The sequence below is a fragment of the Daphnia magna genome, linkage group LG5 (genome assembly GCF_020631705.1).
Source record: "Daphnia magna isolate NIES linkage group LG5, ASM2063170v1.1, whole genome shotgun sequence".
NCBI lineage: Eukaryota > Metazoa > Arthropoda > Branchiopoda > Diplostraca > Daphniidae > Daphnia > Daphnia magna.
The window spans coordinates 3,586,610-3,730,157 of record NC_059186.1 but is presented as its reverse complement, the minus strand read 5'-3'; the positions used below and the strand labels follow the sequence as shown (position 1 = coordinate 3,730,157).

Genomic DNA, 143,548 nt, shown 5'->3' with positions numbered 1-143,548 from the left:
TAGGTATAAATGTAATTTAATTTTCGTTTTGTATGTCTGTGTGTGTATGTGTGTGTGTGTGTAAGATCGTGTCATTGCCGAGGGTCAGACAAGTCTGAACTTGTCTGCAGGGCCGTCTCTATAGGGACGGGGACCCCGGGCACCATTCTCCATTGGCCCCCCTCCCCTCTTTGGAACCCCCCGTAAAAAAATATTTTAAATTCATACAGGGAAACTCATTACTCATTGACTTTATTTATGTTCTAACATTTACGACGAATCTTTGCAGAAAAAAATTGATCAATTATTTGGTCAGAATTGATTTTTTTTTTAAATAGAATTTTTTGGACGACAAAAATTTTATTACGGATACAATTCGTTTTAAAAGCGAACGCCAGTACTCTCGCTCATTAAAAAATTCTTCGACAAACTCAGCATCGATTCTTGATTTGGTTCCGCTACGATTTACAAGAGATGTCACTGCAAAACGATGATCAGTCGATTGTTCATGCTCTTTCATGCACTGATGTTGATTCTTCCAGCTGTTGAACCCGGTTTTTTGACCCAAGTTACTTTTTGTATTCCCAAAAAAGAAACAAGGAAAACAGTATAAACTTTGATTCTTCTGTGAAAATACTAGCCAGTCTCTTAATTGCTTTTCACCGTTAACCAGTCTTCGATAAAAAACTTCTATTGAAACAAACCTTTCCCTTTTTTCGGTGTCATCCACGTTACCAAACTTGCTACTGGTACTAGAACTAGAACGGCAAATTAAGTTCAAATTGCTCTTTGGAGGATTCAAAATCAAGTGTTCAATTAAATTTTCGTTTTCTCTATCCCAGTTTGCCGGGTCTTCAGAAAATACAGTCAAAGTTGAAGTTTCGTCAGTGATTTGTAGATCTACTGAGCTACACACTGGCTTTACTGAAAAATCGGCATGGGCCGCATGGCCAGTCTCCAATTCCTGAGTATCTGAACTTTGTTCAAAAGATGAAGGTGAATTTGGCAGACTTACATCGTTGTTGGTGGATAAAATTTCTCCAACAGTGCAATCCAAGGGAACACAAGCAATTTCATTTTCACTTGAATTTTGCGAGCTTGCACTAATCGGACGAAAAAACACTGAAAGTTTCGGAACTTCCGTCAAAAATTGTTCAACTTTTTTCTTCTTTATGGCTGACTCCTTCCTTCTCTTGGCTCCTGAAGCCCTTTTATTTTTAGATTCTGTATTCATACTAAAAGACACAGTCAGACACTCAATAAACTGAGTAACCTGACTTGAATTGACTCTGCTTCTTTCAACGAACTAGTCATCACTAATCCCTGTGAGTCTTCCCATTAGCGTTGATCTTTTGTTTCAATAATTTCGAAATTTGCCCTCTAGGGCTCTAGCTCTCAAGATAACTTTTAGCACCCCCTAGGCACCCTGATGTTGAAGTAACTATTGCAGTACTGCTCGCACTTTCACCCTTTTTGAATTTATAAAATCTGTATTACATATTTCTATAACTTACCGAGCATATTAAATTATCAATAAAGAAAAGAATACATTTTTTAATTCACATTTTTTTGACTTAGTTAAAAAAAAAATTTTTTTTTGCTGTCGTGGCCCCCCTGAACCTGTGGACCCCGGGCGGCCGCCCGGGTGGCCCGTGGGTAAAGGTGGGCCTGAACTTGTCTGTCCTTGGCTAAACTAATACCCTTTGGTTTGGCTATAGGTTACCCTCCCTTACACTTCCGCCACCCCATTTACACCTAAAACTAAATGTTCGCGTTAGCCCCCTTCTTTTGTTTTACCCTTTTTCTGCATTTCCGCCGTAGTCGAAGACGGAGGGAGATGCGGCAACGAGGTCACTCTGATTCGTTTTCGTTGTGGTGGACAGTCGCAACCTGTTGTTCCCGTTTTCGTCTTTTGTAACCTCGTTCGTGTTTAATACAATCGCAGCGTGGCCCTTTTGGCAACTGAGTTAATCACATTCCGTTCCGCTTATTTCGGTGGTTAACAGATTCATATCCTTTACCACGTATTGCCGATTAATTGAGTCGGCTAGAAGGCGCTACATTTTTCTCAAGTATGGATCTTCAATCGGGATACCATCCAGTTCCAGTGGTTGACAGTGATAGACCGAAGACAACATTCATCACTGCCGACGGATTGTACCAGTTTCGCACTCTTCCGTTTGGATTAACAAACGCCCCTGGTACATTTCAGCGAGCCATGGACATCATCTTATCTGCGCTTCATTGGACGACGTGCCTCATATACTTGGACGACGTCATAATTTACTCAGCAACCTTCCAACAGCATTTGGAACGACTTCGTTTAATGCTGAGTTCCGTTGCTCAAGCTGGGTTGAATTTGAAATGGTCAAAATGCTCATTCGTGGAGCACACGTTAAAAGTGTTGGGGCACCTCATCTCAAAAGAAGGTGTGGCGCCAGATAATGAAAAACTCGTAGCAGTTCAAAGTTTCCCATCACCCAATGAAGGCCATTTAACCGCAAACAAAGTGAAACGAGTACAAAGTTTTCTCGGCTTGTGTTCGTATTATCAACGTCACATCCAAGGTTTCGCATCAATTGCACGCTCGCTTACTACGCTGACGAAGAAAGAAATTCCCTTTATGTGGGAAAAATATCAAGCTAGCAGCTTCAATGCTCTGAAACAAGCACGCACCTCGGCTCCGGTATTGGCGCATCCCAACTTCGACTTACCAAAAGAAATTTTTCCCGATGCCTGTGGCTATGGCATAGGAGGCGTACTGGCCCAAAACATTGAAGGCGAAGAACTTCCCATCGCATACGCCAGCCGCCTTCTAACCAAATCAGAAGTGAACTACTCAATTACCGAAAAAGAGTGTCTTGCACTAGTGGGGTGTCTCTCCAAGTTCCGATGTTTTTTGTGGGGCTGCAAAGTGAAAGTGGTCACCGATCATCAAACTCTATGCTGGTTAATGAGCAAAAGAAAACCTTGAAGGCCGTTTGGCCCAGTGGAGCCTGTCGCTTCAGTAGTATGACATAACTATTGTATATCGCAGTGGAAAAACGCATGACAATGCAGACTGTCTTTCAAGAAATCCACTGCCAATTGCACAAGAACTAGAAGATGATCGCTGTTTCATCGTTGGAGCAATCACTTCCCCTGTCCTTTCCGAAGACGAGGACGAGTCATTTGCCGAAAAACAGAAAGCCTGTCATAATTGGAATCGGTTAATTGTGAAACTCCAAAATGGAAAATCATGAGTAAAAAAATTTTGTTATTCACAACGGAAAACTGTACAAGGAAACTTTAAAAAAAGGGAAAAAACTACAAAAGACTCCTGTCAATTACCGTGAAAGAATTCTACAGGCATACATGACGACGCTGTGTCTGGTAACCTCGGCATCAAGCGCACACTACACTTGATTTGTGATTGTTTCTTCTGGCCGAATATGGCACTCGACATAACTCGTCACCTACAGAGCTGTGTCCATTGTCAAAGCAGGAAAGGAGTCCCAGACAAACGTTTGACGTATACAACTTTTTTCCCGCCTTTATAAACACGTAATTTTTTCCATTTGGCAACAATTTCGTCCGAGGCTGAAAATTCTTCTGTAGACTTCAGTATTCATCATCACTGTCTATAGTGTGTTGTTTAACTACTGTCAATTTTTTCAAAGAAATGGCCATGGCAACTGAAAGCGCGGAAATGCCATGGTTTGAGCTAGGCATTTTTAAATGGTTCAATTTCACAGAAGAAACGAAAAAGGAATTTTCTATTGACCCAAAAGCCAGCACAATTGTTCGTAAAGAAGTTAGAATGAAACTTGGCCAGCTGTATGTGTCTGATACTTGTAAAACCTGTGAGTGGAAATCAAAGGTTTCATTTGGAAATCCTTCGAACTCGGTTCGCCATCTCCTCGTAAGTTTTACAACGACATTAAGAGTTTTGATGTATTGCTGACGTAACGTCATACGTTTGACTTATTGGAATAAGTGAGTTACGTTGACGTAATTTTTTTGACGTATAACGTATCAGTTTAAAATTACGTATAACTTATACGTATTTCAATACATCACTAAAATACTGTTAACGTTCGCATCACTGCTCGATTGATCCACAACCTAAGGATGAAGGGAGGTAACAGTACCCGAGGAAATTAACGTGTCACCCGACACCACCGATAATGAAGTGATCACCTCCCTTCCGGACCAGATCTCTTCAAACGCATCACGAAGTCTATACGAAACAGAAGACCTCCAGCTAGGTATCTTACTTTCCTAATGCCGTTCTTCATTTTCTTGCTAGCCCCCTCAACAGGCAGTTCACTGATTCTGAGAGAAAACGCCTATTTTAAACAACAAGCCGATGTCGCTTTTAGTGAATCATCGTGGACAATCGTGACTGACCTTGATTTTGGACTAGCTGACACGGCCACGGCATACATAAAAGAAAATATCCTGCAACAGCAAGAAATAGCAGAAAGATGGAAAAATCAAGGTTCCTAGCATAAAAAGAATAATCAGCAGAATGCAGTCTTTCCTAAAAGGAATGGAGAACACGGCAGATCGATTAAAAACATAAAAAAGCCTTGAATGCAAACCAAAGAAGTCACCGAAGTCTCGTCGTAGGGGGAGGAACAATCCTTGAATGGCTTTTTGGGGTGTCGACACAGATTGATTTGGAAGAACTGAACAATCAAATACAACTTCACTCCAGAAATCAACGAGAAGTAATCCACATTGTCAAAAAGCAAGCAACAGTCTTAGATGAATCACTGTGGGAAACAAGAACTAACGCAGAATTAATAAGAGAACTAAGAGGCCAATACTCCATGCTGAAAAATTTTACCACAAACATAATGGGAAATATAGCTGACATGGAGGACCTAGAACTGAATCACTTCGAATATTTTTTCCAACTTGATAAAACATTTGAAGCAATGAATCAAATCCTGCTGTGGCTACAACAACTGGCTGATAGTCTCGACGTCGGTTTAAGTCTTTTAGCCAACGGGAATTTGGCCCCTGAAATCGTCTCTCCAGCTAAATTCAACAAAGTCATCAAAACAATTAATGGTCAATTACCAAAAGGATGGTCTATTTCTAGCGACGAACTATGGGTCGCTTACCTAGAATCTATTGTCTCAGTTGCAGCCATGAAAAATTAATTTCGCCTCTTCATACACGTTCCTATTTTTCACCACGCCCAGCAGTACAAGCTCTTCCAGATCATCAACCTGCACGGAGCAGCAGATAATGGAACTCATGGCGTCTTGTTCGTTTAGCGTAGATCTCGAAACTTTTTTGGAAGTTTCCAAAGATGATGTTCAAGACTGTAGAAGATAGAGCACCCTCTGTGAAGCTCCACACCGGTATCAGCAAAATAACCGCTCGAAAATCCTGTGCAATAGCCGAATTCCTGAACAATACACCGAGAATTAACACACAATGCAGAAAGAAATTTACGGAATGGCGAGTTCCTGAAGTCGTTTACATAGGAGCCAACCAATATGTTTATTAAGCAACAAAGCCGCATGAAATTGTTTGTTACTTTCCATCTGGTGGTGAGCAGCAATCACTAAGAACAACAACGCTACCACCAGTAGAAATGTTTGAAATTCCTTTGGGATGCACTGCTCGTACTGAAAAATTGGTTTTACCAGCTTGTATGGAAGGCAATATAGCTGCACCAAAATTACAAGCAGTTGTCCTACCTTCAGTAAAATGTTTCTCTCAAGATGTCAACACCACTGTTAGCAAAAACATACTTTCGTGGAAATTCCGCTAGAAAACATATCGTCAGTAGACATTATCATTCAACTCTAACATCGAAATGCTCAAGCCAGCCTTTCAACGGAAATGACAGTAGAGCAAATTCAAAATCTCATCATTGAAAATGAAAAACAAAAGAAGCGTCTTCTCTACGTCACCCTTACGAATTGGTAACCGCGATCTTACTTCTTGCCTTAGGGATAATTTCCCTGGAATACAAATCGTATTCGCTTAGTGTACGATTAGCCGCATATGAAAGCCCTCCACCTGGAGACCGCGGGAGGGAAGAGCTGATGATGCAAGAAGTGTAACCGTTATATTATACTGAAGAAAGAAAAAAGGCTTTTCCAGTGAAAAAAAAACATCTGGAATAGTCATCTTATTTTATAGTGTTATTCATTCCGATAATATCTAATCAATGTTTCATTACGATTTTTATCGTAACCTTGTTTCATCTCGCGTTGTTACCTCTCTTTAGCTATCCTTTAATAACTCTAGAAAATTCTTCTATGTTCTCTCTTTTCTAAGTTCTTTTGCTATTCCCATTTTTTATCACATTATTCCGCTTTCAATACTATTTGTAGTACAGTCGGATCGCCTGTCTTAATGAAGGGGGGCCTGTCGCGGGAAGACAACAGCAGTTGCATGCTTTTCTCTCCCTGAAGACGCAACAGTCGACGTTTTAGTTACGAATGTTAAAACTTTCTGTGATGTCATCGGGCATTATTCCTTATTATTTATTAAGTGGAAATTTCAGAATAGCCTTAGAAAGTACAGTAAAATCGAATAACCTGAAAAAGAGGGCGTAAATTCTATGCTAGTATAAAACCCACGATTATTTTCCTTTAGTGGTGCTCTTCTTCCGCAAGACGTGTAGACGCTGGGTAAAGTGTAACTCTTTCATTTCTTGTATCGCGTGTATTCTTTTTCTGTGTTAGCTAAATACAGTGTTTAAGTCCAGTGTGACAGTATCTTAAGCATCAATCAGCAACTGTTGGAAGTGATGTGTCAAACCCTGGATACCTCCAAGTGAACCACAATCCTCTGCCAACTTCTGAATAGTCGAACACGTCATAGAAATCTTTCGACGCAAAGTATTTTGGATGAGCTTTTCCCTTTTAACACGCTCTTCACCTTCTCTGGCCGCCAATCTATCTGGAGAGGGCGTCGGCTGACTCAGCAAAGTAGAAATAGTTCTTTACAGCCTGTGAGAGCTAAAACTTTAACCAAATTCAAGATGGTACTGTTAAGTATTTCGACCAACTGGCAACCCCACAGTCGACGTACTGCTTATTCTTTCCTTCTCCGAATCATAATCGTCGTTATACTCACGTATGTGTGTATGTGCGACTCTCTCTCTCCTTTAGTCTTCTCTTATCTTCATCACGTGTATCAGCCCCTGTGCTGAAGTTCTCCTGGATTATTTTACCTAGCTGAGGTAAATACAGAGGCAAAGAATCCTCACGAAGTGGGCAAAGGTCCCACCTAATACACAGACAATTACTTTTCAATGAGACGGCTCGAGTTATCCCTTTCTCTTATAACAGGTTATGGGCCCAGGTAACCCGACCCGCTAAAGTAGGAAAAGATGGACAACTCTCCCTCACGAGACGGCCTTCGAGCCAAAACCGTCCAATTTAACGGCAACAATTTCGAAAGTTGGAAATTCAGCGTCAACATTGCGCTCAGGAGTCACAACCTGGTGCCAGTCGTCGATGGATCTTTTAAACGACCAATCGAGGTAAACAAAAACATACGCGTGCAATCTGGCCAATCTGATCAGCGAATAATATCGGTAATACATGTTACTGCGTAACGCAACTAACCAAAAAAAAAAAAAAAACGAACTTACACAAGCGTCATGTGCAACGACTAAACGTTCCCACAAGGTAACAGACACTTAACTCCACGAATGCGTGTCTTATAAAATTAGGTAAAACAAGACAACACGGTAACCAACCAAGCCGACATCAACAAGTGGGACAAAGACGACAACTTGGCCCTCGGCTACCTGTTCAACACCTGCAGCGAGGAACAGCAGAACTCCCTACTCACATGTGATACGGCTCACTCCGTCTGGAATTCCCTCACGAGCAGATACCAGCAGAATACCGTCGAGAGGAGACAATCCCTACAGCAGGACTTCCTGAACTATCGCTTTAAGCCGGAACATACCGTGAGATACCACATCGAAGCGATCAAACTACTAGTCCAGCAATTTAAGGACGCTGGGGGCCTCGCCGACGACGACGGAACGTGCAACAAAATAATCACGTCCCTTCCACCTAGCTACAACAACTTCCTCACCGCCTGGGAAAGCTCCCCCATCCTAGAGAGGACCCTCGCCAACCTCGTTACTAGACTCGATAGAGAAGAGAGTAGGAAACATAACTGCAACGGCGGAGAGCTAAGTGCTGACGACAAGGCCTACTTCGGATTCCCAAGCACATCTACTAGAGCTGGAAGGTCGATCCCACCGACGTATCAAAGACCTGAAAACAGGCCAAGTCCCTATCCTAAGACGGGCAGAGGACGAGGCAGAGGCGGACGCAACGACAGGTTCACCGCATCTAACGGGAGTCCTCGAACAACCACACGCTGCACCTTCTGCAACATAATCGGCCATAATGAGGAGACATGTCGCCACAAGAACAGTGGGGCAGTCCGCTGCAGCTACTGCAATATCGTCGGGCATGACGAGAAGGTGTGCTACCGCAAAACTCAAGATGGCGAAAAGGCAAGCGTAGCCGAACCACAAATTGACTCAGAGAATCACAACTCTGCCTACGCAGCGGGACTTCCGTCATCTGGGTCACGATCGAGCACCGACTTCTTCCTAGACTCCGGCGCGACTCAGCACATCACGGACCAAAAATTGCTGCTTAAAAACCTCAGGACCTTCCCACTCGGATCAAGATGGATCGGAGGTATCGGCCAAACGAAAGTAGACGTACTAGGCGAAGGCGACATGGATGTACTGACATCAGTTAACGGACTCACCAAGAGCCGCACGATCCATGGCCTCCTGTACGCCCCAAACATCGGCATAAACTTAATATCCGTCGGCGCCATTACCAACAACGGTGCAGACATCCACTTCACCGGCTCCCAAGCCCTCGTCGTTAGAAACGGAGCCATAGAGATGACCGCAGAACGTGTCGGAAGGACTTTATACCTCCTGAACATCTCCGTCATGACAAACGACGTCGCATCAATCGCCCGACCTATTGAGAGTTCAATTCAGGAGTGGCATCAACGCCTTGCTCACATCAGCTATCGAACCATCATCAAGATGGCGGAAAGCGGAGCTGTGGACGGTCTCAATTTGCAACCAGGTACTCAACCTCCACTGACACGTTGCCACGAGTGCGCGGTCGGAAAAATGAAGCGTCTTGTCTTCCCCACCAGCTCCACTCCAAAATCCACCCGTATTGGCTCTCTCATCCACAGCGACGTCTGCGGACCAATGCAGGTATCAAGCATAGGCGGCGCACTCTACTATGTGCTTTTCCAAGACGACTCCAGTGGATTCCGCGTTGTACGCTTTATCAAGCAAAAGTCCGAGGTCGCCGCCTGCCTTAAAGACTTTGTCAGCCTATTGCACGCTCAAACGGGCCAACTGGTTTCCGTGCTCCGCTCTGACAACGGAGGGGAGTACGAGAATCATGAACTTCAGGCCTGGCTAAGAAAGAAGGGAATCTGCCACGAAACATCCGTCCGACACACACCTCAACAGAACGGCGTCTCGGAAAGGGATAACAGAACTCTGATGGAAGGCGCGCGGACTCTCCTCCACTCCAACCGGAACCTCCCGCTGACTCTTTGGGCAGAAGCAGTCAGCTGCGTGACATACACGCTCAACCGTACCCTTTCCAGCACACACTCCAACAAAACTCCGTACGAGGCCTGGTATGGCAAGAAACCCAACCTCTCTAATCTACGTACATTCGGCTCCGAGTTCTACACTCTGATACCGAAAGAGACCAGAAGGAAACTTGATCCGAAGGGCCTACTGTGCTACTTCGTTGGCAACTCGGACACTCAAAAGGGTGACCGCTACTGGGACGCTCTCACTGGAAAGGTGAATACCAGCCGCGACGTCACCCCGAGCCACCACCACTATGAAAGGGGCCTTCCTCAGGAGGATCGGCAGAACGGCCTCGATGTCTTCCCAACAAGTGAACCACCGGCATCTCCGAAGCCAGAAGTACCGCCAAGACAAAGCAAATCAACGGACCTCGGAGAAGACCGAATCGTTATCGAAGAACACCCGAACCTCACTTCACTGCAGCCTTTACCGATAGTAAATGAAATTCGGCGATCCGCTCGAGTCAAGGCTCGTATCGAGAAAGGACTCAACAGCAACACAGCCGCCTCAGCATTCACATACAACGAACCGGATCAGTACCGCGATGCAATAGCAAGCGACGACGCCCCCTTTTGGTCGGCAGCTGTAGACAGGGAGATCAATTCTCTAATCAAGAACCGAACCTGGACAATAGTTAGACTCCCCCCGAATCACTCCGTCATCAGAAGTAGATGGACATTTAAGTTCAAACCAGGATACGGTCAGCAAGAAGATATTTACAAGGCCCGCTTTGTTGCGAAGGGCTTCTCCCAAGTACCTGGACTGGACTTCAACGAAGATGAGATCTACTCTCCGGTCGTAAAGCACGACTCGCTCCGGATCATTCTCTCAATTGCAGCGTCCCTGGACCTAGAGCTCCATCAGCTGGACATAAAAACCGCATTCCTCTACGGCGATTTGGAGGAAGAGTTGTATGTGCAGCAGCCAGAAGGCTTTGTTAAGCCAGGGGAAGAAAATCTGGTCTGCCGCCTCCACAAGCCGTTGTACGGCCTAAGGCAGTCACCAAGAAAATGGAATGAGAAATTCGATTCATTCCTTACCCAATTCGGCCTGGTCCGCTCAGACGTTGACCCCTGCATCTACTACAGCCACAGCAAGAACCCGAACGACTTCATCGTAATAGGGATCTGGGTCGACGACGGCCTGATCGCAAGCAGGTCGACGACAAAGGTACGAGCCATTATCGAATTCCTCAAGACACACTTCGAGATGACTTCCGGCCCAGCCAACAGCTTCATCGGCCTCGAAATCTCAAGAGACCGACCCAACAAGAAGATCTACGTGACTCAATCCCGTTACATCCAGGTCCTTCTAAAAAGGTTCAGGATGACAAACTGCAATCCATCAAGGATCCCAGCCGACCCTTTCTCACGCCTCACCAGGACACCAGCTACAGACAGTCCCAAAGACAACACCGAGTCAACGCAATATCGAGCACTTATCGGCGGCTTACTATACGCAATGGGTATGACCCGCCCCGACATCGCCTTTGCTGTAATTGCAGCATCTCGCCATTGTCAGAACCCTGGCAAGTCTCATTGGAAGGCCGCCAAGACAATCCTGGCCTATCTGGCTGGAACACCGGAACACGGACTGTGTTTCTCCGACGGCGGAACATCCAACCAGCTGGCAGGCCACTTGGACGTAAAATATGACCTCAATCGCCTCCTTGGATACGCGGACGCGGACTACGCCGGCTGCCCCGACACTCGTCGATCGACGACCGGTATAGTCTTCCTTCTCAATGGCGGCCCTATAGCATGGAAGAGCCACCTCCAGAAACCTGTAGCCCAATCAACTGCCGAGGCGGAGTACTACGCTGCTGGACTCGCGTGCCGGGAGATTGTGTGGCTACGCGAAGACCTCAATCAACTAGGAATCCAACAACCTACTTCATCACCAATCCACTGCGACAGTAAGAGCGCCATCTTGATGATGCACAATCCGGTCTTCCACGACAGAACCAAACACATTGGGGTCAAGTATCACTACATCCGCCAACAAATCCAGGCCGGAGAGGTCAACGTGGTCTCCGTCACCACCCACGACCAGCTCGCCGACATGCTTACGAAGCCACTGCCGGCACCGGCATTCGAACTCAATCGTCTCAGGATCGGAGTCCTCCAGAGGCCATCGGCAGTTAATTAAAAACAATCTATAATTCAGTTTTTTTTCTCTTTCCTCAAACTCCTTCGTCCTTCACTTCGTGATTTTACTCTTAAAGCGTCAGGTTACTTTGTCTTGTTGGATCGAGGGGAAGTGTTAAGTATTTCGACCAACTGGCAACCCCACAGTCGACGTACTGCTTATTCTTTCCTTCTCCGAATCATAATCGTCGTTATACTCACGTATGTGTGTATGTGCGACTCTCTCTCTCCTTTAGTCTTCTCTTATCTTCATCACGTGTATCAGCCCCTGTGCTGAAGTTCTCCTGGATTATTTTACCTAGCTGAGGTAAATACAGAGGCAAAGAATCCTCACGAAGTGGGCAAAGGTCCCACCTAATACACAGACAATTACTTTTCAATGAGACGGCTCGAGTTATCCCTTTCTCTTATAACAGGTACTTGATGGTCCCATTGGACCGACTGGTGGTTCCTTTAAACCCCCTGGTAGTTCCGTTGGACTAGGTGTTGGAGTCGTTGCTGACAGCAAAGCCTCCTTTGACGTTTCCATCCTCTAAGCTCACTAGGATTTCCGGCTCGAAGGGCCAAATGTTTCGGGAGATCAGCGAGAAAAATAATAAAAAAATGACAGAGATATTTGAGGTTTTGTATTTGGAGGAAACTACCAACCATTGTATTGTGTTGAACTAATCAGGGCGTAAGTCTGCACAAAAAAAGTCATGACACGAGATACAGAATAAAGGGAGAAAAATAAACGAAGACCTATTTCAGGCCTTAAATTAATTCCGTATCTCACGACAAGACGGCGTTCACGTGGGGTTTACTTGCACAGACGACTTCTTTCGACTGGCTGAGCAACGGAACACTTGACAGTCTGTGCTCGATTACCACGCTATCTATACACGGCTAATTAGAGGGATAAGGATAAAAGTAAAAAAACTAAACGGGGACAAACAAAACAAAAAAAGGCATATGGTTTGTGAAGGGACGGCTATGCTGGCGCCCAACTAACTTGCTTAGGCTCTCCGTAGTACTATACTGTAACACAATAAAATGTAATATATTCAATATTTAGAAACAATTACTACAAATTAATTTCATTATAAATTTTCTATTTTACTAAAATATATTCTAGTCGTAACTGGATAGACATTTTCTGCAATAATTTAACAATTCCATCAAAATTTTTTATTACGAGGAGATCACATGTAATGCTTCGCTGTAGAGCCAAACCATATTATACAAAAACTTCAAGTATTAATAAATAATGGAAACTAAAATTGTTTTTAAAAATCCCAGTACTTTAACAACAAACAAAACATTGAAAATCTAATTTAGAATTTCTGCCTGACTTTCCCAATCTTGTCACAAAATAGCTTACGACAAACCTGTGTTATTCAAGTCGAACAACGTCTGAAGTTGTCACCGAAAAGCCGGTGTTATGTCGAATAAGGAAAAACTTGATTCGTTTTGTAAACGAATATGAATAAGCAGTGCAATCGAATACGAATAACGAACACTGTTAAAAATTTGACCCGCTTTTTGGGCGTCAGAAATCCCGAAAGTCGATTCTGCCATAACGGGTGCAAAAAAACCCGAAAAATATTGACATGGAAATCAGTCCTAAAATCGGGAGTTTTAAAATTATAAAATTGGTATTTTTGAGCCCCCAAATTGGGGGTTAAAATGGTGTTATCACTGAAAAAAGAAAAGGATTTGATGAACACGAGGTCTCTTCATTTCAATTTCAGTTGTCAGACCCGTTAACCACTGAGCTATGAATGTTATACATTAAATTATGATTTTAATTGACTAATGAAAATATTTAAAAAAAATTTCTCACTAAATTAAAAAAGACTCACTAAACAAAATTAAGTAAGTTACATTTAGAACATACGAGTTCCAAAGGGTTACAACCTATTTACTAATCAGATACCAAATTTGCACAAATAACATGCACATTCCGTAAAACGGATTTTAAAATTCCAAATATCGGAATAGTCGTCTGCTTTTCGTCACTCGTTCTGAAATTAAGCGACTGCTCCCTGTTTTTTGGTGGCCTTTCCGTTTTATGGGTTCACTTAATGGACGATTTTTGGAACCATTTTTAACAGTAAATAACGAATAAAATGGACGTTTTATTTGCGAATATGAATAATATTCAAATAACGAATAACGAATCAATTTTCGATTTTAAAAATCTAGATTCCTAGACCCCTAGTTGCTCAACTATGGCTTTTTTCCCTCTCAGAAAAGTGGTACCCTCTTGCGGGAACACAATACGAAACAACGAGGATGTTAGGGCGGAGCGTAAGAGTAATTTTCCGCCTGATTGTAGAATAAAATAAGGAGACTTCAACTGCCTCTAGAACCCGCATGCCTACCCACCCCAGTTAATAATCCTCTTTTAATTTGTTTACTTCAGATTTTATCAGAATCGCGGTGGCTTCAGAGGCGCCCACTAAGGAGACGCAGTAACCATCGCAAAGATCTGAGGATAAAGGGGCGTACAACAGACCAAGGACCACCCACCCTTCCCATTAAAAAAAAATCTGGAAAAAAAAGGGACGTTTTCACTATTTATGAGAACGTACACACAAAAAATTGTACTATTTGGGTGAAAATTGTAGCACCGAGAGAACCGCAAAAACGGCGTTTTTGCATAAGGTTCTCTCAGGCTTCCAAAGACTTTTGGTAGGTACTGTGTTTTTTTTTTAATTTTAATTGTTAGTTGATTTTAATTTCTACTTATGTCGAGCATTTGCACAGTTTCTCCCATACAACTCCATAACCCGCAACGTATGTGCACGTTGTGTGTTTTCCTGTGCACTTGCACAGTTGATCTTGCTCCCAATTGCTTTCCACGGTGGGATATAGGGGAGAACGAGGTCAAACTGGACAAAAAATTTCTTTCCTCTTTATTTAGATTTCTATGTTCTTTTTCTAATATTTATTTTTAGTTAATGGTGCAGAACCTTCTTGGGTAACTCCACAATTTTTTTGTAATTTTTAAGTTTTAAAATAAACGAGTTATAAGGATTTTAATGAAGTCGGTTTTTGTTAGTTTTTATTTAAACGGCGGGGCGAAACTGGACTGGGACGGTGTGAGATTGGACACTGCCAGTTTTCCTCATAAGGAGACATAAAATAAATTTTAAAAAATATGGGTAGACTGCTTATTCAATATTTTATTCATTCATATTGAAATATTTGCAATAGAAATGAAAAATAGAGAGTTATGTCATTTTTACGAGATATGGGCTGAAATGGACAATTTGTAGGCGGGTAGAGTAAAATGGGAGGGCTTAACAGAGAATCGAGTATCGATTTGTCAAACGGGCGTATATTGCTTCTCCACAAGCACCTCCCACTCCAATATCGAAGTTGTCCGATATGACCCCAAAACTGTGTGTCCAAAATGACCCAACCCGGTGCTATTTAGTATTTCGTTAATAACTTAACACTGGAAAGGCATTAAAATTGAAGTTTTTTATCAATCATTAAAGAAATGAATTGGCTATTTCACATATCATTATTTTATTCATTTGTAGTGTTTTTCACTTTAAAAATGCTTACAGTAATAGGGAAGAATATTACATCAAACAGGGCCATTTTTTTAATTCTGTGATAACAAGAACAATAATGATTCGATTTTAATCAATATTTTTTCTAGAACGTTAAACATTGCAGTCTATACAAAAATTTAAAAAAAAAAAAAATTTTTTTCATAACATGTAGCACTTAGGGTCTTTGTCCAATATGACCCGTGTCCAAGTTGACCCCGTTCTCCCCTATACTGCGATGTATCGGTGCATTTGGTTGGGCTGGGTGCGTTTGTGGTTTTCTTTCCATCGTGAGAGGTGTACGTGCCGTCATTGTTGTGAATAGTTTTTACGTTATTTCTTCTTAAATTTGAATATTTGAATTCACGATCATTGATGTTAATTCATGTGCTTCTTACATGTTTGTTTCATTTCATCCTGATATCCTAGCTTTTCGGAATTTTTCCATGATTCTTGTGAAGGGGTCACATATGGTGAATATGCGTAGGCATATGAAGAATATCCGATGACAGATAAGACAAGAATTTTAAATGTGTCGAACCATGAAAACATGGTACCTATCTGGTCCTACCTATCATATTCTTCTAAAATTACTATATACTGAATGTCAGTCTGACTCTTGCATTCATCCTACTAGATCGTTTAAGATATTCAACTGTTCCATTTCCATGGTTTCATGCGCTGGGTGGCTCTTCAATGTGTAGTTGAAATCATTCAAATGTAACTCTTCAAATTCCGTAATGAGGTCCAAGTTTGGCATGTAGATGTTTGCTTTTTGCAAAACCGAATCTCCGTCTGTTGAATTATGTTCCCAGGTGTGATGGAATTCGTTTAAATTCACCATATGAGTTTTCCAAAACAGTCACAATAGGGATGGATAGACCACCCGTCTACTCCGATTGTACAGTTTTTATTTTCATAGGAGAAAAATCGCTGAAATTCACACTTGGTTTCTTTTGTGGAGTTAAAAATTCCTTTCAGTTCGCATTGTCGGAGTGTCAAATTTTGTCCGAATCCTTGCAGTGTTGTGCAAATGGTTAACCCAAGCGCTGAAGCAGCAAGAATTCCATTGCTTTAAGCCAAAATCACAGCTTGAATTCTCTTTATTGTAGAAATTTGGCAATATACGTCGCGGATTTCTTTTGCGAGCTTATTCTCGTGCTTTATTTAAATACTGATTTTGTATTGCTTGTGTATTTTAGTGATTTTGAATTTGATCTTATCGTTGAATTCATCGATGTTTTTGGGTTGGCCACTCTCTGATGTTTCGTCTTCTATGGGTACTTCTTGCGTATGCTCCAGCGTTAAAGACGCTGTCTCTGGTAATTCCTGTTGTGCTGTTTGTTCAGTGTCATTGATGATTTCCATTACTGCGCCTTCTGTGGTAATGGGAATCAGTTGATCTTTCATGGTCAGAGATTTTTTTTTCTTCAGTTGTTCACATTATTGTCTCATCTGTAAGATTAGCTTGATTTTTCTCTGTTGTCGTATGCCGTTTTGTTGTTGATTGACTTGTTCTTGATTCAGTTGTTGTGGTTGCTTTAGCTGTCGTTGATGATATTGTAGTTGAAGTTGAATTAGTCGTCTTGGAGGGCACTGTAGACCTGGTTGTCCCTCAATAATATAATAATATGGTGTCCCTCAATAACCTGATAAAAAAATTAACTTCGTTATCAGAGACTCGGTTCTGGACTTTTTGTGGAAAACAAACCTTCATACTCGTATTTAACTCTAGTCCTTTCCTCCTGTCTAAAAAATAGTCATCCTTCTTTCATAAGTAGTACTATCTCTAATTCGCCGGCGCTAGTTATGGTCTTCTGCTGTTGTCTGGTCACAACCGATCAGACAACCCTGTGTCGGTGGCAAATTCAAAGAAGAAAAAAACCCGCCGCTACAGGAATACCACGATTCCCCACTCTCCGGCCAATAAGCCTATCTAACGACTGTCCTACGGTTTTTGAATAAATTTTAATGGCCGGTGATGCATTCTGACGACAAGGAATATTGCCTTGCTTGTAAACCCTGCACCCTCCAGTGACGTTCGAATCTCCGGGCTTTCTTAAACACGTTAGATTTAACAACGGTTCATTCTAGTTGATTGGGCAAGCATTCCTGGGACCCATCCAATACCACATACTCCTTGCAAGGAAATAACCATGCCCTCGTAATCACCGACTGTTTCACCAAATGGGTGGAAGCCATTCATCTACCGAATCAGACATCCTTGACAAAAAAACAAAACCTTTATGAATAATATTATGTTTTATCACGGTCCCCAAGAACTATCGTTACCTACCGTGGTTTGAACTTTACCTCTAAATTCTTCTCCTCGCTGTTTAAAAAGCTGCAAATTTAACAACTACGGCTTACCATTCCCAAACCAATTGTCTCACAGAAAGTTTCAGCAAAACAGTAGTACAGATGTTACAAAAGCAAATTGATCAGGTATTCCGGAAATGGGAGGAAATGTTAGATCAGGTAGCATTTTCCTATATGAACTCCTTACATTCCTCCACTCTGGAGACACCTTACTTCCGAAATCACGACCGCAATCCGACGATGCCCATTGACCAATTCCTACTCGCGCTATCGACAAACATTATCACTCGTCCAACTACAAGAGCCAAATCATGCAATGCTTTCACGAATCCTTTCTCTAAATAAAAGACAACCTACAGTACCCGCCTTTTGTATCCGAACGCTAGGGCCATTTAACCCAGCATCTAATGGCGAATGGTGTGTAGAGGCGGCTAGAGAAATGGGGTAGTAAAAATTAAAATTAAGCTGCAAAGAAAATTTCACTTGTTAAAAAAACAACAGGCTATCCAGTACAATTTTTTTTAATTTTTTACCTGCAAGATTTGTTGACTAGCATGTAAGTCATCAAATATCCGAACACCGCTTCGCCCTATGGGGTGCTAAATGACACAAGGGCACGTTTTATAATTTTATTTTTTTTTGCACAAACAAATATTTTCTAATTTCCTAAATTATGCAGTTAAATTGTATATTCTTTATGCTATATCCCCGTTTCTGTTATTATACTAAAACTTAAATAGTTTAGAAAAAAAGAGAATTTTTTTACGTGAAGAGGTTACTAAGTTTTATCGGTAAAACATAGTTTGCCTAGTTAACGATAGAGGTCGTTAGGGTTTATTTTAATTTAATTTACGTTTCGTCTATACGTGTCTGTGTCTGTATGTACGTGTGTGTGTGTGTGTGTTCGTGTCATTGCCGAGGGGCAGACAAGTCTGAACTTGTCTGACCTTGGCTAAACTAATACCATTTGGTTTTACTAATAGATTACCCTCCCTCACACTTCCGCCACCACATTTACACCTAAAGCTAATTGTTTCGTTAGCGCCCTTCTTTTGTTTTTCCCTTTTTTATGCATTTCTGCTGTAGTCGAAGACGGAGGGAGTTGCTGCAACGAGGTCAGTCTCAATCGTTTTCGTCGTGGCTGCAGTCGCAACCTGTTGTTCCCGTTTTCTTCGTTTGTAACCTCGTTCGGGTTTAATACATCGCAGCGTGGCCCTTTTGGCCACTGAGTTAGCCACATTTCGTCTCGTTTATTTCGGTGGTTAACATTTTGGTGCATCGACCGGGAACTTTATCGTTCGTGTTTATCTTCCCCATCGCCTGTCCATCCACGTGGCCATTCATCCCTGGGTATCCCGGCTCATCATTTAAACACTTCAACAGGACGAAAGCATTTTTTATCTGGGAGTTTTGTCCGACCTATGGTGGTTGGTCAATTCTTGTCAGTATTTTCTTATCTCGTCCTATTTACCATCGTCGAAACCTTTACAGGAACGTCGATTGTTAATTTTCGTCCGTCATATTTTCAATCGTCGATACCTTTACAGGGCCGTCCATGGTTAACTCCGTTTTCGCCCGTCTTTCATATTTTCAATCATCGATACCTTTACAGGGCCGTCGATTGTTAATTTTTGTCCGTCATATTTTCAATCGTCTTTCATATTTTCAATCATCGATACCTTTACAGGGCCGTCGATTTTTTATTCCGTTTTCGGTCGTCTTTTATATTTTCAATGGTCGATACCTTTACAGGGCCATCGATTGTTAATTTTCGTCCGTCTCGTACATTCTCAATCGTCGATGTCTTTACAGGGCCGTCGATTTTTAATTCCGTTTTCGCCCGTCTTACATATTTTCAATCGTCAAGACCTTTACAGGGCCGTCGATTGTTAATTTTCGTCCGTCTCTTACAATCTCAATCGTCGATACCTTTACAGGGCCGTCGATTGATAATTGCTTTTTCGGCCGTCTCGCTCATTCTCAATCGTCGATACCTTAACAGGGCCGTCGATTGATAATACACTTCATCCGTTTTGTGTACTGTTTATCGTCGATACCTTCTCAGGGCCGTCGATTATACAGTGGTGATTCGCAGAAGAAACTTTAAGGTACCGGAAACTTATTTACCTAGCGAAATGGCTCAACCACGGACACGTGACGGCAGCACAACTAGTATGCCAGATACTAGTATTCCGGTTCATCGTAACAGAAATGATACTGGAGTTGGCAGTCAAAGTGGATCATCAGATTCCAGAAGTCAAACGTCCCGTACACCAGAAGAAAGAATTCAAGCAATCGAAGCGGCACGTGTCGAAAGAGACACATTGGTCGCTATTCTTGAGGAACAGTGTCGCGAAATTAATCAACTGGTGAACAACCGTGGTCGTTGTTCCATATTAAAACAGCTGAAGACACAAATCCATAGCCGCTTGGAGCAAGTGCGAAATGCCCATTTCTTGTACAATCAACGATTATGGGAAGCTAACAAGCCGATGACAGATGCCTATACTTATATTATAGGCATAGAAATTCATGTCCGAGGAGCATCACAACAGGTGAATCATTACCTTTGTGATCGACGTGACTTACCAGTTTCTACTGTCAGTCGTGCTGCTCCCATCATAATACTTGGACAATCCGTCCACTTATTATGATGCCTTAGTAGAACTGAAAAAACGATATGGTCAACCACAAGTGGTTGCTCGGAGCCATTTGATGGCTCTTATGAATCTTCCATCGATCCGAGATGATGATTCAGAGGCACTAGCCAAGCTCAACCGAACTCTTCATGGAGCCATGCATGCCCTGAGGACCGGCGGATATAAGCAAGACTTGGAATCGGGAATGACTCTAGAACACGTCGTCTCTCGTTTACCTCCACGAATGAGAAGCAGCTGGGGCGTGAAAGTGTATCGGATGACCCCAACACAAGCTACTCTCAAGGATCTAGCAAAATGGATAGACGAGATGGTGATGGGTGAATTAATGACTAGGCCGTCTATTCATAGATCACCAGCTCCACAGAAGGAAAAGATGGCGGGAGGTGCTAAGCCTTCCACCAAACCAACTCCTCTCTTTAGTAAAGGTCCTGTTTTCTTTCACACCTCCACATCTTTACCAGTCAAGAAACCGCAGCCAAATAACCCCTCTGAAAGTCATTGGTCATTGCCGTCACCAAAGAAAAGTGATCTCAAGAAATGCCTTTATTGTGATAACGCACATTCGATAAAAACCTGTTCCACATTTAGGGATCTAGATGTGACAGCTAGAGTGGAGTGGGTGAAGGTGAAACGACTATGTTTTAGGTGTCTGATCTGAACACATCGGGGAACTGAGTGTCCCACCGAAATCGTCTGCAATATTGGGAACTTTAATCAGCAACACCATTCCCTATTTCACGGAGCGCCTCGATTTTATCCCGTGAATATTTCAGCAACTAAAAACACGGTTTCTAGCATTCTCCCCCATGAACGCTTGTCTCAAGGTCGTTTGTACTATATGAAGGGGGGAATCGCTCCCCTCCCAAAATGGCCGACGTTATGGGGGGAGAATGCTCAGGGCGAAAAAAAACGTCTTGAAATGCAAAAAGAGCCCTTTATAGATTGAATTAATTATCAACTATAAAGAAAAAAGGTCACGTGGTTTTTTTATATAATGATAAATAAAAGTTCTTCTTTCATGTGGTTAAAATTAAAGTTTCTCAATCGACAAGCATTCTGTGATACAGAATTTTGAAGTTATGAGAAATTTTTTTTCATTCTTTTAACTATACATTTAATTTTTTATTAAAAAGAAAATTATTTTATGAACTGTATAAAGAAAGTAATAAGGAATCGATTGACATTTTTAAAATAACAATCGAGTGAAAAATAGAGGCAAGAATAAGAGAAAAGAAAAATAAAAATTTTTTCTGCCTTCACGGCAAAATGAAAAAATGCGATTTTTACATCGCAATAACTCTTAAACTAATTAAATGAAAAATCCAAAAATTGGACAATAAATTGTTGGTGTATTTTCCAATACACACTCCAATTTTTATCAAAATCTAAATTTTGACGCGCCATCGATTGGTTTTTTTGGCGTGGAATGTCCCTGCACTCCTTTAATGGCCCCGCTTCCACGTCATTGTCTTATTCCGTTCCAGCATCCTTATACTCATGTGGGTTTGGACTATTTCCGACCGTGCAACATCACCATTTATCGCCGTAAAGTAAAACGATATGTTTTGCTGATAAAATGTCTCAATACTAGAGTGGTACACTTGGAAGTTGCAGCCTCACTTGACTTATCGTCTTTTTTGATCGCCTTTGCTTCGTTCACCGCCCGAAGAGCGACAATGGAACTCAAATTGTTGCTGGGGACAAGGCAATCAAACAAGGCATCGAGCGTCTCAAGGAGCAGAATATCGCTGGTCAAATGGTGAAACAAGAAATCGAATATCATTTCTCACCACCATTAGCGCGGCACTTCGGAGGAGTTTGAGAAAGTCTTGTGAAATCGACAAAGGTGGCTCTGGAAGCCATCGTTGAATCGCGTCCGCTCACTGAAGAATTACTGCGTGGTTTTGTGATTCAAGCCGAATCACTATTGAATGGACGTCCACTGACTTACGTCAGCGTGGACCCTCGAGATCCAGAACCACTTACCCCTAATCATTTCTTGTTAGCGCAGAACTCGCCAAATACAGAAGACGGCGTCATCGAGGACGAGAAATTGTGTTCTCGAAAACATTAGGGGGCCATGCAAGTCATGACGACCCACTTTTGGCGCCTATGGCTTCAAGAATATATCCCCACACTCACTGACAGTCGAAAATGGCTTTTCGATAAGAAGAATTTGGCTGTGGACGATACCGTGCTTTTGGTCACCCCGAATTCTCCTAGAGGACAACGGCCTATTGGTCGAATAACTCGAATCATCCCCAGTCCAGATGGAATCGTCCGATCGGTGTTGGTCAAGACTGCTACTGGAGAATACCACCGTCCGGGGTCAAAATTATGTTTATTAGAATCTGATGTTACTGATGAATGATTGTGTGTTCTCTCTTTAATCAGTAACAGGCCCCGCTGTTAACGACAGAAGTCGTTAGGGTTTATTTTAATTCAATTTACGTTTCGTCTTTATGTGTCTGTGTCTGTATGTACGTGTGTGTGTGTGTTCGTGTCATTGCCGAGGGGCAGAAAAGTCTGAACTTGTCTGACCTTGGCTAAACTAATACCCTTTGGTTTTGCTAAAAAGTTACTCTCCCTTACACTTCCGCCACCCCATTTACACCTAAAGCTAATTGTTCGCGTTAGCACCCTTCTTTTGTTTTTCCCTTTTTTATGCATTTCCGCCGTAGTCGAAGACGGAGGGAGATGCTGCAACGAGGTCAGTCTCAAACGTTTTCGTCGTGGCTGCAGTCGCAAACTGTTGTTCCCGTTTTCTTCGTTTGTAACCTCGTGTTCATGTTTAATACATCGCATCGTGGACCTTTTGGCCACTGAGTTAGCCACATTTCGTCTCGTTTCGGTGGTTAACAGTCTCGTTTCCACTTGAGGCGCTGAATCCGTGTTTTCTTTTTTTATGAGTGGCATTTTCAAAATGAAAATTTAGTTACAGCTTTTTTTTTGCACTACTTCCCCTCTTAGTTGACCTTCATTCCCCCGCTATTTATTTTATCTTCCGCTTAACCGAGGTATCAGTGACTCGACTTTATCGGGTGATCTTGTTTCTTTTTCTCACCAGTTCACATTCCTTCCTGAACTGGTGGCATAGGTTTTCATCTTTTTCAACCCACGCCAACCTTAACGTCCTCGGGTTGAGATCTGGTACAAAACCCTCTATCATTTTGTCCGTCGAGTTAGTTACCCCGTAGTTATCGTGTGGAGTAGTTTAACAGAGTGTGTTTTAGTTTTGTAAACTTTATTGCCGTGCAGCAGCTCCAGTCCCGGTAAACTCTCTTCAAGCCCAAACGCAGCGACTCCCATTCAACTCTACTCGACGTCAGAATGGAATGAAATTGAATGGCCCACAACGAGCGAATGGCCAGATGGGAGGGGAAGTACCAATTTCACTCCTGATGGGAAGGTCATCTGCTTTGACTGCAACGAACTGGGGCATATTCGTCCAAATTGCCCACGAAGACAGGAAACGTGAATCGGAGGGGAACATCGATCTACTCCTGGGGAAAGACACTCTAGAGAAGCTGGGAACTTGAATGCAAATTGGATGGCTCCCGAATTTTTTATCGGTGATTTACCGATCGGGACCCCGGTAGAAGAGAAAATGGAAGGGGAATCGAACCTTATTATAGAACGGGGGCAGTGAATCCCAGAACGGACAATGATGGTGGTTGAAATCAAACCAGTCGTAGAGCAATGATGAACGTCACGGAACCATTTTAAAGATAACCATCACTAACCTGTCTGAGCGGGAGAAATGGTTAGAGTCGTGAACGATGCTGGGCCAACTCGAGGGTATGGACAACAGCATGGAGGAAGGGGATCCAGTAGCCATAATTGCCATGTAAGGAAAGGAACGACACAAGCAAGACTACGACAGCCAGATTTTTGGGGATCTACTCACGACCGACAAAAGAAAAATTCGTCGAGTACCTGTTGAATGGAGAGACTGCTTCGTGGGGCAAGAATTCATTGGGGGGGGGGGTGTACTGCGGCGTAAAACATATTCGTAACCAGGAATGCTTGCCCGATTCGGCACCGTCCGAGAGCGTCTGGAAAGACAGGATGCTAGTGGGGATTGCAGTGCCAAGAAATGGAGAGAGAAGGCGTGATCGAAAGTCAAACGGTCCTTGGGGAGCAGCAGTCGTACTAGTCCAGAAGAAGGACGGTAGGTTTCGTTTTCACGTAGGCTACAGAACTAACAGAAGACTGAACGCAGTTACCCTAAATGATGTGCTGCCTAGGATTGAAGAGACTCTGGCCCGGCTAGATGGATCCGTATTCTTTTCAATAATGAATCTACACACAGGTTACTGGCAGGTGCCCATCAAGGAAAGTGACTGGCCTAAGACGGCCTTTGTGTCACAGCTGATGGCCTCTATCAGTTCATGGCAATTGGACTCTGCTTAGCACTGGGGACATTCCAGAGGATGATGGACGCAGTGTTAAGTGGCCTGCGGTGGACAACATTTCTCGTTTATCTGGACGACTTTGTAGTGTACTTGCGAACCCTGAATGAACACGTGGAAGGGATCAGGGAGGTACTCAGCCGGTTACGAGGGGCAACTTCAAGGTGATTTCAAGCAACGTGAATTTGCTCAGCCACAACTCCGAGCGGTGGGACACATTGTAGACAAGAAAAGGGTTGCTCCAGATCCTAAAAAGATAACTGCGGTGCAAGAATTCCATATCTGGTAGCTGAGACCAGCCATACAAGGAAGGTGAAGCACTTAAGACGGTTCTCAGGATTATGCTCGTATTACCGCAGATTTATCAGCAGGGCCCAGGATTTCATGTACTTAAAAACTTAAAAATATATATTTAAATATATGCGTTTATGCTCTTAAAATATGAAAAATATGCACGATAAAGGAAAAATATGTGCATTTAAATTAAACCATATAAAAGGCTAAATTATAAAGAAATGACTCAAATTACCAAGGGTTTATTAAGGAGACAACTAATAAGCATTACATTTCGTTACATACGTTCAACGAAGGTGTTCAAACGTAAAAGACTGCCGTTTGTCAGAAAATAGGGGTTTTGTAGATGGGAAATGATTGCTGTACTTCGGCCGACGAATTTGGGGCAAATTTAAAGCAAGCAAGATCAGAAGGACTTAAATTCTCTTCAATTTCGGTGCGAGCTGACTCGTCCCCTTCTAAGACTTTAGCAATGTTTCGAATTATTTTAAAGCCCTTATTTTTTTTCTAACAAATAGTTCCACTTGGTTTTAACAGCAAGCTCAATTGTACCGCCTAAGATTGTCATCAATGTTCAAAACTGTGTTAACTGCAGAAACAAGAGGTAGACCTTTTTTCTCGAGCTCAAGGATGGAAAATTTGAGTTGGAGAAAATTTGAACAAATATAAGTCAATTGGGATTTAATGTTGGGCTTTGTCAGCATGTCTTGTGCAATTCCAATCGATTCGGCAGCGTCATCCTTCAGACTAAAAATAACTTCGTGCACGTTGTCTAAATAATCGGCGTAATATTTTGCTGCATCAATCCAGGTGCCTTTACAAAGTTTAAATATTAGAAAAACTACCAGAGATTTGAAATTTAGAATATTTACCCCAACGAGTGACTATTGGTCTAGGAGGAAAGGGGTACACCCGGAGCAAGTGTTTTAAATTTTTGGATCCTAGAAGGGCTTTTTCTGAAAATCTTTTTCCCGTTCGAAATTAGTTCGTTCACATCAGAATACAATAATCTGACTGTTTCACAGAGACGGTGCAACCCGTGGTCCAAACATGTTACATGGATAATTTTTGGATAAATATCTTTGATGGTCTTCCCAAAAAGAAGCATGTAGGCGACTCCATCCGTTACTAAGAGCCAAATTTGGGTTTTGGCGTCGAAAGAATCTTCCAAAAGCTTGATGGAGTCCAAAAATAAAGTGCACATGGTAGCATGGTTTGTGTGCTCAAGATGCACAGAGTTTAGCAAATAAGTCTTGCCTGCTTCTTCAGCTGATAGAATTCCAATAACCATGTTTCCATTCATTCGGCCCATTACGTCGGCGGTTTCATCAACAGACACCCAAATCATTTTACCTTTCCCTTCGTCAGCAATATTCTTCATAGTTTGGTTGTAACATATTGAAAGATATCGTTTTCTCAAAGTTGATTCATGCGGAATCCACTGATTAGTGCAGTACTTTTCCAAAAATGTACGCAATTCGGGGTTTTGAATTTTAAAAAATGGTATGTCGGCAGATGTAAGTGCCAGGGCCAAATCCAAATTAAACTGAGAAAGCTTCCCTTGGGTTTCGAATGCAGCATTAACAAACAACTGTTTCTCTTTAGGATTATTTTGATTTACGACTGCTTTGACATGCTTCTTTGATGCAAAATGTTGCACAACTTGAAATTTTGTATCACTGGTGATATTGATTCCGCAGGGAAGGCAATTCAATTTTATGCAATCAGTTGCCAATAAATTATCCCCGAATTGTTTAACAAATTGCCTTAATTGGGCCGATTTTGGAACTTTGACTTTCGGCATTCTCTCTCGTGTGACTATATGAGTAGCGAATGAAATGACTTAATGAGTAGATAACTCTGGGGACTGTTGACAAGAGACTAAACAGCAGTTCATCAGACGTCAGTAAAACAAAGCCCTGAAGGAATCTTAAGAAAAAAGGGGAGAATTTTCCTCTTTTTCTTTCAAGGTCGGTCTTTTTTTTTAAAGGGGGGGTGCCCTTTTTTTCATTGTGGCAAAAACGAGCTGTTTTCATGTGAAAACCTCAAAATATGTATTTAAATATATAAAATATGCATCAATACATATAATATGGTCTTAAAATAAAAAATCGGAATATATGCATATATATGTAAAATAAAAACACCGGTTTTCGCATCGCCTTGATGTTAAATGCCGACATTTCTAAGTTTGCATAAGTTTAGAGCCAAAAAAAAAATGTAATTACATGAAAGCCCTAGCTCTGTTAATCAGCAATTTTTCTCAGTTGGCTAAACCGCTACATGACCTGACCAAGGCAGTGACACCTTTCCGATGGGGGAAGGAGTCGGAAGGAAGTTTTAACGCCCTGAAAAGGGGACCCGGAGAGGCTAGGCAGTTAGGCTAACCCGACCACAATAAGCCGTTCGAGATTCATCCCGTCGCTTGCAATTATGGTATTGGGGCAGTGCTTATCCAAAAAGGTGAAATTGGAGAACGCCCCGTGGCCTTTGCAAGCACACTAATGAACGGCGCTGAGAGGAACCATTCCATTGCGGAATAGGAGTGCCTTGCCTCGTGTGGGCCATAAGAAATTTCCATAGCCTCATCTGGGGAGCAAAAGTACGGGTAGTGACGGACCATCATGCACTTTGCTGGCTTACGACAAAAAAGGATCTTGCAGGATGGCTGACACGATGGGCACTGTCGATCCAGAAATACGAACCAGAAATCGTCTACAAAAGCGGTCGACTACATGAGGATGCAGACGCCCTATCCAGGTATCCGATAGATATGATAGATGAAGAGGGAGCAGAAGATGAATGTCTACTCGTTTGGGTAACGGTCTGGGATAAAGCACGTCAACAAACAATGGAGGAGCAGAACCCGTGCCAAAATGGTGTATGGCCATGAAAAAAAATGAAGGGAAATCACGGCATCCCGTACAAAAGTTTCGTGGCGGTCGACGGACTGCTGCACGTAAAGACACTTGGTAAGCATGGCATGAGACTAGGGCTGTGCGTGACTCAGGAGCAAAGGGACAAAATACTGAAAGCAAGTCATGACGGCACGTTAGCAGGGCATCTTGGGACAAGAAGGACGTTAAGCCGGATTGAAGAAAAGTACTACAGGCACCAACGAAAACAACATGCAGTGAGTTACGTCCGTGTCCTGTGTCAAGCGAGAAAGTTGCCGAGGAGAAAACCCCAAGAAATAATAAAAGTAGAGCCCCCTTTTTTGGCAGGTATGCATGGCATAGACATCCTAGACCCGTTTCCTGCAACAGTGGGAGGAAATAAAAACATTATCGTCGGCGTGGACTACTTGACTAAATGGGCGGAGTCCCATGCTATCCCGACAGCGACGGCAAAAGATGCGGTGGAGTTCTTCCTGAAAGACATCATGCTGCGCCATGGAGCTCCGGAAAGAGTAGCGACAGTCTGCGGAAAATGCTTCATGTCAGTTTTCATCCTGGTGTATAAAACCATATGGATGGTTGGAAGATCAGAGAAGTTGTTACACCGATGGCATGTGCCGTATGTTGTGCTGAGAATGACGCCGGCGCTGATCTGCGAAGTGAAGAGACCCCGAGCACGGAGAACAGAACTAGTTCATGTGGTGAGAAGGAAGAGATTCGCAAGGGAATCAAGCGGAGAGGAAAAGGAGGAACGGAAAGTGGTCTGGAAGAAAGCTAGCAAGGTTGTCGGTGCAACTGAAGAAGAGCCAGCGAGGGAATTAACACAGCAACCTGAAGGGGTTACTTCGAAGGAGAGGCGGCGTCCCAAGGACAAGAGAGCCGAGATCGCAGGGCACGGAGAGCACCCGAGAGATATGGAAACCCGACCTATTGGAGTTAGGCGATGATACTAGACCTATCTGGACTGATGAGGGTAATGCCCTGCTGGGGCCGTTATCAAGATCAGGAAGTTCGAGAAGGAGTAAGCAGTCTATGGACGGGAAAATAGGAGAAGGATTGCGGAACCAGATCTAGGAGCGTGCCAAGGGCGGATTGGAGCTAGTGAAAGTCGTGCAGGAACGGTATGAAATCCTGCATGGGGCACTCGCCTGATAAACCTCAGGGCTAAAAGAAGGCTTTTGAGCTTGGGAGGGAGGGCTCTTAATTGACTGTTCAGAGTGGCTACGGATGAGTTGCTCGCGTTGAACAATCATCTGGAAGCATTGGCCAAACAGACGTCCGGATCGTTCACGTGGTGGCGTAACATGCAACGTTAGTAAATGATACACTTCACGAATTGCAGGACCTTGCCCTGGCCCTGGACAAATTGGATCAAGCACACGAAGCACTGGAAAAGGAGCTGATCAGATAAAAACTGAATGTAATGGGAGCAATTAATTCTTTAGAAAAACAGGATATTGTTACCACACGAATAGACGAGGCGTTTCGAGCCGCCTATCGGGTGCTTGATTGAGCACGACTGGTCATAGACGACATGAGTGTGGGACTACCCTTTTTAGCCCCGGGTAGTTTACCGCCCGACTTGTTTACTACCATGCAGCCATTGACAGTGTTGAGACTGTTGACCGAGATTAGGTCATTTAGCCCTAGGGTGGGCCTTAACCCAAGCTTTACAAAAAGGGGATTTGTGGAAGGCCTACCAGGAGGCACGAGTGATTTCGGCATTGAAAAACTCAGGCATTCGGTTGTTTGTGCATTTACTCGTAATTGAAAACGAGGGAACATTTGAGTTGTTTCAAACATTAATGTTACCTGTGTACAGTACGTCCGAAAGTATAGGGGTTCAATACACCCCTCTACACGCTTTCCTAGCGGTGGGAGCTGACCGACAGACGTTCGGGAATTATCAACGGATGAGACTAGTCTGTATGTAGGGCCTACGGAATCCGAATGTCAGCAAACAGGTGCCATCTACCGGAAGAATTTCAGGAAAACTTATGGGATGGCTGGAGGGAAAATTTCTGGTTAATTGGAGAGGACCTGACCCATATAGCACATTTCTGCCGTCGGATGCCCGAATCATGGCCGAACATACGTTAGATATCTATGTACTCAATGGGTAGTTCCAGGGATTTCCGTCGGCTAGTCACCTTGGAAGTGCAATGGATGTGCGAAAATTATATTCTACGGACCTCCTTCCAACAGCCAAGAAGATTTTCAATTGTTTCATTTAAGGATCGGCCTCGAGCCAATCGGGGCGCTTTTTTGCCAATCGGCTTTCTCATTTCAGGCCATCGAGACGTGGCTCAGGGTGATAAATACTTCTCCCCGAATTCAATTTTGGTTTAATCGAGGTAAAATAATCAAGGTACCCCGATTGCAATCAATAGATTCATCAATGCAAAAAAGATTATCGATTGACTGTTTCACCCGATCGATCCGATAACAACCCCGATAATAGCTCGTTCTACCCACTTGCCCCGATTTTTACTCTGAAACCGAAAGAACGACATTTTTTAAAAATTGCGTTGGGGCAACGGGTTAACCTCAAATTTTTCCCCGCACCACCCCGGTTGAAAAAGTGGCACCTCAATTCAGCCCCTGAATGCGCTTTATCGGTGCGGGGCGGTTAACTCTATTCGGGGCGGTATAGTACACGATTCCAAAAGATTTTGTAATAAAACTAACTACAACTTAATTAAATATATTATTTTTCACTTCCCTCCTATAGGGCCCGAGAGGACAAATACCGCAGGTCGGAATTCAGCCTTGGCAACTCAGCATCCGATCTTGGTCTATTTAACAATATTCAAAGCAAGTATACTTATTATAGGATTTTAATTTCAAATAATAAAAAACTACTTTAAAATTAATAAATCATTCTGAAGTTTAAAATTAAAAAAATATTTTGCCTAAATTGTTTAATTGCAATTTATACACTTCTGATTTCACCTAAGTTCAACATCATCTTGACTTCTTAAAAATTCTGTTGGTGATTTGTTATCGAAAATAACTCAAGTGTTTTACAACAATTCGATTCGATAGTTCGAAAATTATAAATAGTATATCTGTAGATTAGCACAATGGAATAATAGTCGACTGTGGTGCGTGAGACCCGAGTTTGAATCCAGATTTAGCAATGTTTTTTCAAGATTAGAGGTCCAAAACATGTCGCATTTATAGCCAAATGAAAGCCAGTTCGGATATCCTTAGAATGTCCGACGGCGCTGTTGAGGGCGGTCAAAACCAAAATAAAAACATCCGTAGAACATCCAAATCGGATATCGGGCTGTCCGGAGGATATCAAAAAGATGAACTCAACATCCGACCCCGACCTCTGTCGGCCATCCGACGGACTGCATTGTGTTATGTGGGGAAGCCCTTTAGCTAGGCATAACCCACTGGATGTAATAGTTCAAGCCTGAAGTCTAGAACTGTAAAAGTGACTCACCCCTCCGGCGATGGGAGGAGCTTATTCTCGAATGGACACTAGCACCACCACCAAAGATTCTTGGAACTTCATTGAGCAATTGTAAACAAAACAAAAAACAAACAAAACAGTTAGTTGTCGTTTTAGCGTTTTGATGTTAGAGTTCTTTTTACTTTTTGAAAGTGTTGAAATTGAAGGCAAAAGTTACGGGTTTGGAATATTTTTCATTGCAAGTCTTCTCCTGTTTAATTGAATAACAAGGATGTAAGTAAACAAAAATTATTAAGCATCTTTATCTTGTGTTGATTATTGCTAAACGTAAAGTTACGAAAAGGCCCTGTATTATCAAGAATAAAAAATTTTCAATCCAAAAAGACTAATTATTATTGTTATTAGTAGTATAGTTATCTTATTAAGCCAATGAGACCATCGGACTTGTCATCCCCGCCTATTTGGATGTGTCAAATAGAGTAGCTCTAGATCCGAAACTCAATCCAGATTGCAGTTCCATCACCTCGAAAGAATGCAAGTAGGTTGCCGAAGCATTGAAAACTTCTATCGTCGAGCGTGTGAATGGTTGTCTCAAGGACCATTTCTTTGTTCTAGGTAGAAACCCTAATTTTCTAATGGCTTAGTCGCTGACATAATTTTCATCTTTATATGGATTATCTACTCTAGGGGTCACGTTGGACCCAAGATTCAAATCGAAGTGGATTCAGTCATCTGGTCTTGTCGAGAACGATGTCTTGCAGTCCATTAGATCCGAACTGGAATACCGATACAAACATTTGCGTACGGACCATTTTTAACCGAAAAAAGAATTCATAATATTAAACATTTGGTTACTATTAATTTAGGAGACTCCCAAGAAATTCAAGAGGGCACGGCAGGTAGGGCAATGAATTCACCTCCGTCTAAGCGCCAAACCTTGATTCGGGCTCTATTTTCAACGGTCATCCAGAAAAGGGCTCAATCTGCTAGCGCATAAAAGGTCCTTGATGAATTTGAATTCTACCTCTCAGAACCAGTGTACCAGTCAAGTGGTCCAGTTCTCCTGACAATGATTGTCCTTCTGACTTGCGCTTTAGTCCCTTGGGTTATTGGAAAGTAAACGCCCATCGATTCCCGTTGTTGGCTTTGATAGCAAGGGAGCTCTTCGGGGTGCCCGCTTCGGGAGGAGAGATCGAACGGGTCTTTAGCACCGCCACGACATTGCATCGGCTAAAAGAAATCGCATTAAGCCTCCTCTCTTCGCGAAAATGCTTTTCATAAAGCGAAATATGAAACTTATGAGTCCTGTGACTCCTGTCAAACACAAATGATGAATTGTGGCTATCTCTTTTTTTTTGCTCTTTTTACCATTGTCAGTCAGAATACTCAGAAATAAAAAGATTTAATCCAACTAAAGAAATCTAAAGGAACCTGTTATTATAGTTTTAAAAAAAATATGGATTTTGTAAAAAATCAAAAGTCGAACAGACTTTTTAGCAAAACTTCTATTAAAAAGTAAACTAATCCAATTAAGTCTTGGGTTTTTATTTGATATTAAATTAGGGATTAAAGTCAAAAAAATTAAAAGGAAATTTTAAAAATTTTTACCTTGACACAGAAATATGTAGAAGAACTTGTATGTAACTATGTGTTACATGTTGCAATCATAAAATTAACAATTGATTGTGAATTGGATTGGATTTGGATCGGATTTGGATCGGATTTTCTCAAATTTAAAATGATTTAGATTTGGATTTGGATTTGATTTGGATTGGATTTTGCTGATTTTTTCGAGCTTAGGATTTGGAACGGATTTCCAAACACACGCAATGATTTGGATTTGAGTCAAATCCGGCAAATTTAGAAAATCCGAAACACTGTAGTATTCATACAACAAAGAAAAAATTTGAAAATAAACGTAAAACACAATTGTTATATATTCAGTGAATTATTTGTAAAAACGGCATGTTTATATTTTGAAAAATGTTGTTCTTCGACACCAGTAGAACGCACTGAAGTCCATTCCAAGTTGAAAAAAAGGAGGTAGGGAGTACGTCAAAACGATTGAATGGGCAAGATAGGGAAGCTCCCGGCTTTAACTATTACATCCAGTGGGCTATGAGCTAGGACAGCGCTAGTGGGCCGTCTCAATGGATCGATCTCGAGCGCTGGTGCTATCCTGTGCCGATGGTAAGAAACACGGGGAATTACCGAAAGCACATTTACCCAAAGTAGGAATAATTGAGATTCCACAAGGGTGTGCGATTCAGACTGATGAGTGGATTTTGCAAGCCAGCAACCAGCGTGTCACAACAGAACGAGTCCACTTTTACCAATTAAAGGGGTAAACTTGTGGGCAGAACACAGCCAATAGACATTTTTTCTTCATTTTGGAGTACATCAAGCGCTTGTGTGAATGGCTCCATAATCCTTACGTATTCAAATAGGATTTCTTCTTCAGTTTTAGTTAAAGGCGCAATGTTTCTAAATAATAACGCTAATACCTGCGATTGAATACCTTTGTGAGTTTAACTTAGGCAGATTCTACCACTGGTTTATTGAACCTAACTTTTGACACAAATAATGGCGTCTGCCTCTACACTGGGAAAAATTCTAACAACGGCTATTGTCGATATCGGCCCCCAAGAAGGCTCTGCTTGGCAGCGCCCCTGGCGGCCTACACAAAGTTTGCAATTACAACATACATTTTAAGTCAAAAATAATAGGCCGTCTGACGGGCCTTCCATATTTAGAAACTCTCTCTTCCTGTGGACTTTGACAATCCGCAACATCCTCCCCGCCAGAATCGCCAGCGTCCTCGCGCGATTCAAAATTCTTCTTACGGAGCGGATTCTTCTTTCTCGTGGACGTAGTCTTCTCCACTGTGCCGATTCCGGTATCATCGACGGGCGTGTCGATATCGGCTTAGACTTCTAATGGGTAGACAGTCTGGATGCTTCTGGTGGTTTCCTCATCCGAACGTAGTCGTAAAACAACCGCTCGCACCTTGTCGTCGGTTCCAGGTATCACTCCTGGAACAATAGCTGTCGGCCACGAAACACGTTTGATCTTAGGTTCTTTCAGCAGGACGATTTTGCCAACACGCGAAATTCTGGTGCCCTTTCCCTTGCGACAGTGAAATCGCTTAAGATCAGACAGGTATGACTTTTGCCACAGCCTTCACCATGTCAACGCGTGTTCACTCCTCTGCTTGTCCAGCTCGATGAGGTCATCACGGCTCATCTTCATTGAGTCGGGTGACTCTGAGGTAGCTCCAGGTTGTCTTCCGGTCAGCAACTTTTGTGGAGACAAAACTTCGTAGGAATGTGCGTCGCCAGAAACATAAGTTAGGAGCCGTGAATTCACGATAGCTTCAATTTCCACCAGTATGGTGTGAAGTTGGTCGAAACTAACCTTCATTTTCTCACCCTCAGCACCTTTCTTAGCGATTCTTTAACTGAGCGGACCATCCTCTCCCAAAACCCACCCCACCATGGAGCTAGGCTAGGAGAAAACTTCCATTCTATACCCTTACTTGAGAGCCAGTTGGCTAGGGTAGGATCTTCCGTCACTAATTTTGCGGCACAAGTAAACGTTGACGCGTTGTCACTGTAGATAATTTTGCAATCTTCTCGACGTGACATCATTCTTCTTAACGCGTACATAAAAGTTTGTTTTGTCAGATCAGTCACAAGCTCCAAGTGCACAGCCCTTGTGACTGCACAAGTAAACAAATACGCATGCACTTTCTTTTCGCCAACACGAGTTTTCTCGATATCGTTCCCATCACTGTCCTTTTCAATAAGAATCACTTCTTCTAGCACATACATTGGGCCGAAGTAGCGGATCCCGATCACTTCAAATGGCTGCGCTTTCTTGGTTCGATCCAATGGCATTGCAGCAGTTTCTTCGTTAAAGGGACGCGATTGAACTCGTTGGCACTTTACACACTTTTTTATGACACTTTTAATCCGTTGGCATGCACGAATGATCCAAAAATGATTTCGTAAGAACGTCAGAGTGTTTTGGACACCAGCATGCTTCCGTTTAACATGATGATAGTGAATAATCAGGTCGACAATCCTCTCGTTTGATGGAAGAAGGATGGGTGGATCGATGAGCAGTTCTTTTAGGGCCGGGGCTATTCTTCCAGTCAATCGGATGAGTTGCTTCTTTGCATCCCAAATGGGCCTGAGTGTATCAATACCGTGAAGCAGTTTACCATGTGGTTTTCCCTTTTGTAAGGACTCGTAGATTTCTGTAAATGCCCTTTTTTGAATGAGTTTTAAGATGAAGTTCTCGGTTACGGCGATTCCGTGAACAGAGAGACAGGAAACTTCCACTCCCCTGATCATTTCGGTTGCTTTGAGGGCGACTCCTTCCTTAAAATCCTAAACATCCAGGCGATTGTACGTAAAACTCTCAGATAACTGCTCGCTCTTGATACGAGTACGTCAAACCAATCCGAAGTACTATTAGCTGCAAGGATTTGCAGTTTCTGCTTCAATTTTGCTTCGATCTCCATCAATTGCATTACTTCTGATGTCGGCATATCTTTTTGCGGCCATTCCATCTTTTCCAGTTTCAGCCAGGAGGGACCTCCCCACCAGAAAGAAGCCGCAACTAACTTCTTTGCTGTCAAGCTTCTTGATGCGTTGTCTGCTGTGTTGTCCTTCCCCGGACAATGCTTCCAGTGATCTGGCCCAAACCTCTTCTGGATGGCTTCAACTCTGTTTCTGACGAACATCTTCCAACGGTTTGCTTCTCCTTGAATCCATCCAAGGGTTGCCATGGAGTCAGTCCATAAATGCACTTCCCAATTTACTTTGTCAACTGCGTTGACGATTCTTTCAGCTAGAACACTGCCGATTTCGGCACTAAGTAACTCTAACCGTGGTAGAGATATCTCGTTCTTCGGGAGTGGTGCTGCTCTGGTTTTGCAGCAAATTAGCGGAATGAAATCTGGATGTCTGGATTTCACGTAAGCAACAGCTCCATACGCTTTGGTTGAAGCGTCACAAAAAACATGCAGTTCTTGCGTGTGTTTGCTAGGTGCCATAGAAATCATCCTTGGCATTTGTATCTTTATAATGTATTTTAAGTCTTCAACAATTGTTCTGAATCGGCTTTCCGTTTCTTCGGGCACCTTCTCGTCCCATCCAATCTTGAATTGCCAGAATCCTTGAAAAAGAAGCTTAAATTGGAGCGTTACGGGTCCAATTAATCCAAGTGGATCGAACAATTTTGTTGAAATTTTTGCAAAAGCTCGTTTAGTCAACACTTGAACTCTTGCTGCTGCGTCTACGATAACGTCTGTCTTGAAATAAAAGCAATCCGTGCTAGTATTCTATCTAACTCCAAGCACTTTTTGTGGGTCTAAATTAAGACATGAGTGTGACTTGTCTGAGTCATTGGTTAGGCCTTGTTTTTGTAGATATCTTCGCAGCTGTTGGCTGTTTGTCACCCATTTTCTTAAGCCCATGTTTGCGTCAGCAAAAAGTTTCAGCACAATTCCGATTACGGCCATTGCTCCTTCTACTGTAGATGCATTTGACAAGTAGTCATCTACATATAGGTGGCATAGAATTTGTTTGTAGTTTTCTGCTAAGTCACCTTCATAGGACTCCAAATGTTTCTTCAGGACGGTCCTGAGCACTGTGGGCTGCATGTGAGTCCAAATGGAAGCCTGTTCCATTTATAAAGTTGCAGTGATCCTGGGACGTTTTCATCCTCTAGAAAAAACCTTAACGCTTCCGCGTCTTCTTTAAGCAGTTTCACCATTAGAAACCCTTGTCTAATGTCAGCTGTCCAGGCAATGGGGTTGAGCCTAAACTGTAACATGATGTCAAGAATGTCCGAGTTCAGATTGGGTCCTTCTTCTAGGCAATCATTCGCGCTGAAACCTGTTTTCGGTTTTGCTGAACCATTGAAAACTGGCCTTACTCTACTGGTGGTTTTGTCTTGTCTGACAACCGGATGATGGGGCAGAACCGTGTAGATACCGTCGAATGACGTATCCGCCTTGGAAATGAACCTAAGTTCCTTTAATTTGCTGAACTCGGCTTCGTATGAAGTCTTCATCTCCTGGTCTCTGTCCAATCTTCTTATCAGGGCCTTTACCTGACCTTCTGCCATGGCTTCATTCTTGCTAAGGTATTTTTTGTTCCCATTCCATGGGAGCGGTGCTACATAATGTCCATCATCATCTTGAGTGATGGACTCTGCATAGGTCTTCCACCGTTCTGAAAGTGGCACCTTTTCCAGTGGATCTAGACTCTCTAGTTTCCACCATCTGGCAAAATCGATTTCTTCTTTTTTCGGGTCAGTGTCTTCATGTAAATCTTTGGGTGTTCCTAGTTTAGCTTTTAAGAGAAAGCTGATAGCCGTTGTAGACGATAACGCCACCTTCTCATCTTGCCCTAGCAGTAGCCATCCCAATTTACTTTCTATCGCTCGAATACCTGTATTCGACACGATCTGTTTTGAGCCGAGAACCTTCCAGACTTGATTCGCTCCGATCAAGACGTCTATTTGGCAGGGTCCTGCTTTTCCGCTCAGTATTCTGTCGTCGGCTAGTTGGTATCCTGGTCTCCAAAGTTTGCTGACGAATTCTGTCTTACTTGACCCAGCAATTTTCCCGATTTCGGGTTGCTCTATTGCTTCAAGTTTAATATCTTCCGCCTGTGGGATTGTTCCGTGAAGTCGTAGCTTTCTTACGCTTCTTTTCTTTTCTGGATGGATGTGTCCCACTGCTTGAAGCTTCAGATTGATTTTCCCGACTTCTTGTAGCCCTAAAGTCTGTGCCAATTCCCTCCTAACAAGGGTTGCATTCGATCCTTGATCGATATAGGCGATAGTTTTATGCCACCCGTTTGGGCCCTCCACTACCACCGTTGCCGTTTGGACATATACGCCACCAAAAAGGCGTGCTTCGAATGAGAGAGAAGTGCCATCTGCTACTTTTAACATTGGAGACACTGCCGCAGTTGCTGTCACCGATTTCGGCTTAACTGCCTTGTTGCAGATAGACGTGTGGTGACCCATTCCGCACTTGTAGCACTTTCTTGTACTCCAACACTCTCTCACCTGATGATTTTGTCCCAACACCTTTTTTCTTTCTTGATTAGCTCCAGTTTCTTCTCTAGGGTGATATCACATTTTGCCGGGGAATGTTTATCATTGCAGAATAAACATCTTCTTTTGACCACAGTGTTCTGTTTCCTATCTTTATATTCTGTAGCAGTGCCTGTGACTGCTAGTTCAGCTGCCGTAGGTGTGGTGGCAAATGTTACTCTTCGCGTCTTTTCGCTTACTTCTGGTCTTGTTTTCTTCTTTTCTTGCTTCTCGGTTGAGTAAGCATACTCCCAATCTGCAGCTATTGAGTCGATGAAGGTAAAGAAATCTGCTAATGTCTTGTGGAACTGCCTGGTTTTGCCATGTCATCGAATTTTAGTTCAATTGGCAGTTTTCTTGTCAAGATTTCCATAATTGCATCATTCTGAGCTGTTTGTTGGTCTAAACTGCCGAGGTTTAAAGCATGGCCCATTGCCTTGTCATGTAGTTTTCGTAGTCCTTTAAAGTCCTCTTGATGTTCTACTCTTGGAAGTTCTGTTATTGCAATATAATGGTCTGCTATTACCGATCTCGGCTTGTTGTATTTCCCAGTCAAAATATTTATTGCTTTGATATAATTGTTATCTGTCAGATCCAAGTACGATATCGCACCAGCTGCGCCCTCCGTTAAATGCAACTTCAGTCTGCTGAATTTCTCGATGGGTCTCATTGACGGATTCTCGTAGATCAGTGGGCGAAAAATTGCCCACCAATCCTCCCACTTGCTAAGATCTCCATCAAACTTGGTGATTTCTATCCGTGGTAACAGATGTGCGATGTTCCACCGGGTTAAAGGTACTTGCAGTTGCATCGCATTCATCGGTGGAGTAACGGTAGTGCTTGGAGGGGTATTGCTTCCCCTTGGAGCTGCAACTTGAAGTATGGAGCTTGCTATACTTGTTATTTCTACTGGTTTCTCTTTCTTCCAGTCGATGCTTATTTTGTGGAAACGGTCGACGAACTCTTCATGCTGCACCAGGTACTTCTGTTGAACTTCGGGGGCATGTTCCAACATAGGGATGATTGTTTCGTAATTTCTGATTAGTCTTTTCAGCCTGTCATCCGCCAGCTCAAACGCAGTTTTAGCTTCCTGCAATCTGTTTTCAGAAGCTGCGGTTTCATAATTCTTCAAGTCTTTATGAAGTTCTTCCTCCAAAACTTCTATGGTCACCGCCAACGTTGCTTGATTCAATCTCTTGGCAGCCATTTTTGATGTGGAGTGCTACTGGTGATCTGAAAAAGTTGTCTAAATAACAATTATAGTGGGATATCCCAAGGCAATATTGTGTCTGAGAAAGCAACACAAAAACGAATTTAAGAACAAAAAAAAGACTGTATTTTTTGCGAAATCGCACTCCTTGTTGGTTAATTAGGAAACAGATAGGTAAAAAAAAACTTACACTATAAATTAATAGTGGGCTGAAAATTTCCCCAACACGTGATTCCTTACAACACGTGTTGAATCTCTCACTCAAAGTCTACACTTTAAATTACGCCAATTACTTGGACGATATCGTCAGTCTCAAAAAAAATCGAAGGACCATGAAAAGTATTAAATCTAAATAATAAAGCTAATACCTGCGATTGAATACCTTTGTGAGTTAAACTTAGGCAGGTTCTACCACTGGTTTATTGAAACTAACTTTTGACACAAATAATGGCGTCTGCCTCTACACGGGGAAAAATTCTAACAACGGCTATTGCCGATATCGGCCACCAAGAAGGCTCTGCTTGGCAGCGCCCCTGGCAGCCTACACAAAGTTTGCAATTACAAAATACATTAAAAGTAAAAAATAATAGGCCGTCTGACGGGCCTTCCACATTTAGAAACTCTCTCTTCCTGTGGACTTTGAGAATCCGCAACAATGTTAAAGTGTTGAAAAACTTCTGCGAACTCCTGATTTTTCGACTCTATCAGCTTTGTAACGCACGCAACGGCGTCGAAGAACGAGTTCCACCTAGTGGCATTGTAGAGGAATTTGTATTCGTATTTGAAGATTCTATTTTTAGACGCTCAGTGAAAAATGTCCTCTTCTTGACAACTAATTTTTCAACGAGGCTGCCCATTAGATCCAAAGAGCTTTCTCTCTCCACTTCCTTTAAAGGAAGTGAGTCTTTTATAATGAAGTTCTGTAAAAAAAAACATTGAAAATGTTAGTGTATAAGACTTGGGTGCACTTGACAAATACTTGTCAAATGAGAAATGACAATAATGCAATACCATGATTTTGTTGTCAAGATCAGCTTGTGTTAAGATCTGTTTCGCATCACCGGCTAACCGGCTAACCATTGCACCACCGTTAACATGCGAGGCAAAGGGAAAACATGGAGCCGTATGGTGTGGCTCAGGTAAACCCTCCTTCACTATCCCCTCTCTTATGGGTACGCGCAAACCCCCCCGCCCGACCCCCCTTCTGGCCGGCTTGGGCAGCGCGTTCCGTAAAATTCGAAACTTTGTACGCGTTTTACGGACACTCTTTCTCATTTTCACACCCTAAACCCTATATTAAAAATGATCAGCGTAAAAAGATCTACAACCCTGTATTAATCGTTTTTGATTAGAGAAAACTTGTCTTGCTAGGTAAGAGCCAGATTTACTTACACTTCATCTTCGACATCTATACTTGATAATATGGCTTCAGCCATAATCAAAGAATTAACCAAAATGATTGTAGTGAACTCTGAACTATTCCTGAATCCTGACTGAGAATTCAGAGCTTTTGACAGACTGTATGGCTTCTTCCCAATAAAAAAGAAGTTCTATTAGCAACTCATAGATGGCGCTGAGGACGCTGATCGAATTGATCAATGAATTTTCGATCTCGATCTCAATCTCGATTGAGGGAGCTGATCGATCTATCGTTCACGATAAGCAAAAACTGATCGATCGATCGCAATCGATCTCGATTAGCATTCGATCGCGGCAGGTCTGAAATCTGGCGTCTCATATGGTCAATATCCTTTAACAACTAAGATATAACAACTAAGGATCAACCACGAGCCAATCGGGGTTGCCATTTTGGGGCATTGGGGCAGGGATTTCGGGGCTCAATCGGGGTACGTAATCAGCGATGCAGCCCGATTGCAACCAATCAATTTATGGTAAAACCTAATCGATTGAATATTTTGACCCGACTGCCCCGATTACAACACCGATTATAACTTATTCTGCCCGCCTGCCCGATTTTTTATCAAGAAATGTGGCTTGACATTATAAATAAAATAAAATGAAATCATTTTCTTTAATTTCATTCCATTTTCGCTTGGTTTATTTGCTGGGTAGTAGTAGAAATCGCGGAATAATAGAGAAATCACGGAAAAATAGGGATATAGCGGAAATTTAGGGAGAAATACGGAAATTGCAGAAATTTACGGTAATTTGGGAAAAACTAGAAATTACGAAATTTTTCGGAAAACACGGAAATAGAAAAAAGAGCAAATACGGAAAAATTTCTCGAGGTTAACCCTGGAAAAGAGTCGGCGACCCCTCGCCCGCTCCTAGGAGAACTTTGCGACCGTGGTTGTTAAGTCTCTTAGTCGTCGATAGCGATGGACGTAATTGTATTTGGTAGGGCAAGATGCGTAGACGCCACTGATCACATGCGAGGCCTAAACTAGACTGCCCTCGGTGGGCTCGGCCGGTCAAGAAGGGGAAGAGGGACATCTACCGGTCGGTGGGGGAAACCAACAAGATGCGTACATAACAACCCTTCCCAAGCTGTTGCGCCACAACAAACGACAACAGCTTAACACACGCAAGAAAATGACATGGCATACATTGGCGTAACACAATACTGGCGTACACAATACAAAGATACTGCATATGCATTTCGAGTGGGGGGTGGGCGACAATTCACAAAGAACACAAGCTTAGATTAAACATCGAACATCACTGTGCGCTTCCGGACGCGCTGGCTGCGGCGAAGTGGCTGCGTGTTAGGGACGTCCGCCTCCTTGGTTTGGCTTCCGGTGTCGGTTGGGAGCGGTCTGGGCACAGGAACGCCGTCTGCCGATCCGGTTGCCGTGGGATGATTGGCGCTGCTTCTCTCGTCTCCGCCCTCTCCGTCCGTGTTTTGCATGCCCGCCTCCAGCGACGGCTCGCCGACATCCAGAATCACTACCATCGGCCGAAGCAGTCTCTGATTGCGCCACAATACGCTGCCACTCTCGAACTTGATACGATACGATCGATAGCGCCCGATGCCGACCACGACGCCGACTTTGTCCCACAGTTTTGAGGGTGGATCGCGCACGCGGACATGGGTGCCCAGCGGTAGTGGAGCGAGGGGCCTAGCGTGCTCGTCGTACTTAAATTTGACCGCGGCGTCGAGCTCAGCTTGCCGGTCGCGTCCCTCCATGACCGCTTGCCAATGGGTGGCGTATGATGTCCGGTGCGCTGGGATGATAGAACGCAGAGGGTGGCCGAAAACCATTTCCGCCGGAGATAGGCCGTTCTCTCTGGGAGTGTTGCGGAATTCCAGCATACCGCTGGCAAATTCGTCCGAAGTTAGATCTCCGCGGGGGAGAATTTTTGTCACTAAATCTTTCATGGCGGCAACCGCCGCCTCCACGTGGCCGTTGCCCTGGGGGTAATTTGGCGTCGAATTGCCCCAAACCACGCCCCATTGGCGCAGCTTGGCTTGGAAGCTATGGGCGTTGAATTGGGGGCCGTTGTCGGATCGCATGCGAACCGGAACTCCCAGGTCAACAAAATTTTCGATGACGGCCTGGGTGACTTCTAGCGATCCCACTCGAATCAATTCGAGGTATTTCACGCAATCCGAGTTGAATAATTTTTTTCAAAATACAATTCGAGTTGAATTTGAATTGATTTGAATTGACAAAAACTCAATTCGAATCAATTCGAATGGAATTCGAATCGATTCGAATCAAATCAAAATAAATTTTTTAATTTTGCAAAAAAATGATTTCTTTATTCAGGCATCAATAATAAACATAATAACACTTAACGTATCGACATAAATGCGCATAAATAAGTATAACTGAGTTTGTTAAGTGTTAAGAGAAAATTTGCCAATCTTTACGCAAAACATGAGCACATGAACAATGACTAGTCAAGAGTTAAGACTAAACAAAATTCAAGACAAGTTATCAGTTTCAGTACTAATCAGCACTGAAAAATTCATAGTTCTTCATATGCATCAGTAGACTGAAATTTTCATCCTAGTTCATAACTTCACCTTCATGGCTTTCGTCACCGTCAACCCCCAGAACCTTAATACCCCAAATTCCAAATCAAATACAACACAAAAAAAGTACGGTAACTCGCTATGGCAGTTGGCAGTTAGCACTTGCCAGTCAATTTAATCGAAAAAAGAGAGTGGAGTAGTGGACTCATCTGAATTAAAAAGCCTCAGTCAGTGCCATATGCTTTTCTTGAGAAAGAAATAAACCATAGAGGCATGAGTTGTGGTCTGCTAGCCAAATGGCTATTTAGAGACTAGTTGCTGCTGCTCTAAGAGCGTAAATGTTTTGTTTTTAAAATTTTTTAAATCAATTTGACGTGAATTGACATAAATATTCACGAATATTCACAAAGAATATTCATGAATCGAAAAATGAATATTCAGGTAAATTTTCATGAATATTTACCCAAAAATATCACAATTCAAATGAATATGAATTTTGATTTTTCCAATTCGAGTTGAACTGAATATTCGAAAAATCTCAAAAAACGCAATTCAAGTTGAATCGATTCGAATCAATTCGAATCGATTCGAATCAAATGCAATTCGGGTGGGATCGCTAGTGACTTCGCGGGCCGATGGGTCGTGCCGCCATTGATGGACCACAGGCCACCCGGAAAGTCGATCCGCGTAAACGAGGAAGTGTAAGGATCCCACCTGGAAGAGATCTGCAGATACGTCCTCGAATACTCGCGATGGGAGGGGATCACGCAAAAGGGGCTCCTGTGGTTGGCGCGGAAGCCGTTCCTGGCACGCCTGGCATTTCTCTACCGCGAGGGTGATTTCGTTGGTGATTCCGGGCCAGAAAACCGTCTGGCGTGCCCGTCGTTTCATCCGGACGATACCTTGGTGAGCTGCGTGAAGTTTGAGTAGGATATCCCTACGGGCCGATCGGGGGATGATGAGGCGGCGGCCGAACAATACGAGGCCGTTGTCCACCAATAATTCTTCACGAATGGACCAATACTGACGGATATGCTGGGCTGTTTGATGACGAGGGACGGAGAACCCGGTTGTGACCGCCGGCATACGTGGGCATGAAAACGCCGGAACGAATTTTTTTTTCTTACAGCGGGCAGGTCTTCTACTAAAAAGGTCGTAGTTGATACTTTCTTGACGACTTGAAACAGGCCGGTAAATTTGGGAAGGAACTTCTTTGTTAGGCCTTTCTTACGTGGCCGGCGACGAACGAGGACTAGGTCACCAGGGAGAAGTTCGAACTCAACTCTCCTGCGTTTGTCGACTCGTTCCTTCACGGCTCGTTGTTTCTTTAAAATTCTCAGTCGTGCTGCTTCTCTTAATTTATGAACCCGAGATAGAAAATCAACGTGGCTCTCTTGCTCTTCAGCTGGCCATCGAAAAAGACGTTCGACGGGCAAGACTGGTTGGTGACCTTTCACCAGCTCGAAAGGTGTGATCTTGGTAGTTGATTGGCGCGCAGTGTTGATTGCGTAAGTTGCTGCCGCCAGGTGCTTATCCCAGTCATTGTGCTGTGCGTTGATGAAGGCACAAAGCGCAAGTGTTGAAGTCCGATTAACGCGTTCCACCAGGCCGTTTGTTTCTGCATGTTCGGCTGTTGCTTGTATATGCTGAATTCCCCACTTTCTTATCCATTCATCAAATAGTTCAGATGTAAAACATGATCCTTGATCGGTAATTATCCTTTGTGGTGTTCCGTGCCGGTAAAGTATGTTCGATTCTAAGAAGATTGTCACAAATTTGGTTGACGTGTCCGGAACAGGCGCCATTTCAACCCATTTGGTTAAGTAATCGATGCAAACTATGACGTGACGATGGCCACTCGGTGTTTCTTTGAAGGGTCCAAGATGGTCGACGCCAATTAGCTGGAAAGGCGATGATGAAGGCTCGATAGGTTGAAGTTTGCCGACTGGAAGACCAACAGAGTGTTTGTGTTTTAAACAAAAGATACATATATTTACAAAATTTTGAACACTCTTTCCCAGTCGCGGCCACCAAAACCTACTTTTAATTCTAAACAGAGTTTTTTCTACCCCTTGATGCCCGGATGACGGAGTATCGTGACATGCCTCGAGAACTTGTCTTCGGAGAACGGAGAATGGAGGGAATTTTTTACCACTATTTGAATTAATTTTATACAGAACTTTTCCCCTAATGACAAAACCTTGAGAGATCTTACTGGGTGCTACGAATTGCAAGGAAGTGAAAATTGGTCGCAACTTGCCGTCTTGCTGCTGCAGGAGGGCAAGTTCGTGCGTGGCAACAGGTTTTTGAGAAACTATTACTGCAAAAAGTACGTCCTTTGTCCCAGAATCACTCGTTCCCGAGTGGGATTCATCAGGATTCCTTGACAAAGCATCTGCCACTTGATTTTCTACACCTTTGACATGCTCTATGTCAAAGGTAAACTCTTGTAACTCCATGATCCACCTTATACCTTTTACCTCCTTTTTACTCATCATCCACTTTACCGCCGAACTATCTGTCTTAATTGTAAAGTGTCTACCGTAGACGTAAGATCTCAACTTCTTCAGAGCCCATACTACTGCGAGGCACTCCAGCTCGTTGGTGTGATACCTAGTTTCCGTATCCGTCAATTTCCTACTAATAAAGGCGACGGGCCGCTGTCCATTGCCTGATGCTTGCGAAAGGACTGCGCCAAGCCCTATTTGACTTGCGTCCGTTTGCACAGTCACCTTTAACGCGTCATCAAAGTGTGCCAGTACTGGTGCTGACGTCATTCTGCTGACGATTTCTTTCTTTGCCGTTTCTTGTTTATCCGTCCAATTCCACACAGCATTCTTCTTCAATAACGAGTGTAGGGGTTGTGCAATTGTGGCGAAGTCGGGAATAAAGCGTCGATAGAATGATGCGAGTCCCAGGAATGCTCGCAAAGACTTCAAATTTTTGACTGGCATCTCTGTTAGTGCCCGAACCTTTTCAGACTCCGGATGGATCCCTTCTGCGTTAATCACATGACCTAGGTGAGAAACCACAGAAGCTCCAAAAATACATTTATCTACATTAAGGGTAAGGTTTGAGCGCTCTAGGGCTTTTCAACACCATGTCAAGAGGAGCTAAATGTTCATCAAACGTCTTACCAAATATTAAAATATCATCGAGGTAAACTAAGCACATGTTCCATTTTAATCCTGCTAACACTTTATCCACAAGGCGTTGAAAAGTTGCTGGGGCACAATTGAGACCGAAAGGGAGACGATCGAAGGAATACAGTCCATCTGGAGTGATGAATGCCGTTTTTTCTTGGTCCTCTGGAGCAACTGGCACCTGCCAATACCCACTGGCTAAATCTAAACAAGAAAAAAAATTAGCTCCTGCTAGACGATCTAGAACATCGTCTATTCTTCGCAAAGGATACACATCACGTTTGGTTACCGCATTTAACCGATGGAAATCAACGCAAAACCGATAGTCACCCGTTTTAGCCTTCTTAATCAGGACTACTGGTGAGCTCCAAGGGCTGTGCGACTTCTTTATGATTCCGTCCTCCAGCATTTCTTCCACTTTGTCAGCAATGATGCGTCTTTCAAACGCAGAGACTCGATAAGGGTTACACCTGATCGGACTGGCATCTCTCGTGTTGATGAAATGCATTGCCTCTTTGGTATGTCCAATTGCCCTTTTCGAGGTAGGAAAACATAGATTCCGACGCTTAAGCCCGGTTAGCATTCTCTCTTGTTGTGATTCACTGAGCTTTTCTCCAAGTCTGACACGCGATGCCAGTTGAGAAGAATGATCGTCAACCGGAATATTTAAACACACCAAGTCTTCCAGCTCTACATTGTCTGAGACGTTCGAAATAACTGTCTCCTCGTCTAACTCAACGGATCAAAATTTCGTGACGATGAATTTGAATGTCAGTAGACGAGCAGTTTACCACCGCGATCTTCACTTTTCCCTCCTCAATGTCTACCACACTTGCTGGTATGACCCACTCCTTCCCCGGTTTCGACGAAAGATTAAATTTAACAATTCCCGTTCCCGATACTTCCGTTTGTAGTGCTCCCACAATAAATGCTAGAGAATTGTGCGGAATAGTTTGGTTTCCCACCGCTTTCACTGACAGCGTGTCGTGATTCTTTCCCGGAGAGTGTTCGGCCAACGATTCTATCAACTCGTCACTAATGATCAACTCGTCATTTGACTGCTCCTTTCCTTTGCTAATCTTCTTCTTCTGCCGTTGCAATCTTTACTTCTCTCTACCCACTTCTTGCTTGCCCTCAATGGCCTCTTCCCCCCCAATAATTTCAATTATATTATCTTTAACTATCAAACTAGCTTTACTTTTCACTATCCAATCGGTTCCCAAAATGAACGCAAAAGGTGCCGTCCTTAAGACTGTTACCGTGCTAAGTTCCACTAATTTACCCTTCCATTTTACGTTTACTGGAACCGTTCCCTCAATTTTGACAACCTTATTATCTACCCCTTTTAACAGTGTGTTGGATTTGGGGCCATCAAATCACTCAAATCCAAATCAAATCCGAAAAATTTGAGGATTTGGATTGGATTTCCCAATGTGGGAAAAGGCAGTGATTTGATTTGGATTTGACGCAAAATGTCATAAAAATCAAATCAATTTCAAATCCAAATCCAAATCATTAAGAGTAACTTAACCAATGGCCCACCAAAGGTCTGACTTCGCTGACGCTTTTCGTTCGGCAGTTGTTTCCCCGTACTCTTGGCCTAATTTGAGCTCATATTCCTTCACACGTTGAGTATCTGAATTCTGTGTTTTTATTTTAATGTAACTCTGAGTGAATTTTCTGCAGGTATTAATGTTTAATTAATATTTTTACTTTCTGTTCGGTTTTATAAATGTTCCCATTTTGGCATTTTCCTTTTTGGTTTGGTCTTTTCAATAGACCACTATTCCACTAAGTTAACGGGACTGTAGGACCTCGGATTTGTGCCAACTTTGCAATCTACATCTATCAATGACATCAAAGATTCAAAGACAATTAATAAAGGTATCAGTGTATAAGTCCTGTTTATACGCCATGTTATACGCCATTGCTAGAGACGTGATGGGCGTTCCAGCGTCATCAAGTAATATTGAGCGTGGCTTTAGCACGGTTGTTGATATTAAATCAGCAAAAAAAAATAGAATTAAAGCTAGCCTTTTTCAAATGCTTTTGTTTATTTAAAAAAACTGCCATTTCCTTTCTTAATCATTTCATCACTTAATCATCATCATCACTTAATAAGTTAATAGCTGTCGGCCTGTCGCTTATCTAGTTATTTTAATTTTGTTTTTTTATGTTTGTTTCTTCAGTTTTTAGTTAATAAGTTATGTACAGTGCAGTGTTTCGGATTTTCTAAATTTACCGGATTGGACTCAAATCCAAATCATTGCGTGTGTTTTGAAATCCGTTCCAAATCCTAAGCTCGAAAAAATCAGCAAAATCCAATCCAAATCAAATCCAAATCCAAATCCAAATCATTTTAAATTTGAGAAAATCCGATCCAAATCCGATCCAAATCCGATCCAAATCCAATCCAATTCACAATCAATTGTTAATTTTATGATTGCAACATGTAACACATAGTTACATACAAGTTCTTCTACATATTTCTGTGTCAAGGTAAAAATTTTTTAAATTTCCTTTTAATTTTTTTGACTTTAATCCCTAATTTAATATCAAATAAAAACCCAAGACTTAATTGGATTAGTTTACTTTTTAATAGAAGTTTTGCTAAAAAGTCTGTTCGACTTTTGATTTCTTACAAAATCCATATTTTTTTTTTAAACTATAATAACAGGTTCCTTTAGATTTCTTCTTTACAGGAGTCCTTTAGATTTCTTTTTGACAGGAGTCACAGGACTCATAAGTTTCATATTTCGCTTTATGAAAAGCATTTTAGCGAAGAGAGGAGGCTTAATGCGATTTCTTTTAGCCGATGCAATGTCCGTGGCGGTGCTAAAGACCCGTTCGATCTCTCCTCCCGAAGCGGGCACCCCGAAGAGCTCCCTTGCTATCAAAGCCAACAACGGGAATCGATGGGCGTTTACTTTCCAATAACCCAAGGGACTAAAGCGCAAGTCAGAAGGACAATAATTGTCAGGAGAATCTGACAATAATCTGAATTCCTTACCTTCTAATAGTTTTAATATACGAGGACGAAATCACGAAATTTTTCAATCTAATAAAACGGTAAAGAGTAGGGGAGAACGGGGTCAAACTGGACAAAAAATTTCTTTCCTCTTTATTTAGATTTCTATGTTCTTTTTCTAATATTTATTTTTAGTTAATGGTGCAGCACCTTCTTGGGTAACTCCACAATTTTTTGTAATTTTTAAGTCTTAAAATTATAAGGATTTTGATGAAGTCGGTTTTTTTTTAGTTTTTATTTAAACGGCGGGGCGAAACTGGACAGGGACGGTGTGAGATTGGACACTGCCAGTTTTCCTCATAAGGAGACATAAAATAAATTTTAAAAAAATATGGGTAGACTGCTTATTCAATATTTTATTCATTCATATTGAAATATTTGCAATAGAAATGAAAAATAGAGAGTTATGTCATTTGTACGAAATAGGGGGCTGAAATGGACAATTTGTAGGCGGGTAGAGTAAAATGGGAGGGCTTAACAGAGTATCGAGTATCGATTTGTAATCGATATCTTATTTTTTAGCCAAACGGGCGTATATGGCTTCTCCACAAGCACCTCCTACTCCAATATCGAAGTTGTCCGATATGACCCCAAAACTGTGTGTCCAAAATGACCCAACCCGGTGCTATTTAGTATTTCGTTAATAACTTAACACTGGAAAGGCATTAAAATTTAAGTTTTTTATCAATCATTAAAGAAATGAATTGGCTATTTCACATATCATTATTTTATTCATTTGTAGTGTTTTTCACTTTAAAAATGCTTACAGTAATAGGGAAGAATATTACATCAAACAGGGCCATTTTTTTTATTCTGCGATAACAAGAACAATAATGATTCGATTTTAATCAATATTTTTTCTAGAACGTTAAACATTGCAGTCTATACAAAAATTAAAAAAAAAAAAATTCCATAACATGTAGAACTTAGGGTCTTTGTCCAATATGACCCGTGTCCAAGTTGACCCCGTTCTCCCTTATATGTCTGGTCTTACACACGATGGAGGTAAGAGCAGAGGTGTGCGAAAGTTATCTTAACTGAAGTTAACGGATCGTTAACGCGTTAAAGTCAGGACGCGTTAAGCTATTTCTTAGCAACATTTCTTTCAGTTAACGGGCAGTTAACGGCGACATGAAAACGCCAAAATTTGGAGGAGAATTTAACGCGTTAAATTTTTAACAAAGTTAAACTTGAATGGAAAGCATATAATGCATAAATAAAGAAAATTTGTGGGCATCTCGGGCTCTCGGCAATGTTCTAAATGTTACGTATAATAAATTTAAATGTGTAAAGCCGGCAATACTGTTATTTGTATTCAAATTCAAGTCAGAATCGGAGTCAGACGACTATTCGTCGTGGTCGTTCGTACTTAGTAATTCGTTACTTCGTGGTTCCTGCCTCGTAGATTGTAGGTCGTATATTGTTATGGGTCGTGTATTGCTGGCGTCATTTAATTTGGTATTTGAATTGGAATTTTACGTACTTTTAGGAGCCTTGAAAACTGAAAGTGGTAATACATAATATTATTATTGAAATCTTATACTAATAAATCTGTAAGGTCTAACCATTCAATCATTGACATATAAATTATATGTTTTGCAATAGCACAAAGACAAACTTCGAAAGTAATTTGAAGTATAGGGCCTACGTATTGGTTTCGTGAAGAGCAAAAGAATTTTGATGTAATTCTTTCCCGCTCACAGTGAGTACGATTGTTTACAACTTAGTTTTATATGTAAAAAAATATAACTTATGTTGGATTTTGGTTCTTAAGGAAATTGGTGAAAGAATGGTTCGAACAAAAAATACTGTATGTAGTCCTTCACTGACTAAGAGCTCAAAGATTAGCAATACCAAATCTAACAATGACAAAGATCTGACTTCTTCATTCAACGAAGCAATTGACCAAGCTGAAAGTGCAAGTGGAACGTCAGCTTCTAATATTGAACCTGAACCTTCAGCAAACGACACAAATTTGAAGTCATGTTGGGTTTGAAATCATTTCTTGCAAATTGAGTCAAAGCCAGGAAAAGCAGTCTGCAACCATTGCAAAAAGCTGATGACAATTTCAGTGTCATCAATGAAGTACCATTTAAATGTCAAACACAGACAAAAAATCCATGAAGATCAACCAAAAATCACAGATTACAGAACAATGACAAAAGAAAAGAAATTGAAACTCGATACCGCAAGTGCAAACTTCATTGTTCAGGACCTACATGCAGTAAATGTTGTGATGGGGAAAGACTTTCGAAATTTAATGAAAGTAGCAGTTGGGCAGCAGTATCATGTTCCGCATCGAACAACTTTTAGTCGTTATCGAATCCCCAAAATGTAAGAGGCATGTAAGCTTGCCATCATAGAAGAATTTAAATCAGTTGAGTTTGTGTGTTGCACAACTGACAGCATGTGGGTTGACAACTTTAAACACCTGGCCTACATGACTCTGACTGCCCACGTCCTCTGCCTCTGCGTCAATTTTGTTAGTCATGATAAACCAAGATCTCAAAAAAAGCCATATGGCCGTTCAAGCGTTACATATCTTTAAAATTTAGTTTTAAAAAGCGGTCTAAAACAGGTCAAAAGCAACATAAAAATAACACGTTAAATATTTTAACTCAGTTAATTTCCTTTAACTAGTTAATTTCCGTTAACTGTAGTTAACTGGCGAGAAAAACACTTTAACGCGTTAAGGCAAATTAAAAATGCATTTTAACGCGTTAAGGATTTTTTGACAAACACACACGGCACACCTCTGGGTAAGAGGATCAAGTGCACAGTCTGCAGATGACAAGAAAGGTAAATACTAAATAGTGGCTGGGTGGTACAGGAAAAAAATTCTAAATTGGAAAAAAATCCGAAACAAATCTTTATAAAGGATTTGGATTTGATTTGAAAAAATCCGGTTTTTTTTTGTGGGGATCAAATCCGATCCAAATCCAAGCCATTGAAAAATAAGGCAAATCCAAATCCCTTAAAAATCCGGGAGGATTTGGATTTGATTGGATTTGGATTTGATTTGAAAAAAAAAATCCGAAACACTGGTACAGTGACAGTTGACAAGTTGAGTGAAGAACCCAGAATAAAAAATTTTTTTTCTTAATAGACCAGTTTCGGATGCTGCGTTGCAAAATTTAAAAAAATCCAGGGGGGTTTCGATTGCAGGGGGAGATAGGAAAAAAGGGGGTTTTTGATTTATTTACCCTAATAATACTTTTCCAATTCAGGAAATGTTCTAGAATACTACACTTTAAGACATTCTGCGTCTTCTCCAGTCTTTATAAATAATTAATCAAACCTAGTTTATCCATGAAAATTAATTCAAGTAAAAGGCTAGGTAGTAATACTTTTCCAATTCAGGAAATGTTCTAGAATACTACACTGTAAGACATTCTGCGTCTTCTCCAGTCTTTATAAATAATTAATCATCCCTAGTTTATCCATGAAAATTAATTTAAGTAAAAGGCTAGGGATGCTGTTTAGTATTTTTTGCGTTTCTAGTGTCAAGAAAATATGTAAACATGGGTGATTCAAATGTGGATATGGGGATAATGGATAAACTAGGGATGATTAATTATTTATAAAGACTGGAGAAGACGCAGAATGTCTTAAAGTGTAGTATTCTAGAACATTTCCTGAATTGGAAAAGTATTACTAGGGTAAATAAATCAAAAACCCCCTTTTTTCCTATCTCCCCCTGCAATCGAAACCCCCCTGGATTTTTTTAAATTTTGCAACGCAGCATCCGAAACTGGTCTATTGGTTTCATAATTTTGAAGAGGATTTGATTTGGATTTGATTTTGATTTGACAAAAATCAAATCAATTTCGAATTGATTTGGATTTGACTCTTTTTTCATTTGATTTGATTTGAAATTTTCAGATTTTTTACAAAATGATTTGATTTGGATTTGGAAATTGTTTAAATGATTTGGATTTGTCAAATCCGACCAAATTTTCCAAATCCGATACACTGCCTTTTAATTTACCCATCAAAATTCTACTTTCTGGTTTCAAAAATTTACGCACTACACTCAATCTTACTGCACTTATACTCGCTCCCGAATCGACCAGTGCAATTACTTCTCCAATATTTTCAAGCCAAACTTTAATTAAGGGAAGTGCTGGCCGATGTTTCCAACAAAAATACCCATTTAAGCTGGCCATGGCCCACGCGGGCCTGCCCCGGCATTTTTTGATGGACAGAAACGCGCGATGTGGCCCTTGCAATTACACACGTAGCAAACCCTTGCTTCTTGTCCCCTTGGGCCATGTGTACCACCTCCTCGTGGGGCAACGTTCGTCGCTGGACCTACTTGCAAACGTGAAATTGAGGCCGATAATTGATTAATTAACTTATCACCGAAGTTCACAATAGTTTTTCTATATCCGGAACAACTGCTGGAGGTGGTGCATTATGAAACGTTGTGTTGACTAGGTGCCGTGACTGTGCAGCGGGTAAGGTAGATGTTGGAACCTGTGGTCCCATCGATGACAAACCAAGCTGCTCCAGGTCTCGTAGCTGAGTTAAGAAATCCGTAAAAGTGGCAGGTAACTGAGCCGTTAGCGCCGCAATGTAGACTGGGTTTGCGAGTCCTCTAAGCAACGCCTTAATGATGTCCGCCTCTGGTAAAGGTACAGGAGAGCGAAGACATAATCTACGCTTGTCTAAAGCATATTCCAAACACGATTCTCCTTGTTTCTGTACTCTCGCTTCCATCATTAAACTCCATTCTAGAAACGACAGGGTATGGGAAAAATTCGTGACAAGAGCTGCGGACCAAAGTGGCCAAGTACCATGGTTTTGCCCGGCTTGTGCGTGCCATTGAGACGCAGTGTCTCTGAGGCGAGTTACGGCTACCAAAAGACAGTTGTCGTCAGTCCAACCTTCTAACCCTGCTACACTGTTGACTTGGTCTACGAACCCCTGCGCGTCTTCATCCGCACTACCTGAGACATGTGGTAAAGAGTTCACCGCCACTGTGGAGGGGCGAATAACAGGTGCATTGGGTGGTGCAGCAACAATGGCTTGCATAGCGGTTTGGTTTTGCTGTTGGCCTCCGATTACTTGGAATAGTTGCGTCATCTGGTTTTGCCTCGCTGCTGCGTCCGTTGCTATTGCCGTGGTAAACCCTTGTAACGCAGCGATGAGAGCTGCATTGTCCACCATCTCAGTTTTGGTCGACGCTTCCGAAGGAGAAATGTCAAATTCCGGACGTCGTTTAGCAGCGTCGTTAGGTGAATAGCGAGGTACAGGGCGAACTAAACGGGGTCTAACCGGTTCTGGATCGGTTTGTTGGCTACGGCTTCGTAAGTGATAGTGATGTTCAAAACCAAAAAAAACTTCTTTAATTTCGGAATCCGATTCCGACTAGCGGGTTAAACAACCAGCAATGAAAAAAACAACAAAAAAAAACGTCAAAACCAACGCAAACAAAATCAGTCGGTTGAACAGAAAAAAAAAACTTGAAAAGAAAAAAAAAGAAACAAACAATAGAGAACGCAAACCCAAACGAATAAATCCGTCACTTAAACGCGCAAAAGTAGAGGGAGACAAACAAAATATATATTTATATTTATACCAAGACAAAAGCTTCGATACTCCCCAAACCAAAAAAAAATTGCCAGCCACAAAAAAAAAGTCGGCGCGCGAAAGAGAGAGAGAAAAATAAATAATGTAAGCAACAAAAGAAAAATTCAGCAGGGAGAGGGAATATCCCTTTTGGCTTTATGCTTATACTCACAAAAAGATACCGCGTTGGTGGAACACTTAGCGCGCGAGTCTGACGCGGAAACAAAAATCCAATATGGCGGTGCCCACGATCCACGCCTTTCCCGAATCCGCTAATGGATCTAATATGGCGGCGCCCCTAAATGACACCAACACAAAGCAAACAAAAAAAGAAATGAAACTTACCGAAACACACTAAAAAAAAAACTTTGGGCGATGGCGTTCCTAAAGGCGACTTTTAAAAAAAGTCGTTCTAAGGCCTCTAATATCCCTCTTCTGACACCAATTGTTACGCTCTTAAACGAGTACTCTGGAATTTACTCTAGAAAGAGGCAATTAAATAAGTCAACGCAATAGTTGTATTTTGGCCCTGCACTTGGGATTCGCACAGTGACGCGAAAAAGGAAACACGCCAAAAAGGAATGGAGAATAGTCCGCGAGGGAAAGCCAGCAATAAGCAAAGTGCCCTCCTATGGTCCTGTCGCTCAGACGGTTTACCCTCTACTGCCTCATACAACAGGTAGACAAAGGCGTCTGGCTAATTGACCCGCCATCTGGCAGAGACCAACACATAATTAGGGATGGGGATATTGGCGGGAGATACAATTGTAACATTGTCATAGTTTAACTGAAAAAACGAGTATGGAATGACAATTCAAGCCGTTTCAATAAAGGAATGCTGTTGGGTGCTTATTATTATCGGCCTCCAAACCTTTTGTGCGGACTACGAGCTGAAGGTTCGCGTCCTTTCTCTTTTTCGCGATGACTCTCACCCAAACCGTACCATCACATTATCGAAGAATTTTTTACTTTTGTTTTCTTAACTGATGTATTACCCATACAAACACGTAACGTAAAAAGGGGGGAAGAGGATCGAGGAGGATTTATCCATTTTATTCTTAATGCACGCTTCTTTATCTAGTTTGTTTGTAAGGCACTGTGCAGAGAAACACAACATATGCTATTCTTTAATAAAGACACATTACAATCGTAATCAAATATGTTGGATAATAACGTATACAGCTTTACAACATAGAACACATGCAATCGCACTCAAGAAAGGAAACAAATAATAGAAGAACCACCTCCTTTGGAATTTTCCTAAACAAATACTTAACATCGAGCTTTAGAAGCAAGAGTCAATGAAGGCTTGATCGTCTAAACCACGGTGCCACGGTTCGATATGACTCAAATTTGTAGTATAACTTTTGATAGTGTAATTTTAATTTTGCTTGTTTTATACTCGGGCTTTTAACTCCGTGACTCCAGCCGGACTTGAAATGGTAAAAAAGGTAACAGCACGCAAGCATATCCACGTCAAGTATGGTATAACAAAAAATTGTGCTCGAATTTTCTTACAGTGGAATGAACTACTGCATTCAAATTAAAAAACAAAACAAAAATACGTTAACTGAATCCATTTTGAGCGTTTCAAGGGAACCACAAATCCAGAAAAGAAAGAATAAACATGAAATAAATTTTGTAGCAATACTTTTAGAAGGTTCACCGTACACACGAAATGAAAGAAAATTATTAGATAAACCTAAAGTCAGGAATGTGTCGTTATCGATATGGATAATTTATGGGGAAAATATGAGGCCGATGCGGCTCTCAACAGGCTGTTGTCAATTGCTTCTAGAAGTCTTGACGTCGCGTTTCAGCTTACAAAAAAAAATATTCTATGCATAGTTGCATAAGCTTGACTTCAATGTTGCGGTTGAAATAAAACTCCAACGCAGCAGCTGCAACTTGGTAAACCAAATTTTGATCTTGCAAACTTGAGAGTTGGCCAGTGTTTTTTTTACCTCTGCTGATATTTTACAGTTGTAGTTTCTTTGTTGCCTCAAATTTCTCAAACTTCCATTTGATCCTAGGGTTGTCTTCAGAACACTTCTCTACTGTGATCTTCTTCTTGTCCTCGCTGATGGCCAAGCAATTCTTACTGCTTCCGTGCTGCACAAAATTTGTCTAAACAGAAAAAATCGATGATTGTAATAAAACTTATTCATTTCATGTATGCGCTGTAATACCTCGGGATCGTATTCCCAATATTGATTGCCTTTGGCACCATGGCAAGGATAAAGGATGACGTCTGATCCAGCATAATCCAAACAGGCTTCGTCTCGACGAATCTCCCCAGTTTTACTATACAGCCAAAACTGTGGACCAATAACAGAAAAATTACAGTCATTTTCAAGAGCGAAATAATGAAGGACATGGGGGTTGAAACACTGTCAACATTACTGTATAATGTTCAATTGTCTGGTGGATAAAGCGAATGCAAGAACTGATAGAATAACAACCAAATTAAACAAGAACGGAAGAGATATATTGAGGAAGTCAAGTGACCAGGAGGACAAGACGATGGATGGGTTGCGAAGGGATCAAAGAGAAGTTATCAAAGACTTGAGGTAAAAAGAACAAGCGAAGAACAGATGTAAGAGATTTGTGCAAAACCTTACCTGGTTACCCCCTTGTTTATGACAGGGCCACAGTCCGACAGGTTTGTGCAGGTCGTTGGGCCCAGCTGCAGAATCCACGCACTGGTTTGACCACTCGTTTCGAATCTATGGTGTTACATAAAAGCAATACTAGGCTTTTTTGTCTATTTGCTTAGAGTTTAACATTACACACAGATGTGGGCAACCAGTACACTCCTTCCATTCATTTGGAACGAAAAGAATCGTAACACTCGACTCCTTTCTAATGTTGATCCGCATTTCCTTATTAACTTTCGCTTTCTGCGCACACTGTAAACTCCTTCCGAAGAACTGCATGCGACGCAAGATTTGTGCCCAAGTGATTGTTAACGGAAAGCTTTCGCATTGACAAAACCACTATCACTGGCTTACGACGAAGGAGGACTCTTGGATTATTAGAATTATGCTCGTCAGTTTGCTGATAAAAACGAATTTCACTAACCTGTTGAACAGCGACTCCAATAAGACTCCGGGACATGAATTACTAGGAGGAAAAAGTTGGACAGACGGGAAAGGTATAGCCGAGATATTTCGCTTAAGAACTAAACAGGATGACAAGCAGTGGCTAGCAAGAAAAGTGAGGTCTCTGATGTGGAATGTCAATAAAAACAAAGGAAACGAAAGAGGACGGAAAGAAACAATATCACCATGGTAGAAATGTTCAGACGTTGTAAATCGATGGAACGGAAAAGTTAATAAGGTAGGTAGAGCTAGGCTTGTTGGCGAAAAATAACAGCAGTTTTCTTTGGTTTTTTCTTTTACACAAGCGGTTCCGTACCTGGTTTCCGGACTGGCCGTGGCAAGGCCATAGGCCGATCGGCTTGTGCAGATTGGCTTTGCGTGCGGCACCGTCCAAACAATAGGCTGGTGAAAATCCCAAATTGCGAACCTAATTTCACGTGTAACGACACGAGGGATTTCGAATTTGGAGGAGGAATTAAACAATCAAATCAATAGTCATTTTCAGTTTCGTCTTTGTTTGCGAAATTCACGTATCCGACCGTATCACCTGCTGATGTCACTTTTAGCGAAGCTCACGTCAATAAAAAAAAAATCATGTGTAGTTTACTCACACACTTGAACAAACCCGGTGGTCTCCGCTAATACTTTTAGTTCTAAATAAATCACGACCATTGGCAATGATGCCACGGCGTTCCTGTGACAGAAAAAGAAATGATAATTACCTCGCCGGATGCGACCGCATCGCCGGGAATGAACAACTCCGGGAAGATATTGTCTAGGTACCACTTGAAAGATTTGCAACCCAACTCTTCTCGGAGACGTTTTCTGGACGAGACATCTCCATAATCTCCCTACAGTTCAAATTTTTTATTGGTAGAATGGTTAGACGAAGAATGGAAACTACTCTTTGATAAAAGAAGAAACGAGATTAAATAAATACCCGATCATGGCCAATACGCTGGTAATAATACTCGGAGTATTCATCCAACCAAACCTCAGCCAATCGGACGTTGTTTCTTTTAAGGACATTAACTCCAGTTCGCCATTTGTAGGGCGACCGTTTGCGGAAGATGTGACCCACATGGCTGCACGGAATGATTTCCAACGTTCCACCACACATCCACGTCTAAGGAAATTACGGATTTTGATAACGGGCTAAGCACGTTGAAAGTCGAAAGCAAACTAACCTTGAAGGAGAGTTCCAAATTTTCGCCTCCCCAGATGTCGAATCCATCGTCATAGGTGCCTAACTTCTTGAAGAACTCTCTGTCGATAGAAAACAATCCTCCAGCCATTGTGGGACTGTACGCTGGGTCAGCCGTATGTTGGCGTCGCTTTTTCTCATGTTCGGGGATGGCATGCCAGTTAAACTGCTCGGATAAGGCGAGATAAGTCGAAGAATAAAAAGAAATCCATTGGAGCGCAAATGCATGAACGTGCGATGAAAAACAAAGAGTTAGTCAGAAAAGGTCCATCACTCTGCTATTGAAGCCGAGTAAGCAAAAGAGCCTTTCGAAAAATTCTAAAGCCAAAAACCAATAAAACCAATGATGTAACATGAATAAGTAATCCCACCACATTTTACAGAAAACCATGCCAATAACCACTGCCACCGTTCTCATTCTTTAATTGTTACATTAAATTGGAGGTTTTAATTTACAAGCAAAGATGAGTTGTTAAGGCTATAGAAAGAAAATTAGAAAACGAACTAGTGCTTCACTAGGACAAACAAGCAAAAAAAAAGTGCTACCTGAAGGTTCCAATCAAACCCTCCCACAGCCACACCGGGACCGTAATGGTACTGGAACGTCGAGTCGTCAATCACATCGATGATCGGTGTCACGACGTACGAGACGTTGCGAGCAATTCGATCCAGCAGCGGTTCCAGCCACCCTGAGGAAAATATTGGGGGAGATGGTAAAGGTTGTACCGTTGCAATCAGGCAGCCACACCAAGAAATAAAACACCGAAAAGTTACCAACAGTCACCAGTTAATAAATAAAAATTGAGAGAAAATTACATCAGCTGATAAATTAGTTTCCAATCCAAAACATCATCCAATGCGCTAAGGTAATTTATATTTACAAAGTAAAGGGAAATTTCCTGTGTCCAAACATGCAAAATGGCAAACCAACCAATCGACCCAATTTTTTTCGTTCAATAGGCTGTTAATTGGTCGGGTATGACATCTTAAGTTGGTGACAAAATAGTAAACAACATTCCCGCTAGATGGTAGGTTCGTTGGGCAGAGGAAAAGGCCTATGATTCAACGGGCCGCCTAACTCTGGCTGGGAGACTACCGATAATCGATTCCGCACTCATCTACGTCGAGTGGCATCCGGACAATGAAAGGGCAACGAGGCGCCCGACAAGAAGAAAGTTACGAAAAATATACGGGATGTTATAGAATGATGCAAGCTTTTTCGCAATGACGGAGAAAATACGTCCTGGCTGTGGTGTAAGAAGAGCGAAACAATTTCGATTCTTCAGAACATTGAAATATCACGGTGTTTCTAGCGAACTTGCAGCACGAACGACTCACTCCCAGCGTTCTAAAATATTTAGAACGTTAGTGTCAGATTGAAACCAGGCGCTCTATTTTGTGGGGAATGATCCATTTCAAGTATTTCCCCTATCATTTTTCTAGTTGTAAACAGAATGGGGTAATTTGACCCCAGGTGGGACGTGGAGCACGTCCTGGCAACACGACACCTGACCAATAAAGAGGCAACACCTCCGCCTCGTTTCTGATCCATTAAATGCAATGGAAAAAAGAACTGATCAAATCACGACCGAATTGCATGATTAGCTTACAAATTAATACTTGTCAAAGGAGAGAAAAATAACTGAATTCTAAGGTTGACCAAAAACTTCAAAGACTGGGCAAAAAAGGGTGAACAGGGAGGGGAAATGAATGCAACAAGACTTTCTACATAAAATTATTCATACTAAGAACTATAAGGTCATAACTGTTTTTTTTTGCTTTGATTTAGTTTGGTGTGCTTCGATTCTTTCTTATTCATGTTTTAGGCAAGAGGATATTTGAAGTTCAAAGCGTTAAAAAGGAAGCAAAGAAAGATGAAAGTTCGTTTCAGTCAAGAGATTTTGTTTGTCGGGGACTGAATGTTAGTTCACCGCCACCACGATTAGGGCAAGCAACCACAAGCAGGCATTCTCAGCTTTACCTGCAATCCCCAGTCGAATCCTCCAACTTGGACAGATTTCTTATCGAAATGGATCGCCAATGAATCCTCGTCAATGACATCGATCACAGGGCATACAACTGTGGTCGAATTGCGGGCTATCCGGTCCAGAAGAGGTTCCAGCCACCCTTTACGCAAAAAAATGTCGTACCGTTCGGTGTTGGCACCCATTTTTAATTAGGTTTCAAGTAACAAATCCCATTCAGATATCTCTATGGATAACATATTCGCCCGACTTATCCAACCCAAACTTTCGCTAAAAGGACAAGTCACAAAATCATGGCGGATTACCCGATATTTTTTTTTTTATTATTCTAGATAAAGAGCTAGGTTATGAGGATATTCTTTTTTTTTTTTTTTACTTCATCTCTGATTTCATAGTTGTACTTCAACTCTATGAAAGCCCTGACATTTTTCATTACGGTCGTTTTCCATAGGAGTAGCTCTGGGACACTTCTCTGAGTCAGGGCAAGGGACCAAGAGATTACATCTATGATCTGTAGCCAGACACGGGAAAAATAATAATGAAAAAAAAAAAAAAAGGAAGGAAGGGAAGGAAATGTTTGCGTCCATTGAATGTCAATGGCGGCTATTGCCAGTGGAGGCAAAAGTACGTGACTGACCTTCTGTGCACTCGCAATGAGAGTCGAGGTAGGTGACGACAGGAGCGGTGGCGTGTTCCAAGCCCAAAAGCCGCGCCCGGATCAATCCTTCGCGCTTCGGTAGCCGCACTATCTTCACCTTTGGATACTGCGCCATGTAGTTCTCCAATGGAGCTTTGACGTGTTCTACATTTTTCCGTTTCACAGTCGTTGTCCACAACGCGAGACCAGCAAATAATGATCATATCAACAATAATGAATAAGCGGGGAATCAATCAATAAGCAATACAATATCAAAAGGTGTTTCGGGTACGAGGATTATTAGTAGAGGGAAAGTGGGTGGATTTGACCTTAGGTGAATAAATTCAGAGATAAAACTGCCATTTGTAAATTCGAAAAGACATACCCATGTCAGAAAAGTCGTCGACGAGAATAATTTCTTTGAGTAGATGAGCCGGCGATCGATCCAGGATGGAATGGACGGTACGCAGTAGGACTGACCAGGCTTCGTTGTGGAAGCAGACAATTACATCCGTGGCCGGCAGCGTCGTCAAGTATCGACCCGGTTCTTTACACCTTCAATTCAACAATCCCACAATCAGATCTTTGTTTGGCGAGAGCAAAAGAAAAATGGCAAAGACATTAATCCGTTCGCGACAGGAATCCTATTAAATTTTAGTATTTTACCCTTCACGATTGTTGCCTGCGAACTAGCAAAAAATAGCCGAGAAAAAAAAACATATGGTTCATCCGTTACTTGGGTTTTCCATGAAACGATGGTGTAGCGAATAGTCGATGACCATAGAATAGCTAGTGGGTCAGTGAGCAATACAGACAAATCTCGCGAAAACCCACTAGTAAGGAAGTCAATAGCCGCTAGGCATGGCTACGAGGAAGTCCTTTTGAAACCACTCTTTTGGAGCAAATAGACTTTGCTTCTTTGATTTGTATCGGGTGTAAGTCGTTATATCGATCATCGTATACCAAATACCCATTTGTTTCGTTTTCGTTCCTCGAGTTTAAGTAATACACACTTGTACACCTTAGACGAATAATTATCCTCATAAAAGCGATCCTATCAAGAATTCTTCGAAATCGCATTCTACCATTAGAAAATTGCGTGGAAATCGTCTCCACGCAATTGAACATCGCAAGAACCAATCCGAAACTAGCACCTGGTTATAACATGGTGCATAACAACCTAAACAAAATATGACAGCACTTCTGAATTTCATCCTCGTCCATTCTAGTTTTCTTTCGTGAAACTATTACACTTCTGTTTGGTTTGACGACATCAGCCCCCGCAAAGATCATCTAGTCTAATGCAGCAAACGTTGAACTTTACAAAAATGTACTTTTCCAGTACGTATTTATGGCAAGCCACTGGACGACTGAACACGAAATGCTATTCAAAAATAGTACAAAAGTTTACCTGTCATCGCGGGGGTCCGGCAGTGTTCGGTGGACGCTGATCATGTCGCTAACGTATTGATTAAAGGCGTTCTTTTGCCAGCCGTCATCGACCAGCTTTTTCTGTTCCGGAGTCATTTCTTTCGGCAAGACGACGGCTTTGCCCATTTCACCAGGGCCATCGGGCTCATGAGGCGGCATCAGCACGCCCTGACCTGCCATATGGTCGGCCGAATCGCCGGCATCTCCACGATCGCCACCTGAAAACATGACGCAACAAAAAACATGAATTTATAAATGCTGGCCATTGTTTACCTCGTTAAGTTAAGTTAAACCTGATGGTGTAGGCTTCTTTTTCCTTAGTAGATTATCTTTTAGCGGTGGTCCTTTAACTGCGATTTGTTCCTGGGGGACCCGGCTATCTTCGACCTGTATTTTATTGTCATTGACGTAGACGATTTGCTCTTGATGACCTTGCTGTTGTTGCTGGATGATTTTCGTAGAGCTATTCATGTAGAGAACAACGCACAGCCAAGTCAACGGAGTGAGCAGCAAAATCTTGACCAGAAAAGCCCGGTTTCGACGCAGGCTGAACATGACTCTGGCAGCGAAGAACAGATGTCTGGAAATCTAGGCTCGACTGCGCTTTCCTTGTTGGGCGTACGACGAAGCCAGGGAAGTGGCAAAAGAACAATGATAACCGATGTATGGTATCAGCGCAATCAATCTTGTTCCTGCTGCGTAAAGAAGAAAACCTACAAAGAAAAACAAAAATGTTTGTTCATCGTTTACTTGATAGAAAAAAGAGTAAAACAAACAAAAAACGGCACAGAAAACGGGGCAAAATGGCGACCACGTCTTGATTAGTCATGTCTGACGAAAATGTCTTCCGCATTAACTTCAATTACTAAAATCGTCGCGTTCAGCAGGTCGAATTCGAGGCGAGCAAAAATAAATCAACAAAAAATTACTGTACCACCCATCCCGGTGAAAGATACCTGCCGGAACCAAAGACTAATCATTCGTCGGATGGGAATCTGGTGAAACGGGGCGAGCAAATTTCCCATCAAACAAAAACCCCAACGATTAGATTAAATTCTTAACTGTTGTACGGACATGTAGTTGCCCTGCCCATAAGTCGGCCAATGAAACATGTTCTTTTTCACAATTCACGGGATGGTAGATTTTACAGAAAATGCTACTCTTTCACATCGATTTCAGTGGCATTATCTCCCTATGAGACGTTAATAATTTCTCTCCTTTTTTTCCTGCCGTTGGACATGTTCCGTGCGTGCGACTAGTGTGTTTGATGGGTGAAAGGCACAGCTTTCAACATACAGCCTACTCAGCTTTTAAATTAAAAAGAAAAATACAACAATAAGTGCAGCGGTATGGTTGTGCAGACAAAGGCTTAAATTGGATTCGCGTGGGATACGGAACATGATAGGATCGTCAATTTACGAGCGGAACGGGCCTTCGTGCGTCAGAATCCGCACGCTGCTCGGACAGGAGGAAACAGATTGTGGCAACAGACGCAGCCATGACTATAGATCGACGCACGCCCATTTCTATTTGCCAGCTATTCGACCACAGCTGCGAACCATTCCTCATTTTTTCTGCATCTGTGTTATATCCGGTTTGGGACGATACGGAACACACAAAAACCACCAACCACATCCAAACAAGTACAAACAAATTATTATTTTTTTTTTTTTTTCAATACAACCCAAGCCTGAAAACAACTTCTCAAGGTAAAATATCTATGTCTTTTACAATGGACACCTGCTATAATGTTTTTTTGGAACTGGTCTGGTTCCTCTCCAATTTTATATCGATATGAAACACGGAAAACTAGCGACAGGCTTCAAGTCTACGGAATTTCTTTTATCAATTTATTTGCGTGTGGTCAGAGGGGGGGAAAATACGATTCAAATTTGCGGTTTACAGCGAAATTCGTGTGCATGTCTACTATTTTACCCGCACGATATGCCAGAGGGTGCGGTGAAAACCCTAGGGGAAACAAAATAAAATAAAATAAAAAAAGATGCGGGAAACCTGAGGGAAACTGGTTTCGCAATGATAGATTTCCTGTCAGTGGCAAACAATCACCCACTGTATACGCAAAATGGCCCTTCAAAAATGTGTGTAATGGGTACTTTTTTGTTTTTGCCCCTTGGCCGAAACCTTGGGTATACTGTTCAGATCGCGTCGGCGAAACGTTTTAGCAATCGTGAAGTATGCGGGAATGTTAAGCGTTCATGCCATCTCGTGCAAAACGACAACAGATAACGCGCGTTACAAAATGATCGTTTGGCCTTCGAAGAGGGAAACAACGTCACTATTCGGCATTGTGAGTTGAACGAACAAAGAATGTCATCTTTCGGCATCACTCCCGACGGATTGTTTTCTTTTTCCCATTTATTCTCCTGATAAACCTCGAACCGAATAAGGCGTGTGAACGCAATCGGGCCTCAACTATTTCACCCGAATTTTCTCAATCATTTCGGTGGCTTCACTGCATTGTTCTACTGGGTTGCATGTAACTGACTGGCGTGAGTAAAGTCATCTCATTTCTCCAACACACAGATGACGAAACGAAGACCGGGAGAAGGTAAAAAAAACCAAAAAAAAAAGCCACAAGCATCAAGGACAACTCCATTTGCTCGCCGACTTTGGTTGCTACTCCTTTGTAATAGAAGTGAAGGATAAAGAAAAAGGAAAACTCAGCGGATGTGTCCAAGGTGAATTGTCCCTAATCCATGCGACCGCATTTTTTAGACTAAGGAAGAACCCGACTCGTGGAAATCACGTAACAAACAAAGAAGAAATAAGAAAAAAGGAAAAGACAACCAGTAAACGTAAATCGCCTAGAGGAAAGAGAAGGTGGTGACTGCGTATAGTGCGGCTATAGCAAGGCCGGGTTCGACGAACTAACAAAATGGCCGACGTTCATTCCGTTTCACAATCTTCCCAAATAGCTGTTGACTGTGGGAAGTAGCAAGCGGGTATACAAATCTTCACGCCGCCGAGTTGTTCGTGATTTCTACGCCAGCGTCGTGTAAAGGCATTGGCACACTGGCCATTGTAGCCATGCCGGGGTTTTTGGTTTTCGGCTCGATTCACTTTCACCGTCTGATTGGGGGAGGCCATTACGGAAACGTGTCATTCAATACCATAAAAGATTGGTAACTTAAAGAATGCAATAAAATAAAATAAATCCCGTTGCCGAGGATAGGCGAGCGGTAAGCAGAGATACGCACGGAAAAAAATAGGTTATCACAAAATAACGTTCGTGTTCCGGACGGCGACCGATTGAGTGGAATTTAGACCCCCCGCCTGATTCCCCCCACTCCCCTTCGTCCACTCTTGGACACAGTATAGTAGTTGACGTTCCGAAACCAGCAATTAAGTTGCAGATGGCGACAAAGTGTGCAACATTCTCTTTAAAAGATGTCACCCACTTTCTTCGGTGAACGGTTGCGAGGATCTCGGCAACCTAAAAAACAAAAACAAATGAGAAAGGATAAAGAGCACGCCCGTGCCTTCCCCCTAATCTGCGTTTGCCTGGTCTCCCTTCCACCAAAGCAATTCGACGGCGGCTCTTCAACCTCGACAAATAATTTATTCATCCTGTTTGCATAATGAAAAAGTGCCACAGCTCCTCAAATGAATATTGATCTACGCAGTATTGGATTTTCAATAGGGATGTTTACACATGGTACTATCGCAAACTACCCCAACGAATGGATAGCCCAGTCGATGAGACATCTTAGACGCTTTTAAAGTCAGACACCTCTTAAGGCCATCAGGACGTATTGGCAAATATGGACTTGCCAGAGGTCAAGAACGTTCGTGTACTACCCCCTGGAAGAGGGCTGCATGACGAATCACGATTTTTCGAACAACGTGCAAACGTAAAAGTGGGGGTAGGCAAAACACTTGATGAAAAACTTAGAAAACCCTGCAATTGTTTTCCAATTATACTTTCACAGCATTTGGCACTTGTGAAAAAAGATGAGTTATGCCTCTAGGCTGTGTTCTAGTGATTATTCAACTTTCACCATCTAACAGTCACAGTAACATAAACTTATAGACATATTTTGAAATGGGTTGCTTCATTTCATACAACTGAAGCCTCATTCATATCAAGTTTCAAAATGAAATTTCTTATCACTCATTCCTACGGCTGTTCAATGCTACAAGCTGTACAAAATGCCTAACCAACAAAGATTGATAAAATCTGAACTTGTAGATTAAGATAACTTTACTCACCATGGATTGGTTCAGTACGTAATAGCACAATCCTTTGAAGAACGTAACGTCACCGATGAATGTAGAGATGATTTGAAGTCAACATCACACCAGAAATGTTCGTTACATAGGCTAACACAGTTTTCTCAAAGAGAGTAAGCAGCCCTTTGCCAGGTAGTTTCTTCGATAGCTTTTCCCACACAGTTTGTACGTGTGATTACGCCGAGCTGCAAACACCAAGTGCATGTCCACCTAACTAACGCAACAAACCTATATGATTGCCGAAATGTTGGGATGCAACCTTACCTTCGCTAGGTACCACACTGGAATCTCCCGGAATGGCCACTAATGCCTGACAACCGATGTTTCTTCTAGCAGACTGACTTCCAACGATTTCATTGTTAGTTTTATCCTGTGTGACTAGATGGCGTGAAGAATGTTATGCGATTCGTGGCCGCCAAGTGTTCGAAAAGGCTAGTTTCCGTGAAGGTCTAGCCCATTTTAGTTATCGGACATTCGAAAGGGCTAGTTCCCGTGATAATCTAACCCATATCATTTATTGTGCAATACACATATCAGCATTTAAAAAATACACTGTGGTCCTTTTTTAAAAGACATTATTTGTTAGGCGTTTAAGAAGTAGTTGAGATGATTCATCCTCATTCATCAGCCCTTACAGAAACAGACATATTTGTTTTATTTTAACACACGTACTTACTTCTGGCCTGCGAATCTTTTTTAACTTTTATAAATCTATAGATACGAGAAGAATGATTTTTTTAAATTTCACGTCAACAAAACTGTATTTTTCAAGGACTGTTATCAAGGCTTAATGATGAACAATATGACAATTTTCTCAAGATGTCAGCTACTTTGCATTTTTCATAAGCAAAATTAGTGTCTACTGGATTCAAAGTCTTTTTGTTAATTTTCTTACCAGTAAAAACCTATTCAGCCCATTTCGCTAGGAAAAGCGGAGCTTGTACTAGACAACACATGGCTACTAGGTACTAGCCATATCATTTCCAGTGATGTAAGAAAACAACGGTTGCGAAAGCTCTAGAGTTATGGCGTATGATAGTATTATTCGCTTTACCAACATTGCGGCAGGTTCTGTAGGAAGTTCTGTTCAATAGGCCAATATGGCTAATGCAATATGAGAATCTAAATTCTTTTTAAAAAGGAAAAAAAAACTATGTTCTATATATTCCCAAGAGTAAAAACACATGCCTCGCCGATAACTGAGTATCCAACCAGCTGTAAGTAATTTGAAAATACATTGTAGGAAATTGTTTTTCCAAAGAGATCAACCTAAACATTGCGGCCGGTATTTACATGAGGACGTAATTTTTTTTTTGTGTGTCCTGTTTCATCTTATGGAGTCAAACACTAGCGTAGCTTTATCGAACTTCATTTACTTGTATCGTAAAAACTTTAAATTTCTTACAACTCCTTTAGCTGAAATATTTAGTTTATACAGAATTAATTTGCGATAAAAACAAACTGGTAGAGCTCTCTAGCTTTATGTTAATGCAGAAAAAAATAAATTTTCTGCGAAATTTAATTGATTTTTCTATTCTTACGTAACACAGGACTCAGGAGTCAAGTGCTCAACAGCTCAAGCTGGCTCAAGTCAGAACAGGAGAAAAAAGGCGGTAGGCGGCCAGTGCAAGTAGGGCTCGGCCCCGGTTCTTGAAAACCCGGTTTACCCGCGGTTCGTCGCCAAAAAAAGTCGCCCATGAGCGATCCGGGTAGTCTATTTGCCAAAGTGGGTAGGCTGGGGGGATTTGATGGGCAAACCGGGTATACCCACCGCCATCTTGGAAAATGGCGGCTTGCAAAGCCCCAAGTTAAATTAAAAGGAAGGGTAGCAAAAAAAAATTTTTTTTGGCGGGAAATTCAAAAGGCGTCACTTGATTTCAGGGAAAACTCGGGTAATCGGGTAGGAAATCGGGGCTAACCGGGTTTTGAACCCGGGTAATGGAAACGGTTTTCGAAATTGTGTTACCCACATGGTACCCGGGTAGGTAGTGGGCACAAAGTCTTAGGAACCGTTACCCACCGGATCCAATTTTTTTGCCGAGAAGACCTACCCATTCGCCCAAATACCTACCCATTGGACACGGGGCCGAGCCCTAAGTGCAAGTGGTTTGTTATTAAATTTGGCAGCGATGCATGGTAACGGCCGAATCGAACAACTGCGTTCAAATACAACAGCTGTTCTTAACGTATACGGGTAAACAAACACCAAAACGAATAACAAATGCAAAGTAACTGGCCGCGTTCGGCAACTCGTATCTATGAACCAATCGTCTCGAATGAAACTGCTTGCTGCATCTGGAATGCGATTCTGTGTTTTTTCATTACCGTCTGGCGTTGGAGGACTGAAGCAAAAGACGAAACGGAGAATCTCATCCAGTTTCGCTTTTGCTTCTTAGTTTTACTGATCAATACTACGTTTAGCTTTGTGCTCTCTAGTTCTTCTCATGGATGGGTATGTTTTACGTATAAAATAAAACTTTCTAGCTGTGAATTGTGTTTATGTTGGAAAAATCACTCGCCATCCTTTAACACAGTGTGTAATTTATTTGTGTGACCATAAATATATTGTAATTCCAGTTACATAGCAGATTGACGAAAACATTTCCTGCGATATATTTTCTATATATGAAACATTCATTCTTTATGTTCCAGAAACACCAATTGATGTTGTTTTTCAAGTATGGGCTGGGATCAACAGTTTTGATACATGTCTTGTGTGTTTTATATGGAGCACCTTTTCTCAAGTGAGTTTTTGATTCTCTAGAACAGGAATAAACATTTCTGGCAGCCACTAATTGTCAATACAAATCCGTTTCTCATTTTCACAGGTACTGGGACAAAACAATATCTTTTTCCGTGCTTCTAAGTGCCCTTCTTTTACCATCTGTTACTGCCAGTGGAAAACTTGGGAAATTTTTAAATTTTTCAAAGTAATTTTTCCATTGTGTTTTCATATAAAACCACCAATACCAGTTCCCAGCATTTATTCTGAAGCTCACCCATAATTCTCACCTTTTATCCCATACAGTTTTGATTGGATGGGGACAAACGAATTGTTTATCTGTTTGGGTGCTTGGCTCGGAGCGTTCGTGATCCCGTTAGATTGGGATCGGCCTTGGCAGGTATTCAATAAATTTTTCGTTTTATTCTTATTTGTTATCATTATTAATTTTTTTTTTTTTACTTGGCTGTCATGGTTGAGCATTTCACATATCGTAACTGTTCTTTCTTCAAAATACGTATTTTGTCCGTATCTTCTCAGGTATGGCCCGAGCCTGTCGGAGTTGGGGCAGTCGTGGGTTGCGGTTTGGGCAGTTTGTTGAAATTAATGAGGTCGACGATCAACGCGGCTGGATATCAGATGTATTGGCCTACCAAATTATTTGTACATGAACGGCATGTTTAAAAACAAAATGGAACTATTGAGACAACTGCATGTGAAACTACGTTAACGTACGTGACCTACACATTTGTTATCCTCTGCTCGGCGATAACAATAACACAAAGAAGGGCAAATCCCGATCACACATCACATTCATTAGTTCCCTGCCATGATATCAATAAACAGTCCATCATCGTTTTTTATTTTTTATAATTATTCGATTAGTTTTTTTTTTTCACATCGTAGGTAATCGTCGCCCCTAATAAAGGAGAGGTGCTGTACAGGACACAATCCTCAAACAGTTGCATTATGGAACAGAAATATGGAGGAGAAATGAGACCACATATTGCTTTAACTTCCCTAAAGATTTTTTGGTTTGTTTAATTTTTTTAATTTTTTTTTTTATATATTTTATTATTTTAGTTATTTTTTGTTCTGTTTTTTTCGCGTTCAAAAGACACCTAAAGCTATTTATTTTAACATCAGCTGTTGTGATGTTGGATGAATTGGCCGAAATAATAGCAATTCAGATCAATGTGGTTCTGAAAGGATCCTCCTCCGTTTGCTTTAAGATGCGCACTTGAGACAGTGAAACAGCGGGGGAAAGTGGCAAACAACAGAAGGGAAGAAACTACGTAGAATTATTGGCTGAGGAAATGTGGATACAACGCATATTTGGTTTAAAAAAATGGCAAAACTACAGAGTATGTTATCGAAGATGCGGCCAGCAGATGTTGAGAGGATCGGAGATATGAGAAAGTTTTGGATGAACTATTGCAATTGATGGCGTGGCTTTACTAACATAATTCTGCGTTTTTAAATGTATGGTATGCTTGATCATGTTAGCAACAGTCCCATCCATTTATCTTTCCCAAAATCTTGTTAAAAGTTTGTTGATGGCGACCATAACATATGCAACCATCGGTCAATTTGAAGTGAGGTTGAAGTTGGAGAGGCGTGGGACGATGAAACTTCGACCGGTCTATGAACCCGCAGGCAGCACGTAGGCAGATGTACATGAAAGGGCAAATTATAAAAAGAAACGTGCAGTAATTAAGTCACCAGGTTAAATTTTTTTTTTTTTTTAAGTTAGATAGTTTGACTAACTAGATCGAGATAAGCATTTCTTAACCCGTGGTAATTAAATCCTATGTATACGTATATTTGTATCAATCTCTTTTGACATTGTTGTTCTTCTCGTAAATGCAGACTATCACAGTCCCATAGCGCGGTTTCAGGTTGTGCGAAGACAGGAACGCGCCGTATTTTCGGCATTTATTCGCTTCGTTTCCCGTAGGCCCTACTTACCGATTTTCCATCACGCCAGCAGAGCAAGTTTTTTGAAAATTACTTGTGTATCGCAACTTTTTTTCCCCCTCATGTCACTTGAAGCAGCTGTCTAAGAGGAGCATTTTGATTCGCTTGGGGGAAAAAACGCAAAGGATGCACTGGAGTTTAAGTAAAAGAGAAGGGCTGCCAGTCGTGAACCATCTTACTACCAATGTACGTAAATCGTCAAGCTCGCTAAATAGATGTTTATATAATAAAGGTGAAAGTGGAACTAAGCCAATTTACGGTTTAAAAAGTTAAAGTTAAAAAATATAAACAGTAAAATACTGAACAAATATACAATTCATGAATTCTCTTTTAATGTAGGCCTAAGCTTCTAGTTGGCGGTCATAACCAGGGAACTACATATTCTCACTTAATTCAGCGACAACAAACAATACGATTCCAATATCTGTATAATTAATTGCTACTATAAATTCAAACGATGCTCGTGTTAAGTTAGATATGGACTCTTATCATCCACAGACGCTATTTGTCGTTGAAAGAACACAACTACTGCTAAAAGACAAAGGAACTGACAAGTAACAAAAAAAAAATGATTCGGGAATACCTTTCAATCTGGCGATTTCTTTCGAAGGTGGCATGCAGGCTTCAATAATCAGCCACAGACAACTCAATCAACGGGTTCAAGATGGCTGGCAGCAAAGCGGGAAGAAAATGGGTTAAAAAAGTGACTGGGTTTGATTGAAATGATCGTTGTTGATTGGAAAATAATAATAATAATAATAATAATAATAACAATAATAATAATAATAATAATAATAGAAGACTTGCGGCATCGTGACGTTGATGAGCTGGATGCTTAATGTCTCGCACAAGAAGAGAGTGAAGTAATCGCTGCGTAGAATTGGCAGAGCCAAAATATAAATAAATAAAAAAAAAACCTTCCCGGCAAGATGAGGGGTAAAAATATAAATGACAGGGCAAATGGAGAAGATATATGGAATTCAGAATGTTTCGGAAGATGCTTTGTCATCCCTCTGGTAAACCGGGACACAATAGCGCGAATGTCTTTGACTGAACCCTGATGGAAGAGCGGACGCGTAATAACAGGTTGGGCGGGAGAATAAATAACGAGAAATGACACGGTAGACGCAGGGAGGAAAAAAAGACAGGCGCTAAAAAAAGAAAACACATGGAAACGGAAAATGAAAAGATTGGCGATGTGTAGTCGGGAGATTGAGAGATAAGAAAAAAAAACATTCTAGATGGCGCGGAGCGCTTGCAGGCAGAAAAGGAGGGGTGGCAGAGTTGTCTGGGTGGCCGTTTGATTCACGTTTATTTGGGAATGAAAGAAAAATGACTTACAACCTTCTTCTTGGAACCACTGAGGAAATCCTTGTACATTTCGGAACGCAAGTAGCGCGAGTAGCTGTCGCTCCGCATCAAGTGATAAACGTGAGCCTGTAAAAGAGCACAAACACATTTTTGTATTTACGTTAAAGCAAAGGACTGATTATTAGCCTATTGACTTGAACGGGAGTTGACCAGTCATTTAATTTAATGGTTGACAGTAATGCGATACGACTATGAGCAGTATGGTATAGGCTACAGTATTCCCTCTACAATACCAATTGTGTACGAGGAATTGGCGAAAATAATTGTAGTGAGCCGCTCAACTTGGTTCGCATGAACAATTGATATTGAAACGCATTGTCTAGAAATCGTTACAAGTTCCTTGCGCAAGAGATAAATCTGAAAGGAACGTAAGCGGCAATAGAAGCTCAACACGTATGTAATATGGACCACGAAACTAGTTTCGGGACTACTTTAACACGGATATTTAGAACCATAAATAATGCAATGCGTGAGAACTCGCGTTATTCATCTCACTTTTTCCTCGTCTGCGCCCAAGAAATCTTATTTTATGGGACACTCTCTATAAGTGGTAGGAAATCAAATGTTGGTGAAGGTTAACTGTGTCCAAACACGAGTCAAGTGATCACATTTCTGGTGCATTCCCATAAGATTTCGAAACAAGTTGTACATGTTGGCTTGGAACACCATAAACATTCTGCACGCCAGAGTCGATAACCCGGCTTTGCCGTATAGCCGTCAATTATATTAAACGAGTACGGGAATCAAAATATTTACAAGCCATCCAATGCGCAGACCATCCGTAAAATGACTATCATTTGCTCTTGAAAATCCGAAAGTCAGTTCCGCCCTTTCCAGCGTCGGTAACTGAATTTCTATTTCATTATTTTTTTTTTTCTTCCAGTTCGCTCAACAGCTGTGCAATAACAGATACGTTTACAAATATCCAATTTTCCCCCCAAACTAAATAGTGGCTGATTAAGTATTTCTAGTATAGTCGATACTGTGGTGAACGCGTAATGTGGTGAGAGATGTGATGTGAGAGAATAGCTTACCGCAGCTCGATCGAAAGTCCATCGATCCGGTTTATCCATGGCGAGACGTGTGGCCTCGTGAGATTTGGAATCGACATTGACCGGGCATTTTGCTTCCGGTCCGAGGAATTCATTCCAGATTTCCATCGCCCGTGCACCAACTTGACTGGAGGGTAGAGCTTTTAAATCCTGTGCCGCTTCCCAGAACCTGACGAGCAAACAAGCAATCGAATCAAGCTGTCAAATATCACGTCGAGCATCGTCACTTTCATTCCATCCTCCCCGCTTTTTTCTGCCCTTTCGGCAAAGTTGCGGATGTTCATCTGCCTTTCGCTGAAATTGCTACATGGCCGATCGACACAGCAAAATCGAATTTTCTGGCAACGCGTAAACTTTTAATGCTATAGACTACATGTGAAGTTCTGTTTTCTTTTTCCTTTTTTGCAACTATTTTTAACTGGAATCATGGGCCTGTCTCGCAAAATGGGTTTGGCAATTCCCAGAATGTCGCAATCAGCAATGCCGTGTAGCACATTTTCCGGAATACTATGGCCATTAGTTATTCAGCTTGATCAAAAAGGTGACGATCTATACTATATATGTCGGATGTGTGGATTTGCACCCTATCCCTACTCCTAACCAGGAGAGCGCGGAAAGTTAAAAATCATAAACAAGAGAAAATATCGTGGAGCTAACAAGTTCAACAAGAGCTTTTGCCATCGACTTAGTTACTTGACATATTCGCTCATCGATTTTCGTATGACCCTTATGTTCAAATATTTCAAATCTAAAGCCGTAAAGTAGAACAGAGGCTCAATCGAGAAAGCCAATAAGCGGGCCAATAAGATTAGCCTGCTGGAAAAAAAAGGATTTGCGATTTTGTCTTTGATGTTTCATCAACGAACAGAGTGACTCAATAGATTGAAAAATGCCACATTTGATGAAGTAAAGTCATTATAGAGAATTTAACTTTTTCAAAAATTCAATTCGAAATTTTCTTTTGTTAACGACAGCACCGCGACGGTTCCAAGTTTTAATATTGTTAACCATCCAACCAAAGTGCAGCATTTTCGGTCAATTTTCTCTGAACCTTATACAGCTATAAATAGCACGTATTTTCTGATGTGCACGCAAACTCCCGAGTCAATAACCATGTTCAATTTACAGTAGGCGAACCGCAAGTCAGCACTTTGATCTATTTCACGATTCTATACCCGAGGAAGAGAGAGAGAGAACAGTGGGCCCATCCGAAAAACATCAACAAGCATTTTTTGGGGGTTGATATAAATGATTTATATAGGGAGTTGTCACATGCACAGTTATGCGGTCTGAAACACCTACTTGAGATTCTCGCTGCTAAATTCCTTTTCGAGAAATTTGGTGAAATGCTCCTTTCCCACTGGATCTTTCAACAGCTCTTGCAAGCTGAACGCCCACCGACGAACCCGCTTCAACTGGATTTCTTTCCTGGATTAGCCATGCGGATGAAACAAAAGATACATTTTAAACGTGAGAGAAATAAACAATTGGATCCGACAGCGACAGTGAGGAAAATGGACAATGAAATAACAATTCATTCCACCGTAAAATGACCGTGCCCACAAGACTGGCTAGAAAATGATCATTCTTATCTATGTGGAATAAGTACGAACGAAAAAATTGCAATTAAAACATCTATAGTTAAGCTTCGTTTAAAAAGCTTGCGCTGTTGCAGAAACAGAAAGACAGAAAGAAATAATGAACTTGACTGAAAAGAGAAAAACGCAAAGGAGGGAAATGACTGTACCCGGATTTGTCTTGATCCCAAAAGTCAAGCGTGTCGCTAACCCACGGGTTGAGCGGCTCGGTGCACGTGACGAACGGATCGTATTCGACGTACTGCTCGTAGAAACTGATGTACGACTCGGCTACTTTGGAAACTTTGATGTTGGTACGCGCAAGCTTTTTCCGAAGGAATTCGATCTCTTTTTGAATGGTGGCTGCCGGACACTGGATGTCCACTTCGGAGACGGATGGCGAAATACGACCGCCTGCCACGGCCACGGATAAATGGCGGGCGCTTTTGATTGGACGATGCATCCGACAGGCTTTTTTTATGTCCATTTCTGTCGTGTTGACACAGCCCGGCTAGAAATCAGCCGTAAAACAGAATGTCAAAATCAATACTACGTGTGATGTTCAAAATAATTCAATTCATAAAATCGGGTCAGTAAAAAGTGATAAGTGGGTGACTCATTTACGGTAGACGCAATTTGAATCAAAGGATTCGATTTCTTGGTACAACTTTTTGTTCTTTAATTCGTACACGAATGTGTGCCAAACGCGTACAGTTTTCATTTCGAAACGTGGCCAAGATGTCGAACACAGATAAGTGAAAGTGACGCTTGTATTCAGAATGTATAGTTGTATACCACCGGCCGATGAACATCCCAGAAGGCACGCTCCTGACTGTCGAGGACTTTGCGTTCGAGCTTATCGCGTTTCTTGTCAACACGTGACTGAGCCTCTGCTTGCATAAAGATGAACTCCCACTTCCTCGAGAACATCTTTTGAAGACGGGCGAGGTTCTCTGCTTCGTAGTCGGCCAGCTCGAGACGCGCTTTGTTTTGCATCGTCCGCTTGCACAGGTAGACGGCGTAGTCCGTGTTTTCCGGCTCCCAGCAATTGCTCGGCCAAAAATAAGGGGTCTATAATATTCCGTCCGAAATTAAAATCCGAAATTTAATTCATCATTGAAAGTCATACGAACAATTTGCCGTTCACTTTGACCCTCTTCGGGGATCCAATATAGAAGAAGTAAGGACAAAATAAGAGAGGAATTGTTTTAATGACCTGGAAACGGTAAAGTGTGCCGTCATTTTTAACGGTGAGTATGTGGTCTTCCACGGGGAAGAAGTAGCCGTGAGCGGACATCAAATGAGCTAAATGAAGTGCTTCGGCTTTTGTTCGAGACGACCATTGATTTTATTTCATTTTAAAAGGAGAGAAGGAAAAGAAAGAATGTTGGAGGTTAACTTTTTTCAATTTTCATCGGCACTTGATATACGTATATATTTTTTTGGCATGAACTATTTTATGATTAGTGATTCATTGTTACCTTGATCTGTCACGTCCAAATTCTTCAACATCCAGTTGGTTAAGTCGGTGCCTTTTAGCCGGAAAGGGAGGAAGAAGAAAAAAATGTATTAAAGATGGCCGTCGTGTCATAAAAGATGATCAGACTTTGGTTAAAAGTTATAAGAATCACCGGTGAAGACTGACGGTATTTTGTTCATAAAAGTCTTAACATTCTTGACGCTGACGCCGGCATTGTCGTCCTGCATACGCTCGATTATATGCTCCATCTACAAAAGGGTTCACAAATCATTTATGCATATGTACATCCGTGGAATTTTCCCCATGCACATCAAAAAGCTATTCACAGTGCGCGTCACTTTTATTAACTATTCACGACGCTATTCAAAACATCTGATCAAACCGTTTTATCCGTTAATGAAGTAAAACTTAAAATGGGTTCAAAACGATCTACGAAACGCGATTTTAGACCGAATATGTGCACCGAAATGGGTAATTGGTTTTTTTTATGATGTCACCAGTTGCTTGGCGTTTTATAATCGTAATTTGGGCCTTTCAAAAAACGTATAACATCGTTTATCATACGATGGTCAAGCAACAAGCATTCTGTAACGTTTTTTTTTTTTAGCACAGATGCCGATTTGTTTTCACGACAAAAGACAGTCGCTAGATAGAGGTTATTGAATTAAGCAAGTCAACATGTTGGAAAGAAATTGAATTTCCGTGACTAGTTTATTATCATTACGTTTTTTTCTTGTCGATATGGAAATGGCCCAAAAAGACGGAAGATCGGGACAAACAAGGAAGTGTCAGGGCTATAGACTATTGCACTGAAATAGTTTTACTGCATTATTTCTCACAACGGGAAGTGCGTTCGGATGTCTATCCTGGCAGACATTTTTACAGTTTGGCGTCATCCATATCATGTACACGTCCTACAACACGTTCGTCTAGTACACGCCTTATCTTTTTTCTTCGTAAATTGAACCTTTGGCGAAACATTTGCCGCATTTTTCTTTTTTTATTTCTCAGTTCGTTCAACTAATTTCCAAAGCAGGTCTTACAGAGAGACAATTAAACGAGACAGTAGCGCCGAAGCACGAATATGCGGTATACACGCAAGAGTTATATTTGAGCCATTTAAGCTGTTTCACTGGCGGTTTTTATTTGGTATTCTTCTTTAATCTTTGGCTTTTTCCTATATACGAACGAAGCCAGCAACATTACAGACAGAGATATTCACTTTGAACAAGATCTTCGTCGGATCGTATAAGAGACCACATGTGTCCATCGGTGTTCACTTGTATTATGAACAAATTTATAGGAAAGCCTCGCAGTTATGTTAAAAGTGGTTGAAAGCGAATTCTCTGATTGACGGGACATGGCGGGAAAAGAAAATTAAGGCCTACATATAGAAAATGACGGCTTCAAAGCAAATATGGTTGCAATTCATTGTTAACATTTTCCTCTTCCAGTCAGCTTTTGCTTATTATTATTATTATTTTTTAAATATTTATTTATTTTTATTTATTTTTTTCATGTATGGAAACTACTGTATGCTTATGCATCAAGGTATGTCACGTCGTGATGAACGGCACGAAAAGAAAAATATAAAACTCGCAATTACAGGGCAAAAATAACTGAATTAGGCCATTCCTTTTTGAACGATATACTGCTGCAACGCCGGAAACGTAAATAACGAAACTAGTCTGTACCTTCCGTCGGGCAGAATAAAGAAGCGACAAGGACACGTTTTTTTTGTTTTCTTTCCTTTTTTTCTGAATTAATAGGAGTCAGTGGGTGCGATTTTTTGTGTGTGTGCGAAAGATCCGAACTTGTGATCAAACAGAACTTCGTTTACGACGCTGTTACGAAAACGAAGAGTTAATGCCCGCAAGGTTTTATTCTTTCCTACCGTTTTTTTCTCTCTCGTTTGTTTACTTACTTTTTTAGTTGGTTTTCCCCCCGAGGAAAATAAACAAACGGAGATTCACCAGAAAAGAAAGAGCTTGACATAGTCAAATAGTTGATTATCACGCGGATTCTAGCAAATATCGTATAGAAGAACCAAATGTTCCTCGTTCAAAGTTGCATGCAACTGAGCAGCATGAACTTTGATTTTATGAGCCAGAAAAGAGCAGCTGCTTAAAAAATGTGTAACTTGGACATTGAGTTTGTTTATACCGTTTTCAACTGAAAACTATAGAAATCTGAGCGTTTTTACCAGTTTCGCTGTTGGAAGATTTTTCGCTTGTTTTTCGCAGTGTCCACCATATGTGCCATTATCTGCTTGGAGAGTAACAATCCCATGAGCTGCTTCTCACTTACCGGTTATCGCCTAGGTCTAAAATTCTTTCCCAGAAAAGACCGTGGGAAATAAAAAGAAAACGGTTTCGTGCAGTAACTAGGAGGCCTAACTTAAAAAAATTTGTTTAACACATTTGATATCAAGTTTCACGCACTACAGGCAACTAAAGCATAAACGGCGGCCATCGATATGTAATTCAAACTTGTGTATTCGTAAGATGAACATCAAGTGTATTTTTTCATACCCAAAATCTCCTCTTCGCAAATCTATTCAATGGGGATGGCTGGCCGTTCCAGGAATCGATCTGCCATTAGCATAGCCAATACATAGCCCCGTGGCTTATAAACTTATTCGAGTAAACTATATCTACCTCGGGCAAACTAATCTTATACAAGCCCTAGCTATTTCGTACCGTGTCGATGTAGGAACGCATCTCGTTGTCAAGAAACGTATTATATACGATGGCTAAGAAGATGGAACTATATGTACGTACGGTCCCTGGTGGAATCGAGTACTTGAATGAGAAGTTCGGACACGACGAGCGTGTACGAAATTTGCTTCGCTAGTAGGTGAGACCCCTTTCCCAATTGCCTAACGTTCTGTAACAAAAAGAAGGAAGAAAAGGCCCATCTTCACTATAATCCCCTCGGCTTGGCAATTTGCTTCCTTTCAACACGTTCAATCTACTGGAAGGGATATACGTATAATTTGATGGGGTTCTTTTTACCGTGTTTTCGGTCTAAACGAATATGTAATTAGTGAAGCGAGGCGTCATGTAATATTATGTCTTGACTTCATAGAGCTATAACGATAACTTCTAAAGTCCTAGCAATAAAACACTTTCGAGTACACATATAGTTTTCTTTTTATGCATGCCATTGGGTTTCAAGTTGCGTTCCAGCATCGCCAATTCGTCTTCTTTTATTTACACATATACTGACAGATACCACCTATAATCACACTGGTGTTTAAGTAAAACAATGTCCACTCTGTATTACGCTTGCTCAAGAAAATCCGGTTAAAGTATGATTTAATTCAAACGGGATGACGAGCAAGAAAGGTCACGGAATTTAGTTCGCCAACGGTAGTATTCTTGGTTCTCATGCCGTATCAGTGCAAAACTGATGATACCGCTACATACAAGGTGAACCGAATGATAAACATGACGTACCTTTCTGTATACGATATGATTGGGTGATTCTTCATTGTGTAGTTGTCCTTGTTCACTCGGATTAGCAGCGTTTGCAGTCGCCCTCCTTGTTAAACTGTTGACTGCGCTCGGTGCGGGAGCCATGCCGTTGCTACCGCAAACGGTGGCCAAGCTGTTGGGAAGGACGTGGCCCATCGTCGGCCCACTGGAAGTGCCCGACATTTTCTTATCTTTGCTGCAATTGCTGGAACCTGCCACCGTCGACGTCGATGCTGATGGCGAGTCTTTGCTGGTACTGACTTCTTGGACGACGCTGGTTGAAGCGCTGCGCTGCCTATCACCACTCATACTGACCATCTCTCGAATTTCTGTCTTTGAAGTCGTTTGAAATTTTTCTGGTGACCTTATTGAACGTATTGAATTTCTAGGTCTCTCTTTCTTGTGCTTGCTTCACGACGATTTTGTTTGACCTAAAAGAATGAAGTGAAATTGGAAACTATTACTATGCATCAACCAACCGAGTGGATAGAGTTCATTTACTAGCCTAGTCGTGTTTGTCATTGTAATTCATGCTATTACTTTTGAGGGGTCTTTTTTTTTCTTTGTTTCGGTTAACTTGTTGTCGTCTCCGTTAGAAAAAAACGACCACCGCATCGACCGCACATCACATAACAATGTATTCCTGTTAAAAGACAGGGTTGGCTCTTCTCCCGAGAATACACGAGCTATAAGAGCTCTATAAAAATGTATAGGCAAACAGACTGAACGTGTGTGTGTGCTACATCCCCCAGAAAAAGAGAAGGGAGACGAAGCAGAGGGAAGTTTCATAGCAGAAGGGTATTGATCTCCGTGAAAGAGGAACGCGAAGAGAAAGGGACTGGGTGTTCTGCAGGGTTGGAAAAGAGAGAGAGAGAGAGACGAAGAGCGAATCAATATTCGAGTTACGAGCTGGAGCGCAACACCAGTCAACAGCAGCTGAGGTTTGCCTGTATTTCAGTGGCAGATTTTTACATAAATAAAAGAGATCGGATCGTTTCGATGCCTAACGAGCGAGAAATCTCGAGACGCACGTCAAACTCCTTTTTTTCCCCTTCAAGTTTTGTTTGATTTTTCGCTTCGGTTTTTTATCATTTTTTTTAATAGAAAAGAAATCGAGAAATGGGAAGCAAAAAAGCGTAAACCGATGCACAACACCCAGCGTCAATAATAAGAGCAAAAAGAAAATGTATATAGAAGTTCCTGAAATGAAAATATTGATATATCGAACGGAGATTTCATTTCTATGCGAGGTAGAGGGGGATCTCTGATCTTGTCCGTTGACTCGACCCAACCAAATAAGAAAAAAAAAATCTTCGGCTCTGCAAAAGTGAAGATAAATTTGCTTAGATACCACCTATATATATTCATAGGACGTATAGCAGAGAGGATTACAGTGGTTTTTACACATGGACGCTCACATGGGTTAACTCAGTGCGCCAGTTCAGCGTATGGCGACAACCTTATGGTGACGTCGTCCTCTTGACGGCCAGCGCTTCACGAGAGAAAACAAACATCGGTCAGTCACGCATTTTCCCGTCGGATATAGAGCATTCTTTGGATTTTTCAGACCTTCGTTCGACACGTTTTGAGCAATATATTTCTGCTGTTTTGTTTAAAAATTGTTGACGCTATATTTATATTTCAGCTCGTTTTCCTACTACAACTTCTACAGGCTTGGGTATTAAAGTTGGAGCAAATAATGACTTGACGTACAAGCCAAATATTTACCATACTGTGCATAGTAAATTTAAGTTCTGAGCTCTTAAAAAAAGAATGAACCCGATGTCTTTTTTTTTTTAGTCTACTTAAGCAAATTGTTCTTCAGACTAGGATATAGCTACCAGCTGAATGATGCGTCTTTCAAAGTACTTTTGACGTGTTTTATTCACAGTGCGAAATCAATGCACGATGAACTTGGAATAAAAAGATTGCGTTTTCAGGTTAAAAAAGTAAAACTCAAACTTCTGTCTTCATAATTGTATTGAAGGAAAGACATCCGTGCTTGAAACTTTGACGGCTATTTAAATGTGCATACGCGGTTGGAAGAGAAAAGTTACCTATGTAAAACATCTTATTCAGTCTGCCTGATACATCTCTTTGCTTGTCCCTAACAGGTGTTCAATTTGGGTAGAGCTGACAGGTTTCCATGACAAGCAAACTAATGATCTCTTTAATATCCAACTCAGTACGGGTAATTTAATTCTTATGCAATAAACAGCTAGATTTTCAGCAGTCAGTTTCCGTAAAATTAGTTTTATTCCAGTAAAACTTCTGGAGAAATACAAATGATAACAATATTTATCACTTAAAAAGGGGAATACGGTATAAGGGACACACTTTTTTGTTTCTTTCTGGAGCAAGAAATTTCGGGCATTTTATTTGAATACACTTTTAACGCATACCAATGTCTCGGCCGCAGTGTACTTGGAAAGCGACGCAAGTGTCAAAACGAATGGGAAAAGTGTTCCAATATGTTATTAGGGGCCGCACGAAATGAGGTTTAACCTATTGTGTAAAATGAAATCGGAGAAATTGCTTTTGCGGGACTTGTTTCAGACTTGAGAAATGATTTTAACGTAATATTTTGAACAGATGTTGTAGTATCACGCAATTGTTTTTTTTTTTGCAAAGAATCACGTTATAGAACCCTTGTGAACTGAAATCTTTTATAAACTACAAAAAATTTAGAAGATTACCAATGGGATTAGTTATTAAACTGGTGTTGACTAGCTATTTTATTGTTTTGAATAAACCTAACAAGTTATTCCTCTGTAGGACATAGAAAAGTGGCAATAACAATTTCTCAGTCATTCCAAAACTTAACCCGAATCAAAACTCTAGCCAACAAAAAATGAAATAACAAATAAACAAATTAGATCAAGCCCTGAGCATCCCGTTCAGACTGAGAATTAACTTTATTTTGCACTGACAGCAGAAAGCTAGCCTGAAAATGCGTACGATTTTTTTGTCCATTTTTCTTTTTAATGGCTGATAAGCATCGGTTGGTTACTGCATCGGCGGTTTCCTTTTCAAAAGAATCTTAAAACTGGCATACTGTACGTGAGCCCACCCTTCTTGTCCGCCCCTTTCCTTCCGCTGCGAATGCTGACGAATCTTTCAATGCACGTTCAGTGAATACCAGTTCCGGTCTGTCTGTTCGTTTATCCTAAGACGGCTGATGCAGCCCCATGACGTCTTCATCGACAGAAGGCGGAAGACGTGGTGGGCAAGAGAAAAGCGACTGTGCCGCCTTGTTTGCTTTTCTTTTCGGGTTGCATCGGTTGTGTGTCTGATTTTCGGGACCGCATTTTTTTATTTCGTCGCTAGGAAATGTGTAAGAGCTTCAATATATATTTCCCCCCTCCAAAAAAAAAAAGACCAGCAAGTCTCTGATAATCAATAAAAGTCGTTGCTTAAGAAAAGCCCTGCTCTCTCTCTCTCTCTCTATACGGTGTATACGTCCCTTCCTTCATCGTAGCTTCTTGCTTATAGCGGTTGCGTAGGTGGCTCCCCGCCCAACCTTGCGGGTCGATGGCATTTCTTAATTGCCTCACCCAGCAAGAGCCTCAATTTGTGGCCGTTATATTTGTTTGTTCCTATCGCCATTAAAAATTCATTTTTCTTCATAGGTAAATGTTGCGAAAGATACTGGAGGATCCTACTGCTTGTTAAGCGACAGGCATCAAAATCAAGTCGATGTACGGGTTTCTAAGGCATAACCTTGAATTAGGCTATTTAATACATCAGACTTTTTCTTCTCCTTTACTATAAAGTAATCGATGGCGAACATTTTTGGTACAGGGATGGCGATTTATTCAGTAGATGGGGACCAATCTTTACTCAAAGTTAACTAGAAACCTCGAGCAAAGGGCGTGTCTGTTCGTGTTCGAGATCAATCAATTTTCGGTGAGCGTTTTCCATGTCGAAATAATACGAACAAAGGCTTTTCTCTGCAGAATCTTGGACGGTAGACGGGAGCTGAAACATATGAGCTTAATACAATAGCCAGTTCATAGGATATATCAGCTGTGCTCTACAGTATATGGTATTAGCGTTAGGACTAAATGGCTGTACAATATACTAAAGAATTTGGCTGATGCCTTTATTGTTGAAAACGCTTCTCGTCCATCTGCTCTTTGAATTGCGACACGAAAAGTTTTCCCACGACACTGAGCGGTTTATAGCATCCCAATTGATTGTTATTGAATTTATAAAAATGTTGCTAAACTCTTGGTTGTATTCAATTCATTCGTCTATAGACTTCATTTTTATATATTTCGCTGTAACAAATGTGTTAATTAAATGATTTTATTTTTCGCTATTTTTGTTTTGACATTTGCCGACATTTGCTCACGCAGAAAAACTATTAAGACGCGGTTTTGTTCATTGGATAAAACCGAGTGCCATATGGGTTACGTGGCAGCACGTCTATGTAAATGGCAAAATGCGTACACGCAATGGGGATAAATGTATGAAAATTGAGTGACACTTTAGTATGTATATAATACTGTCACGGCACCTTAATATACTTTTACAGAGCTGCGCTAGGTTCTTTTTTTGGCACTTGCACTGACGCAGCTGAAAATTCTATACGTTCGGAGCTACTGATGTCACAGTGACAAAGGATTTATAAAAAAAGAAAAGGAAAAACAAAAAGAAGGAGACGATGCGCAGACAACAGTATCCAACTATATTCTATCTTGCAGCCTTCGGGGAACAGGAAAATCAATATGAAACTATAGCCTATGTATAGTACATTATATAACAGCCATTGACTTCACAGCCTGCCTTGCGTGTCTGGTAAACTATCAAGGTTTTTAAAGCCGGAAAAGGTTTATTTTTAATGAGACACACAACACATTTAAGGGCATTTTTGAAACACCTATTAACAACATATTGAGCTTTTGTCTTTTATAAAACACTCCACACTTAAACAAGGACCAATAACTTTACGCGAATTAGTGCTGCCTAAAGGGGGACCAAATAGATCCAGTCCAGCACTGGTTTTGGGTTATATAGGAGAAATCACAAATGAAGGGTCATTGTACGACACGTGCACCTAAACACAGAATCATCCAACGAAGCAAAACAAAAAGCACAAAGCGCTATACGTACAAAGAACGAGAGAACACACACAGATACACACACATAAAAACAAAACAAAATCTAATACTATAGCCTATATATAGTAGTGGGATGGCAGGGCCAGGATAGCGCGGCTCTCGGGAAAAAGACGCAACTGTAAACTTCTTGGGTTACATCATTATCTTAACTAATTGCTGGCGTGATAGTAAAGCATATAGCTCTCGATCTACCCTGTTGATAATGATCAACGCGAGCTCAATCCCCGATAGCGATAAGTATACAATGCATTGCGGAACATTTAGTGGGACTCTTTATGCGAGTAAATATATATAAGAAATGCGTATAGATATGTCAGACGTATATGGTCGTATAGATGATGTCACGTGTTGGCAAATTATTTACACTTGGCTATTAACTACATGCCGCATACCAACCGTTTGTGAGACAAAGAGCATTGTAAATTTACTTAAACGACAATAGCACTAGCCTACGTGTGTTAACTATTGACCCCCAGCGCTAAAAATAATCTACAGAAAATAAACAAAAAATTCCAAGAAGTTTCTAGTTAATAATAGAATACATACTCGACAGTGTTGACCTTTCAAATTCTTCTTTGATTAAACAAAACATGAAAATATTCGTGGGGAAAGGGCTTGAAATTCCCACTAACAAAGGTCGCAAATCAATAACGATCGATAAAACGGCAAGCCGAGGCAAATGAGAAAAGCGTGGGCTATGGAAACTATGGTGTCCAATTCCGACTTCGTATTTCGTTGATATTCCAACACGATGCAAAAGAAAAGGAAAAAGCTTAAAAACGCTAAAGCGAGGAACGATCGTGAGTCATGCGAAAGGGAAGCAAAGTTGTGTGTCTACAAAAGTTCGTTGGGGATGCTGGAGGAGGCATCTCGAAAACGTCAATACGATTATAGTCGTGGTGTAGACTGACGCTTGGTTGGCTTCGACTCTCTATGCAACTTATTCAAAGTTCTTCAGTTCCAAACATTTGCATCCACTTTGCATTCGCACAAACACGTCGAAATTTTCACTGTTGTTAAGAAAAACAGTTGCAAAGGGTTAAATATGTATCCTGTACTAACTGGATCAGTGACATTATTGAATGATTTTGGTTGAGTCGAAAAGATTCTATTGGTCTGTATACATTTAAATGATACGTCACGCAGAAAGATGTGTCACGCACTTTGAAGCGACACAGCAGACGAACGCAAACTGCTAATACCAAATAAGACGTTGCACGTATTTTGGTTTGCAATGGCACGACATGTCGAGTATAAAAAGTGAAGAAAATACGGTGAAACCCCTGTTTATGATAGAACTTTATGGGAGCAAAGCAAAGGTATCGAGAGAAAGGGGAGAAACGAATGGCTGTCAGGTGTTGTGAACTCGGACGTCGTTAAGAAAATAGCGTTGCACCACCCCCCTCAATAGCATTCGATCGACGAAACGACTGACTTAACTTGGTGCATGGCCCAATATGTGTGCTCCGTTTCTGATGCTCTTCTTCTGTAGCGGTACATCCGATTGGCTGGACAATTGATCCGTGAAACGGAAAAAGGTGAACAAATCTATGCCGTCAAAGACACGCAGATTATTGTCGTCTAAAGTTGGACAACGTTCTTTTGTTGGCTGTTGCTACACTCACAGACACAAGGCCTAACTCATCACCGGAAATCGCAATTCCAATTTCCGTGCATCCGTTCCAATATGTAGTACGCGGGTGGACTACGTAAAGGACATGCAACTTGGACATTCAACGGACCGACGTCTGCTCTTTCCTTGATCTTGAAAATCTATTCAACCGAAATCCCCAGTTATGTGTCGACTCTGTCACTTTCTTTTATTATCATCGTCCACACCGTTAATGAAATAGACAAAACTCCTGCATTTCGATCGCGGGACGAGCCACAACCATGAATGTATGCATAGAATTCTCGGCAATGTTTTATGTTGAACTAACTCTTTGATTATCAAAATGGCATTTGGTTTCCTTGCACCGGGGAGCTGGTTCGGGTTAATCAAGTGGAGTCTTAAAAAAAAAAAGGAATACAGGAATGAATAAAACAAAATGAAGAGAAAACAAAGAGACGAAGACGGATTGTTGTGCATGACCGCAAATGCGATAAGACCAACAACCGCATTTAGGTTTTGTACCCTTGTCTTTGATAACGCTGGCAAACACATACAATGCCAAACTACGTAATCAGCAGTGTAAAATTTATTCCAAATAACGGACAGCTCTAGTTTTTTTTTCGCTCTTAACGGAAACGTGTCGTGTTTACAAATTGTAGAACGAAAATAAAAAAAGGAATAACTTACTTTGAGGAAATGCAGACTGAAATGTCGGCACTGGGCTGGGATCAGATCGATCCATAGATGTGGCCTATCAAGTGTTAGTAGGAAAGGGTTGTCGACTGGAAGAGAGAGACGGCTTGCTAACAATTGGCTGGGCCGTATATCACATGTTACGAGCTCGTCGTACGTACATTCTGGCACATAAGAAAAAGCCAACCAACTTCCACAATAATTCTGAAGATTTAAGGACAGAATTTAAATGAGATTTTTTGTCCTTGTGAATTCGCTAGTCACTTTTCAGTGTCTCGTTCCCCGACAAAATGAAATTGTCGGTTACGAACGAACAAAGTCCGCTGAGATCAATAAGTTTATGAAGTGATGTTGCTGAAATAACTGAACATGGGGCACGGCCGTAGCCTAGCTGGTCGAGTGCGACCTACTCGGACGCAAGACGTCCGACTAGTCCGGGTTGTGTGTTCGCGTTCGTCTGTCGCTCTGAGCTAATTTTAGTCAAAGTTGCTAGTGTTACAGCTGTCGACGACTGAGGCCAAAACATTTTCCAACGCACATTATATCGTCGTCTTCTTTCTCTATGCCGTCCTCTTGTCCTTTTCCTTCTTGTTACAGTTGCACAGTCTTCTATCAAATGCTGCCACTATACCCCGTTCGGATCAATAATCAGTGCCGAAAACACACGCACACCGACACACACACTGGCGACAGACAAGAGTCGACTTGATGTGGCGGATGGCTCGATTTTGAGAGCCGTCCAATCGAATTCAAACACTTGGGTTAGGACGGGGGAAAAAAAGTAAATAGAAGAAAATAAATAATAATTTATACTCTTGATCGGAGAGTAGGCAGAACTCTTGTTTAGCCACAGTTTTTGTTCGAGGGTCACCAAACACGGCGAGAATCCTTGGCAACGGGCGACAAACAAATTCAGTCTGAGACTTGGACGAGGATCGGGCCCGGAGAAGGACAGAATGGACTGAGGCGTGGTAGCACACTACTGGTTAGCTAACAGACAGCAAGTTATAGTTTGACTGTTGGACGCACGGCTGCGATGGCGTGCCGTCCCTTTTATAGACCAACAACGAAATAAGGATTGAAATTGTTCGCCGGTGAGGGTCTTCTACTGATACGTGTGTGGACGACAGTAACACCGAGAGCCACTTACTAAATTCTTCTACTTCTGCGTCTGCAAAGATGGGGTGGAAAGAAAAAAAAAGTCTTGCGTTGAAGGCAATGGCATCGAGAGACTGACCCGAGTCTTGCTGTTTTGTTATTTTTCTGACATCTGCGCTGTGCTTTTGTGCGCATCAGCCTCTCCTGCCGACGTCCGCAGCCCGGGGTATATTCTTACTTGGATAGAAAAGTGAGAAGGAGGGGTGGTCGCATTGGAAGTATACAGCGACGTTGCCAAGAGAGCCGCCATCTTGAAGCGATATCAAATTCAAGCAACGGAAGCAAGGAAATGTTTGAATGCGTTTCACCGGGTTCGAAAAAAATCTATAATAATTGAACAGCATTACGTGACGTAGGGCGAGATGTACATGAAATTTTCTACGTGGAGAGAGATCATTGCATCATCCACAGCTATGATGCAACCGGTCATTGGGATGCGCTGTAATGTGTTGTACACACTCATGTTTATCTATAGCGTCTATAGGTTCGGTAAGCAACAGAGATAAGAAATTTTGGTCATCGTTTGTTTTCTTTGGTAATAAAGGAAAATTTTAGTCAACGGAACATGTAAGACATAACTTACAAAATGAAGGTTGAATTTTACTATATGTGGAATGGGAGAGGTTTGCGTTGAACGAGCATGAAATCATAAGTTGGTTACTTTGTAGTATTGTACTTCACATTCGTGATCTTCTAAAAAAGATTGAATTAAAGTAATAAAGAAAAACTTGCTTTCCAATGGTCGCTGTTTCAATCTACGACATAATACCATGTGTCGCAGAAGGTCACTATTTTACAAATCTGCAGTTTCTTTAAAAGCAAGTAATCCGTGAACAGTAAGGGCAAATCGCTTGTCTATCGATGTCCTCAATTATTTAAATATAAAGGTTTTAATTATGTTTGAGTTGCAGCTGCCGTGGTATTCCATCTTCTAAGCTGATTAAACGAAACAATTAAGAATAGCACAAGGTGGACAGGAAAAATTGTGTCAGGGAGCGTGAGAAGAAAGATGAATGTCGAAAAGAAGAAAGTCCCTGTCTAAGTGATACGGCTATACAAACGTCATATGTTCTATTCACAGTAAGCTCCATTTTCGTGTAATCCTCTATCCCGAGATCCCTTACAAATACGACGCCATGTATAAGTGAAACAAGAACATAAGCAACTTGGTTGGGGGGCAAAATACGGCTCATTTTACGCGGGGGTACGCCTTATCCGCAATCCCTAAAAAATTGCGTTTTTCTATACAGCACATTTTGAAGTAATCTGCTTTTCCGCGTGTTCGGTGTTGTTAGGAAATCCGCCTTCGTGCATTTCTATTCCGGGAATATGATGGATTGTGGTTTCCCAATCGTCAAATTCTAACCCCCAAGTATCGCTGTAGGTTTTTCTTATCATATTGGCCTATCTTGGTAGACTGTATCCGTCTATTCCGGGTAGTACATGGATAGAGAGATTGCTCTGTTGGAATGCAGAAAAATGTCCCATAAAGAAACAGAAAAAAAAAAAAAAATCAAATGCGTACTTTAGTTAAAGGCATCTATAAACAAATAATAACTAACTAAAGTGGACATCTTGAAAATGTACGATAAGAGCCAGTAATAAAAGTAGTGAATTATACGTGACTCAAGACCGAAAGATGGCGTTTCCGAATTTGTATTGATGTTGTCTAATAGTTATTTGACTGGAAACATAACCGAGATAGATACACAAATAAGAAAATGAACACACAAAAGTGGAGCGGGAAAAAAGCTAAAGTACGAATGCCACGTCTGTGCCAATGCGATGAACGAAAAATGAGACAGATGGAAATGATGGCAAGGTTAATTATTAGTTAATCTTCTTGGGATACAGATAGGCTGTGTCGATGTGTCGCATATTCTGGAAGTCGTATAAGTTGTACATTTGTGTTGGACAGCCGCAGATGTAAGAGATCCTGCAACTCATCCAGGGTGACGCTTTCCTTTCCTTCCGTTCCATCCTTTTCTTCTTCTTCTTGTTTTTCTTTACTTTTAATAGGAAGTTTGCTATCTGCGAAATTGGCCAAAATCTCGTCTGTCACTACCCAGCTCAACTGCTGTAAATGAGACAAAGATACGAGACAGTCGAAAAGATGGCGCAACACGACAGCTACAGTCTGCAAAGGATAAATTTTACAATAAAACAATTCTTACCAATTTTGTGCATTAAAAGAATTATTTAATATGATACCTCGGTGGTGTAACAAGGAATAACTAGCAATCGCTTTATGTTGCTGAGACGCAAATCGGTTAGTGGGGCGTCAATGGTGAAACTGATCAGCTCCAAATGCTGCAGACTTGACATTCCGTTCAACGAATGTTCCAAATGTTGGAGGACACTGGTTGGCGGACCTTGTTCTAGCCGGAGATGTTTCACGCGTGAAAGTTGACCAAGCATTTCGTAGTCACTGGCTTCCGTCCACTCAGCGCAATCACCGATTTCTAAACTTTCCAAGTGCGGCAGTTCCGTCAAATGGCATAATGCCGAGGATTTCAAATTAGACACTGTCGTCAAGTTCTGAAAAAGAAACATTCTACCGTTATTGAACTCAAACACACACAAAAATATGGCGCGTTTACGCTCATTTACAAACCATAGGGGGAAACTTACCAAAAATTTGAGCTCTTTCAGTTTGGAAAATGATTGTAATCCCTCGTCAAGGATAATGCGGGAAATGGAACGGATTTTAAGGACCTCCAAATGACTCAAATTGCCCAGCAATTCGAGACGTAGAGTGGGCGAACTAGTAGACGACATTAAGATGCAGAAAATTCGAAAATAACTGGGAAAATTATTAGAAGTACCTGATAAATTGAGCATCGATATGTTTAAGACGAAGGCAATATTTAGCGATCGATTCCAGCACTTCTGTGGGGCATTTGCATAAATCAATGCGGAGGATCTCTGAAAGATTGGAAGCAGCCCGTTCTAGATTTGTCCAAGTTTCTTCTGTTGATGTCACAAACAACATCTTCCTCATGTCAAGGTGCTGTGTGCCGGCACGGCGCAAATGGTTGGCAAAAAGTGACCAATCGTAAATGCGAGAATTTTTCAAACGCACTAGCCTCCACTAGAATTCAAAGTTTTTTTTTTTTGTGTGAGACAAGTTAACACGGTACGAGAATTAAATATGATTATATTACATGTGAATGATGTAGAGCGAGATCCCTCCACAGTTTGCAGACGCCAGCTGCCGCCATCAATTCCTGAACGGTCAAGTAGCGAAAAACGTGTAACAGACCGTGATACGCATAACTGACAAAGTTATTAAAATGTTCCGTCAAGAAGAATCCAAATCCTTCTTCTTTGCTTTTAAATGGATATTGAACAGCAGTGGATTGCATCGGGGTCATGCCGAGTTTCATTCTTTTTGGACTTTGTTTGGGTGCCTGACCGGGTGACGACAAACCTCTTTTGCCGTACACATCTTCCGTTAAATGGTTGGCAGGCGAATGCCTAACCGATTCGGGGCTCGAGCCAATCGAAATAAAGCGCTTGCCATTAATCAATTCCAATTGCTGACCTGCACCTGCAGACACCGCTACGTTTCCAGCAGCCGAAGAAGGGGTGGCTTTCTGTCCGCGAGTCGTAGACCGTGTAACTCCTTTGGATCCCACTACAGAGTGCGGGGTAAACAAATGGCTTATATCGTCTGGTAATTTGCGGGAGGGAGAAACTTTTCCGCTCAACGCTACTGCCGCACCCATATCGTCTTCACCCTCTGTGGTGTCTTCCTTTCGCGTTGGTTCCGCATTCTCTTTACTTCTAAGCCCTTTGCCCCATAGCTTAATCTTAAGTTGTTTTTCCACTTTGCCGCCTCTTTTTTTACGCTGTTGAGGTGAAACGGATTCAGGTGCTGGAACAGGGACGGCGGTTGTTGTATTAGCCGCCACCACAGGCGCTGGAACTTCTGCTTCTTTAGCGGGGGTATGTCCTGTTATCGCCGCCACATCTTCACCCAGTTCTTGAAGATTACGCCTTAGTTCTTCTTCACGGGCTTTAAGTGCTTTCTCCTTCTTGGATATGAGTTTTTCGCCACCTCCTCCGTCATCCTAGGAATATCGACTGATTAGCACGCGAAGACTTTTTCTACGGCAAAAACATGATAATGGTTACATACTCGACGTGTTTTGGCGTAACGTAAAATCTCCTGACTCGAGTCCATACCAATAGGTTCTTTGAAAAATGTAAAATTTTCTACAGAAAAATTGGTGTCTGTTTTGTCGACTGAAAAATAAAGCGAAAATATGTTTTTCAACAATAAAGATTATTTTTATCTAGGCTTATTGCATGACTCTTACGATAATCGGAAACTTCTCGCCCTGATCTCAATTTTTTCCCATCGGGAGTGTAATAATAAACATCACACAACGTTTTGGTTCCAGGGTCGACGGTAGCTCGGTACACAACTTCTCTCCTCCAACCTGGAAAATTTTATTTTAAAAATTATGGTTTAAGCAACTCGAAAAACCTAGTTGAATTTACCTTCTTTGAAAGGTTCTTTAAGCAATGGAGATGATATATTAATAGCAGAGTATGATTTTCTGGCAGGGTTTTTAGTTGTTTTTACAATGGGGGTTGGAGATGCTGTTGCAGGTACCACAGTGGAAGGAGCTTCTTTATCCTTTAGGATTTTTGTTGGATCTTTATCTTTTATGTTTTTAGCATTTTCTTTGGCATCTTTTCCTATTTTCTTTTTCTCTAATTCAGTTTCGGCAGTAACTTCAGGTGGTACTTGTGCTGGAGGATCAGCTGGTTGGGAAGAACTTGGTGCTGCATCATGTGAATCTGACTGAGCTTGAGCTTTCGCCAGTTGCTTCTTACTTCCACCTTTTTCCATGGCTAAAAGAAAAGCAAGTCCCTGTCCTCTGACTCGACTTGACGGAGTTCTTGTCGGAGTAACATCTTCAACTCGGGACTTTCGTTTTCTAGGAGACTTCTCAGAATTCTTTAACTCCACCTTTTTGTGGGGCTCTGCTATGACCAGATTCCCCGAGTCACTATCAGTATCAGCAGGTGCATCTTCGACTCTACTGTCCAGCAACACAGCTGTACCACCAGTATTGACTACTACAGGTTCTTCGTCAAAGCCAGTAAAATCTTCATCCATTGATTCGGTTACGTCCTGTGAAGCCATTTTTTGGCGGCTGTAAACGGCGATGGCAAATAAGTTGTTTGTAACTTGTCGGGGAACTTTTAATTATTTATCGGGATGAGTCACTACTGTATATTTACTTTAGAAAAGTATTATGTTGAATTATGTGAACAGTAAACCATAAAAACAGAAAAAAGCTTCCTGAATAAAATTATAGACGAGTTGTACTCTAGTAAAGAGCGTCATTCGTCGAAATTTATACGGAAACCGTCTGCCATCTGTCTGCTAAGTTTGCAACGTTGCCGCGTCATGATTTCAAAATCATCTTGAAAAGATGGACTCGATTCTCGAGTCTCTCTGCTCTCTCGTCTCGAGAAATGCTAAACCGATAGGGACAGCGGAGAGCGGACAGGATAGGGATCGAAAAGTATCGCTTTTTGGTTATTTCTATTTAGATGTTTTGCTTATATTCACAAACTTGAACGATATTTAATCATGCACCCACCAGTACGGAACAGAACAACATTTTTAATTTAAATTTTTGCCAAATAAAAAGATAATTATTGAAATATTCAATCAAATAAAATTTAAATAATGGTTTTAAATGAAAACCTGTGACTTTGCCAAACTCTGATTAAGGTAATAAAACTATTAGTGTTAGACCATCCTTCAGCTGTTTGTTCGCCAGCATAAGAAATCGAAAAATCCAACATGTTTTGCTTCACGAAAATCAACATGCTCTACGCCATTACCGTATGTTTCTTCTTCGGTGTTACCGTTGGCGCCTTCGTCTTCGTCAGCAGAGCCGATCAACTCTGTCCAACTTACATGAATAATGGAACAATTGGTCTCTGTTACGTCGCCGTAGGAGCTGGTGCTGGTGGTATAGCCGGATTGCTTTGGCCATTTCTGCCAGTGCCTATGCATGTCTATATCTCTTTGATAGCTACGATGACCGGTGGACACGTATTTAACCTTCAAATGACTATACTGACATACGTAGAGACCATGCGGGTGTTGAGTCACATACAGAAGGTAACAATAGTACCACTAGAGGTAGCAGAGTGTCTGAAGGAGGAAACAGTTTATTCCATGCAGCTCATCCGAAGATCCATGTTCGACGAATCACACGTGGAGGACATGAATCGTGGGATCAAAGAAGTAGCCGATAGCTTTGATCGAGCTAAACAAGCCCAGGACGAATTTCGTGACACCATTGAAACTGGGTTCCGTTGGCTTGAGAGTAAAGGTTCAACCTGCACAGAGACTTTAAAAGAACCCTATCCTAAATGCTTAAGTGACCTGCAGAACAGCGATTCCGTTAACCAGTTAATTATGGGACAGGCTTGCGAATCATTGAGAACATTGGGCACTGCACCTTGTGGTATGTTCTCCGAGGAGCGTATAACAGACTCTTTGAGGGGAATAAGAGACCGGATCGCCGCCTGGATTTCTGATGCAATTCGAATGCGCGTTGGTATCCTTTTTGAAATGAAAGCAACCAATTTCGTAGAAGATGAACTAGCCAATGCATGGGCGCCATTTAAAAATGCCATGAACACCGGATCCGATTTGGCAGACTATCTTTACGATTTCGTCACCAACTACGTTCTAAAATACATGGGTGCATTCATTCTCATCATTTGGCCATTTGGTTACATGTTGTGCTATAACCGCGGCCCGCTGGAGTTTGATAACGTGTACATCCCTGAAGACGAACAGGAAAAGGAATATAACGACACCAATGATGATACCTTGGACGAACTGCGTTATCTACCTTTACAATCTGGGATCGAAACAAAGAAAATTCGCATGGTACCGGCCTGGATTCTTAACCCTGGGGAGATTTTCAAAGTAATTAAATCACTCATCTTCGTTGTTGACCTGCTCATAATCCTTTCAGTTCTGCTCGTCGACTTTTACTACACCAAAGTGGTGGATGGCATGTACTTTGGTTCGATCAACCTTTTCAACAATTATCAGGGTAAGATATTTGACATTGTTCGTCTGCCCCTGTCGGATGCCAAGGGCATACATTACATCGGGCAAATTCTCCTCGAACAACTAGACAGTCTACAGCAAGCAGCTGGTTTGGGTCGAATGGTAGCTTGCGCCCGCCGAGCTCCGCCAATCGATTACACGTACGAGGTTTTCGCCTTAGCTCTGCTACTACGTCTCTATTATCTATTCACACAAATCAAATTGGCATGGCTGCCGTCTATGATCTGTGCTCGATACAACCAGAAGCGTCACAAGCAGCGAATGCGGTCCCTTAAGGCGAAGACGCTCTTAAGACGTGACGAATATTATCCGCCCAGCCGCTTTCCTTGGCTAAATGCACTCTTCGGTTCTTGCCATAATTTTTGCTCCTATAATTTCACGCCCAGTTGGCTCCGTACATTAATGGACGCCAAAGATGAGTTCAATTTGTAATGCTTGGTCGGTTACTAAGGAATAATACATACAATTTTTGTCGAATTCTTCTTACATGCTGTCCAATCTTTCCAGGTATGGAGGCTCAAGTCCATTTTAAAAAGAGGTGAATTTAAATGACAAGAGAACCCCCACTGTAAGTTTTCTTTTAATGCAAACCCTTTAATGGTGTGAATTGGTTTAAAATTACCATCGAGCCAAACAGTAGAAAAAGTGAGACCAAGGGGTCACCGACTCTTTTCCTGGGTGAACCTCGGGAAATTTTTCCGTATTTGCCTTTTTTCTATTTCCGTGATTTCCGTAATATTCCGTAATTTCTAATTTTTCAAAATTAGATAAAATTTCATTAAAAACAGGGACCTGAACCCTACCAGGAGTTATCGTCATGTTTTGCCTGACAGGGTTCAGTTCCCTGAACGAGATGGAGTTGGTAACGCGCCGGTCAGCTTACAGCAGTGTTGCCACGAAATAATTTTCTCTAAAGCCAGAAAATTTGCCAAATCGGGTAAAAAAAGCCACTTGAAATGTTTAAAAATGCCACTTTTGAGCCACTTTCCCAAAAATAAAAATAACTATTAAAGCTAGTAAGACCAGTATTTTTGGTGTATTCTTTGTTTTCCTGTTTAGGTTAGCCACTAGGATTCAATTTGAGACATCAGAGATCAGACAGAGTATAGATAAAATCAAAGTCATAATATAATATAATATATAGTCATAATATATCGTCATCACTCTTTCAAACTCATCATTCTCTGTTCCCTCCATTCCACAGAATAATCATTTGTAGAGAGGGACCAATAAGAAAAAAAAAAAAGAGAAAAAAAGTAGGGCCGCTTGGAAATGATCTCTTCTCCATCATATTACATATTACATATTACAAGGCAAAACTGAATGTTGTGGGGATCCCTGATTGGGCGCGATTCGTTCAAAAGCCCTTCCTTTGCTTCAAAAAGCTGCTTAGCTTGGTCAGAAGGGGAAGAAAACCGGCGTGAGCTCCTAAATCTCTAACGCTATGTTAACCGCACTTCTTCGGCTTTTTTTTTTTTTTTTATGAGATCGTAAAAAAAGGAACCGGCCGACGAACAGGGAGAGGAGAGGAGAATTAGAATATAATTTGACTTAATTGACCGCTGGTCACTTTCGCGGCCCACGACATGCAGAAACACAGAGAGATGGATATGATTATTAAGAAGGGCCAAGGTCTTTTGAATCGCTGATTGTATAGGGGATGACGGATGATGGGAAACGCAGTGGTTGTTTAAGAGGAGAAACAAAAGAGAGGGGATAAGACCAACTAACTAACATTCTGCACCTAGTCTGTGTCTAACTTGTTGACCATATTGGTTGTTTCTGTGTAGGTGGATCGGTCGCTAAATTCATCATAATTAGTTGTTGTATGTGTGTCTGTGTCGAATTGTTTGTGCCTGTATATGAGTATACGGAGGAGATCGAGAGGCTTCGTCAATAGCTGTTGGGAGCGAGAAGAACGTGTTTACGTGGTGCAGGAAAACTACAGGCAAATCACTCGCGAGATTGAATGGCAACGCAAGGAGATTGTCGAAAAGCTGGAGCAGATCAAGGCCATGGAGGAGCAGGCCCGCAAAGAAGAGTCCTGCCAGCAACTTCAGGGTCTCTACGACGAACAGACTGTCCTACATGAATGGATTTTTTCTTCTTCTTCTTCTTCGTCTACTTTTTAAAAATTGTTATCTTTTAGTAAATGCCATTTTTTTTTTTTTTTAAATTTGAACTGACTCGTACATGCAGGCTACGGTGGAGGAGCTGAACAGCACTCAACACAATTTGTCGATGACTCGTTCCAAATTGAAACAGACTCGACGCCAACGAGACGAAAAGGGGCACATTGTCCTACATCAGACTCACACGGAACAGCAACTCGGCTCTCAAGCACGGGAGTTGCTCAAAGTAGCCGATGTTTCCAACGATCACGTACGAAAACTCCATTCGAAACTGGATCGTAAACGGTAAGCGTTTCTCCCTTTTTTTTCTTTTTCCAAATCCCGGGCTGCTATAGTCAACACAGATTTTTATGGATAATGTATAGGTCCATTGAGAAGGATAATGTATAGGTCCGTTGAGAAGGAGAATGAACGGCTCCGTCAGAGTTTTGAGCAAAACGTGGCCCGGATGGAAGATGGCCTGGAGAACTTCGTCAAGGATCACACGAAATTCCTCAGTGATATTGCCGGTAGTTATGGAACTATTCTGGCCAAGCAGAGCAGTGATCTGAGCGTCTTGAGCGAGTTGATGCTGCAGTTTGCCGAAGGTCTGCGCAAGGCGGCCACGGACAGCACCCACAGCACACAGGAGTTCACCAAATCGTTTTGGGGGACGACTAGGACTCAGGTCAACGTTCAAGCGGCCAATCAGCATCAGTTTCTCGTGGACAATTTCTTACCCAAGTTCCAGTCGGTGTCGAAATCTCTGCAAGAGCGAGGGCAGGCCGTCCAGCAGCTGCAGCGTTCCCTGACGGAAGAGCTGCAGCGACAGGCGGATTTGGTTAAAGTCCTCTTGACGGATCAAAAAGACGGAATGAATCGGTTGAGGCAAGTTACCCAGCAATGGGATCAACAAACAGAATGGCATCTGCGACGAATCAGCGAGCAACAGACGCTGTCTAGCCAATCGCTCAGTGAATTTGACGCTGAAATCAACAAGCAAATGCAGATGATCATCAATCTGGTCAACTCTGTCCAGCAGACCCGCGAGAATTACAAGACTCGCGTCAACGACACAAGCACCGAAGTTTCGAATGCCGTGCAAAAGGCGCAGCAATAGAACAGCAACTTCTAACACGTCGAGACGACGGCCAACGATTTTGTGGCCAAGGCAAAGATCTTCGCAGTCAGCTGGAAAATTCCCGTTCGGCTTTGCTGCAAACGGCCACGGTTTCGTTGAAGAAGGGCGTCGGTCGGAGCCAAGAAACGTACAAGACTTGCGCCGTCATCGAAGGAGATATCTCCAGTCACGTGACCACGTCACAGGCAGCCTGGCAGGAGCTTTAGAGTGCCCAGAAGGCAGATTTGCGCAAGCATTCTGATCACTTGAACGGCGCTTTGCTCAGCTACGCCCACCTGACGACCGAGTCGCTTCATTCGCTCCACGTGGCCGCCCAGATTTAGGAAGCTCTACTGGAGGAGCAGCGGGCCGATATGGTGACGACTGTCCGCGAGCGACGGGACGATGTGGAATCCCACGCGTCGTCGATGAGCGATTGGAGCTCTCTGCTCTCTACGGAAATTCGTCAGCGCAACAGCGATGTTGTCAAATTCATTGTGGAAGATATGCGTCAAGAAGGCCCGACTTGTATGTGTTTCTCAAATGCGTTAATGGGGATTGTAGAAGTGAATTTTTTAAATTTTTGTGATATTGAATTGTTTTCCAGGACAAACTCCTCAGCGAAGAGAATTCGGATTCCCGAGATTCTTGGCCTCGACCTCGCCTCACGAAAGAATCATCGAAAGGTTCCACGAAGAGCGTGGACAGTACAAGACTGACGACGAGGATGATGATGCTGCACAGTTTTCGCAGCTCAGTCGCCGCAACACAGCCCCAGACGCCAGCAAAACGGCTGCCGGAGCTACGACGGTTCATCGTTCTGCGTCCATGAACGATTAGGCCAATACGGAAAAATCGACGGCTCATCGATCTTCAATGTTGTTTCCGCCAGGCGGCAGTAGCTTCCGTTCTAACACCGGAAGCACAGCACCAGCCCCAACACCAGCAAAGATAATAAAGAAAATTTTGCCGTTGCACAAGACCCTACTCCGGCAGTTACAGGATCGTCGGGAAAGTTGCATGAATAATAAATTCCCGGCAGTGGAAGACCGCAAGTAATAAAGATTGCTGGGTTGTATTGTGGGACATCCGCTGTGTAAACTGGGATGCAACGCTGGGACCTGTTCAAAAGTAATGTAAAATTCACATTTCACTCAACCATTTCAGTAACTTGACCCTAAACATATGAATACACTTCATGTTTTCAAAAGTTAAGTTTAATAATAAAATTAAGCATAAATAAGCCAACTAAAAAATGTCTGATTTGTTTTGGGTTTCAATGTTTACCTCCCAAAATTACAATAGCTTTATAGCCTTGTTGAAGCAGAAGGAAAGCTGGGGTTTTCAGGTCTTGAATATCAGATTCCACACATTGTTCTCTGGCTCTGCAATCAATAAACAAAATATAAATTTTTTAATTAATCAATTTTTCATATCATCGTTCCCCCCATCCTTTCCCCCATCCCCATCCTTTCTGGATGGGTGTCTGTCTGAGAAGTGGAAGATTGCAGAAACAATCTTTACTTGTGGAAATAATTGATCTGAAGTAACAGGTCAAATGTTGTTTCATTTAACCAATTTACCAAACTAGTAACGAGAAACAAATGTGTAGTTCTCCAGCTTTAGGTTTTTCCTGCTAATTTAAGAATACCAAAGTCACTTTACTAACATAATAACACATTCATCAAATACTTTAAACTTCTTTTTACAATCTTTCCAATGACACTTGGTTGGCATCAAGACATCCTATGTTCCTTGTTCCAAGAAGTAGAAAAATAATATTAACGATACAATGTCATCATAAAATCAGTCTATGATAAAATGACGAGAATGTCAATCATAAAATGATGAGAATGTCATTCTGGCTTTTCGACTACATATACAACTAAATTTATACATATACAATTACATTGATACAGAAGATCAACATATACTTACTGATTTCAGATAATTCGCCAACTAATGTCGATTTCGGACAACTTGATCTCAGCCAACGCGACGAAACAGTAGGACGAATCAAGGCCTACTTGTTGCTTAAGGCCTGTAAACTCGTATACCTCCTATGGCGATGACGCGTTACCTGGCAACAACTAGTCAGAGGAAGGGTTACGACGACACCATCTGGCGCTCGCTACTGCTAATGCTTCGAAAACCTAAATACAAGATTAAGCAAAAACAGGGTTTCCTTGTATTTTTTAATTAAGAGTATTTTAGAATCCTAAACTTTTAGTTAAAGAATTCTAGCAAGTGTAAAAAATCACCTCTTTGAAAAAGATTTGTGTCCACTAAGTAATATTTTCATCATTACATTTCAGCATTACAAACAAATTTGTATCGTTATCGGGATGTTGGTTAAGGACTTCGTCTAGAGATTTATGGTTACAAGAATGAGGGTTCAAGTCTATTTTATGTCATGCTATCAATATGAGTAAAATTTTATCCCTGAGGGTATATATGTATATATACTGAAGGACTCTAACAATTTTAGGGTGTGGGGTATAGGGGGTAGGGTAGTAGTAGTAGATCTCAGAAGGTTTAATGTCCATTATGTATTTCCATATACGTTTCTTCCCTGAATGACCAATCGTCCCCAAATTTTGTACAAAATTCTGTCAAAATTTGATACGTGGTATAGTAGCTTTTTCATTTGATTCTATTACAGTTTTAAAAAATTAATTTGCGTAATTGTTACCTAGTTGGTTGCCGAATCCTAGGCAGTGAATTTGATTTTGTTTGCGTAACCTTACAACTGTCAATGCATTGCAGTCAGTGCAGAAGGCTGTATAACAGTCACTAAACAGTAAGTGTTTTCTTTAACAAAATGTTTTAAGCAGTAGATTTTTATATATTTTTTTATATTGCAGTAGTAAACATGCTGCCAGAACGGAGACTATGAAGAAGAAAGTTACACAGCGGCGACAAGATAACTAATTTTAGATGCTATATCTACATGTATGTGTGTGATAGCTCAGCGGTAAGGTGTTGGGCTCATAACACCAAGAGCAATCGATCAATACTCTTTGAAACACAAAATTTATTTAGTTTTTTCCTTTTTATGCGTATATTTTGTTAAATTTTTAAGTCGCTTAGTATGTCTGTACCTTCGAAAATTTGTAGGAGGTTTCGAAAATTGAAAAACGTAAAAAATACACTGCGAAATTTGAACGTAAAAAACCTTTTCGTTATTTGAATGTTTAAAACCTTCGAATTTCAAACTTCTATCTAATATCGACGGTATAACGGGATTTTAGCGTACTGAAATAAGAAAATAACATACTTTTATTCGTTTTTACCATACTTAAACTAAAATGATTATACTTATCAAATTGAACATACTTAAAAAAATAGTAAAGTTTTTAGATAAGTATTTTTAAAGAAATTAAGTACTTAAAAAAAATAAAGTGCCATAAGTCAACGTACTTTATTTTTATTTACATACTTATTTGTAAAACAAAAACTTTTCATTAAAGTATTTTATAGAAAAGCAATTGCTGTCATACTTTTATTTCAATTTCCCGTCACCTACGTTACCTCACACACTCACATTTCTCAATTATCTCACATTTTTATGAGGAAACAAAAAAAATTTTCTAAGTCCTTATTCGAATCCCCAATATACATAGCAAAATAATTTATCATTTAAAAGAACAGATAGCTTATTGGTTAGAGCGGGTGACTAGCGATCTTGTGGCAAAGTGGTACAGTGTTCAAACCCCACCAAAGACTTGCTTTTTTCGTATTTAAGTATAAGTACTCTCCAACCGCTGTTCATTTTTCGAAGGTTAAATACTTCGAAAAATGAAAGTTTCGTTTGGCGTAAATCGAAACGTGGAAACTAATTCAGTTTTCGAAGGTTATTAACCTTCGATCTGGGTTGTTGACAATTCGAAGGTTTTTTCGTTCGAAAAACGAACGACTTTTTTAACAGTGTAAGTAATATTTATATGGTTACATTCCCTGAAATTGCTTTTACAAGACAATTCAATTTGTTGTCTATTTTTGAGGAAAAATCTTCATCTAATTCACGATTGCATTCTCATTTTTTTTTACATAAGTCCCCGTGTTGCTAATTCCGGACAGTATACTGCTGCAGATGATGTAAAATTAAACTGCTATTCATACTAGTCGCATTATGTCAATAACAGCGTAGTGGTAAGGTGTTGCGCTAGCATCATTAAGTTTAATTGTTCAATACTCATGCGGAAATAAAACATTTTTTCTTCAAATGTCATTGTTTTTCTAATTTTTGGAAAATTTTTTTAAGTCGCTTAATAGGTCTTAAACTTACATTATCCTTATAGACAATTTTAAAAAAAAAAAAATTGCCCGAAGGACATTACCGAAGGAATCTTGTAAATTTTTTCTTTTATCTCTAAGTGAAAATGTTTAATCCGTTAATAGATTTTTTGCCTAAATGATTCATTGGATTAACTACAAGAACAAGAAGAAAATGTTTCATTAACATGATAATAAAACTTATATTTTTTTAACATACTACTTTTTTCTTTTTAACAACTCCGTCGCCATATTGCTGTCAAACTAGCTCCCTTCACTGTTCCCTCTCCCATGGGTTCGCGCAATCTCCCCCGCCCGACCCCCCTTCTGGCCGGCTTGGGCAGCGCGTCAGTTCCGTAAAACTCGAAACTTTGTACGTGTTTTACGGGCACTCCCGCTCATTTTCACACCCTAAACCCAAAATAAAAAATGATCAGCGTAAAAAGATCTACAACCCCGTATTAATCGTTTTTGGATTAGAGAAAACTTGTCTTGCTAGGTAAGTGGATCCTGAGCGATGGCAGCCTACAGCGCGATACACTTTTTTGCACAGCGCGATGCACTTGTTTGCACAGTGCGATGCATTTTCCGGTGCACACTCTCCACAGTGAAGTTTTCTGCAGCGCTGCCATTTCATTTGTTTTTTTCTTTCCTCTATTTTTATTATGTAGTTTATTGTTTATAATTTATTTATTCATATCAATACAATGTTGTTACCTATTTAATTTTTTTTTTCATTTTATGAATAGAATTTATTACACATCGTTGTGTTTTTTATTTTATTTACTGTATTGTTACCCAAGTGCCCATGGGTCATCCCCTTTCACAGGAATATAAATTTTTAATGGGAAAATTTTAAGTCAAAAATTTTAAACTATGACAGAAATAGTTTAAAATTTTGATAATATTATTTTATAATATAATTTTATTTTGATAATATCTGTCCATTTCTGTAAAATAATGGCTTACAAAAGTACTTATTGGAGTACTAAACCGATTCGCCATTTATCGGCTAGTTCGGTGTGGTTTGGCGGGTCTCCCCAACTCCCAATAACTCATGTAATGTAAATAATTATTTTGTGGTAAATTTTTTACTCCAAAATACATAAATTTTACCTAAATGGATAGCTCTTAGGGAGGGCTATACATTTCTGTAAAATAATTTAACAGATTTACACAAACAAAAAAGTTTTTGACAGAAAGGTTGTTGTAGTTTTTGCGCTCAATGAATGTACTCGACTCAAAGGACATATGTAAAAATTTTATTTCTTTTTCAAATTTCTTTTCCTATTAATATTTGTTCACATATTATACAAAAATAGATAGCCCTTACCAAGAGCTATCCATTTATGTAAAATTTATTAATTTTGGACTTATAGTTTTCCCGTAAGTAATTATTTAAATTTTAAACACACATCGGTTACTTCGGTGCGGTTTAGCGGCTCTCAGGTAATCCCCATACCAAAGCAATAAATGGAATTTAAATAACAGGAATTAATAGCCTTTGCAAAGAGCTATTAATTTATATAAAAATTGGTAGTTTCGAGCCCTAGCTGACACCGTGTACGGAATATTTTTGCTTTGAAATTAAAAACCAAAAGAATTAGGCAACGCCGCAAAAGGCGCAATTTGTCAAAACAGGTGAATTTAAAACATAAATAAACAATTCCCAAATTGCACCGTCATTTTGATTTTGGTCCCCAAAAAATCGGGAACGAAAAGGAGCCCTGGTGGATTTACTTTTCTAGAACACGAACTGATAATAAAAAATTCTAAAAATAAAAAAAGGTGTTTTGGCATATCACCCCTGTAGACGACCGGCCTCCTAGACTAGCGAACCGAGTGGGGAATCCTGGAACCCCTTAGTAAACACCCGTCGTTTTCCCCTACAGTTGATTGATACGGCGATCGTGTACCTTGCTATTATATCATGGTCTAGTCATGGTATAATAGCATGGTAGGCGTACTCCTGTAGCCCTTCCCACAAAAATCTGGGCCAAATTTTGCATGGGTTTATATGGGACTACCGCGAATTAATAAATTCATGTTTAAGAAAAAAAATCCTTTTACAAAAAAAAAAATCTGATTTGAATGTAGAATTGCTTTCTTAATACAGCTCATTTTATTAAAATGATTTTTTCTATTTCTAAATAATTATTAAAAATTAGAAAAAAGCATAGGTAGACTCAGGCGACAGCAATACATTTTGTGGCACTAGTAGATTTTTTAAAAAGGGGCGGTCCTTTGACTTGTTTATTTTATGCTTCGAAAGCTTGTCAAATTGCGTTTGACAAGCTTTAAAAACATAAAAAAATAAATGTCAAAGGACCGCCCCTTTTTAAAAAATCCTTTATAGTGGCAGTAGTGCCACAAAATGTGCTACTGTGAAGCTTGACTCTCCGGGTGAGAGTGGGCTTCCAGAATAAGACGAGATAGAGAGGGGAATTTTAGGTAGACTTACAGTGTGCGCATAGTGACAACTAGCGGCGGTAGAGTAGAACGCGGCGGGTCGGGGCACCAAACAGTTTATTCAACACAAACACTTACACTTACAAAATTAAAAGAACTGGTCGAGTTGAGCACTAGAAAAAGACTGAATTCGTTAGGGTTTTGGAGGGACATTTTATACGGGAGAACAAGGTCAGTTTAATTCAGCATACGGGGAAAGGTAGAGAATATTTTAGTGTAAATTTAACACTAAAGTGTAAAAAGGTACCGGGTAAGGGTTTCGGGTTAGGGTTCTCCGTGGGAACCAAGGTCGCACATCGGAGGTGTGAAATCGGTGGTGGTAAAAAGGTTCGCGGCTGGCCGTTCCTTACACTACTGTCGCCTAATTAGGCATTTTCCTTTCTTAAATTTTTAGCAATTATTTGAAAATTTAAACACTCTTTTAATAAAATGAGCTGTATAAAGAAAACAATTCTACATATGAATCAGATTTTATTTTAGTAATTTTTTCCTCCTAAAAGTTGAATGAATTAATTTGTGGTAGATCCATATAACCCCATACAAAATCTGCTCCATTCGACCTAAACGTTGCCATTTACGGAATATCATTTTTGGGTCCATATGCGCCCTATCGCAACTTGATCTCGGTCACCGGGGCGAACCATATCGTCTTTCATGGGTACACAGAAAGGTGGTAGGGTTTGCTCCGACAACACTAGGGGGAATTATTTACATCGTGAAGCTGCGCACCTTCCCTCCTCTACACAAAACTTCCGAGCCGTTATTTTTGTTTTGCTATTTGTCATTAGTTATGTTAACTAGGGGCCCTCACTCCGTTCAGGAAGTTCCCGATAGGGTTCGGCCTGGTCGCCAATCGCCATAGAATCTTGGAAACCTTTTGCTCTTCCGGCAAAACTGACCCCGTATCCATGGCCTATGAAGCGTGCGGTGATCATCCCCGCCTTCAACCCGCCTTCCCACTTTTGTCAAAATCGTCCAAAAACGACATCTCTTGAAATTCTCCAAAAATCACACGGCATAATCGAAATTGAACGCTGATTTCGATTTGTTCATTGGTTTTCTCGTTAAACTAGCCGTTTAAAAAATTAACGAAAGCAGTGCTGTTAGCGCATCAACTTAATTTATGGTTTTTAACATTTAAATGAAAAACTATAACATCAATAGAAAAATAAACCTGATTTCCGTGATTTTTATTCGATTTTGAATCTAAATCACGTATTTTAGGCAAACTTTGAAATTTGGTCTAAAATGAAAAAGTGGGAAGGGTATTCCCAGTTTTGTCAAAATCGGCCAAAAAACGAATTCCCTTGAAATTCTAAAAAAAAACAGATGGCATAATCGAAATTGAACGCTGATTTCGATTTCGTCACTGGTTTTCTCGTTAAACTAGCCTTTAAAAAAGTTAACGAAAACAGTTCAGTTAGCGCACAAACTTAAATTATGGTTTTTAACATTTAAATGTAAAACTATAAGACCAATAAAAAAATAAACCAGATTTCCGTGATTTTCATACCATTCTGAATCTAAATCATGTATTTTAAGCAAAATTTGAAATTTCACCGAAAAAGAAAAAAGTGTGAAGGGTACAGCCTTCCCACTTTGGTCAAAATCGGCCAAAAACGACATCTCTTGAAATTCTCCAAAAATCTGACGGCATAATCGAAATTGAACGCTGATTTCGATTTAGTCGTTGGTTTCTCGTTAAACTAGTCGTTAAAAAAAAATAAGGAAAAAAGTTCTGTTAGCGCACCAACTTAATTTATGGTTTTTAATATTTAAATGAAAAACTATAAGACCAATAGAAAAATAAACCTGATTTCCGTGATTTTCATTCGATTCTGAATCTAAATCACGTATGAACGGCCAAAAAAAAAAAAGTGGGAAGGGTATAGCCTTCCCACTTTTGTCAAAATCGTTCAACAACCACACGGCATAATCGAATATTAACGCTGATTTTGATTTAGCCATTGGTTTTCTCGTTAACAGAGCCGTTTTAAAAATTAACGAAAACAGTTCTGTTTGCGCACCAACTTAATATATGGCTTTTAACATTTAAATGAAAAACTATAAGACCAATAGAAAAAAACCTGATTTCCGTGATTTTCATTCAATTCTGAATCTAAATCATGTATTTTAAGCAAAACTTGAAATTTGGCCAAAAATGAAAAAGTGGGGAGGGGATCATTTGTCTAAGCAATGTTCGTAAATCAAAACATTCCCACTTCGTTGTCCCGGGTGGTTTCGCTGTCCGGTCATACATTACCCTGACAAGTCCTGGAACAATTAAAACGGCTTCAACCATCCTGTCTACAATCTAACAAGTGGTATCCATGTTTAAAGCCATATCGTTTTTTGAATGTACCACTATTTACGTACCTCTTGGGGCAGATGGGTATCAGGAATTGCGTGAAGTCCAGTCAGAAAATCCTGTGAAAGGAATGGTCGGACAACGACTGATCGCTGGCATGATGGAATGCGTTGACTCGAATCGTGATAAAAGTGAAAAGGGATCAAGACGAGTGCCATCTGGGCTAGCTTCTTATTGTAACCCGAATCCCGCAATATTTTATTAGCCAAATAAAATCCGCTTATCTCAAAGACGCCAAAATGTAACTCGTTATTAAGTAGGTAGATGTCACGTTTGTCACCGATTCACGCACAGGTTTTCCGAATATGTAGCAAAGACGATCGATATTATGGGACAAACACGGTATTAAGCATGCGTAGGTAGCTAGATCATTCTAGTTTGGTTGTGTCTGATTAGAGATCAGTTCTACGCAATAGCTACAAGTTCAGCAATCTCCCTCCAAGGAAGAGAGCAATCTTTGTAAAACTCTGCCAACAAAACGTCTAAACTGCGAAGCTCTTGTATCTGAACACCGAGAGCGCAAATAGGCAGTAACGTGGCAACGTACTGGTTGCGACTAGACAGTTCTTTCAGAAGAACACGCTCTTCTTCCGACGTCGCGATTTCAATCCGATTGAGCAAGGCATGTTCCTTGGCTGCCATGCTGGTATAATCGACCATCAGACGAATCAGCACTTGCGTCTCACCGAAACCAGCTTCCATGAACAGTTCTTCGGCGCAAACGATTCGGATTGACAAACCGCGCGAAGAAGCCATATGCTAAGTGGACTCAATTAAATCCGGCCTCGAATTACCTGTATTATTTTCATTTATGATGACAGGCAATATAGTCTAATACATGCAACAACAAAAAAAGAGAAGGTTGATACCTTGTCTGAGAAGTAGAGTATCCCAAGTGAGATTTAAATCGTTAGCCGTTCTATCTGCCACTTTGACAAACGTATCGCCAATAATTCGACGTTTCTCTTCCGGATTAGAAGTCCGACACAACGACAAAGTTTGGCGACCATTACCGTTGGTGGAAGCATGGTAGAACGTCAAACTTGCTCTAACAACACAAAACAATTCGAAACATCAAATCTGATCACTGGTACGAAGACGAAACAAGAAGCCAATGTCTGTAAAAGAGCTCGAACATAGAAAAAAAATTTTAAACCTTTGGAATTTGAGATGTGACAGGGCAATGTATCCATTAATCTCGTATCAAATGCGACCAATCATGAGATTCTGAACGGACCGGAGATTTTTTTAAGTTACCCGTGATTGAGCACGAGTTGCTGTAAAGTAGTGACGATCTGCTAGGATTCGTCTTTACACAGGAAACCGTTATCAATATTGTTAACCACCGAAATAAAAGAAATGAAATGTGGGTAACTCAGTGGCCAAAAGGGCCACGCTGCGATGTATTAAACGCGACACGAGGTTACAACAGACGACAAGGGGTTGCGACTGCAGCCACAACGAAAACGAATAAGAATGACCTCGTTGCCGCATCTCCCTCCGTCTTCGACTACGGGGGAAATGCAGAAAAAAGGGTAAAACAAAAGAAGGGCGCTAACGCGAACAATTAGCTTTAGGTGTAAATGGGGTGACGGAAGTGTAAGGGAGGGTAACCTATAGCAAAACCAAAGGGTATTAGTTTAGCCAAGGTCAGACAAGTGCGCATAAATTATTTTCATTTTCATTTGGTGTTTTCTTTATTCCGTAGTTTATTTGTTAAATAATAAGACAAGAAAGGTAGCAATAGAGATTGTTTTATTGACTGAAAGATCAAAAACTTTGAAACGACAATGTAAATACCTAAGCGGCATTTTCAAAACCTAAACCAATTTATTACAAATATTAATGGAAGAAATGAAACAATGTTATTCTTTAAATATATCTTACATTAATAGCTATGAAAGGAACAACGAAAAATTATAAAACACACCACTTGTCACTTGAAAAAAATGATAAACACACTGAGAAATGCTAATCAGCAATCATTCGGCGGGCTTATGAGGAAAATTGCCCAACCCAGCTTCCCTTATACAGTAATCATCATTCACTTTGAACGCTTGTGCGTTTTACCATAAGCGCCCGTGTTAAAAGCGCACGACTCCGACCCGCTTATTCTGGTCAAACGTATAAGCTATTTCTTATACATTTATATCGCTTAATAGCTAAAAATATTTTCTATTTATTGGTGAGATTGAAAAATTTTTCTGATTGCTGGTTTTCCCATCAAAGTAAAACCCAGCTATCTTTGAACATGGTGTTTCTTAAATGTTAGCTTATGGAGAAAGGGTGTTTTTATTTCTTTAATTGTACACAAACAGCTTGAACCATTTGCATGCCGTTTGTTGGCATTGATGCGGATTTCATTCCTCTTTAGATGCTAGAAATCCCCTGGTACTAACTTATGAAATGAATTCCCTGAATTAATTTTTTGTCGACACACGAGACACACGACGACACACGTCGACACAACAATTATATTGTATTGTTCGAAAATGATATGTAATATATCGATAGATTGGCACAGTGGAATAATATTCGATTGTGGTGCGGGAGACCCGAGTTCGAATCCTTATCTAGCGTAATGTTTTTTCAAGATTAGAGTCCAATATATGTCATTTTTATAGCCAAATGAAAGCCCGTTCGGATATCCTTAGAATGTCCGACGGCGCTGTTAAGGGCGGTCAAAACAAAAAAAAATTACATCCATAGGACATCCACATCGGATATCGGGCTGTCCGGAGGATATCGAAAAGATGTACTCAACATCCGACCCCGAAATCTGTCGGACATCCGACGGACTGCCTTGTGTTATGTGGGGATGAGGTGATGAATTATTGTGGTTACCTTACGAGAAATTTTCGTCATAAATAAAACCAGTTTTCATCTAGAAATATGTGCTTTTTTGTTTATTAAATAACTTAAAAAATAATAATTCACTTCGTTCTAAAAAAATTATCATTCCCAGCATATTGGAATGAAGAATATTTTGAAGTTATAAAATATTTCACAATTCCTTATCGAGAATCGAACACTGATCTACGGCGTCGCAATCAGAGGTTCTACACATATGCCATCGGTATCGACATAATTATGCACAGGCAGCTTTCTAATTTATTTTGGGTAAGGAATATTACACAGCCTAAATTCAACATTTCCAACTGTCGTTTAAAAAAAACACATCACCCTGGGGGTTGCAAAAAGGTCCCGACCTCTTACTTGCCTTAAAGCGTAATACCGTAAGGCATAAAAAAAATTTCTAGACTTACCCAAACCTGCCCTATGTGTCCATCACACCGTCTACCCTCCCTCTTAAAGAAAAACAAACAAAAACCCTTTACCCCGCCAATAGGTGGCTTTAAAAAATTAAATCGGTGTTCGGATTTTTGTGCAGGATACTGTACTCATACTTTTTACACGAAACCTTCATCAATATCCTCTTCCAACTCACTATGATTGCGAATTTAAACTAAAGAAATAAAATGTGCATCGGTATAATATTCTTGCTGAAACACTTACTTAACACAGCGAAACCCTATTAGCATATTTCTCGCGAATTGTTACCACGACTTTGCGATTATTTTATCTACATTAAAGAAACAAAGCATGAATGATTATAAATTACTATTTAATGAACTCATTTGAAATGGTAAAATACATACTCAATTGTGATCCTGTTTCTCCCACACAACATTCTTTTCCCCATGAATAGAAGCAATGGATCAATAAGATACCTAAAAGATACGAATTAGAATAGTAATGATGCAGCAAATACTCATACTATTCTTTTTTCTTACGAGGCTTCAGCATCCCTCAGAGGATAACCAACATCAATGTTTCTTTTTAATTTCTTTGCAAGACACTTGTTGGTTTCAGACATCAATGCCTCTAATGTTCCTGTCCACACAAAGCAGGAAAAGCTTCTTGCCTCAAGGGTTATCGCAAGGAAGTCCAAAGTCATAAACTTCCGAGAGAAGAATTTTCCGTACTGTCTAATCTTATAAATAATAAAAATTTAGCTAATATCAACATGCCATAGAGTTGTATGTTAAAGCAAAATGCAAACTAAAAATACTGTTGATAGGTTTTTTTATACCTATTTATACAAACCAGCATTGTGTAGTTCAGGATGGTAGGGCAGAAATTCCCAATATTTGCCATTGGAATGTTTTCTCTGGGATTGGTGTATTTACGATGCACACTGTGTGTAAAGCTGCTGATAGTGACCATACCTGAAAAACCACATTAATAATGAAGGTGTGTGAAAAAGCAGAATCCTTAGAGTTCGCATGAAGATATGTCAAATTTTAATCTAGTTAAAGAAAAACCATCAATATGAATTAAAAAATACAGTAATTAAAATGAAAAATAAGATAAACAAAAGATACACTCAAAAAGTAAAAACTATTCTCAGAAAGAATGTGTTGTTTACCGCTGACTAATTTTATTGTTGCAATTGCACCGTTTGTTTGTCTCAAGTCACATGTAACTCATTCCACGGTTGGAGATGCAAGATTAATAGTTGAACGAAAACATACCGCTAAAACAAAACAAAGTCAAATTATTCAACATGTAAAACAAAACAAAAAAACTTCCATGACTTTTACCTGTATGACGATGTTCGGCGATTCATTCTTGAGGCACTCAAGGACTTCACCTAGCTGCCAACAAAGTGAGACATTATGGCATGTCTAATTGGATAATGTGCCTTAAATACCTTTATTAATCAATACGCTTACCAACGGAGCTTTGTTATTGTGCAACGCTCATCGAGGTGCAAACACGATGAGTGTTTACAACGTGTCGATAACGCGTCAAGTTGTCATTCATTAACTATCATGGCCTACTACAGTAACGGTCTAGAGGCTGGCTATTCCTCCTGCGCCGAATGGATTCAGCCTTTCCCATCTCCTTTCTCTGACTCATCATAGCCAGAGGGTAGAAAGTAACTCCACATATTCCACTTTCCAAAGCGGCTTTCCACCGTTTGGAATTTTTTGGCTTAAGTCGCCTTCCCTGCTGCTGTGTGTCTGGCGTGCATGGCGCGTATCATTCCGAATTGCATCCATATTTGTTCAGTCATTATTTTTTATTTGGTTAATAATGATTGTTAGTGGTCTGATAGTTTGATTGTTATTTTTATTTAAAAAATGCCAGTGAAGTGTTGTGTTCGGTTTTGTTTCAGCTCAAGAAACATTAAAAACCAACACAACGTGAAATTCTATTCATGGCCCAAAGACGAAAATGTTATTGAGCTGTGGATCAGGACATTTGAGTGTAATAGCTCCAAAACAGGATTTACGAAGAGCTTCAAAGTTTCTAAGAACTTACGGATTTGCAGTTTTCACTTCGAAAGTAAATATATATTCACGAAAAACCAAGAAAACTTGTGAAGAACGCTGTCCCTACCATTTTTCAGTATTCTAAAAAGGCAAGTATCTAAAAGAAACAAACATTTCCATAATAGTACCTTGTTATAAATTGAAATAACTAAGTATAACTACACAATTTCTGTCTTGTATAGGATCGTGACCTGCCAATGGATATTCACTTCCATCCACCAGCGGCCATCAATGCCAAATCTACAGGTATTAGAGATTATTCCACGACTGATTGTACTGGAGATTTGGAGTTCTCACATTTGACTGTAAGCATAGCATTTCTTTAGTTTGAAGAATATTTTGGAAACAATTGAAGTAATTGTGTTGCTTTCTATTTGGTTAATTAACAAGACGGTAGATTCAGATTTCAATGATGGTCATTTGACACCTCATTCAAACAATCTCCATTCACCCTCCATGGACCTTGGACGTCATTGTGAATCCTCGCAATTTACCGTAAGCAATCAAATACACGTATAATACAACAATCATTACTACCATTTTTATCATGTTTAGGATATGGACCTGTCAATTAACATTCACCTCGATCCACATGCAGACTTTAAGGATAGTTCCACAACAGATTATTCCACGACTGATTGTGCTGGGGATTTGGAATTCTCAAATTTGTCTGTAAGAATAGTATTTCTTTATTTTGTATCATATTTCAGTATCAATTGTAAATGTTTTTTTTTTATAAATTAGACGTTAAATTCAAATGCCGGTCGTTCGACATCTCTTTCGAAGTATATCCAATCAGATACCACAGACCTCCATCGTAGTTTAGAAGACTAACCATTTACCGTAAGCATTCAAATTCACGCGTAACTCAAGATTGGTAACTATACCATTGTTGTCTTGCATAGGATGACGACCTGTCAATGGAAATCCACTTCGATCCAACTCCAAATGGTCGATCCACATCAATTGGGGACTACCCCATGTCTGATTGCATTGCAGATTTGCCATCTTCAAAATTTACTGTAAGCATAGCTACTGTTATTACTTTTGATTGTATAGTCTAAATTTACAAATATTTTTGTATTATATTTTCAGGAGAATCAATCGAAGCATTCCTATATTCAGGATTTAGACATAACGGGTCGTACGAATGTATACAAACAGTCATTTGAACGTGAAGTAGTGACGCTCCTTTTTTACTACTATTCCTCTAGAAATCTTGAAGCGGCAATTCTTCACTTACAACTAAATGAACCATCTCTTTACCACGAAATGGTCCATGAACTACTGATGCAAGCTGTCAGTTCCACAACCAAAGAAAGAGAAAATAGCCAAGTAAAACTTTTAATGGCATTTGTTAACCACCGAAGTAAAACGACGAAGACGGGATGTGGCTAACTCAGTGGCCAAAAGGGCTACGCTGCGATGTATTTAAACACGACACGAGGTTACAACACGGGAAAGTTGGGGCGACAGGTTGCGACTGCTACCACCACGAAAACGATTCAGACTAACCTCGTTGCTGCATTTTCCTCCGTCATCGACTACGGTGGAAAAGCAGGGGAGGGAAAAAACAAAAGAAGGGCGCTAACGCGACAATTAGCTTATAGGTGTAAATGGGGTGGCGAAAGTGTAAGGGAGGGTTACCTTTTACAAAAAAACAAAGGGTTAGTTCAGCCAGGGTCAGACAAGTTCAGACTTGTTTGCCCCTCGGCTATAACGCAAACTTACACATACACACACACACACATACAAAAAAAACGAAAATTAAATTACATTTAATCACTAACGACTTCTGTCGTTAACAGCGGGGCCTGTTACTGATTACAGAAAAAACCATTACACATCAGTAACATCAGACTCTAATAAACATTATTTTGACACTGGGAGGTAGTATTCTCCAGTAGAGGTCTTGACGTACACCGATCGGACGACTCCATCTGGACTGGGGATGACTCGGGTTACACGACCAATGGGCCAATGTCCTCTAGGAGAATTCGGGGCAACCACAAGCACGGTATCGTCCACTGCCAAGTTCTTCTTATCGAAGAGCCATTTTCGACGGTCAGTGAGCGTGGGAAGGTACTCGTGAAGCCATCGGCGCCAGAAGTGTGTCGTCATGACTTGCATGGCCTCCCAATGTTTTCGAGAATACAATTTCTCGTCCTCGATGACGTCGTTTTCTGTGTTTGGTGAGCTCTGTACTAACCAAAAATGATTCGGGGTTAGTGGTTCGGGATCTCGAGGGTCCATACTGACGTAGGTCAGTGGACGTCCGTTCAGCAATGATTCGGCCTGAATCACGAAACCTCGTAAAAGGTCTTCGGTAAGCGGACGTGATTCCACAATGGCTTCCAGAGCCACCTTTGCTGATTTTACGAAACTTTCCCAAACGCCTCCGAAATGTGGCGCCAATGGTGGTGAGAAATGCCATTCGATTTCTCGTTTAACCATTTGTCTGACGATATTTTGCTCCTTGAGACGCTGGATGCCTTGTTGAATTGCTTTGTCTCCAGCAACAATTTGCGTTCCATTGTCACTATACACGACTGACGGACGACCTCTTCGAGCGGTGAACGAAGCAAAGGCGATCAGAAAAGACGATAAGTCAAGTGAGGCTGCAACTTCCAAGTGTACCGCCCTAGTGTTGAGACACGTTATCAGTAAAACATAACGTTTTACCTTGCGGCGAAAAATGGTGATGTTGCATGGGCCGAAATAGTCCATTCCACACATGGGTGAAAGGACGTTGGAACGGAAAAAGGCGATGACGCGGAAGCGAGGCCATTAAAGGGATGCAGGGAGTAGCTCTATGCCGTTTGCAAGTAAAGCACTTGTGCAGATACCTTTTGATAGCTACTCGTCCTTTGATGATCCAATATTGAGACCTTATTGAGCTGAGCAGTCTCTCTGTAGATGGATGGAACAGTAGATCATGCTCTCTCATGATGATTAAACGCGTGAGTGGATGATCATGGGGCAGGATTTTAGGATGCTTGATGTCGAACGAAAGAGGAGCGTAATTCAAGCGACCTCCTACTCGCAATATTCCTTGCTCGTCCAGAAATGGCGATATAGTTATCAGCGTCGAACTCAATTTCAAAAGCCTTTTGTCCTTTAAAGCCTCTATTTCATCAGAATAGGTATCCAATTGTGCCAATTTGATGCAACAATTAGCAGCGCGCTCAATGCATTTCACATCAATTCGCGAATTGTCACGATTCGATGATTCCAACCTCGAGTTGGAAATAAAACGAAGAACCGATGCAACAATTCGCATCACTAGATCATAGTTGGAATTTCGTTCCAATAATGAGCGGATCCTATTTTCTTCAGCGAGGCCGTAAACGAGCCCAATCCAGTTGGTGGCTGATACCTCTGGATCTTCGACAGAAGGTTCAGGAAGCTTAATGGTTATAGGCCAGGCTTTTTCTTCTTGCTGCAAGAAGGCTGGGCCATTTACCCAACGATAATTGTCCATCATCTCACCAGGAAAAAGTCCTCTGCTGCACTCATCAGCTGGATTTTCGGTACCTGGGACATGTCTTCATTGCGTTGGCAGAGAATGCTCTAAGATTTGGGATATTCGATTGGCGACGAACGTCTGAAAGCGACATGTCTTTGAGGCTATCCACTGAAGGACAGTTTTAGAATCAGACCAATAGATGATTTGATTGATTGGAATACGCAGGGTCGATTGAATGAACTTCACAAGGCGTAGTGCCACAACTGCTCCTTGGAGTTCTAATTTCGGAACGGTTAGCGGACGAAGGGGTGCCACGCGGGACTTTGACGTTACGAAATTTACGGTGACGATTTTATTGCGGTAGACTACTCGTAGGTATACTACAGAGCCAAACCCGACGGTGGATGCATCGCAAAAGGCATGCAGCTGAATGTCTTGGATGTCACTGGACGAATTTAACGCTCGCGGTATCTTGAATGCTTCGAGCTGGCTAAGATTAGTCGTCCATTTGTTCCACTGGTGTTGAATTAGTTCGGGAACTTGGTCATCCCAGTCAACACCGACAAGCCAAAATTCTTGTAGAAGTCTTTTGGCGCTTAGGATCACTGGTGATAAGAACCCCAGTGGGTCATACAAGGTGGACACTGCACTCAAGATCCGACGCTTAGTGCTCGCTTCGACGTCGGTTTTAACATAAAAAATGAAGCTGTCGTTTTCGCTGTCATATAAAACGCCTAAGTTTCTCTCCGTAGGTAAATCTTCTAGATCCAAATTCAGGCGAGGTTGATTACGATCACCTTCTGGAACACGAGACAGTACCCGTCGAGATGAAGAGAGCCATTGGTTCAGATGAAATCCTCCCCTTTTCAACAATGCTGTGGAGTCTTTAATCGCTCGACTAGCCTCCTCTTCGGTGTAAAAAGAATCCAGAAGGTTATCTACATAGAAGTTCTTGTAGACTCGTTCAGCGGCTTCAGGAAATTCTTCACAATGTAGGTCAGCAATATGTCGAAGCACTTGGGAGCAGATAAAAGGAGATGAAACCGATCCAAAGATTTGCCGCTGCATTTCATATACGGTGGGTCTTTTTCGAGAGCCAGGTGGACGCCACAGGAATCGTAGAGCGGAACGGTCTTCTTTCTTCACGCCAACTTGAAGAAACATTTGCTGAATATCCCCAGATAGGGACACCGGCTTTTCTCTAAGGAGTAGAAGGGTAGCACTCTAGCACCTATATCGTTGATAAGGTTGGGACCCTTTAACAGCACTTGTGCAACTCCTTGGTACTTGGCCGAAGCGTCGAAGACCACCCTAACCTTTTCGGGTTTTCGAGGATTTACGACTCCATGATGGGGAAGGTACCAATTTCTCCCAAAGGTGCCCTTCAATTCACTTTACTTGAGAGGCCACGCGAATCCCTTTGCCACATAGTCATCGATTACGGCTTTGTATCTCTCAGCAAAATTAGAATTGTGAACGAATTTGTTTTCTATGGAGAAAAGTCGACGCAATGCACTATTATAATTGTCGGGTTATGCGATATCTTCTGAAACCCATGGTAGACCTACTTCAAACCTGGTTCGGTCGAATTGAATAGTTGCATCGAGTTTCTTCCTCGCTAGTTTATCCTCGGTTGATTCTAGTGGTTGAGTCGGAATTATAATTGGAAAGCTTTCCGTTTCCCACAATTTCTCAACTTGGCGCAAAAGTAATGCTTCCGTAGGTGATTCTTGTACAAGGTAGCAGAGTTTTTGCACCGCCATCAGTGGTTTGTTTGAACGACAAACCGTTGAATCATGCTGCTGCGTCCCTAATGTTAGATCACCAACGCAAGTCCAACCAAATGGCGTCAATAAACCAAAGGGAGCGACAGTTCCAACAGGAGGTAGTCTTTCATCGAGACGTAAGTGCAGCCATTGGTTTCCCGCTCCAATAAGGATGGTTGGTTCTCCAACATCAACCAATTTTACGTCTTTGAGATGCGGGTAACGACTTCGGATCTCCATAAACTCCTTCGGTGGGCATGGTAACTTAAGGTACTGAGTCGGCACAGTAGAAACCTGCTATAAATCCGATTCGAAAGATCTATCACGAGCCTTAACAGTCAAACTAACCGTAGTTGATTGAAACTGTGGGTCTTGGCCGTGAAACGAGCCAAAGGATACATTCCTTGCATTTCCTTTGTATTTGAGCTGTTTAGCTACATCTTCTCGAATTAAGTTAACGGTCGCTCCTGGATCTAGAAAAGCGAAAGTTTCTATTTCCACCCCGTTAGCTTGAAGTAACACAGGAACGATAGCTACGGAAGTGTTGATAGCCGTATCCCTGTTTTTAATGGTCATTGCACGACCATCAGACGATTTTGCTGATGGCTGGCCTGCATTTTTAGTGGTTGAAGCATTCGCGGGATAAACTCGAGGTGCTCCGTGCAATAGAGGTGGTGTCGTTGACCACAGTTCTTAATGTTGCAGACGATTTCGGTGGGACACTCAGTTCCCCGATTTGTTCCGATCAGACACCTGAAACATAACCGTTTCTCTTTTACCCACTCCACTCTAGTTGCAACGTCTAGATCTTTGAATGTGGAACAGGTTTTTATCGAATGGGCGTTATCACAATAAATGCACTTCTTAATAACGCCTTTCTTCAGCGATGACGAATTACTCTCAGATGGAGGACTTTGCTTCGGTTTCTTGACTGGTGGTGTTGTGGAGGTGTGAAAAACAACAGGACCTTTACCAAAGAGAGGAATTGGTTTGGTGGAAGGCTTAGCACTTCCCACTTTCTTTTCCTTCTGTGGAGCTGGTGATCTATATCTCGAGTAGACGGCCTGGTTATCAATTCACCCATCACCATCTTGTCTATCCACTTTGCTAGATCCTTGAGAGTAGCTCGTGTTGGAGTCATCCGGTACACTTTCACGTCCCAGCTACTTCTCATTCGCGGAGGTAAACGGGAGATGACGTGTTCCAGAGTCATTCCCGATTCCAAGTCTTGCTCATATCCGCCGGTCCTCAAGGCATGCATGGCTCCATGAAGAGTTCGATTGAGCTTGGCTAGTGCATCTGAATCATCATCTCGGATCGATAGAAGATTCATAAGAGCCATCAAATGGCTCCGAGCAACCACTTGTGGTTGACCATATCGCTTTTTCAGTTCTACTAAGGCATCATAATAAGTGGACGGATTGTCCAAGTATTCGGCTATGTAGGAACGAACTTCTGTAGTGAGCAACTGCTTTAAGAAAGCACGGCGTTGAGCGTCCGATGGTACCACATTATGGATCATGTCCCTAAATGAAGAGATAAAGGTTGGCTATTCCTTTGGATCATCATTGAATGGCGTGATCTTTATCTGTGGTAACGCATTCATTAGCCAATTTGGGCTGAACCCCGCTGAAGCTCCCCTTGGTGGAGGTGTACGCCTGTTAATACAATCATCGCTGCTGAACGATGGCATTAAAGGAGGTGGTGGACCACCTCTCCCCGATTGCTGTAATGGTCTAGGATTGTACTCAGACGTGGGCGGGCTCCCAATCGTTGATACAGGTCAAGAGGTATCGAATCTATATCGATCGTTAGTTCTGTCCATTGATTGCCTTAACGTCGGATCAGGCATTTGCGGCCGTGAACTGTAACGATATTCATCCATGGTGAAGAAAGATTCTTCATCAGCTTGGGTCCGTGTAGCACGGCTGTTAGTAGAAGCTGGCGAGTTACGTCGATCATCAAGGTAATGATCTACCTGTTTTGATACTCCTCGGACTCGAATCTCGATACCTATAATATAATTATAGGCATCTGTCATCGGCTTCTTGGCTTCCCATAATCTTTGATTGTACAAGAAATGGGCATCTCGCACTTGATCCAAACGACTATGGATCTGTGTATTAAGATGGTTTAGTACGGAACGGCACCCATGGTTACGAATCAGCTGCTCTATCTCACGACACTGTTGCTCAAGGATAACGACTAATGTGTCTCGTTCGACACGTGCCACCTCAATTGCTCGAAGGCGCTCTTGCGGTGTAAGGGATACTCGGTTGCTGGATTCTGTTTATCCACTTTGACTGCCAACTCCAGTATCGTTTCTGTTACGATGAACTGGAATACCAATATCTGGCATATTAGTTGTGCTGCCGTCACGTGTCCGTGGTTGAGACATTTCGCTAGGTAAATAAGCTTAATGTAAATTTAAAGTTTCTTCTACTTGACGATTTCGCTCTATTCGTTATAATAAGACAAGTTGAAGCGATGGAATTCAATTTCACTTTTATATTGTTAAACCGGCATGGAAATTAACATACAATATTTAAATGAATTATTCTCTTCGAGGACGTTGGTCAGTTTTTCGGAAAAGCTGTCTTGAGGTTACCGTGCGAACGATCTGGGTCCTTGTGTTACGAATTTTCCAGCTCCTAACGGGTTGTTCTGGTACAGCAGGTGCAGGTTCCTCAGTTTCTCCAACCTCACTTCTGACTTCACAATCAGCAAGGTTAGGGATGAAGTCGTCCGGCTCCGACTCTGGAACACCTGGAGGAGTTTGGGGGTCCGGAAGCTGCTCGACTGGTTGCGGACTATATGGCCGATAGAAACGAGGTTTCTTCGGTGATGGCGGGGAAATAAAATCCGCTAGCCGCGACCAGCCTTATGCGACTCGGAGTTGGGTCAGTTGTTTGTAGCGGAGCGATCGGCTCCACTGACGGACGGAATGGGCTGGGCGGATTTATCGGTGCTGAGCTCAGGATAAATTCAGCTACTTTTAGAGAAGCTGGAATTTTCGGAAGCAGCTCCGGTGTAAGCAACTCTAAATAACTAAAGTTGACCGGAAAACTGTGTGTAATTAAACCTTAAAAGTTTAGTTACGTGGAGCAGGAAGAATAACAGCTTGCATGTCTTTGGTTGGTTTCCTCTGAGCAATGAGTCTTGCTGTTGTTTCGCTTGCCGTCTCTCGGTAAGCAGGTTCACGATCTTTCATATGCTGGAAACGGTATCGTTTCTGCCGAATGCCTTTGCGGATCAGCTTTTTCTTCAGCTTAGCCGCCGCGAAGTTCTTCTTTCACGGAATGTTGAAGCGGTTTTACTAAAGTAATCAAATAGAGACTCAATTAGTAATTATCGACGGCCCTGAAAAGGTATCGACGATAAACAGAACACACAAAAACGCAAAGATTATTCTCAATCGACGGCCCTGTAAAGGTATCGACGATTGAGAATAAGCGAGATGGACGAAAAGGCAATTGTCAATCGACGGACCTGTGAAGGTATCGACGATTGAAAATGTGTGAGACGAACGAAAATGAAATTAACAATCGACGGCCCTGTAAAGGTATCGACGATTGAAAATTAGAGAGACGGGCGAAAAACGGAACGAACAATCAACGGCCCTGTAAAGGTATCGACGATTGTAAATGTGACGGACGAAAACGAAATTAACAATCGACGGCCCTATAAAGGTATCGACGATTGAAAATGTAACGGACGAAAACGGAATTAACAATCGACGGCCCTGTAAAGGTATCGACGATTGAAAATGTAATGGACGAAAACGGAATTAACCATCGACGGCCCTGTAATCCCACATAACACAAGGCTGTCCGTCGGATGTCCGACAGATGTCGGGGTCGGATGTTGAGTACATCTTTCTGATATCCTCCGGACAGCCCGATATCCGATTTGGATGTCCTATGGATGTATTTTTGTTTTGTTTTGACCGCCCTCAACAGCGCCGTCAGACATTCTAAGGATATCCGAACGGGCTTTCATTTGGCTATAAATATAACATGTATTGGACATCTATTCTTGAAAAGAACATTAGGCTATACCAGGATTCGAACTCGGGTCTCCCGCATCACAGGCGAATATTATTCCACTGTGCCAATCAACAGATATATTATGTATCATTTTCGAACAATAAGATCGAATTGTTGTAAAACACTTGAGCTTTTTCGATAACAAATCACATACAGGATTTTTAAGAAGTCAAGATGATGTCGAACTTAGGTTAAACCAGAGGTGTATAAATTGAAATTAAACAATTTATGCTAAATATTTTTTGAATTTAAACTTCAGCATGATTTATTAAGTTTAAAGTAGTTTTTTATTATTTGAAATTATAATCCTATCATAAGTATACTTGCTTTTAATATTATTAGATGCCAAATAATATTTATTTTCTGTGAGTTAATTTTCAATGGCTTGGTTCCCGTAAGCTAAACGGAAAGCTTGTGCAAACAAACTCACGACTTTCATATATTTTATTCATTTTTTGTAATAAATTTTAAAATAAACCATCCGGCAAATAGATAATTACTCCTTTATTTTTTAAATTTTTCATTTCAAATGCTGGACTTCAAATAAAAATACGTTCAAGGGAAAAATTTGAACACGGTTAAGTTTTCCCCCTCTCAAGAAATTTTGACAATTAATAATGAAACTTAGTGATCGGCCCCAATTAGTTCTAATCGAGTTAACCGCCCAGCACCGATAAAGTGCATTCGGGGTTGAAATGAGGTGCCACTTTTTCAACCGGGGCGGGGCGGGGAAAAATTTGAGGTTAACCCGTTGCCCCGAAGCAATAAAAAAAAATGCCGTTCTTTCGGTTTCAGAGTAAAAATCGGGGCAAGCGGGTAGAACGAGCTATTATCGGGGTTGATATCGGATAGATCGGGTCAATCGATAATGTTTTTTGCATTGATGAATCGATTGATTGCAATCCAATTGATTGAAAACCCCAATTGAATTCGGGGAGAAGAATTTTCCACCCTGAGCCACGCCTCGATGGCCCGAAATGAGAAACCCGATTTGCAAAAAAGCGCCCCGATTGGCTCGAGGCCGATCCTTAAATGAAACAATTGAAAATCTTTTTGGCTGTTGGAAGGAGGTCCGTAGAATATAATTTTCGCACATCCATTGCACTTCCAAGGTGACTAGCCGACGGACATCCCTGGAACTACCCATTGAGTACATAGATATCTAACGGATGTTCGGCCATGATTCGGACATCCGACGGCAGAAATGTGCTATATGGGAAAGGTATCGACGATTGAAAATATGACGGACGAGCAAAAACGGAATTAACAATCGACGGCCCTGTAAAGGTATCGACGATTGGAAATATTAAAGACGGGCGAAAAACGAAATGAACAATCGACGGCCCTGTAAAGGTATCGACAATTGTAAATGTGCATAGACGAAAAACGAAAAGATCAATCGACGGCCCTGAAAAGGTATCGACGATTGAAATATGCACAGACGAAAACGAAATGAACAATCGACGGCCCTGTAAAGGTATCGACGATTGGAAATATTAAAGACGGGCGAAAACGAAATGAACAATCGACGGCCCTGTAAAGGTATCGACGATTGTAAATGTACATAGATGAAAAACGAAAAGATCAATCGACGGCCCTGAAAAGGTATCGACGATTAAAATATGCACAGACGAAAACGAAATAAGCAATCGACGGCCCTGTAAAGGTATTGACGGTTGCAAAAGTGTGTTAGACACCGAAAATTACCAATCGACGTCCCTGAAAAGGTATCAACGGTGGTAAATAGGACGAGATAAGCAAATACTGACAAGAATTAACCAACCACCATAGGTCGGACAAACACAAAACTATGCCAGCTAACAATGCTTACGTCCTGATTGAAGTGTTCAAATGATGTGCCGGGATACCCAGGGAGGAATGGCCACGCGAACGGATAGGCAATGGCGAAGATAAACACGAACGATGAGTTTCCCGGTCGATGCACCAAAATGTTAACCACCGAAGTAAAACGACGAAGACGGGATGTGGCTAACTCAGTGGCCAAAAGGGCCACGCTGCGATGTATTTAAACACGACATGAGGTTACAACACGGGAAAGTTGGGGCGACAGGTTGCGACTGCTACCACCACGAAAACGATTCAGACTAACCTTGTTGCTGCATTTTCCTCCGTCATCGACTACGGCGGAAAAGCAGGGGAGGGAAAAACAAACGAAGGGCGCTAACGTGACAATTAGCTTTTAGGTGTAAATGGGGTGGCGGAAGTGTAAGGGAGGGTAACCTTTTACAAAAAACAAAGTGTTAGTTCAGCCAGGTTCAGACAAGTTCAGACTTGTCTGTCCCTCGGCTATAACGCAAACTTACACATACACACACACACACATACAAAAAAAACGAAAATTAAATTACATTTAATCACTAACGACTTCTGTCGTTAACACATTTGTCCTAGAAACTCTTGTCACCATGGAGCACATTAAAAAGGTATTTTTACCTTCAATTCGTGTTGTCGTTCTGATAAATATCATTACATTCTATTTTTGCGGGGATGTTTTCTCGCAATTGATGAACTTAAACGTTTGAATAAATCGTTACCAACTGGTATATTTGATCTTGTTCGTTTTGGCAAGAAATGTCTAAATGCTAATTTTCTGGACGAGGAAGAGTTAATTGCAATTATTAGTTCCGCTCAACTGAACAATTCCATCACAGAAAAGGATGCTAAAAATACTCCTACTGAACTTCATGGAAAACCTAAGGATGTCAAAACCCTGAAAGGAATAAAAACGATCTTGTCAAAAACGTATCGTATATGGACGATCTACCAGTTATTCAGAAGAGTATTTCCGCAAATACGGACCTGCAGTCAAATTGTTGATGATCTAACAGATTTTGTTGTACCGCGTTTGGCGAAATGTCAAGAATTCCAATGTTCTCCTGACAGGAAACACAGCACATTCATGTGCACGTTTTTATGCAATAAAATATTTTTTGCCATTTTGCGAACTGAAGAAAAAAGATGTCGTGTACGACTTGAAAACAAACCAATTGTTTACAACAAACCAAACAAAAGAAAGATCTTGAAACTTCAGAAATAAAAAGGTCGTAACACTTTCAAAATCTTTTTCATCATTTTACTATCAATCCTAAGTGTAAAAACAAAAGTAGTTTGTTTTAAGCAATAATACATAACAATTGAAATGTTTCGATGCTTACCATAGATGAAGACTCAAAGCCGAAAGTAGTATTGGTGAATGACTCTTCATGAAGTCTCTAGCTGTGCAACCACTACAATGACAATCAAGAATACGGAAATCCATAAACTGGTACTTTGCTTAAGTGGCAAAACAAAAGTAGTTTGAATTAGGCATTACATGACAATTGAAATGTTTCGATGCTTACCATAGATGAAGACTCAAAGCAAGAAGTAGTATTGGTGAATGACTCTTCATGATACAAGCATGCATAAGGAAAGGATATCCATAATCTGGTCCTTTGCATAAGAGTCAAAACAGCAGAAGTTTAAATTAGGCACTACATAATAATTAAAATAGTCAATGCTTACCTTGATGAAGCAAAGCAACAACTGGTACAGGTCAGTTGTGCTGCACCATTACAATGGATATAGGGAATAAAGTAATCCGTAGTCTAATAATTTAGCCTAAAAGTCAAAACGAAGTATTAAAATGACCTTAAAATTGTGCGTAACTTTAAGAATTAAAATTTTCAAGCTTACCATGATGACGACGTTGCTTCTTGTGCTGATTGAATTGTAAGTTTCAAACGGTGGAAAGCCGCTTTGGAAAGTGGAATATTTTGAGTTAACTTTCTACCCTCTGGCTATGATGAGTCAGAGAAAGGGGATGGGAAAGGCTGAATCCATTCGGCGCAGGAGGGATAGCCAGCCTCTAGGCCGTTACTGTAGTAGGCCATGTTAACTATACAATGCTGATCGATAAATTCAATATGTTGTAGACTCCTCCTCCCTTGAAGGTGTCGTCTATCGAAATCGCTACATGGAAGTACAAGTTATCTATTTATTTGCTAAATAAACGGACAACTATCGAAAAATAGTTGTCTATTAAAAAGTGGATCAAACGGCGTTCCGTAGTTGCCCTTTTTATGTAGACGACCATGATCGAAACAATGGAGCTCACACGGCCTGTGAAAAAACCTGTCCGTTGCGAACGGGCCGACTAAACTGCTCCACACTCCTTCGCCGTTCAGCCGATAAAAGCGGGGACTCTACCGGGAGCTGCTGCGTTATTTCCTCTACAAAAGTAGACCAATCTCAGCGGCACAGCATCTGAAATAAAAAAACGAACGAAAGATTAGTGCCGACACCCCTGAAATCGCCGCGCCGTCAGCGCCATCTCTGACGTAAAGTCTCAGAAAAAAAGTGTCGGTCGGTCCACCGGTCGTTGTAGAAGGGTAGGGGTGCCTGTATCAAGGGGTTGGGTATATATGCGAGTTTTGATAGAATCCCTATCGGGAAACTTCATAATTTTGTTTTCATTTATTAGAATACTAGGGGCCCTCACTCCGTTCAGGAAGTTCCCGATAGGGTACGGCCTGGACGCCAATTCGCCACACGGAAACCCGGAAACCATTTGCTCTTCCGGAAAAACTGACGACTGAGGCTGTGAGTAATCAAGTAGAGTAAGTTAGTTATATCGATGGGCAAACAGTTTGTTTAACAAACGTTCAAACTGGACGAACTAGTGTCAAGTTAACCGTCATCTAGCGGTAGTAAATTATCTTTGGGAATCAAACAAATAAAAAAGAAAGAAGCTCCATTCGGATTTTAAATTATAATAAGTATATTAATTGCTCGAAAGGTCAGCCTGTATTGATAATGACGAAAAAAAAAACGGAATAATAGCTCCATCCTCTTAACGCATGCAAGAAAAAGTATTTGAAATTGTTAGAATAAAACAGCTCATTTTTTTGTTTTTGCAAATGGTCACGCAAATTTTCCGGAAGTAACCAGTAGGGGCTTTATTATTATTGCAACCCGTGTCCCGCAATATTTTATTACCCAAATAAAATCCGCTTACCTCAAAGTCGCCAAAATATAATTCGTTAAGCAGGTATTAGGTGTCCGAGGTGTAGCCAGAATTCTTATCCCTACCCCTGTGAGAGTCAATAAGACGAAAAAGGGAGGCGAAGACTTCGCCATCTGGCGTTCAGAATCGAACTCGTTGTAAAATAAATAATCAATATTGAGGCATGAAATGAAGGGAGTGTGACACCAGCTACCTCCGACACCAGCTACCTGGGGGGGGTCGACAGCAGCTACCCTTTTTTTTACGACACTAGCTACCCATGACAGGGGGTTAGGTTAGGTCAGGTTAGGTTAGGTTAGGTAAGGGTCAGGTAGCTGCTGTCGACCCCCCCAGGGGGCTAGTGTCGGAGGTAGCTGGTGTCCACATCCCGAAATGAAAAAATAAACAAAAAATTAAGGGAAATTAGTTATGAAACAGATATGTTTTTTTGCATGCATAACAATCAAATAAATATAATTCGTTCTATTTTCGAACCTGTTGAATGTACAGAAATCTTGTCTTCTGTAAGGCTACAATCTAGGAGAGCGAACATTATTGAATTAACGCGGTGTTTCACGTTTACACGTGTTTCTATTGTCTACAGAATGGTCACAAAAAGTTGCGTAGTGCATAGGTGTGCAAATACCAGTAAAAAAAAATGGGTTTCTTTCCATAGGTTTTCCTCGATTAACAGTTTGCGTGATAAATGGATAGGTGAAATTAGGAATCACCAAGGATTTAAACAGGAAAGGAATCCGACTTTTCAACATTTTCAACCCCAAATATCCCCATACGCTTGGGGCCTTGTAGCAGAAAAAATTGATGTAGTTACAAAGAAGAAGAGCTCTTACAGCTACATAAAGAAAGATCAAGTGTATGACATCAAGTCAAGAAACTACAATTTTCAAACGGCAACTGACTTAACGCACTGCAATTGTGAATTCTTCTCGAGTTATGGATTACTCTGCCATCACATTATTTTATTTCTCATCAAAGAAAATAAAGAAATTCCAAACAACTGTTTTTCTCAACACTGGCTGGCTGGCTGCTTAGAGGTAACTATCAAATTTGTCGTCTTAATGTAATATACGCATTCTGTAAGTATCCATAGGATGGCATGACAGTACCTAAAAGTATCGCAGCACGCACTGCCATAAAAAAAAAAAAGGAAAGGCTCTGTGACGGCCAGAGAGCAGTTCAACATGGCCCTTACACTCTTCAAAAAGATGGCTCAAACAATGAGTTGTCTTCCTTCAACAGATTTCAAAAAAAAATCCAAATACTATTGGACATCCACGATTTAATTAGAAAGAATCAACCAATTAGGTTATCTACAACAGGTATAGCATTTTTAAAATAAACAACCAACTATTGCTAATATTTTTTTCACTGTTCACCTTTCCGTAGACGTGTGCCAAGTTGAAGTGAGGGTCGTTAAGTCAGGGGAAATCAATACCACCACATCTGTTACTCATCATCTTAAGAGTAACGAGGACGCTAAGTGTCCGGGGGTTTCACCGCATCCATGGAAATCCCTTCGAATTTCACGGGTCACGGAAAAACGAGGAATACCAAAAGGCCAATACAAAAGTCTTTTCAGCGGATTTCATAGCAGGAGACGTGGATTTGCGACGAAGCAAGTACGCAATGGGGAAAACGAAAAACCTGGTAAACGATTAGGAACAGATGACAATGACGTTAGAATTTTTTTTTAACGTATTACCTTTAGAATCCCGTCATGATAAGTCTATTGTTTGTTTCTCACTCTCATTTAGAAGTATGGAGTAATGAGCAACGAAATGGAAGAGATGATGATTTTTGCTGAAGAGGGAAAATATGTGCAGGATCTTAATATTCCGGTCGGTTTGTACGCAATGGGGAAAACGTAAAACCTGGAAAACGATTAAGAACAGATGGCAATGACGTTAGAATTTTGTTTTAACGTATTACCTTTAGAATCCTGTCATGATAAGTCTATTGTTTGTTTCTCACTCTCATTTAGAAGTATGGAGTAATGAGCAACGAAATGGAAGAGATGATGATTTTGGCTGAAGAGGAAAAATATGTGCACGATATTAATATTCCGGTCGGTTTGTCACCAAAATTTGTCTGGTCATCACCGAAACGTGAACCCGTTGATTGTCAACATCTGGCCTCAAAATTGCATAATTCGATGGCTTCACCTTCAGGCTCCAAGTTTGCGGTAAATCAACACGGTATACCTAGAAAAGTCGAGGTAAATCGGTTTCAATAAAATATTAAACCAAGCTAATACACATTACTTTCCAACAGGTAACTATGGACGGTCCCAGCACATCAACATCCGCCGATGTTCTACTTGTCGACGAAATGGACATGTCTATCACAGCTGTAGTCGCCAATGATTCTGTAGAGGTAATGCAGTGAAATTTGGAAGTATTTTTGTATAGTGATTCGATATTTCTTATTACCTCTTAATAGTTTGTGCCTTCGACTAGTCGCTGTGTCCGAAAACAATGGGACAGGAGTAAGCAGCTCTATCTTTTCTTGCATACGCCGCAAACAATAACTAAGACGAACAAACTCGTGTCAGGCGACATAAATAAGGCACAGGACATATTGAAAAAACAGCATCCAAGTGTCGGTGGGGTTGTTCTGCTGAACAATTAGAAGCAGTCTTGAATTTCCTAAAGCTCAGGGAGATCAATGGATGCAAATTATTCACCACAGTTCAGATCACTGGCTTGTAGTAGCCAAAGGGTTCATACAACCTGAACATGTACTCGTCTATGACAGCAGTCACAGAAATCCATGGAGAAATGAGCATGTCTTAAGTTGTATGTCAAGCCTCCTTCACACACCTGAAGAAAATATGACTTATAAAATTAAAAGTTGTCAACGGCAAAGCAATGGGGATGATTGCGGAGTCTCTGCCATTGCTTTTGCTCCCAGCTTAGTTATAGGAGAAGAGCCCGCAACAAGACTGTGTGACCCTAAAAAGCTGCGCTCTCACCTTGTTCACTGTATGGCATCCGGCATGTTTCGGTTGTTCCATTTCCCTCCATTCAAAGTCGTGCCACGAGATCTCATGAGACTGTCGGAACAGAAAATCTGTTTTGTACCTGTCGCAGAAGAGGGTGGAAGAAGAAAGGCTTGGAGTACATCGGATGTGATAAAAAGGGTTACAACAAATGGTGCAACAAAATGTGCGTTAATGATTGTCCTGTAAATGTGGCTGACGAATGGTTTTGCATGACTTGTAAAAAATAAAAAAATTAAATCCTGGATATTAAATATTAAAAGTACTATTTTATTTTAGTTTCCCAATGTTAATGTTAACGAAAAGGAAAGTAGAACGAGCACCGAAGCTATCACCAAGGAAAGTTGAGACTCGAAGCAGACAAAAAAAAAATTATGGGAAAAAAAAAAAAAAAAATAAATGAAAAATTGATATAATTTGGCAACGCTGTGTGAGGTGCAATAGGTGTTACCTTAATACATATGTAGTGAGACCATGGTCGTATCAAGTAGCTGAGATTCTCAGCTCGGATCAGTAATTTCTACTGATCCAAGCTGAGAATTTGGAAGTAGCAGACGCCTCTATGTAGAAGCAGACGAACAGTACCAAATGCTGCATTGCTAGCTTGCTTTAATGTATGGGAATTCTACAAGAATAACAATGTAATGGAATAGATAGCTATGACAATAAAATGACTATAAAATAAATTATGCATGCATGTAATATTAATTCTAACAAACTTTATATAAAAACGCCCGTGTAGATCACAATATAGAACTATATAGATAGTGAACAATAAATTACGTTAATGGTTTGTGTGCTTAGGAATCGATATGAAAATCGCGTGAAATTAGAAAAAGGTATTACAGAAAAAGGGGAAGGGGTTGAAATTTGTTAGCGAGAGAAAAAAGATAGATTCATTTTAGTTCTTTACCGCATGGCTATCCTGCCGAGACACGACGAAAAATGTCAATGTGTAATAAAATTTACTTTTCCGTGTGGCGGTGTTTGTCATTTGCGAGTGACCCAAGACACCAAGCAAAAATTTGAAGCAGGTAGGTGCAAATTGATATTAAAGTTTATTAAAACACGTGCTACAAATCGCGTCTTGTGTGGTAGAACCCGAATATAGGGCAGAAATGATTGGCAAAGCCTATCAACATTTTTTGAAACAAAAAGCTGAGAAACAGTTGATTGAAGAGAAGAAAAAGATAGAAGAGGAAAAAGAGAAGGAAATGGAAAAGCAGCAGGAAGAGACATTTAGAAGGAGTGATAATGAGTCTCGTAAGTTATATGCATAATTAAATTCTAAAGTTATACATTTCTACATTGTTGATTGTAAGTAGCATTATCATTCGTGATGTAAAAGTTTAATATATTAATTATAATTAACAACCATTCTTTATTTCTTTTTATGGTATTTAATGTTAGATGCTTTATTTGTACAAATCTAAAAGGAGAAAATATGCCCGATGAAGAAGCAGTCGGTGCACCTCTGCCAGGCCGTTCCATTATCGAGGTGCCTTCGCGGAGCCATTGCGCTTCGCGGGTAGTCGTCGATGGCGCTATGATAAGGGTATTGCCGAAAAATGCGGGTCCTACCCGTGGTGACATTGCAAAGGCCAGGGGTTCAAAGAGAAAAGCGACAACAAAACTAACCCCTACCGTTAAAAAAAAAAATTTACGTTTCAGGTTCCCAGCCAACGTCAAACCGCTAAAGCGGAGCATTCCATTTATGGTAAGTGTAATGTTGAAGTTATATTTTGAGCATACATTGTACTAAATTGCAATACATATTTTTGAATTATCAGATCACAACGACGTTCACATCAACGACGATCCGATGGTGCAGGAAGATGAGGCGGATGAATCGGATTCAGAGGAGACGACGGTTAAGTGGTCAGTTCACCAAACTGCCCTATTGCTTGACACATTTCAGCAATTCAAGCCACAATTGGATCAGCCATACACCAAAAAGCTAAAAATATGGCAAAAGGTATGAGATAAAAAATTAACAAAAAAAACATTTAATATTGCCATTTGATGATATTTTCCCAGATGACTAAAGCTGAGGGACTTGTGGCTCTTGGCAGAACTCCAGCCCAGCTTTCAAAGAAAATTTAGAATCTGAAGCATACGTGGCGGTTGATGAGGAGGCCTGGTGCCGATTCGAAAGCATGGTGATGGACGGATCGTATGAATGAAATATTCGGGGAAGACGCAACAATCAAATTGCTTCACGTTGCCGAGGTTAATGATGGAGGGGGCAAGGAAAAGCTACCACCGCATGTGGATAACTCTGCTCGAAAAAAAATTGACTGGAAGGCGGATATACTTGTTATCGAGAAGGAAAGAGTTGAAGTGCTGAAAGAAATGGTGTCTGGGCAAGCCCAAAAAATGCAATATTTGATCGTTTGACATCGGCTATTGAGAAAATAGCAGAAAAGTAAGTGTTTGAGTCATATTGTATTACAATTTGATTCAGAAATGTAATAAAATTACATCAGCAAATACTTTATTCTATTTCTTTTTTGCTCGCTGTCGTACTATTATCATTGTCCCTTTCTTCTTCTTCATCGTCGTTTTCCTCATCATCTTCTCGGTACTGGTCTTCTGGTTGTACATCTACCCTTTGTATGATATAATTATGAAGGCAGCATGCAGTTAATATGACATCTGGAATGCGATTTAACAAAAGCATGTCCAAATATCGTAGACGCCTCCATTTGTTTTTTAAAAGGGAAAATGATCGATCCACGGCAGACCGGTTTTTGGACAATACCCGGTTGAAGTTCTTCTCAGTCTGAAACGCAAGATTGAAGTAAAATATTATTAATTTTCTTTAAATGTGATATAAAACAATTTTATTATTGCGCATCATTAGCGTGGTCATACAAGAATGGTTCGAACCGACAACAAACTGTCCTTACATAACCATGAACATGAGCACCAATTGAAATATTTCATGCTGCAATGCGGTGATAACTTAAAAAAAAAAAAACCTCATGGCTAACGATCATATGTATTCCTCGATTCTCTCAGGGAAATGAAACCATACCTGATGAAGTATATGAGGGTGAAGGCGATGAGAGTATCCTGACCAACCAAAACGAGATTCTACTTTGGAAGAAGAAAGATTGCTTTGCTAGATTGCTAATTTTCAACAGCAACGATGAGACAAGACAGAAAGCTCTCTTCAATTGCAAAACCTCTTGCGAGATGTGGAACAGATTAACTACACAATACTTACAGAGAGCCGCAGACAACAAACACCTGTTACACAGGGAATTCATCAATCTAAGGTATTCAATCAGACCACAGGCCAACCTGTGCCTTAAATCCGTTCCATCAACAACCATCCATTCTTTAATACAGTTATGTAGACGGAGAGGATATTATGATACATGTGACTGCTGTGGAATCCATGGCAGCACAACTGAATGATTTGGGAGTTGGAATAACTGATCATGCCGTCATGACCAAGATCCTTTGTAGTTTGCCATCGAGATTCGACCACTTGGTATCCTCCTGGGACAGCATGGGAGAGAACGACAAAACGATTGAAGCACTCAGAGGTAGACTGGTCACGGAAGAAAGAAAAATAAATCTTAGAGCTGCTCAAACAGCTATCCCCACCGAAGGATCTAATCAACCTTCTACATCAGGAGGAAGCGGACCCAATGCCGCGTTCTTTGGACAAGGAAACTCTAGCACAAACACCAATGCCCCACGTCATAGCGGGAATTTTGGTCGAGGTCGAAGAGGTGGTGGTAGCCATAGCCACAGCAGATCAAGAGAACAAATCGCAAGAGACAGCGCTCAGTGCACATATTGCGGTAAACGCCGACATTACGCATTCGAATGCAGAATATGAATAGCAGACGAAGGAGAAAAACAACCTAATGGTGGTAAGAAAGGCAACTATACACACTCTAATGGTCCATCCAACGGCCAGAACGACTTCTCCCTCGTATCCACGGCATGTCTCAAAGCAAGTGAGCCCAAAATATTTTATCTCGACTCTGGAGCAACGGAACACATGACCGACCAACTATCAAACTTCGCCAACTTACGAAACATTGAACCTGGCACCTGGGCAATTGAAGGTATTGGAGGAACAAATTTTTTTGCTCATGGTATCGGAGACATTCTTGTAGATATAACTGTGAACGGTGAGAAACAATCAGGAATAATCAAAGATGTACTGTACGTCCCCGGATTATCAGTCAATCTAATTTCAATTGCCTGTGTGACAGAGAATGGGTACAATGTCACATTCATCAACGACACAGCAAACGTAACCAAAGATGGCAAGATCATCATGGTCGGGACAAGAATAGGAAAGACGCTGTATCGACTCGATATCTCCACAGACCATCAGATGACAAAGAGCATGGCTGCTAGTTCGAGCACAGCATCTATCGACACTTGGCACGAAAGACTCGGACATGCCAATGGAAGAATAATAAAAAAATGGCGACAGGGGAAGCAGTAACAGGAATGTCCATCTCACCAAACAGCAAAAATCTCAACGAGTGCTGCCATGGTTGCAACGTTGGAAAAATGCATAAGCTTCCATTCACCATGAGTCAAAGTGTGAAGTTTAAATAAACTGATACAATATATATGCAATTAACTGTGGTCGTTTATTTAAACTACTTCAAGTATGTCACACAATATCTGTCTTATAGTACTTACAATCTGTTCGGGAGAGAGATAAAGATAGTCAGAAGAGAGTTCAGCACTTTTGCATAAGTCACAATCAGACAGGAAAAAATAGAGAGAGTTGCTGCTAAACAGTCAGGAGAGGAAGTTGTCCTCTTGACTGCTAGATGGCGTAGTTTGCCGTTCTAACACTTTCCCTCAAACACGACATACATATGAAACAAGAAATAGTATAAACGGGATAACGGGTTTGAAATCTTTCCCTCAAACATAACATCAGCATGGAGAGAATATGTGGGGAGAAAAAATAGAGACAACCGATTATAGCATGATTAACGAGTTTGCCATTAGAAACTTTCCCTCAAACACGGTATCAAAAAATAGACAAAGAAGGACTCAGAGACGAGAAAAAAATACACAGCCAATAGTGGTTCCTTTTTACCTACACCAATCTTTTCTCTGTTTTTCTCAAATGGAATCCTTGGGAGGGGCTTGGTAAAGATATCGGCCAATTGGTTCTCAGATTTCACGAACAATACCTCGATGAGTCCATCTTCATCCATTTTGCGAACAAAATGATAACGGTTGTCAACATGTTTTGTCCGTGGATGGAACTCCGGGTTGCGAACTAGTCGCACAGCACCTTGATTATCGCAGAAAAGCGGAACTTTGAAGTTAATTCCAGTGAAGTCGTTGTGTAGGGTTCTCAGCCACACAGCTGTTTTTGTCGCTTCGCTGGCCGACACGTATTCCGCCTCGGTGGTGGACAGCGCAACACATTTCTGTTTCTTACTGCTCCAGGCCACTGGCCCTCCATGAAAGAAGAAGATATTTCCAGAAGTGGATGTTTGGTCATTGATATCGCCAGCAAAGTCCGCGTCGCAGTATCCCATAATGGCGTTCTCTTCATCGCCGCCAAGCCAAAGTCCATAGTCGTGCGTGGCAATCAAGTATGCAAAGATTTGTTCTACGGCTTCCCAGTGTGACAAGTCCGGATTTTGACAGTGTTTCGCTACTTGTCCAACAGCATAGGAGATGTCAGGTCTGGTGGAGATTGCAAGATAGAGAAGGGCTCCTACCGCCTCTCGATACGGGAAATTGAACGAGTCTGATGCAAGCCTGCTCCGTTTCAGCTTTTTGGATGGGTCAGCAGGGACGGATTTAGGAGACAAATTTCCCATACCAAATCGGTCGATCAATTTCACGACCATGTGCTGCTGGCTTAAGTGGATTTTCTTGTTGATTAGGTCTCTCGTAATATCCGTGCCTAGAAAACGAGTGGGGGGGACAGTTCGTCCTTCAAATTGCTCAAACACATGCTTGGCAAGTGCATACAGGGCTTCCGTTGTTGTTGCTGCCATAAATAGATCATCCACATGGGCAATAACAATTAGAATGAAGTTTTGATCTCTGAGCACGTAGACACATTTATCAGCATTGGATTTCACCAAGTGCTTGCCTTTGTGTGAGAAGGTTCCAAGAACTCGGTCAAGCAGTTGATACCAAAGGCGGGGCGCTTGTTTAAGACCGTAAATTGATTTTTGCAGCTCGCATACCCATGATTCTTTCCCCTTTTTAAGGAAGCCCTGAGGTTGTTTCATGAAGATTTTCTTGTCCAATTCTGAATACAAGAACGCCGTTTTGATGTCGATTTGTTTGGCATACAAGCCGCGGGACGCAACATCAGCGAGTGTTGCTTTGACAGCTTCTTGATGAGCGACAGGAGAGAACACCTCGTCGTAGTCACGGCCAAATTTTTGACGGCAACCAATAGCTACAAGACGTCCCTTGTATCTCTCCGGCACACCTTCGTAACCTGGTTTAATTTTCCCAATCCATTTGCAGTTGATAGCAGTGTATCCGGGCGGCAGTTTTTCAACTAGCTTCCAGGTGTTGCTTTTCTCCAGAGAGTCAAATTCCTCTTTGAATGCCGCCATCCACTTTTCAGGACAATCAGACGCTACTGCTTGATCATAACTCTGAGGCTCAAATGGCTCGGCAACGAGAGCTAATTCGTTAGTACGAAACTCATCGAGAAGCACCATATTAGCTTTATCCGCCAGACTTCTTTTGTACTCATTGTACCTCGCACTATATTGAGGTGCTCTGCTTGATCGACCATCGCGCCATCTGCCAAGTATCAGTGGCTCCTCCCCAGGTAGACTTTGAATTAGCTCGACAGGATTCACGGCTGGTGGTGCAGGAATATGTCCAGGTGACACTGGCGCTTGATCATCGACTTCCATTGGTTCGCCTTCAGAATTCACATCATGGTCCGCTTCTTGAAAAACACCAGACGGGCTATGACCCAGAACCCAGTCATCGATCTGTCCAATTTCAGATAATTCTTCGACCGTTACGAACGATATTTGATCATCAGTGTCGTCTTCTTCGCTACAGTCCAGGTCATCGTTCGGCTCAATGACGCCGATTTCCGGTTGATCGTGCTTGGTGTCACGGTAGGAGCATTGACTTGGTCTAGTGAGGGATTTACACCCTCGTCATCCAGTCCGAGTATTGTAGATACAATGTGGAACGGTTCAAAGTTCTGTAGAGACATGTTCGTTTGATTTGTTTTTGACTCTAGAACATCAGTGATAAGGAGCGTTTCGTCGAAACGGACACTAGGACTTGTGGTATACTCCCGTGTAGCCGGATTCCATAGAATCCATCCTTTTTGACCATCGCCATAACCGACAAACCAGCATGGCTTCGATTTTGGGTCCAGACTTTTTCTAACTGGATCAGGTGTGTGGGGATAAGCTCGGCAACCAATCACTCGCAAATTACTCAGATCTGGCTTGGTGCCGAAGAACAGTTCGTATGGCGTTTTGTGGAGGTGGAGGAGATGACACGGTTGAGAACGTACACCACGCCGATCAAAAAGTCTCCCCACAGCTCCAGCACAGACCTAGGAGCTTGTTGAAACATGTTGGTGATTTTGTTTGAGCGTGTATAGATTATGCTCCGGACTGCCTCCATCCCAGTCCTATTCATCCTTTCCGCCACACCATTCTGTTGTGGAGTGTATCTGCATGACGTTTGATGGACAATGCCATGTTCTTCCAGTCTAGTCTTCAAATAATTGCTGCCGAGTTCAGTGCCTTGATCACTTCTCACAATTTTTACTTTGTTTCCAGTCGAGGTTTTGACAAAGGCAATGAAATTAAGAAGATGGCCAGCAGCTTCAGATTTTCTTTTCATCAATTTGACTGACGTCCATCCAGAGTAATCGTCTTTGAAGATTGTGTAGCATATTTCACCTCTTGTGGTGGGAATAGAGACAAATCCAACGTCCGTGTGAATGATACCACCATCTTCTGTCGCTCTGGTTCTACCAGGTGGGAATGGAGAACGCATTATCTTCCCAAGTGCGCATCCTTCACATACACAGTCGGTTTTGCATCTTTTTGTTGAGACATCAAGTCCTTTAACAGCTCCAATTCGGTTTTGTCTTATGATGGTTTGGTCGTTGAGATGGACAAGACGGAGATGTGCAAGACGAAGAGAAATTTCACCATGGGCAGCAGCATTAGCAGTTTCTTCTTCGTGATCAATGAGCTTTGGGACAATTTTCAAATGATAAAGTGACTTTCCCAGCTTTTGACCGACCATTATTCCAGCACCATCCTTCGTAAACTCCACGTCGTCACCGCTAAAATTTACATTAATACCAATGTCGGCCGCACGACCGATCGAGTAAAGGTTTACACCCAATTCAGGGACGTTTAATTCACTCTCCAAGACTTTTCCATTGACGTAGGAGTGAATCGGAACAGTCCCAATGCCGGTTGCGTGAAGAATTGTGTTGCCAACACCATTCACCGTCCACGAGCCCGGAGGTATATCACGTAGATTTTCAAAATAAGAGCGGTTGCTCATCATGTGATGAGTGGCGCCAGAGTCAGCGTAGATGTACTCGGGTCGGCGTACTAGATGACACAGCGATGTCAAACCGGCGAAGGTTTTCTTGTTCGATTCAGGGTCAAAATCGCGATTCTTGTTGTGAGTGGCACCACGAGCCTGCTTCTGGTCAGCCTGTTTCTTGTCTGGACAGTTGTAGTTTCTGTGACCAGGCTTGCCACACGACCAGCAGACCCCACGACTGGACTGACTCGAGTTGCCGGCTCTGTTGCCGTCGCGATAGTCTCTACCATTATTTCCACTACCTCTACTGCCGCCACGATAGTAGGGATTAAAATTCGATGGTTTGCCTCGATAATTGGAATTTCGATATTCATACTGTAAATTTTGATCTTTACTGTTATTGCCCGACCGCGTTGCCAACGCATTTTCAGCCGCAGACTTCAGTCTAAGCGGGTGTGTGGCAAAGAAAGCCACATCTTGGGGACTTATAATCCCGTTACTTCTATCATTCAGCTTTCTTTCCTCTTCCGATAGTTTTGCTGTGAGATTGGCTATGGTCTGATCAGCCACTGGTAGACCACTCCACATTGTCTCGAACACAGCATAACTTGGGGGTAGAGTTTGGATGATTTTGGACACGATCATATCAACAGTCTGTGGCTGTCCCACGCCTCTAAGCTCCTCTGCCATCTGCCTGAAGACATTGACATGGGTAGTGACCTTATGGTCTGGATCCATCCTGTAGCTGTGGAATTTACCGAGAAGCGATCGGACATTAGATGCTGCAACATCAGCAAACTCAGCCAGTAGCCTTTGCCACATTTCCTGGGCAGTAACAGATCCTTCGATAGAGCTCTGGTAGGTCAGCTCGATATTAAAATAGATCAATTGTTGGGCTTGCAGATGTTTATTCACCCAAGTTTCAATCTCAGCTTGATTAGTGACCGGGGCTACTCCCTGCACCGTTGGACCCAGCACCTGTAGACAGGATAGATGTCAGATTAATTTGCTTTTTTTTTCGTCTTTTCCTTAAAAATTTAGAATAGGATGCTGACTTGTTTTCCAGATGCACACAGTGCCTAACCACTGCTTCTGCTTAATCACAAGTCACAAAAAAAGAATTGTCTGTGCACAGTTAGGTTAACACGTGCTTTACAATCAGTTTTGCTCATTCACATTAGTGACCTGAGACTTGCATTCTGACTGCACAGTTAAATTAACATGTGCCTTACGATCAGTTTTTGCTCATTCACATTAGTGACCTGAGACTCGCATTCTGACTGCACCGTTAAATTAACATGTGCCTTACAATCAGTTTTTTTGCTCATTCACATTAGTGACCTGAGACTTGCATTCTGACTGCACAGTTAAATTAACATGTGCCTTACGATCAGTTTTTGCTCATTCACATTAGTGACATGAGACTCGCATTCTGACTGCACCGTTAAATTAACATGTGCCTTACAATCAGTTTTTAAATTCGGAGCAACACCGACTTAGTTGGACAGGCCATATGAGCATGGTTCGACTGGCCACACTGGAAACACAAAGTTTGATATTTAACACGAGGGCACTTTTTGTTACCTGATGAGGCCTGGGTTCAGTGCCTAAGACAATGTTCTCTAGTCTCAGCACCTTAAGCTTGAGCATGATGGCATAGCGAAATTGTGGAAAGTTAATTCCGTTGAAACGAGCAAACTCTCGTCTCTCGGTAATGGATTCCTTTGACATACTTTGAGTTACGTAACTCTGGGCCCATAACCTGTGAAGTTTAAATAAACTGATACAATATATATGCAATTAACTGTGGTCGTTTATTTAAACTACTTCAAGTATGTCACACAATATCTGTCTTATAGTACTTACAATCTGTTCGGAAGAGAGATAAAGATAGTCAGAAGAGAGTTCAGCACTTTTGCATAAGTCACAATCAGACAGGAAAAAATAGAGAGAGTTGCTGCTAAACAGTCAGGAGAGGAAGTTGCCCTCTTGACTGCTAGATGGCGTAGTTTGCCGTTCTAACACAAAGCAAGACCCATCGAGTTGGCGAACTAATTCATTCCGACTTAGTAGGGCCGATGCAAGTCGCCTCACCAAACGGTGCAAGATATTACGCACTTTTAAAAGATGATTTCAGTCAATATAAAGCTGTGTATTTCTTAAAACTCAAATCAGAGACCAGCGAATCTTTCAAAGCTTTCTCCCTGAAACTATTCACCGAAACTGGAAAAAGAATAAAGACACTGAGATCCGACAACGGTGGGGAGTACACCGGTCAAGACTTCAAAAACTGGATGGCAGCAAATGGAATCAACCAACAGACCAGTGCATCCTACACCCCAGAACAGAATGGCAAAGCAGAAAGAGACCATCGCACAACAATAGAGGCCGCTAGAAGTCAGATACACGCAAAAGGAATGCCACTAAAACTATGGGCAGAAGCTGTCAATCATTCCGTGTACACCTTAAACAGAACTGTATCGGAAAATAAAAACGTCACACCATTTGAGCTATTGCATGGTAAGAAACCCGATATATCAAATCTACGAGTTTTTGGATCACCCGCTTACGTTCTAATAGCAGATGCAGAGAGACAAAAACTCGATCCTAAAGCCATCAGAGGCCTGTACGTTGGTGAATGTGAAAATCAAAAGGCCAGCCGTATATTCATCGAATCAACTGGAAGAACTATTGTCAGCCGCCATGTAAAAGTATATGAAAATTTCCAGGTTAGCGAGCAAACAACTGATGCCAACACTCAAACAGCAATTGAATCAAATGAGAATAA

The 143,548-nt window shown here is 41.3% G+C and overlaps 8 protein-coding genes, 4 long non-coding RNA genes and 1 pseudogene across 24 annotated transcripts; 4 read left to right on the top strand and 9 right to left on the bottom strand.

Annotated features, from left to right (window-relative positions):
* Window positions 1-42,281: 42,281 nt before the first annotated feature.
* On the bottom strand, window positions 42,282-43,091 carry LOC116923377 (uncharacterized protein K02A2.6-like). Its single transcript, XM_032929827.1, has one exon. It carries the CDS (start codon window positions 43,089-43,091, stop codon window positions 42,282-42,284), a length of 810 nt encoding a protein of 269 aa, XP_032785718.1.
* A 13,244-nt stretch (window positions 43,092-56,335) lies between these two features.
* Window positions 56,336-68,289, bottom strand: LOC116923630 (putative polypeptide N-acetylgalactosaminyltransferase 9). 7 transcript variants are annotated; one of them, XM_032930106.2, is made up of 13 exons: window positions 68,172-68,289; window positions 67,887-68,121; window positions 63,950-64,369; window positions 63,637-63,874; window positions 62,611-62,780; window positions 62,226-62,390; window positions 61,585-61,730; window positions 59,587-59,769; window positions 59,340-59,525; window positions 59,122-59,250; window positions 58,716-58,826; window positions 57,488-57,616; window positions 56,336-57,425 (listed from the first exon to the last, which is right to left on the bottom strand). In XM_032930106.2, the coding sequence occupies exons 3-13, from the start codon at window positions 64,209-64,211 to the stop codon at window positions 57,276-57,278; spliced, it is 1,869 nt and encodes a 622-aa protein (XP_032785997.2). In that variant the 5' UTR covers window positions 64,212-64,369; window positions 67,887-68,121; window positions 68,172-68,289; the 3' UTR covers window positions 56,336-57,275. The 7 variants fall into 7 exon arrangements, with proteins under 7 accessions (XP_032785997.2, XP_032785999.2, XP_032785996.2 ...); XM_032930108.2 differs by having other exon boundaries at window positions 56,336-57,205; window positions 57,263-57,425; window positions 67,887-68,223; XM_032930105.2 differs by having other exon boundaries at window positions 56,336-57,199; window positions 57,263-57,425; window positions 67,887-68,223.
* Window positions 68,290-70,045: 1,756 nt separating this feature from the next.
* Window positions 70,046-71,487, top strand: LOC116923626 (phosphatidylinositol-glycan biosynthesis class F protein). The gene is made up of 5 exons (XM_032930099.2): window positions 70,046-70,359; window positions 70,560-70,651; window positions 70,736-70,837; window positions 70,936-71,029; window positions 71,170-71,487. The coding sequence occupies exons 1-5, from the start codon at window positions 70,129-70,131 to the stop codon at window positions 71,311-71,313; spliced, it is 663 nt and encodes a 220-aa protein (XP_032785990.1). The 5' UTR covers window positions 70,046-70,128; the 3' UTR covers window positions 71,314-71,487.
* LOC116923625 (regulator of G-protein signaling 7) lies at window positions 71,254-90,317 on the bottom strand. Of its 3 annotated transcripts, none has more exons than XR_006647130.1 (11): window positions 88,985-90,316; window positions 81,545-81,993; window positions 78,238-78,334; window positions 78,088-78,138; window positions 77,823-77,929; window positions 77,402-77,677; window positions 76,777-77,117; window positions 76,332-76,457; window positions 75,012-75,198; window positions 73,190-74,043; window positions 71,254-72,271 (listed from the first exon to the last, which is right to left on the bottom strand). XR_006647130.1 is itself a non-coding variant. In XM_032930098.2 (11 exons), exons 2-11 carry the CDS (start codon window positions 81,878-81,880, stop codon window positions 72,215-72,217), a joined length of 1,674 nt encoding a protein of 557 aa, XP_032785989.2. In that variant the 5' UTR covers window positions 81,881-81,993; window positions 88,985-90,317; the 3' UTR covers window positions 71,254-72,214. The 3 variants fall into 3 exon arrangements, 2 of the variants coding, with proteins under 2 accessions (XP_032785989.2, XP_045030515.1); XM_032930098.2 differs by having other exon boundaries at window positions 73,948-74,043; window positions 88,985-90,317; XM_045174580.1 differs by having other exon boundaries at window positions 73,951-74,043; window positions 88,985-90,317.
* A 1,471-nt stretch (window positions 90,318-91,788) lies between these two features.
* LOC116923795 lies at window positions 91,789-95,548 on the bottom strand. The gene is made up of 8 exons (XM_032930331.2): window positions 94,655-95,548; window positions 94,471-94,593; window positions 94,290-94,396; window positions 93,313-94,221; window positions 92,974-93,239; window positions 92,780-92,912; window positions 92,360-92,686; window positions 91,789-92,285 (listed from the first exon to the last, which is right to left on the bottom strand). Exons 1-8 carry the CDS (start codon window positions 95,304-95,306, stop codon window positions 91,983-91,985), a joined length of 2,820 nt encoding a protein of 939 aa, XP_032786222.2. The 5' UTR covers window positions 95,307-95,548; the 3' UTR covers window positions 91,789-91,982.
* Window positions 95,549-95,975: 427 nt separating this feature from the next.
* Window positions 95,976-97,697, top strand: LOC116923796. The gene has a single exon (XM_032930332.2). The coding sequence runs from the start codon at window positions 95,976-95,978 to the stop codon at window positions 97,695-97,697; it is 1,722 nt and encodes a 573-aa protein (XP_032786223.1).
* A 582-nt stretch (window positions 97,698-98,279) lies between these two features.
* On the bottom strand, window positions 98,280-102,593 carry LOC116922421. Its single transcript, XR_004394023.2, has 3 exons — window positions 102,435-102,593; window positions 101,784-101,881; window positions 98,280-101,617 (listed from the first exon to the last, which is right to left on the bottom strand). It is a non-coding gene; the product is annotated as an uncharacterized LOC116922421 (long non-coding RNA).
* A 645-nt stretch (window positions 102,594-103,238) lies between these two features.
* LOC123472197 lies at window positions 103,239-103,628 on the top strand. The gene is made up of 2 exons (XR_006646490.1): window positions 103,239-103,296; window positions 103,361-103,628. It is a non-coding gene; the product is annotated as an uncharacterized LOC123472197 (long non-coding RNA).
* Window positions 103,629-113,407: 9,779 nt separating this feature from the next.
* Window positions 113,408-114,265, bottom strand: LOC123472295. Its single transcript, XR_006646683.1, has 3 exons — window positions 114,213-114,265; window positions 114,038-114,145; window positions 113,408-113,837 (listed from the first exon to the last, which is right to left on the bottom strand). It is a non-coding gene; the product is annotated as an uncharacterized LOC123472295 (long non-coding RNA).
* A 2,554-nt stretch (window positions 114,266-116,819) lies between these two features.
* Window positions 116,820-118,428, bottom strand: LOC123472599. Its single transcript, XM_045174462.1, has 2 exons — window positions 117,794-118,428; window positions 116,820-117,588 (listed from the first exon to the last, which is right to left on the bottom strand). Exons 1-2 carry the CDS (start codon window positions 118,426-118,428, stop codon window positions 116,820-116,822), a joined length of 1,404 nt encoding a protein of 467 aa, XP_045030397.1.
* Window positions 118,429-122,672: 4,244 nt separating this feature from the next.
* LOC123472254 lies at window positions 122,673-128,357 on the bottom strand. Of its 5 annotated transcripts, none has more exons than XR_006646609.1 (8): window positions 127,922-128,357; window positions 127,751-127,846; window positions 127,588-127,678; window positions 127,402-127,519; window positions 127,011-127,331; window positions 126,057-126,939; window positions 123,279-123,495; window positions 122,673-123,219 (listed from the first exon to the last, which is right to left on the bottom strand). It is a non-coding gene; the product is annotated as an uncharacterized LOC123472254 (long non-coding RNA). The 5 variants fall into 5 exon arrangements; XR_006646608.1 differs by having other exon boundaries at window positions 126,057-127,191; window positions 127,249-127,331; XR_006646607.1 differs by having other exon boundaries at window positions 126,057-126,240; window positions 126,336-127,331; window positions 127,922-128,356.
* A 2,016-nt stretch (window positions 128,358-130,373) lies between these two features.
* LOC116933528 lies at window positions 130,374-136,673 on the top strand. The gene is given in 13 exon segments (XM_045174461.1): window positions 130,374-130,478; window positions 130,481-130,570; window positions 130,638-130,927; window positions 131,006-131,089; window positions 131,233-131,466; window positions 131,523-131,624; window positions 131,691-131,736; window positions 133,348-133,512; window positions 133,686-133,804; window positions 133,921-133,966; window positions 134,040-134,224; window positions 135,271-135,530; window positions 135,604-136,673. Coding segments are annotated over 13 exon segments (2,166 nt in total). The 5' UTR covers window positions 130,374-130,432; the 3' UTR covers window positions 136,103-136,673.
* Window positions 136,674-137,020: 347 nt separating this feature from the next.
* LOC123466411 lies at window positions 137,021-141,450 on the bottom strand (annotated as a pseudogene).
* Between the last annotated feature and the right edge of the window lie 2,098 nt (window positions 141,451-143,548).

Bases quoted from the DNA above. Each gene is read 5' to 3' on its own strand.
- LOC116923625 (XM_032930098.2), bottom strand. From the start codon at position 81,880: ATGGTCAGTATGAGTGGTGATAGGCAGCGCAGCGCTTCAACCAGCGTC. The intron at 78,335-81,544 runs GTACGTCATGTT...ACCCTTTTGTAG, and splicing joins ATCATATCGTATACAGAAAG to ATGGAGCATATAATCGAGCG. The intron at 75,199-76,331 runs GTAGGTGTTTCA...TTTGCTCGTCAG, and splicing joins TTTAGCAGCGAGAATCTCAA to GTTCTGGGAAGCGGCACAGG.
- LOC116923626 (XM_032930099.2), top strand. From the start codon at position 70,129: ATGCAAAGTAACTGGCCGCGTTCGGCAACTCGTATCTATGAACCAATC. The intron at 70,652-70,735 runs GTGAGTTTTTGA...TCATTTTCACAG, and splicing joins TATGGAGCACCTTTTCTCAA to GTACTGGGACAAAACAATAT. The intron at 71,030-71,169 runs GTATTCAATAAA...GTATCTTCTCAG, and splicing joins ATTGGGATCGGCCTTGGCAG to GTATGGCCCGAGCCTGTCGG.
- LOC116923377 (XM_032929827.1), bottom strand. From the start codon at position 43,091: ATGCGATCCGACAACGGCCCCCAATTCAACGCCCATAGCTTCCAAGCC.
- LOC116923796 (XM_032930332.2), top strand. From the start codon at position 95,976: ATGTTTTGCTTCACGAAAATCAACATGCTCTACGCCATTACCGTATGT.
- LOC116923630 (XM_032930106.2), bottom strand. From the start codon at position 64,211: ATGTTCAGCCTGCGTCGAAACCGGGCTTTTCTGGTCAAGATTTTGCTG. The intron at 63,875-63,949 runs GTTTAACTTAAC...TCATGTTTTCAG, and splicing joins AAAGAAGCCTACACCATCAG to GTGGCGATCGTGGAGATGCC. The intron at 58,827-59,121 runs GTAATTATCATT...ACGTGAAATTAG, and splicing joins ATGCGGTCGCATCCGGCGAG to GTTCGCAATTTGGGATTTTC.
- LOC116923795 (XM_032930331.2), bottom strand. From the start codon at position 95,306: ATGGCTTCACAGGACGTAACCGAATCAATGGATGAAGATTTTACTGGC. The intron at 92,687-92,779 runs GTAAGTTTCCCC...TTTCTTTTTCAG, and splicing joins TGAAAGAGCTCAAATTTTTG to AACTTGACGACAGTGTCTAA. The intron at 92,286-92,359 runs GTATCATATTAA...TATCCTTTGCAG, and splicing joins TTCCTTGTTACACCACCGAG to ACTGTAGCTGTCGTGTTGCG.
- LOC123472599 (XM_045174462.1), bottom strand. From the start codon at position 118,428: ATGGACAATTATCGTTGGGTAAATGGCCCAGCCTTCTTGCAGCAAGAA. The intron at 117,589-117,793 runs GTATCTGCACAA...TCTCAACACTAG, and splicing joins GGACGAGTAGCTATCAAAAG to GGCGGTACACTTGGAAGTTG.